This window comes from Pelophylax lessonae (genome assembly GCF_965119305.1).
Source record: "Pelophylax lessonae genome assembly, chromosome: 1".
NCBI classification, from domain to species: Eukaryota; Metazoa; Chordata; class Amphibia; order Anura; family Ranidae; genus Pelophylax; species Pelophylax lessonae.
Window position 1 is genome coordinate 270,390,987 of NC_138768.1, and position 144,179 is coordinate 270,535,165.

The 144,179-nt window shown below is 44.7% G+C and overlaps 1 pseudogene across 1 annotated transcript; it reads left to right on the forward strand.

Annotated features, from left to right (window-relative positions):
* The first annotated feature begins 15,025 nt into the window (after positions 1–15,025).
* On the forward strand, positions 15,026–77,182 carry LOC309551821 (ATP-dependent RNA helicase DDX51-like; annotated as a pseudogene). The gene is made up of 16 exons (XR_014226139.1): positions 15,026–15,048; positions 21,796–22,267; positions 32,115–32,265; positions 32,373–32,512; positions 42,355–42,426; positions 42,519–42,577; positions 50,010–50,057; positions 50,163–50,271; positions 50,374–50,516; positions 57,530–57,725; positions 59,247–59,363; positions 62,501–62,617; positions 62,973–63,074; positions 71,242–71,305; positions 74,017–74,151; positions 76,873–77,182. The product of XR_014226139.1 is annotated as an ATP-dependent RNA helicase DDX51-like (transcript).
* Positions 77,183–144,179: the final 66,997 nt, after the last annotated feature.

The following is a 144,179-nucleotide window of genomic DNA, read 5'->3' on the forward strand; positions in this document are numbered from 1 at the left end:
ACCGAGTCAGAACAGTATGAAGGTCTGTGCCGAGTTTGGAGTATGTAGCTTGAACGGTCTAGGAGGAGTTAGTGTCCAAAAATTTACCGGCCAGAAAAATAATAATAAGAAGAAGAATAATAATAAGTTTAAATACAATATTAGAAAGTTGGCTTTTGCAAGCCAACTTAACTAGAAAAAAAAGTTCGTCGAGACAAACTTTAAGTTGGCTTGAAAAAGCCTGACCAGAAAGTTTGAAAAGTTTAGATCGATCGATCGATAGAAAAGGTTTGAAGATCAATCGATAGATAGAAAAGGTTTGAAGATCGATCGATAGATAGAAAAGGTTTGAAGATCGATCGATAGAAAGAAAAGGTTTGAAGATCGATCGATAGATAGAAAAGGTTTGAAGATCGATCGATAGATAGAAAAGGTTTGAAGATCGATCATTCGATAGAAGAGGTTTGAAGATCGATCGATCGAAAAGGTTTGAAGATCGATCGATAGATCAAAAAGGTTTGACGATCGATCGATAGATCAAAAAGGTTTGAAGATCGATCGTTTGAAAAGGTTTGAAGATCGATCGATCGAAAAGGTTTGAAGATCGATCGATCGATAAGGTTTGAAGATCGATCGATCGATAAGGTTTGAAGATCGATCGATCAAAAAGGTTTGAAGATCGATCGATCAAAAAGGTTTGAAGATCGATCGATCAAAAAGGTTTGAAAATCGATCGATCAAAAAGGTTTGAAAATCGATCGATCGATCGAAAAGGTTTGAAGATCGATCGAAAAGGTTTGAAGATCGATCGATCGATAAGGTTTGAAGATCGATCGATCGAAAAGGTTTGAAGATCGATCGATCGAAAAGGTTTGAAGATCGATCGATCAAAAAGGTTTGAAAATCGATCGATCGATCGAAAAGGTTTGAAGATCGATTGAAAAGGTTTGAAGATCGATCGATCGATCGATAAGGTTTGAAGATCGATCGATCGATCGAAAAGGTTTGAAGAGCGATCGATAGATAGAAAAGGTTTGAAGATCGATCGATAGAAAGAAAAGATTTGAAGATCGATCGATAGATAGAAAAGGTTTGAAGATCGATCGATAGATAGAAAAGGTTTGAAGATCGATCATTCGATAGAAGAGGTTTGAAGATCGATCGATCGAAAAGGTTTGAAGATCGATCGATAGATCAAAAAGGTTTGACGATCGATCGATAGATCAAAAAGGTTTGAAGATCGATCGTTTGAAAAGGTTTGAAGATCGATCGATCGAAAAGGTTTGAAGATCGATCGATCGATAAGGTTTGAAGATCGATCGATCAAAAAGGTTTGAAGATCGATCGATCAAAAAGGTTTGAAAATCGATCGATCGAAAAGGTTTGAAGATCGATCGAAAAGGTTTGAAGATCGATCGATCGATAAGGTTTGAAGATCGATCGATCGAAAAGGTTTGAAGATCGATCGATCGAAAAGGTTTGAAGATCGATCGATCAAAAAGGTTTGAAAATCGATCGATCGATCGAAAAGGTTTGAAGATCGATTGAAAAGGTTTGAAGATCGATCGATCGATCGATAAGGTTTGAAGATCGATCGATCGATCAAAAAGGTTTGAAGATTGATCGATCGATCGATAAGGTTTGAAGATTGATCGATCGATCAAAAAGGTTTGAAGATTGATCGATCGATCAAAAAGGTTTGAAGATCGATCGTTCGATAGAAGAGGTTTGAAGATCGATCGATCGATAGAAAAGGTTTGAAGATCGATCGATCGATAGAAAAGGTTTGAAGATCGATCGATCGATAGAAAAGGTTTGAAGATCGATCGATCGATAGAAAAGGTTTGAAGATCGATCGATCGATAGAAAAGGTTTGAAGATCGATCGAAAAGGTTTGAAGATCGATCGAAAAGGTTTGAAGATCGATCGAAAAGGTTTGAAGATCGATCGATCGATTGAAAACGTTTGAAGATCGATCGATCAAAAAGTTTTGAAGATCGATCGATCAAAAAGATAGAAAAGGTTTGAAGATCGATCGATCGAAAAGTTTTGAAGATCGATCGAAAAGGTTTGAAGATTGATCGATCGAAAAGGTTTGAAGATCGATCAATCGATCGAAAATGTTTGAAGATCGATCAATCGATTGGAAAAGGTTTGAAGACCGATCGATCAAAAAGGTTTGAAGATCGATCGATCGATCGAAAAGGTTTGAAGATCGATCGATAGAAAAGGTTTGAAGATCGATCAATCAAAAAGGTTTGAAAATCGATCGATCGAAAAGTTTTGAATATCGATCGAAAAGGTTTGAAGATCGATCGATCGATCGATAAGGTTTGAAGATCGATAGAAAAGGTTTGAAGATCGATCGATCGATAGAAAAGGTTTGAAGATCGATCGATCGATCGAAAAGGTTTGAAGATCGATCGATCGAAAATGTTTGAAGATCGATCGAAAAGTTTTGAAGATCGATTGTTCGATAGAAGAGGTTTGAAGATCGATCGATCGATAGAAAAGGATTGAAGATCGATCGATCTATCGAAAAGGTTTGAAGATCGATCGATCGATTGAAAAGGTTTAAAGATCGATCGATCAAAAAGGTTTTAAGATCAATCGATCGATCAAAAAGGTTTTAAGATCAATCGATCGATCGAAAAGGTTTGAAGATCGATCGATCGATAGAAAAGGTTTGAAGATCGATTGATCTAAAAGGTTTGAAGATCGATCGATCGATCAAAAAGTTTTGAAGATCGATCGATCGAAAAGGTTTGAAGATCAATTGATCGAAAAGGTTTGAAGATCGATCGATTGATCGAAAAGGTTTGAAGACCGATCGATCGAAAAGGTTTGAAGATCGATCGATCGATAGAAAAGGTTTGAAGATCGATCGATCGAAAAGGTTTGAAGATCGATGGATCGATCGAAAAGGTTTGCGATCGAAAAGGTTTGAAGATCGATCGATCGAAAAGGTTTGAAGATCGATAGATAGATGATAGATAGATAGATAGATAGATAGATAGATAGATAGATAGATAGATTAGATGAGTTTGAATGAGTTTACATTGATTAGCATCAAAGCTTGATTGAGTCTAATGGGATTTGGAGCTTGGGTCATCTGAACATCCTGTCAATGAAAGTCTATGGGCATTTTTTGGGTTTTTAATTTGAATTTTTAGGAAAACCGTAACTCAAACCAGTCCGAAAAGATATAGCACACCGAGTCAGAAAAGTATGAAGGTCTGTGCCGAGTTTGGAGTATGTAGCTTGAACGGTCTAGGAGGAGATAGTGTCCAAAAATTTACCGGCCAGAAAAAAAAAAGAGAAGAAGAAGAAGAAGAAGAACTAGAAAAAAAAGTTCGTCGAGACAAACTTTAAGTTGGCTTGAGAAAGCCTGACCAGAAAGTTTGAAAAGTTTAGATCGATCGATCGATAGATAGAAAAGGTTTGAAGATCGATCGATAAATAGAAAAGGTTTGAAGATCGATCGATAGATAGAAAAAGGTTTGAAGATCGATCGATAGATAGAAAAGGTTTGAAGATCGATCGATAGAAAGAAAAGGTTTGAAGATCGATCGATAGAAAGAAAAGGTTTGAAGATCAAACGATAGAAAAGGTTTGAAGATCGATCGATCGAAAAGGTTTGAAGATCGATCGATCGAAAAGGTTTGAAGATCGATCGATCAAAAAGGTTTGAAGATCGATCGATAGAAAAGGTTTGAAGATCAAACGATCAAAAAGGTTTGAAGATCGATCGATCGAAAAGGTTTGAAGATCGATCGATCAAAAAGGTTTGAAGATCGATCGATCAAAAAGGTTTGAAGATCGATCGGTCGAAAAGTTTTGAAGATTGATCGAAAAGGTTTGAAGATCGATCGATCGATCGAAAAGGTTTGAAGATCGATCGATCGATAGAAAAGGGTTGAAGATCGATTGACCGATAGAAAAGGGTTGAAGATCGATCGATCGAAAAGGTTTGAAGATCGATCGATCGAAAAGGTTTGAAGATTGATCGATCGATCGAAAAGGTTTGAAAATCGATCGAAAAGGTTTGAAGATCGATCGATCTAAAAGGTTTGAAGATCGACCGATCGATCGAAAAGGTTTGAAGATCGATCGAAAAGGTTTGAAGATCGATCGATCGATAGAAAAGGGTTGAAGATCGATCGACCGATAGAAAAGGGTTGAAGATCGATCGATCGATAGAAAAGGTTTGAAGATCGATAGATAGATAGAAAAGGTTTGAAGATCGATCGATCGATAGAAAAGGTTTGAAGATCGATCGATAGATAGATCGATAGAAAAGGTTTGAAGATCGATCGATCGATAGAAAAGGTTTGAAGATCGATCGATCGATAGAAAAGGTTTGAAGATCGATCGATCGATAGATAGATAGATAGATAGATAGATAGATAGATAGATAGATAGATAGATAGATAGATAGATAGATAGATAGATAGATAGATTAGATGAGTTTGAATGAGTTTACATTGATTAGCATCAAAGCTTCATTGAGTCTAATGGGATTTGGAGCTTGGGTCATCTGAACATCCTGTCAATGAAAGTCTATGGGCATTTTTTGGGTTTTTAATTTAAATTTTTAGGAAAACCGTAACTCAAACCAGTCTGAAAAGATATAGCACACCGAGTCAGAACAGTATGAAGGTCTGTGCCGAGTTTGGAGTATGTAGCTTGAAGGGTCTAGGAGGAGTTAGTGTCCAAAAATTTTGCGGCCATAAAAATAAAAGAGAAGAAGAAGAATAATAACTAGAAAAAAAAGTTCGTCGAGACAAACTTTAAGTTGGCTTGAGAAAGCCTGACCAGAAAGTTTGAAAAGTTTAGATCGATCGATCGATAGATAGAAAAGGTTTGAAGATCGATAGATAGATAGAAAAGGTTTGAAGATAGATAGATAGATAAAAAAGGTTTGAAGATAGATAGATAGATAGATAGATAGATAGATAGATAGATAGATAGATAGATAGATAGATAGATAGATAGATAGATAGATAGATAGATAGATAGATAGATAGATAGATAGATAGAAAAGGTTTGAAATTTTTTTTACCGCCCCCACCCACGGTCTGTCTGTCTGTCTGTCTGTCTATCTGCCTGTCTGGCTGGCTGCCTTGCGACAGCAATATAAGTCATCGGATTTGTTTTTGTTTTTTTAAAGACAAGCTAAATAGAAAAAAAAAAAAAAAAATTTTACCGCCCCCACCCGCGGTCTGTCTGCCTGTCTGTCTGCCTTGCGACAGCAATAGAAGTCATCGGATTTGTTTTTGTTTTTTTAAATACAAGCTAAATAGAAAAAAAAAATTTTTTACCGCCCCCCACCCGCGGTCTGTCTGTCTGTCTCTCTGTCTGGCTGCCTTGGGACAGCAATATAAGTCATCGGATTTGTTTTTGTTTTTTTAAAGACAAGCTAAATAGAAAAAAAAAAAAAAATTTTACCGCCCCCACCCGCAGTCTGTCTGTCTGTCTGTCTGCCTTGTGACAGCAATAGAAGTCATCGAATTTGTTTTTGTTTTTTTAAAGACAAGCTAAATAGAAAAAACAAAAAAAGCAAAAAAAAAATTTTACCGCCCCCACCCGCGGTCTGTCTGTCTGTCTGTCTGTCTGTCTGCCTTGCGACAGCAATAGAAATCATGGGATTTGTTTTTGTTTTTTTAAAGACAAGCATGATTATCAAAGTTACTAGCATGTTGATTGAGTCTAATGGGATTTGGAGCTTGGGTCATCTGAACATCCTGTCAATGAAAGTCTATGGGCATTTTTTGGGTTTTTAATTTTAATTTTTAAGAAAACCGTAACTCAAACCAGTCTGAAAAGATATAGCACACCGAGTCAGAACAGTATGAAGGTCTGTGCCGAGTTTGGAGTATGTAGCTTGAACGGTCTAGGAGGAGATAGTGTCCAAAAATTTACCGGCCAGAAAAATAAGAAGAAGAAGAAGAATAACTAGAAAAAAAAGTTCGTCGAGACAAACTTTAAGTTGGCTTGAAAAAGCCTGACCAGAAAGTTTGAAAAGTTTAGATCGATCGATCGATAGAAAAGGTTTGAAGATCAATCGATAGATAGAAAAGGTTTGAAGATCGATCGATAGATAGAAAAGGTTTGAAGATCGATCGATAGAAAGAAAAGGTTTGAAGATCGATCGATAGATAGAAAAGGTTTGAAGATCGATCGATAGATAGAAAAGGTTTGAAGATCGATCGTTCGATAGAAGAGGTTTGAAGATCGATCGATCGAAAAGGTTTGAAGATCGATCGATAGATCAAAAAGGTTTGAAGATCGATCGATAGATCAAAAAGGTTTGAAGATCGATCGTTTGAAAAGGTTTGAAGATCGATCGATCGATAAGGTTTGAAGATCGATCGATCAAAAAGGTTTGAAGATCGATCGATCAAAAAGGTTTGAAAATCGATCGGTCGATCGAAAAGGTTTGAAGATCGATCGAAAAGGTTTGAAGATCGATCGATCGATAAGGTTTGAAGATCGATCGATCGAAAAGGTTTGAAGATCGATCGATCGAAAAGGTTTGAAGATCGATCGATCAAAAAGGTTTGAAAATCGATCGATCGAAAAGGTTTGAAGATCGATTGAAAAGGTTTGAAGATCGATCGATCGATCGATAAGGTTTGAAGATCGATCGATCGATCGATAAGGTTTGAAGATCGATCGATCGATCGAAAAGGTTTGAAGATTGATCGATCGATCGATAAGGTTTGAAGATTGATCGATCGATCAAAAAGGTTTGAAGATCGATCGTTCGATAGAAGAGGTTTGAAGATCGATCGATCGAAAAGGTTTGAAGATCGATCGATCTATCGAAAAGGTTTGAAGATCGATCGATCTATCGAAAAGGTTTGAAGATCGATCGATCGATCGAAAAGGTTTGAAGATCGATCGATCAAAAAGGTTTTAAGATCAATCGATCAATCGAAAAGGTTTGAAGATCGATCGATCGATAGAAAAGGTTTGAAGATCGATCGATCGATAGAAAAGGTTTGAAGATCGATCGATCGAAAAGGTTTGAAGATCGATCGATCGAAAAGGTTTGAAGATCGATCGATCGAAAAGGTTTGAAGATCGATAGATCGAAAAGGTTTGCGATCGAAAAGGTTTGAAGATCGATTGATCGAAAAGGTTTGAAGATCGATCGATCGAAAAGGTTTGAAGATCGATCGATCGAAAAGGTTTGAAGATCGATCGATACATAGATAGATTATATGAGTTTGAATGAGTTTACATTGATTAGCATCAAAGCTTGATTGAGTCTAATGGGATTTGGAGCTTGGGTCATCTGAACATCCTGTCAATGAAAGTCTATGGGCATTTTTTGGGTTTTTAATTTAAATTTTTAGGAAAACCGTAACTCAAACCAGTCTGAAAAGATATAGCACACCGAGTCAGAACAGTATGAAGGTCTGTGCCGAGTTTGGAGTATGTAGCTTGAACGGTCTAGGAGGAGATAGTGTCCAAAAATTTACCGGCCAGAAAAATAATAATAATAAGAAGAAGAATAATAATAAGTTTAAATACAATATCAGTAAGTTGGCTCTTCCAAGCCAACTTAATAATAAGTTTAAATACAATATCAGTAAGTTGGCTGTTCCAAGCCAACTTAATAATAAGTTTAAATACAATATTAGAAAGTTGGCTTTTGCAAGCCAACTTAATAATAAGTTTAAATACAATATCAGTAAGTTGGCTGTTCCAAGCCAACTTAACTAGAAAAAAAAGTTCGTCGAGACAAACTTTAAGTTGGCTTGAGAAAGCCTGACCAGAAAGTTTGAAAAGTTTTTTTTTGTTTCAACTTTTTTATTTTTTTTCAATTTTTTTTTTTCAATTTTTTTTTTTCAATTTTTTTTTTTCTTTTCAATTTTTTTTTCAATTTTTATTTTTTCAATTTTTATTTTTTTCAATTTTTTTTTTTTAAATTTTTTTTTCAAATTTTTTTCAATTTTTATTTTTTCAATTTTTTTTTCTTTTCAATTTTTTTTCAATTTTTTTTTAATTTTTTTTTAATTTTTTTTTTTTCAAATTTTTTTTTCAATTTTTTTTTTTTTTTCAATTTTTTTTTTTTCAATTTTTTTTTTTTTTAGGGTAAGGAGTTCCAGAGGATGGAAGAGGCTCTGGACAGCTTGGGGTGGGGAGTTCCAGAGGATGGGAGAGGCTCCGGACAGATTGGGGTGGGGAGTTCCAGAGGACAGGAGAGGCTGTGGAGAGTTTGTGGTGGGAAGTTCCAGAGGATGGAAAAGCCTCTGCACAGATTGGGGTGGGGAGTTCCACGGGATGGGAGAGGCTCTGCACAGTTTGGGGTAAGGAGTTCCAGAGGATTTGAGAGGCTCTGCACAGATTGGGGTAAGGAGTTCCAGAGGATGGGAGAGGCTCTGCACAGTTTGGGGTGGGGAGTTCCAGAGGAGGGAAGAGGCTCTGGACAGTTTGGGGTTAGGAGTTCCAGAGGATGGAAGATGCTCTGGACAGCTTGGGGTGGGGAGTTCCAGAGGATGGGAGAGGCTCCGGACAGATTGGGGTGGGGAGTTCCAGAGGATGGGAGAGGCTCTGGACAGATTTGGGTAAGAAGTTCCAGAGGACGTGAGAGGCTCTGGAGAGTTTGTGGTGGGAAGTTCCAGAGGATGGAAAAGCCTCTGCACTGATTGGGGTGGGGAATTCCACAGGATGGGAGAGGCTCTGCACAGTTTGGGGTAAGGAGTTCCAGAGGATTTGAGAGGCTCTTCACAGATTGGGGTAAGGAGTTCCAGAGGATGGGAGAGGCTCTGCACAGTTTGGGGTGGGGAGTTCCAGAGGAGGGAAGAGGCTCTTGACAGTTTGGGGTTAGGAGTTCCAGAGGATGGAAGAGGCTCTGGACAGCTTGGGGTGGGGAGTTCCAGAGAATGGGAGAGGCTGTGCACAGTTTGGGGTGGGGAGTTCCTGAGGATGGGAGAGGCTCTGCACAGTTTGGGGTAAGGAGTTTCAGAGGATGTGAGAGGCTCTGGACAGATTGGGGTAAGGAGTTCCAGAGGATGTGAGAGGCTCTGGTGAGTTTGTGGTGGGAAGTTCCAGAGGATGGAAAAGCCTCTGCACAGATTGGGGTGGGGAGTTCCAGAGGATGGGAGAAGCTCTGCACAGTTTGGGGTAAGTAGTTCCAGAGGATTTGAGAGGCTATGGACAGATTGGGGTGAGGAGTTCCAGAGGATGGGAGAGACTCGGCACAGTTTGGGGTAAGGAGTTCCAGAGGATTTGAGAGGCTATGGACAGATTGGGGTGAGGAGTTCCAGAGGATGGGAGAGGCTCTGCACAGATTGGGGTAAGGAGTGCCATAGGATCGGAGAGGTTCTAGACAGTTTGGGGTTGGCAATTCCAGGGGATGGGAGAGGCTAGCATAATTAGCAAGTGACTAGCCATGTCGCTAGCATGATTATCAAAGTAACTAGCATGTTGATTGAGTCTAATGGGATTTGGAGCTTGGGTCATCTGAACATCCTGTCAATGAAAGTCTATGGGCATTTTTTGGGTTTTTAATTTTAATTTTTAGGAAAACCGTAACTCAAACCAGTCTGAAAAGATATAGCACACCGAGTCAGAACAGTATGAAGGTCTGTGCTGAATTTGGAGTATGTAGCTTGAACGGTCTAGGAGGAGATAGTGTCCAAAAATTTACCGGCCAGAAAAATAAAAGAGAAGAAGAACTAGAAAAAAAAGTTCGTCGAGACAAACTTTAAGTTGGCTTGAGAAAGCCTGACCAGAAAGTTTGAAAAGTTTTTTTTTGTTTCAATTTTTTTTTTCCATATTTTTTTTTTTTTCAATTTTTTTTTCAAATTTTTTTTTTTCAATTTTTTTTTCAATTTTTTTTTTCAAATTTTTTTTTCAATTTTTTTTTTTTTAATTTTTTTTTTAATTTTTTTTTTTTAATTTTTTTTTAATTTTTTTTTAATTTTTTTTTTTTTTCAAATTTTTTTTTTCCATTTTTTTTTTTTAGGGTAAGGAGTTCCAGAGGATGGAAGAGGCTCTGGACAGCTTGGGGTGGGGAGTTCCAGAGGATGGGAGAGGCTCTGGACAGATTGGGGTGGGGAGTTCCAGAGGACGGGAGAGGCTGTGCACAGTTTGGGGTAAGGGGTTTCAGAGGATGGAAGAGGCTGTGCACAGTTTGGGGTGGGGAGTTCCTGAGGATGGGAGAGGCTGTGCACAGTTTGGGGTAAGGGGTTTCAGAGGATGGGAGAGGATCTGGACAGATTGGGGTAAGGAGTTCCAGAGGATGTGAGAGGCTCTGGAGAGTTTGTGGTGGGAAGTTCCAGAGGATGGAAAAGCCTCTGCACAGATTGGGGTGGGGAGTTCCACGGGATGGGAGAGGCTCTGCACAGTTTGGGGTAAGGAGTTCCAGAGAATGGGAGAGGCTCGGCACAGTTTGGGGTGGGGAGTTCCAGAGGAGGGAAGAGGCTCTGGACAGTTAGGGGTAAGGAGTTCCAGAGGATGGCAGAGGCTCTGGACAGTTAGGGGTTAGGAGTTCCAGAGGATGGAAGTGGCTCAGGACAGCTTGGGGTGGGGAGTTCCAGAGGATGGGAGAGGCTCCGGACAGATTCAGGTGGGGAGTTCCAGAGGATGGGAGAGGATGTGCACAGTTTGGGGTAAGGAGTTTCAGAGGATGTGAGAGGCTCTGGACAGATTGGGGTAAGGAGTTCCAGAGGATGTGAGAGGCTCTGGTGAGTTTGTGGTGGGAAGTTCCAGAGGATGGAAAAGCCTCTGCACAGATTGGGGTGGGGAGTTCCAGAGGATGGGAGAAGCTCTGCACAGTTTGGGGTAAGTAGTTCCAGAGGATTTGAGAGGCTATGGACAGATTGGGGTGAGGAGTTCCAGAGGATGGGAGAGACTCGGCACAGTTTGGGGTAAGGAGTTCCAGAGGATTTGAGAGGCTATGGACAGATTGTAGTGAGGAGTTCCAGAGGATGGGAGAGGCTCTGCACAGATTGGGGTAAGGAGTTCCATAGGATAGGAGAGGTTCTAGACAGTTTGGGGTTGGCAATTCCAGGGGATGGGAGAGGCTAGCATAATTAGCAAGTGACTAGCCACGTCGCTAGCATGATTATCAAAGTAACTAGCATGTTGATTGAGTCTAATGGGATTTGGAGCTTGGGTCATCTGAACATCCTGTCAATGAAAGTCTACAGACACCTCCCCCCCATATACAGACATCTCCCCCCCATATACAGGCACCTCCACCCATATACAGACACCTCCACCGATATACAGACATCTCCACCCATATACAGACACCTCCCCCCATATACAGACATCTCCCCCCATATACAGACACCTCCCCCCATATACAGACATCTCCCCCCATATACAGACACCTCCCCCCATATACAGACACCTCCCCCCATATACAGACACCTCCCCCCATATACAGACATCTCCCCCCATATACAGACACCTCCCCCCATATACAGACACCTCCCCCCATATACAGACATCTCCCCCCATATACAGACATCTCCCCCCATATACAGACATCTCCCCCCATATACAGACATCTCCCCCATATACAGACATCCCCCCCCATATACAGACACCTCCACCCATATACAGACACCTCCACCCATATACAGACATCTCCCCCCATATACAGACACCTCCCCCCATATACAGACACCTCCCCCCATATACAGACACCTCCCCCATATACAGACACCTCCCCCATATACAGACACCTCCACCCATATACAGACATCCCCCCCCCATATACAGACACCTCCCCCCATATACAGACATCCCCCCCCATATACAGCCATCTCCCCCCATATACAGACATCCCCCCCATATACAGACATCTCCCCCCATATACAGACATCCCCCCCATATACAGACATCCCCCCCATATACAGACATCTCCCCCCATATACAGACATCCCCCCCATATACAGACATCTCCTCCCATATACAGACATCTCCCCCCCATATACAGACATCTCCCCCCATATACAGACATCTCCCCCCATATACAGACATCTCCCCCATATACAGACATCTCCCCATATACAGACATCTCCCCCCATATACAGACATCCCCCCCATATACAGACATCTCCCCCCCATATACAGCCATCTCCCCCCATATACAGACATCCCCCCATATACAGACATCTCCCCCCATATACAGACATCCCCCCATATACAGACATCTCCCCCCATATACAGACATCCCCCCCATATACAGACATCCCCCCCATATACAGACACCTCCCCCCATATACAGACACCTCCCCCCATATACAGACATCTCCCCTATATATACAGACATCTCCCCCCAAATACAGACATCTCCCCCCCCCCATATACAGACACCTCCCCCCATATACAGACATCTCCCCCATATATACAGACATCTCCCCCCATATACAGACACCTCCCCCCATATACAGACACCTCCCCCCATATACAGACATCCCCCCCCATATACAGACATCCCCCCCTCCTTGGCAGAGATTGTAGAAAAAACCCAGGAACAGACCTTCCCTGTAGAGCAGACACATTGGATGTGATGAGTTCTATTCACTTCCTGTACTTTTCTGTACCATGTGACCAAACAGTCACATGGTCTGTGACATCACCGTAATAAGAGATGTAAGGAAGTTTTACAGCTTTGATTAGTGCATTGGTACGCTAGTGCTGTGGTTAGCTAACTGGGCTACGATGGCTCAATGGGCTTGCCTCTGGGGGCGCTCCGGGTTCGAATCCTGGCCAATGCAAGCTAATATTTTTTTTTTTTTTTATCAAGTTCCAGATAGCAGTTTGTAAAATGAAGCTTTAATTGCTATAATGCGCATTTATGAAAAGCGATCTTCATAAATGCGCATTATAGCAATTAAAGCTTCATTTTACAAAGTGCTTCACATCTTAGATGAACATAATAAAACAAAAGCATCCAAATACATTTTGCTATGTTGAATTACCAAAAAAAAAAAAAACGTCTGCAGTTCGCACACAAGTTCAATCAGTTCACTGGCACTGGGTAATTAGGGAAAGCATAAGTGTGAACCCAGCCTTAGGGCTATAGAGGGCCATTTAAGGAGGAATGTGAACAGAAGCCATAGCCAGCTTGAGCCTGCTCAGTACTTGTATTGTTACACATGTAATCTGACGGTATACAATCTCCCCGCCATGGACGCTGATACAATTTTAGGTTTTAACCAATCGCAGCTCTCATTTCACCACCCTGCTAAGCACGAGAAGGAACGCAGATGAATGGCGCCCTGCTATTGGTTATCCCCCCAAGCAGCCTCCCTACGGAACCTATTAGCGGAGAGTTCTCTAGTTCGGGGAAGGGTTTACGGATGACGCTAGCTGCATCTTCCGGTGTGCGCTGTACACATCCGGTCGGGGAGTAGGACGGTGTGTAGCGGTGTAAAGTGATTGCAGTTCGGCGGAGGACGGTTTGGGAGGGTGCCGAGCACTATGTCCGATACGTGGAGCTCCATCCAGGCTCACAAGAAGCAGCTGGACTACCTGCGGGAGCGTCTGCAGAGGAGGAGGAAGGATGTCACCTCTCAGCTGGTGCTGGGTAATGTGCTGCCTCCCTTCATTCATCAGTCTGCATGATATACATTATACACCATCCGCTCTTATTCCCTTACTGCAGCCAGGTTTTTTTTTTTTTTTAACTCTGCTAATAAAAACGTAAAACAAAGTAATTGTGATCTTTTTCTTCCAGCTGCCCACCTTCCCAGCTACATCACTGTGCAGAGACCCTCCTCCCTATCACCCTGTACAATCTGATCTACACAGTAGATGTCAGTGGGATGGGGTGAAAGTTCCTTCACCAGGCTGCCAGGAGAGTTCCAATAAAGAAGCCAATGGAGGTTGTCCTGTCTGATCTCCTGGGATGCTAGTAGCTTGGCTGTCTCTGATCTCTGTTCTTTTTCACTCACTGAGTAGAAATAAGAAACTAAAGGACAATTGTGGGCTACTGAATACAAACTATGGGCTACTAAAATATTTAAAGCCAAAGTTTAGGGTAAAGTTTTTTTTTATTTTAAATACGCATGAGGGATGGTACCAGGGGGGACTGATCATTCGGGCACTCCGGCATTGCCCGGCGTCAGAGGGGGGCCCCATGAGAGAGTCAGTCCGTCCCTGGAGGGGAAGTGGCCAGCAAAGTACAGCAAAGTTTTTGCAGAGCCTTGTGTGCAGCAGCAGAAGGTCAGTCAGTGTGTACTATCACACACAGCGCTGCCAAAGGGAGGGGGCACAGGGGACATCTGCAGCCCGCAGCGATCATCCTCCTCTCTCCCCACATCCCACTGAGCATCCCCCGCCCCCTGCACATGTTCGGATGTAAACACTACAGAAAGGAGAAGGAACCCGGGAGGAGGGAGATTTCACTGCCAGATCTGAGGTCTGTGTATAGTTATAGATACAGTGGAGGGGGAAGGGCAAGTAGCACACATGATGGGGGGAGGGGGGGGCTAGAGGATATGTATTGGGGGGTGCTTTGGGAGGAGAGATGACTTCTGCTAGTGGGGGGAGGGAGGTCATCTCCCCTTCCAAAGCACCCCCCAATACATATCCTCCTACCCCCCTCTCCCCCAAATCAAAAGATGCTGAATCCATAGTTGCCAACATTTAAATGTCCAGGGAGTCGGCGCCTTCACACATGCGCTGTAGTCCGATCTCTGCCCCTGAGCCCCATGGTAAGTCTGCGCACATGTGGAATCATGCAGCATACGCTACAGCAAGGGCAACTTCATTCTCGCTTAAATGAGAATAAAGGAAGTGCTTAAAGTCTATTTTTTTTATTTAATCTAAATGGGGAAGGAGCCTCAGCCAGGTCCAAATATTTTTTGTTCGTGGGTGAAGAGCCGCTTTAATTAGCTGGTAACTGCATTGGTCGGAGGTGCGGCTAAACGCACTCCAGCCAGCAGATGGCGCTGCTAGCATGCAAGTCTCTCTCTAGGTCCATGTGATGTCATTGCTGTGCGACACTATATTGGAGAACATGTGATGGTTGCTGCTGTGTTCAGTGTAGATCAGATTTAGTGCACGAGTCGGGATGTCACTGTTTGTCATTAACAGGTATGGTGTGTTCCCTTCTCGTATCATCTATATTACATATATTGTGCCTCGGACACAATGAGGCAACCTTATTTAGCATTCGCCTACTAAAGTGTAGGCTTAGAATTCATACAGATCTCTACTTCCTAATAGCTGAGTAAATGCTTAGTGCTTGTGGATCACTACTGGAGAGTCCTGAACAACCATTAAACAAGCCTGTGCTTTCCTTCCACTTATCTCTTTATGACAGACCAACCCAGCAGCACATACTGGCTGCTTCATTCAGCTTCTGGAAGCCAAGTCTATGGGGAAGATTTACTAAGGGCAGATGGGCTGTTTGCTTTGCAAGGGAATGTAGCATTGACTTAGTGAATGCAATGAAAAATTCGCTATGCAAAGAATTCAGTCGTGCCAGAAAAATGTAAAAAAAACAAAACAGACTGTGTTTTTGCTCACACAGGATTGATGATGGAAGTCACCTCATTCTGTAAGCCAAGGGAAAATTCCTTGCAAGGGGGGAACAGCCTATTTACTTTTAGTAAATCTACAGGAATCCTAGATCACACAGAGCTTTGGACTTCTCATGTGACAATGCTGATTGGCTCAGTGCTGTCACATGGCCCTCTGTAAACAGAAGTCCCATGTATTTCTATTGGCTCTCAACTAGAGCTGCACGATTCTGGATAAAATGAAAACCATGATTTTTTTTGCTTAGAATAAAGATCACGATTCTCAGCATAACATCATTTTTCACAATATAAAAAAAAAAAATGGGCTAACTTTACTGTTCAGTTTTTTTTTTATTCATTAAAGCGGAGTTCCACCCTGGGAACGTTTTTTTTCAATAAAAATACCCCCGGGACAGTCAGGGCTAGTACATTTCACAATGACTAGCCTCTGATCTGTCCCGGGTTGCACTTACCTTTTAGAAGAAATACTTACCTTGAAAATGTATTGTCCAGCGCTGCCATCTCAGGTGTGGGCAGCTTGAATCCAGCGCGATCCTCTTCTGTGTCCTCATCGGTCCCATGATGCACTGCACCGGCCCCCGCCGTCACTTCCGGTGCCACAGTATCATCCCTGCACAGCTTCCGGGCATGCCCAGAAGCAGTTTAGCAAGGTATGACGGCGCCTGCACCGGAACTGACGTCGGTGCAGGCGCATTGATTCCTGGGAGCGATGACGTTCAGCTCCTAGGAATCATTGCATGCCAGGAAGTGACGAATCGCCGTGGCCGCCGAGGAGAGGAAGTAAGGTAAGTAAAAAAAAAATAAATAAATTGCGATTATCCATTTGTTTTTCAGGTGACCCGGAGCAAGAAGATGGAGGTAAGTCTAATTTTAGGGTGGAACTCTGCTTTAAAGTGTATTTTTTTCCCAAAAAATTACATTTGAAAGACCGCTGCGCAAATACAGTGTGACATAACCTATTGCCATTTTATTATCTGGGGTCTCCGCTAAAAAAAATATATATATATAATGTTTAGGGGTTCTAAGTAATTTTCTAGCAAAAAATACTGATTTTTAACTTTTAAGCAACAAGTGTCAGAAAAAGGCTTAGTCTTTGGTTAAAGCAGAACTCCAGCCAAAAGGGGAAGTTCTACTTTCATAATTGGCACTTTTGAGGAGTAGAGGGAGCAGGTACACGATTTTGACAGGTACCTGCTTCCCACTTCTGTTCGGCGCTCCTCCCTCCCCCTGCAGTCTTGCAGGGCACTGATAGTTCCCAGAAGACTTCATCCATCACTCACAATGTGCAACGGGCTTGCGGCTTCACAACCGGGTGCCCATAGTGAAGATGCTGACCTGACGAGAAAGGACAGCGGATGAAGACGGCTGGGCTGAGTGCACCACGGGACCATGGGACAGGTGAGGGGCTGTTTTTTAAAAGTCGTCAGCTACACTTTTTGTAGCTGCTGACTTTTTTATTTTTTTGACAGGTAGCTGGAACTCCTCTTTAAACTGCCCTCATTTACAGACGAAAGTTCATCCTTTTTGATTTAAAAGAACGAAATGATACATTGTAAAATATGTTTATAGTTATCTCCAAGTGCTGAGCAATGTTGACATTGCCTGGTCCGCAGCTGCACAGATCGGCAAATGTCTCAGGCTCCGTTCACATCTAGGCATTTTTGGGCTATTTTCTGCTCTAAGCCTCAGCTCTAAAAACGCCCAACAAGACAAATCCCATTCATTTCAATGGCCCCTGTTCACATCTGAGCGTTCTGTCACATTAAGCAAAACGCCTGTCACTCAAAAAAGTACATGAATTTCTTTTTGGGCAGATTACAGGCATTTTTATTTTTTTTCGTTGGTCACTTGTCAACTTAAAAATGTCTGCACAAAAAAGCCTGTGAAACGCCTGAAAATATAGCAACCCCTAGATGTGAACGTAGCCTCACTGCCTGTGATTAGCCGTGTGCAGTGTTGGCTTCCTGGTGGGATCAGGCAGCTGGGATCCTGAACACGCCTGAGACCATTCCTAACTTGGTGTTACTAAACCCAGGAGCCTGCATTCACTATATATGGTCTCTCACATTACACAGCACATGGAAATGCAATTATTTTAGTAAATATAAACTGATAAAGACCTTTTCTCATCAGTAGTATATAGCAGTCTTGTGACTTCTATCAGTGTCTGGTTAAAGCTTGTAGGAGGAGTTTTCATTCTCCCATGATTGTCCTATGACTATGAAGGATCCCTAACCCTCTGACTGGACAGTGCTGATCGGCCCTGTGCTGATCACAGGCACTTTTCCAAGAAAAAAAACATACTCTCCAGTAATACAGACCAAACTGAGAATGTGCAGCATGTCCCCTAGCCTCTGTACTATCAGGAGATGGATTGGGGACTCTAGAGAAAGGGGAGGATCAGAGGAAACAGGATCAAACAGCCTTTTTACACAATGCAGAGGATTAACCTCTTCGGTTCCACAGTGAGTATAACAAGCATGTGTTGCTGCATATACACACTGATTTTACTGTTATGGGTTTAGTAACACTTTAACCAATTTCCAACCGCCAGCAGTACATACAGTGGGTACGGAAAGTATTCAGACCCCCTTAAATTTTTCACTCTTTGTTATATTGCAGCCATTTGCTAAAATCATTTAAGTTCATTCTTCTTCCTCATGAATGTACACATAGCACCCCATACTGACAGAAAAACACAGAATTGTTAACATTGTTGCAGATTTATTAAAAAAGAAAAACTGAAATATCACATGGTCCTAAGTATTCAGACCCTTTGCTCAGTATTTAGTAGAAGCCCCCTTTTGATCTAATACAGCCAGGAGTCTTTTTGGGAAAGATGCAACAAGTCTTTCACACCTGGATTTGGGGATCCTCTGCCATTCCTCCTTGCAGATCCTCTCCAGTTCTGTCAGGTTGGATGGTAAACGTTGGTGGACAGCCATTTTTAGGTCTCTCCAGAGATGCTCAATTGGGTTTAAGTCAGGGCTCTGGCTGGGCCATTCAAGAACAGTCACGGAGTTGTTGTGAAGCCACTCCTTCGTTATTTTAGCTGTGTGCTTAGGGTCATTGACTTGTTGGAAGGTAAACCTTCGGCCCAGTCTGAGGTCCAGAGCACTCTGGAGAAGGTTTTTGTCCAGGATATCCCTGTACTTGGCCGCATTCATCTTTCCCTCGATTGCAACCAGTCGTCCTGTCCCTGCAGCTGAAAAACACCCCCACAGCATGATGCTGCCACCACCATGCTTCACTGTTGGGACTGTATTGGACAGGTGATGAGCAGTGCCTGGTTTTCTCCACACACACCGCTTAGAATTAAGGCCAAAAAGTTCTATTTTGGTCTCATCAGACCACAGAATCTTATTTCTCACCATCTTGGAGTCCTTCAGGTGTTTTTTTTAGCAAACTCCATGCGTGCTTTCATGTGTCTTACACTGAGGAGAGGCTTCCGTCGGGCCACTCTGCCATAAAGCCCGACTGGTGGAGGGCTGCAGTGATGGTTGACTTTCTACAACTTTCTCCCATCTCCTGACTGCATCTCTGGAGCTCAGCCACAGTGATCTTTGGGTTCTTCTTTACCTCTCTCACCAAGGCTCTTCTCCCCCGATAGCTCAGTTTGGCCGGACGGCCAGCTCTAGGAAGGGTTCTGGTCGTCCCAAACGTCTTCCATTTGAGGATTATGGAGGCCACTGTGCTCTTAGGAACCTTAAGTGCAGCAGAAATCTTTTTGTAACCTTGGCCAGATCTGTGCCTTGCCACAATTCTGTCTCTGAGCTCTTCAGGCAGTTCCTTTGACCTCATGATTCTCATTTGCTCTGACATGCATTGTGATCTGGAAGGTCTTATATAGACAGGTGTGTGGCTTTCCTAATCAAGTCCAATCAGTATAATCAAACACAGCTGGACTCAAATGAAGGTGTAGAACCATCTCAAGGATGATCAGAAGAAATGGAAAGCACCTGAGTTAAATATATGAGTGTCACAGCAAAGGGTCTGAATACTTAGGACCATGTGATATTTCAGTTTTTCTTTTTTAATAAATCTGCAACAATGTCAACAATTCTGTGTTTTTCTGTCAGTATGGGGTGCTATGTGTACATTCATGAGGAAGAAGAATGAACTTAAATGATTTTAGCAAATGGCTGCAATATAACAAAGAGTGAAAAATTTAAGGTGGTCTGAATACTTTCCGTACCCACTGTATACTGCGGCAGGTCGGCTCTGTCGCTTTTCGGAACTGTGTTCCCATTCACCACGGGGAAAGTTGATCTGCGGGTCTGCCGTGGAGACAGAACGGCGGTCTGTCGTTGTAAACACGGCAGATTTCTGATCTGTCAGCAATGAACATGGCTCCTGTGTTCCTCCTATTTAGGAACACAGGTCTCTCTGTTCATTCCATATGTACATCCCCCACACAGTTAGAAAGCCGCCCACTAGGGACACATTTACTCTTTGATCACCCCTAGTGTTAACCCCTTCCCTGCCAGTGTCATTATTTACAGTAACAGTGCATATTTTTAGCACTGATTACTGCAGGAATGTCACTGTTCCCCCAAAAAGTGTCAAAAATGTCAGGGGTTCAATCTGTTCGCTGCAATGTCGCAGTCCCGTTAAAAATCGCAGATCGCCGCCATTAGTAGTAATAAATAAATAAAAATGACATAAATCTTTCCCCTAGTTTGTAGACGCGGTAACTTTTGTGCAAACCAATCCAAATAAACGTATTGCGATTTTTACCAAAAATATGTAGCAGAATACAAATTGGTCTTAAATAATGAAAAAAATATATTTTTGGGAATGTTAATATAGCAGAATGTGAAAAATATTGTTTTTTTTTTTTTTCTTCATAATTGTCGCTCTTTTTTTGTTTATAGCGCAAAAAATAAAAATCGCACAGGTGATCAAATACCACCAAAAGAAAGCTCTATTTGTGGGAACAAAAGGACATCAATTTTATTTTGGTACACCGTCGCACGACCACGGAATTGTCCGTTAAAGTAACGCAGTGCCGAATCGCAAAACATGACCTGGTCATTAGGGGGGGCATTTCCTTCGGGTCCAGAACTGGTTAAGGGGGAAAACCTTCCGGTCCAGAAGGGGTTAAAGGAAAATTTCACCTAGATAGATACCCAGTCATATACTACCTAAACCTGCTTCCACCCCAATTCCAAGCCTTATATTAACTACCCTGTAATAGGAAAAAAATGTTTACCTAATCTCAAGGTGCTCTTGTCAAATGATCAGCTCCCAGCACCAGCTTCAATGTAGAGGAGGGAAAGCTGACAGTGGGTGCCCCATAGTAAGCCTATGGTTGCTATTACTACCCAGGCTTTGCAGCCATTGTTTGTGATCTCCCTTCTTCACTGAAACCGGCCGCTGGCTGGGGGGGATCATGTGACTGGGCTGTGTTCAGAATAGGTAAGTATAGACATGTTCTCTTTACTGGGTAGTTATTATAGGGCTTGGAATGGGGTTGGGAGCAGATTTAAACGTAATTGGTATTTGACTGGACTTCTACTTTAAAAAAAAAAAAAAAAATGCATTTCTTTATTTTTCACAGGAGCCTGCAAAGTATTGCACCCACGATCAGTGGATCGAGAGTGCAATGTCAGGTTCCTACAGACAGTCTCCCCTGCTTTCTGCCTGTAGCACTGTACAGGCTTTTAGTTAGAAAACTGAAGGAAGAGTGAATGTAGTAATAGTGCGCTGATCAGCAAACTCATAGTCCATTGAGAGCTACAAGTCCATCTGCTGCAGTGAAAAAATGCCAAAGTCCATTTTAAAAGTTGCAAGAGAGAGGGACCACAGCCCGCTGTCGGGAGGAGGACAGCTCAGGGAGTGATGGTTGGGTGCTTAGCAACATTTTCTACCCTAAATACAGGTGTAACATGCTGCTAAATGTGGAGATAGCCTTTAAAGAAGTTGTAAAGTCAGGAAGGTTTTTTTTTTATCTTAATGAATTCTCTGCATTAAGATAAACCTTCTATGTGTAGCAGCCTCCCCAGCACCCCCTAAAACCTACCTGAGCCCCCTCTCTGTCCAGTGATGTCCATGAGTCCTTCGGTTTTCCTGGGACTCTCCCTCCTGATTGGCTGAGATACAGCCACGGCGCAGTAGATACAGTGTATACACACATTTAAATACGGTATATACTCCATTTTAGTAAATGTGCGGTATTGCCTGCTTTTGCCTTCAGTGATCACTTTGCAGTCCATCCAGTGTATTCCGTCAGCATTTTCTTGCTGAAAATATATTTTCTATACCTAAATCTATGTCAAATATTTTCAAACCATACCAGGTACCTCGGAGATGAGGTGGATTCATCTGAAGATCGCTCTAAAGTTTTGCTGTAGAAGCTGCGCCAACAAGCCAAGAATCGGCAATTAGAATCTTAGGGTAAAAAGAAGGGAATAAATGAAGTTAGTAAGTCAAGCAATGAAGAGGAAGAAGATAATACTAAAACCAGGGACAGCAAAGAGGAACCTGAAAAAAAGAGAAAAGTTAAAAAGCGAAAGAAAAGTCTCCCTGACACAACAGCTGAGGTTAACAAATCTACCAGTGAGGCTGAACTGAAAGAAGAGCAAGGGACTGAGGAAGTAAAGGTGAAAAAACAGCGCAAAAAGAAAATTCCCAAAGAACAACAAGAGAGTGTTACCCCAGAAGAACCAAAAGAAGATAAAAAAGTGGAAAAGAGAAGTTCTGCTAATGATAGCGCCTCAGGTCCGAACTCCCTCCTGCTAGGTGGCTTTGAGGCTAAGCCTGTCCAGAAGGTGAGAGTGTGATGTATTGATTTCAGGTTTTGTATTTTCTGCTGGGAAAAATTCCAGATACTAGACAGGCATACAGGTACTACTGAATGCCTTTTTTGAATCTGCATTGTTGCTGTCTGTAAAACAGCATGTCTCTGGCTGCTTAAAATGGCCATCTGACTCCTAGTTTGGATTAATTTGCAGGTAACTTCTCTGTGAATGTCCATCATTCTCGGCTGTGTTTTTTGTAAGCGCTCTTCTGTTATAAGTTTTTTAGCTTTTTGCCTAACCTAAGGTTTCCATGTTGTTGTGCGTTTTTACACGTTCGAGAATATTTTTCTGAACGAGTATTACGAGTTCTTTTTGATCAATTAATTTCTTTTTAAAAGCATATACCAATCTTAGTGAAACAGTCTACAGTAGGGAATATTTATTCACAATAAATGATCAGACTTGAGTCACACAAAGAGATAACCTTACATAAAATACAAACTTAAAACGATAAATGCAATGTGATATTTAGCTTAATGATGAAAGTAAAAATATGTACATCTCAGTGCTGGACTGTTCAACAAGGGAATTTCAACTTCAATATAAGGGATTTTTTTTATTTACATTTGGAAAGATGGTATAATCTGTGTCAAGATTTTAATGCCATCTGTGTCCCTGCTGGTTGATATTTACCCTCTATATTTGTCCTGGTGACCTTTGTGTTGAGTAGAGGAAGTGATGGCAAAAATTTTTTTTTTAGAGTATTGCAGAAACAGAAGATGAGGGGAAAAATTCCAGTAGGAAAATCTATTCTGATGACAACTGTCTGGGAGGAGATTTCTTCATACCTGTAGCTTTGGAGAGATTTTCACTTGCTCTTGTTGTCTCTCTCAGAAAAGAAGTGAAGAGAAATCTCCTTGATGGTATAACAGAGTTTTAATCCTTCTCTCCAAAACTGATAAACCTTTGGCTTTACATGTATTTTAGAGTGCATCAGTGCCCAGACTTTGGCCATTCTTGACCTCGCTAGCTGCTTGTAATGTGAAATTATTAATTCTCAAAGATCTTTTACACAGGCAGCAGTATTAACAATCGACCTATGACCTGCTTAAAGGCTTGTTTTTAAGGTTCTTTTACTGATTGTTAGGAATTTACAAATACCCAAAAGGGGAAGTTCCACTTTTCTGCTTCCCCCCCCCCCTCTCTAATGTTGGATATATTTTATTTTTGGGGGGGGGGGGGTGGGGTACCTGTTTTTGACCGATACCTGCCCCCACTTCCACCTAAATCACTTAGGCTTCTGTCCGCAACCTCTTGGAACACGTCAAAGGTCCCAGAGGGCTGCGAGACCATTCGCGCAGCGCAGTGTGAAGCCCCAAGGAATCACAGCCAGCTTCCTACAGATAGCATGGCGGCGCTAGGGACCCAAAGCCCATTAAATAACTGGGCCGGGTGAGCGCTGGATCCCTGGACAGGTGTGTGTCCTTTTATTAGGAGTCAGCAGCTACAGTATTTGTAGCTGCTTACTTTTAACTTTTTTTTGGGGGGGGACTGAAGAACCACTGTAATGTGCATAGTTTGGGACCCTCTTGCTCATACCTTGTTGCTGATAACTGATTACCCCTGTTAGGGGACTGCTTTGTCTGACCCTGGGTGGCACCTGGGTCAGACATTAAGGTGAGAGGCTTGCACTTCTGGTGGTGGATTTTCTCACAGTCACTGAGAAGTTTTGGTCACCTTTTGTGTTGGAGGAGTTTTTTATCTAGAGTTACAGCACTTTATATACACGTGGATTTTTATATGTTATTTCCGAAAGGACTTGTTCAATATTCATGTCACGTATTTAATGACATGGACTTTTGTTGCAATATTTTGAGATTGAATAGCAGAACGACAGGCTGGGGCTCCATTGTCCTGACTGGACATCATATGATATCCTTCAAGACAAGCCACTGTGCATGCCCACTGGGGGGTGGCCATTGGTGGTGTGGCATTTCACTCCGACACACTGCATTTCTGATCTCGGTAAAGAACCTGTGAAAAAGGCTCTTTACCATGTGATCAGCTGTGTAAATAGGAAGTGCCAGTTATCAGCATTCCTCTACTCGCGCTGACTGGGTGTGAGTAAAGGAGAGCCGATAAGTAGCTCTCCTGACAGGGGTCTGCGCTGATAATTGGTGCATTGATTATCAGTGCAGTCCCATCTATGATGCCAATCAGTGCCCATCAGGGATGCCTGTCAATGCCACTTATCAGTGCCCATAAAGGCTGCCCATCAGTGTTGCATTTTAGTGCCTCCTCATCAATGCCCGTCAGTGCAGCCTCATTAGCGCACATCAGTGAAGGAGAAAAATTACTTATTTACAAAATTTTGTAACAGAAACTAAAACTTTTTTTACATTTTTTTTTTTTTAATTTTCAGTCTTTTTTCATTTGTTTAGCAAAAAATAAAAAACTCAGTGGTGATTAAATACCATCAAAAGAAATCTTGATCTGTATAAAATGATACAAATTTAATTTGGGTACAGCATTGTCATTCAAAGTGCGACTGCACTGAAAGCTAAACATTGGCCTGGGCAGGAAGGGGGTGAAAGTGCCGGTATTTAAGTAGTTAAGATTAAATTGCTAGGGTTAGGTTTAAGTGCTGAAGGTAGGTTACGTTTTATAGGTTTTGGAAACCTGTCATTATAACAGTGTGCTGGTTGAAACTGGTGGCCTCTCTCTCTGAAAATGCCACAGGAGTGTCATGTTATACTAATGCTTAATTAGGAGATCAGAAAATAAAAAGTACTAGCATAGTCTTGTCACACCAGCAACAGAATCTGTTAGTGTGTAATCGTTGTAAGTTTCTTAACTAATATGTAAACTGGTAAATACACAGCTCAAAAAAATGAAAGGAACACTTTTTTTAATCAGAGTATAGCATCAAGTCAGTTAAACTCCTGGGATATTGGACTGGTCAGTTAAGTAGCAGTATCAGCTGCTTTGGTGTTAATGAAATTAACAGGGGCACTAAGATGGGCAACAATGCGACGACCTCCAAAACAGAATGGTTTTACAGGTGGAGGCAACTGAAATTTCTCCTTTCATCCTTCCAGGACGGCCTACATTTGAGAGATTGTGGCTCCGCCTCACAGGAAACACAACTAATTTGCAGCTGTTTAAAAGGGTCCCACCCATCCTTAGCTTCAGTTCAGTTGTGTTTCCAACCTCACATCAGAACGTTTGTTTTTTTACTAACCTGAGGCAAATAGCTGGCCAAGAGGGTACCCCTGGAAGGCAGCTTCGGTCAGCCTAATAGCTGGTTCCTCCCTAGCTGTGTCCTTGGAAGAGGAACTTTCAGGTCGCCAAACATACCAGGTAGTGCGGTTTGCCTTATGGTGAAGGTCCCTCATACCTGAAGTCCTGCTTGTCTCTGCAGGAAGTCTCCTCCATTCGCTTCGTTGGGCGGTAAGGATTTCGAATTTCCCACCAGCGGTGAGCCCCAAGCCTCGCTATGGAGACAGGAAGTTCCGGCGGAAGGGGCGGAGCGGCTGATTCCCGAAAGAGACCCAGCGTGGAGGAGACGCCGGGTCGGTGTGAGCTCGGTACAACCATGGCTGACTCTCCGACTCCGAGAGGGCGGAACCCCCAGAAAGAGACACAAGCGGCCGCAATCCTTACAGGGGAGAAAGCGGCAACGCAGGTGGCGACAGGAACGGGTAAGTGATACCGATGGCGGCCGACTGCTGTCTATTATGTGACAGGTATGCCGTGCCATGTTTTTTCCTGCATGTTTGCCGTAGTGGTGGACAAGAGGGTTATGTCGCTTCATGGTGTCCTTTCTCTTGTCTTCATGTGTTTACACAGGTACGCCACCGGCACAGGGAGCCCCTGCCAGACCCCTATCCTCAGCTAAAAAATGTGGGGAATGCGGGGTTAGATTGTCTAAGTCTTACAAATGGCAGCTGCTGTTCAGTCATTTAAGGCTACAGCAGCTATCCCTCAAGTCCCAGCAGAGGAAGGAGCAAAAGATAATGTGTCCTCCCAAGACTGTGGGTGGTCAAAAGGACCCCCATCCCTCTGGGCAGATTCTCTATCCATTCCCTCAACTCAAGTTAGGGAACAAGAGGATCCAGAAGAAGGTTCTAGTTATTTAAGAGACCCTTCCAGTTCAGATAAGGACTCAGAAAGTAACAGTGAAGGGGAAAAAGATAAAAATCTTTTTTCCTTGGAATATATGCAGGGTCTTCTTAAAGTAATACATGACACTGAAGGAATCCCTACCCCTGCAAAGGAGTCTTCCTGCAAAGACAAAGTGTACAAAGGCTTGGGAAAAGCCCAGTACAGAACCATTCCCATTCACCAGTCATTAAAGACATAATACACCACGAAGTAAAGCCTGGGATTCTAATGCATATAATACAACTATAGCCTTAGCTGATACCTGTATGGCCAGGAATACAGACTTTTGGCTCAAGGAACTGTCAAAACGTGTCCGCAATATGGCAGGATCACAAGACCTGATAGATTCCCTGGCCATGATTAGTAAAGCTGCATCCTACCTAGCAGACGCAGCTGTGGAGTCATTAGTAGCATCTGCTAAAACAGCAGCATTAGTAAATTCTGCCAGTAGGGCGCTCTGGGTCAAAGCTTGGGAAGGTGATGTAAACTCCAAAGTAAGACTCTGTGCCCTGCCCTTTGAAGGTTCATTACTGTTCGGTTCAGGACTAGATGATACCTTGTCCAGATCTGCAGAAAAGGGGAAAAAGTTTCCCATTAAGAAAAAGGACAAATCAGGAAGATATTCCTTTCGAAACTTCCAAGGCAAGAATCAAGAGGGCCAGGAAAAGTGGTCCTGAAAAAGGAAAACAAGGGGACAAATTGTTGTTCCTTAAACCTGGACCTAAGTCCAAAGAATCTAACTGACGCCAGCGTCAGAGTAGGGGGCAGACTGACCCATTTTGCTTCCCAATGGGAAAACAGCTCTGCCAGTCCCTACTTTCTGCATGGGGAAGGGTACCAATTGGAGTTGGTCTCACAACTGGTACAGAATATAATAATGACCTATCCCTCAAAAATAGAACAAAAGTTCTCCAGGGGGAACATTTATTCGATCAGATAAAATCTGTACCAAAATGTCTTTATGACAATGTTGGATTTAAGAGATGCTTACCTACATGTTCCAATTTATTGAAAACATCAAGCATTTCTCAGATTCATCATAGTAACAGAAGTGGGTACTGCCCGTTGGCAGTTCAGAGCTTCTCTTGTTTGCTTGGCAGCAAGTCCAGGGATCTTTACAAAAATCTTGGCAAAGGTAGTAGGCCTCCTGTACCTACTAGGCCTAAAGTTGATCCCGTGTCTGGAAGATATGTTGATTTGTATAAGATCAACAGATCTACTGGGCCAAGGGTGTCTACGGTACAAAATAGATACCGGACTCAAAAAACTCTTTCTCCCAAGGGAAAAGGTGAAAGAAGTGGTCTCAGCAGTAAAAAGCATCTGCTCTCGTCCCTAAGGCGCCAGGAGACAGATCATGTAGATTCTAGGGCCAAATCCAGCCATAGATTGGGCCCAACTACATTCAAGAGACCTCCAAGGCTTTCACCTAGCCTCTTGGAACAAGAGACAGGTGTTTTCCACTCGGCAGAACCGAAAAGTAGAGCAGTTCTTCCCTCTGACAAAACAGAAGGATATGCTGGGCTTGGAGGCCCTAGCACAACCTTGGCCTTTCAGGCTAACCTATGCCTTTCCCCCACAGAACCTAATATCAAGAGTTCTGCAGAATCGCAGCGGATGGCCGCAACCACGCCTCATCCTAGTCAAACCTGGGTGGCCAAAAGGAATGTGATTTGCAACCCTGGGGTCTCTATCAGTGACAGTACCTTGGAAACTAGAAATTCCAGACCTGTCACTACAAGGACCTCTGATTCACCCCAGACCGCAGTTTTTTCATTTAATAGTCTGGATCATGAACGCCAAATACTAAAAGAAAAAGGATGCTCAGACAAAGTCATTGAGACCCTCCTTTCAAGTAGAAAGCCAGTAACTAGAAAAATTTATTCCAAAATCTGGAAGACATTTTGTACTTGGCAGAGTCAGAAGAAGGATTCCTCTGCCTCAACCCCAAGGATCCTGGATTTTTTACAGGATGGGGTAGATAACGGGGTGGCAGTGAACACCCTTAAAGTACAGATAGCGGCACTTTCTGTTTTTTTAGACAAAAGGTTAGCCCAAGAACCTTTAATTAAAAGATTTCTGTTGGCTCGGAGAAGGGTATCTCCAAGTAACAGAACTATTGTTCCATCCTGGAACTTAACGCTAGTACTAGAGGCACTATCTAGTGAAGCATTTGAACCCTTAAACAAAATTAGTTTAAACATTTTGTCTATTAAGTTAACTTTTTTGTTAGCAATCACCACAGCCAGGAGAGTGGGAGATTTGCAAAGCTTATCCATAAAAGAACCCTTTATGAGAATTCTCCAAGACAGGGTGATTCTTAAACCAGATCCACTGTACCTGCCCAAGGTAGTGTCATCTTTTCATAGGAATCAAGAGATGGTTCTCCCATCCTTCTGTGAGAAACCTAAGTGGGCAAAAGAAGAGAAATTGCATTGCTTAGATGTAAGAAGATGTCTTCTAGCATATCTAGAAAGAACCAAGGGCTTTAGAAGATCTAGTCACTTGTTGGTTCTTCATTCTGGACCAAGGAAGGGTTTACAAGCATCAAAACCCTCAATCTCTAGGTGGATTAAACAAGCCATTAGTTTGTCATATAAGGTGTCAGGTACCCCCACACCAACAACTCTAAAGGCACATTCCACAAGGGGCATGACAACTTCCTGGGCCGAAAAAGCTGGAGCATCCTGGGAATAGATCCGCCATGCTGCCACCTGGTCCAGTCAAGATACCTTCCTAAAGCACTATCGTGTGGAAGTACTGTCGCAACAAGACCTTGCCTTTAGCAGAAAGGTTTTACAGGCAGTGGTCCCGCACTAAGGTAGGCCAGTATGGATTCCTTTATCATCCTCTCAAATGTAGGCCGTCCTGGAAGGATGAAAGGAGAAAACTTACCGTTCGTGTACCGGTAACGGCCTTTCTCTTAATCCTTCCAGGACGGCCGGCCTACTTCCCGCCCAATGTGGTGGTGAGTTCTAAAGAATATGTATATATAAATGTATATGTATATATATATATATATATGTAGCTGTTTGACTATATTCCTTAAGGTTCGGTTGGAAACTACTTTTCTATTACTGAAGCTAAGGATGGGTGGGACCCTTTTAAACAGCTGCAAATTAGTTGTGTTTCCTGTGAGGCGGAGCCACAATCTCTCAAATGTAGGCCGTCCTGGAAGGATTGAAGAGAAAGGCCGTTACCGGTACACTAACGGTAAGTTTTTTTTTTTTTTCCCTACTCATTTTTTCTGACTGTTTTTTCCAAGTTTTACATTTGGCTAGGGTCAGTGTCACTACTGGTAGCATAGGGCGATACCTGGAACCTATAGAGGTTACACAGGCAGTCCAACTCCAGGAGGGCACATCAATACGTGCCATTGCCAGAAGATTTTCTGTGTCTCCCACCACAGTCTCCAGAGCATGGAGGGGATTCCAGGAGACAGGCAATTACTCTAGAAGAGCTAGACAGGGCGATAGAAGGTCCTTAACCCATCAGTAGGACAGGTATCTGCCCCTTTTTGCAAGGAGGAACAGGATAAGCACTGCCACAGGCCTACAAAATGACCTCCAGCAGGCCACTGGTGTGAATGTCTCTGGCCAAACAATCAGAAACAGACTTTAGGATGGTAGCCTGAAGGCCCAATGTCCTCTAGTGGGCCCTGTGCTTACTGCCCGGCACCAAGGAGCTTGATTGGCATTTGCCTTTGAACACCAGAATTGGCAGGTCCGCCACTGGGCCCTGTGCTTTTCACAGAGGAGAGCAGGTTCACCCTGAACACATGTGAAAGGGTCCGTAAAGTGGGTCAGTGATGGTCTGGGTAGGCATTTCTATGGAGGGACGCACAGACCTCTCCAGGCTAGACAATGGCACCCTGATTGCCATTAGTAGGGATGCACCGAATATTCGGCGGCCGAACATTAGAAAATAGAAAAAATAGCACTTTCGGTATTCGGCCGAATAAGTCAAAAGGCCGAATAATTTTGTGCCGAACAATAGGGCTGAACGATAGTCGATATGATATTGACTATCGTTCTGTGGCCGTAGGCGATATTCATATCGCCGAGGTCACGATATTTACAGGGGGAAGGGACTCGGAGGAGGACTCACAGATTTCCGTGAAGCCGGGACACTTCAGCGGTGAGCATACATCCATTACTCACTCGTGCACTGCAGCCCGCCCCACACATTCAGTGAGTCTTACTCTCCTCCCTAGTTTTTTCAATGGCACATTCAGGAAGCCAATCACGCCGTGATTAGCTGCACAGCGAACCAATCACGCGTGCCTGCACACCTGATTGGTTCCGCTGTGCCGCTACTCACGGCGTGATTGGCTTCCTGAATGTGCCATTGAAAAAACTAGGGAGGAGAGTAAGACTCACTGAATGTGTGGGGCGGGCTGCAGTGCACGAGTGAGTAATGTATGTATGCGGCTGTGCTCCTTTCCAGGCTCCTACTAGTCAACCTCCTGCCTCCTACTACCACCACTATGAGAGACTGTCACTATAATCTGATCGAGTCCACACTGACACTGACTGACTGTCACTGAGTAATTGATGTTACCACATTAACCCTGACCTGCCCAGTGCCCTGTATCTGCAATTAAAATTTACAAGGCTGCCTGCATGCTTCCTGATTTCCATTCCCAGCATCCTTCCCAATCCCTACAGTGTCACTAACATTAACCCTATGGTAAAAGGCTGCAGTGTACACTGAATCCCATTCCCTACAGTAACATTTAGGGAGAGAGAGAGACAAGAGAGAGAGAGACATGAGAGGACAAGAGAGAGAGAGACACACGAGAGGACAAGAGAGAGGACAAAAAATTGGCAAAATAAATGGAAAAAATGCGAAACACCGCGTTCGGTATTCGGCCTTCGGCCAAACATTTCATTATTATTCGGCTTCGGCCAAGAATTTCATTTCGGTGCATCCCTAGCCATTAGGTATCAGGATGAAATCCTTGGACCCATTGTCAGACCCTACGCTGGTGCAGGGGGTCCTGGGTTCCTCCTGGTGCACGACAATGCCCGTCCTCATGTGGCGAGATTCTCAGATTCTCAGTTCCTGGAGGATGAAGGAATTTATACCATTGAATGGCCCCCATGCTCGCCTGACCTAAATCCTATAGAACACCTCTGGGACATTGTTTTGGTCCATCTGACGCCACTAGGTTGCACCTCTGTCTGTCCAGGAGTTTACTGATGCCCTGGTCCAGATCTTGGAGCAAATACCCCAGGATACCATCCATCGTCTCAAAAGGAGCATACCCCAACGTAGTCAGGCATACTTACAAGCACGTGGGGGCCATACAAACTACTGATTTTCAAAGTGTTTTCAAGTGTTCCTTTAATCTTTTTGAGCAGTGTACATTACAGCACCCATTTGTGGGTCCTGATGGCTATATAGAAAAAGTCTTCAGACAGGAGCAGCAGGGGAAAACATGGCAGCATCTTTATTTACAAAAACATTTGTCAATTTCCTGTATTATTCTAAAATGTGCCATTTGGCTTATTTTATGACATTTTTCTGTGGTACTGGATCCACTTATAACTGTATGTTGTGCATCATTTCAAATGCTGCAGTGTTTGATGAGATCACTGCAATGAATGTCATTTCTGTTTAGGGAAATATAGACAGTAAATAAGAAGTCAGTTTTGCAAGTGGACTTTAGACCATAAAAATTGAAAATAATTCAGCATATTTATTTATTGTGCAGGTGATGCCAGTTCTGCCACAGTGGTTGGCAAACCCTTCTGTCGTTCACAGGGAAATCAAGCAGAATCTAGTTTTAATTCATGATGTCCCTGGTTTGCATCCCAGGCTTGCAAATAAACTGGAAGCTAACAAAGTGCTCTCCTTTTTTCCAGGTAGGTCCAGACATCTATTCTTTATATTCAATATTTTTCTGGTAAAGATTATCATTTTTTCATTTTCTCTCCTAAAAGTGTTTTTTGTTTTGCTGCCTGATTGTTAGTTCAAGCTGAGGTTATCCCAGCTATCCTGGAGAGTTGCACTCATGGATTTCTTCTGGGACGGGGAGGATATCGCCCCAGTGATATTTGTGTGTCCGCACCCACTGGCAGTGGAAAGACTCTGACTTTTGTCCTTCCCATAGTACAGTTGAGCATGCTTAAATCAAACTCAGGATCTTTTTTGCTGCTATTTATTTTGCCACCTTCCCTTTACAGTACTTAGGCTAAGTTTAGATGTTCAGCTAATTTTCTGTGCCTCTGGAAAAGCGATCCACATTCAGGTCAGTTTTCAGAGGCATTTGATGCCTCCTCGCTCTCTCTATTAACCCTGTAAGTGGAGCACCGATGTGTTTGCCGTTCTTCCCATTCTGTTGGGGTATCACTGAACATGACGGGAGGCAAAGCATTAAAATAGCATTATGTGAACAACCCTGTTCGCTGCCTCTGCAGCTTTGAGGAAGGGAGGGGGGTTTGTTGCCATTGTTAAAAATGCACTCGACCCTGTGTTTTACCACCCCCCAGCCACAAGTCTATGGGCTATTTCACGCTGATGCGCTGTGGTTTGGCCACAGCACTGTTGTAGCACAGTAAACTTACAAATTTTGTGCAGGTTATTTAAGGTTTCCGATAGACTTTCTATTATGTCCTGTGTTTTGTGGTATGTTTTCTGAAAGTGTGCCAAAAGTCCTGCATGCTGCACCTTTGGTGCGCTTTCAGAAAACTAGCCAAAAATGCGAGATGTTATAGAAAGTCTAGTGGAAACCGCAGGTAACCAGCAGAAAAACTGCAGGTGCGCGGCGGCCAAACCTCAGCGTGGCACTGTGAAAAGGCCCTAAGGTAAGGGCTCATTCACACTAGAAACTGCATGGGAATTGCACAGAAAAGCTGTGGGTTTCCTGTGCAGATTCACATGCAGTTCTGTGCAGTGGGATTTCTGCTCCATTCGTTTTTAAACACACTGCAATCAGATTGCATAGTACTTTTGTACCATGTGATCTGGTTGCGGGAAACAAACTGCGTTTGCGACCTGCATTTGGGGTGTCGTTACTGATTGCAAGAAAAAGTGCGATTGGAATGCAGTGCAGGAAACCGACACGGAACGTGGGTTACCTACACAGCATTCTAGTATGAACAGGCCCTAAAGGTGTTCTTACTACTTGCCCAAGTGGCTGGATTGTCTTTCCATTACTTATTTTCATTATCGTCAAAAGAATCGCTGCACTCCTTAGAAACATTTATTTGTGTAAAAACATCACAGGCACCATGGGGATAACACAGATGGATCATGTTTTACGCTAATAACAGCGCTTCCTCAACCTCTTGTGTCATACCAATAATGACCAATATATGTAGATGGCACAGGTGCAGATACTTGATTTATTAGTGTCTGTCTCTCACTAACTACAGCACTGAAATAGCCCACTCTCATACAATCAAATCTTATGTGTCATGTGCTGCCACACACCATGCAATCTATATAGTAAAAAAAAAAACATCACATAAATTAAAAAAATTGGTTGTAAATTCAAACCCACCAAAAGATAGGTTCAGACTATTATGCAAACAAGAGACGTACTGGATTTTTCACCTCCCATACCAGAATTCTAGGAGATCTTCTGGGTCTTATCCCATTGACCCTCTGTTCATTTTCCTATCCTCCTGTTATATATACCGAGGGTATAGAAAATAATCACTCCCCTTTTAAAATTTTGGATTTTCGCCAGACATATCATTTGGTGTTGTGGCCAAATAATTAAATTTTAGTCTCGTCTGACATTATATGCACCTTGAAGATTCTGAGGCCACATGGCAAAATGTGTTATGGTCAGATGAGACTAAAATTTAACGATTTGGCCTCAACACCAAACTATATGTCTGGCAGAAATCCAATAGAGCTCACCATCCAAATATCACCATTCCTACAGTAATGTATGGAGGTGGTAATATCCTGTTATGGGTTTTTTTTCTCTGCAGCAGGGATTGGTGCACTTGTCAGGATAGAAGGAAAAATGGATGGGCCAAAATACCATCAAATTTTGAAGAAAATCTGCTGCCCTCTGCTAGAAAGTTTTCAGTGGGAAGAAGCTTTACCTTCCAACATGACAATGACCCAAAGCGCACAGCAAAAATGAGCACACATTGGTTATAGAAGAAAAAGGTGAATGTCGTTGCATGGCCTAGTCAGAGCCAAGACTTAAACCCCATTGAAAATGTGTGGAATGACTTGAAGACTGCAGTCCATAAACAGTCACCATCACATTTAACTGAACTTGAGCAGTTCTGCAAAGAAGAGTGGCCAAATATTGCAGTCTAGATGTTCAAAGTTGGTAGAGACATATCTCATCAGACCAGAGGCTGTAATTAAAGCAAAATGTGGTCTAACAAAATACTGACACAATGGGGGTGATCCTTTTATCAACAAAGTGATTTTTTTTTTAAAATGTTTTTATTTCTGATATGTTGGTCTTATATCTCTCACTTGAATGTTATAAGTTGCACTAGTAAATCCAGCTGGATAAAACAAAAACTGTCTGTCTTCATTTCAGGCTGCAAAGCAACAAAGTGTGATCATTTTAAGAGGGGGGGGCAATATTTTTCTTTACTCACTGTATGCTAGCATTTGCCAGTGACTTTTGTAAGTCTTTAGCTGACACTCTAGGATTCTTCTTCACCTCATTGAGCAGTCTGAGCTGTGCTCTTGCAGTCATCTTTACAGGACGGCCACTCCTAGGGAGAGTAGCAGCAGTGCTGAACTTTCTCCATTTATAGACAATTTGTCTTACCGTGGACTGATGAATAGCAAGGCTTTTGGAGATACTTTTATAACCCTTTCCAGCTTTATGCAAGTCAACAATTCTTAATCGTAGGTCTTCTGAGAGCTCTTTTGTGCGAGGCATCATTCACATCAGGCAATGCTTCTTGTGAAAAGCAAACCCAGAACTGGTGTGTGTTTTTTATAGGGCAGGGCAGCTGTAACCAACACCTCCAATCTCATCTCATTGATTGGACTCCAGTTGGCTGACATCTCACTCCAATTAGCTTTTGGAGATGTCATTAGTCTAGGGCAGTGTTTCTAAACTCCGGTCCTCAGGGCACACTAACAGGCCAGGTTTGCAAGAAAACTGGAATACATCACAGGTGATATCATTTGCTGCTCAGTAATTGTAGTTTCTCTTACGTCCTCCGACAGTCGCCGCCATCTTCATATTCGTCACAATGGGGTATTAGACTTTGCTCCGAAGGAGTAGCTAGGCAACAGAATATGTTAACATTAAAGCTTTTAACATATCCCACCCACAGGGGGTGGTCCCCTCAGTCAATACCCTCCTACTTCCTGCATCCATATCTCAGTTTCAATGTCTAGCTTGTCAGGAGTAGCTGGATCTCTCTATGCTGGGGCATTTTGTCTCAGCCTTTCTCTTTTTTGATTTTTTGTTGAGTTTTTTCTCTCTCTTTACTTAGCTGTTCTTTTTGTCAGCATTAGTTAGTTCTTCTGATGAAGAGGATTCGTGCGGGCTGGGTCTCGGGCTGATCCCCCTGGTCGCAGGTTGTGGGTCAGTGGCTTCCCAGCCTGCCATCGAGCGTTCAGCCAGGTAACGCTCCTGGCACAGTGAACGACCCATCCCTGTTTGGTGCAGGGATGATTGGTGAGGTGGCTACCTCACTGGACGCTGTGCGGTTTCTTAACCCCGATTTTGTGCGTCCTGGCTGCGACTCTCCCTGCCTCATGTGCAGCGGCTTGTTCGCCTGTGCGGGTCCCCCACGCCATTAGGAGGTAAGTGTATCTATGTGGGGACCTGTCTGTTGGGGGGGTGTCAGTCTGGGACTGTGTAACCTGCCTCTGTTCACACTGTTTAGCTCCCTATCGCTCTGGCTGCACGCTGTGGGCTGCAAGGGGGTGGCTGTGCGGCACTGTCTGTGTCAGACTGTGGAAGGTGTGACAGGCTGTGTGCTGTGGGGCATGTTTTTGTCATGTTTGGGCACAATACAGCGATCGCTGCGGCGATCCACCATGTTTTTTGACATGTGTAGTGTATACTGCGGTTCTCACAGTAGTGGGGGAGCGGCGGTTTCGGCGCCAAACGACGCCATTTTGACTGCGCTCGCTCCGGCCGCATGTTTGCACTGCGGGCGGCCATTTTCTTGTAGCCTTCCATAGGCTTTAATAGAGCGCCCTGATTTCATCACTTCCTCTTTCCTGGGCGCACCGATCGAGGCGGCAGCAGCAGTGGTCTCTTCAGGTTTTATCCTTCTGTTCTTCCTATATCCATTGCCTGTGTTCAGTTTTGTCCCTGTGGGGGTCTCATTGTGTGTGTGTGCGGTGGGCTGCGCTCGCCGCGCTTGTTAAAGGGGCAGTTAACCCTTTATTCTCCGGCATATTTTTTTGGGGCAATGGATTCTCAGGAGGGCAAATTTCCTGCCACCTTGGTGGGAAGCCAGGGGACTGCTGTTTCCCCCCCAGGGGGGGATTTGGCTGAGATTGTGGCTAACCTTGCTGCTCAGGTGCAAATGCTTGTGGCTGCTCAATCCACAAAAAGGCCCAGAGTTTCAAATTCCTCTGGTTCAGAGGGTGATGGTGATGGGGCTGATATGGCTGGGGTCTCCTTATCAGGGTCCCGTTCCTCCCTGGATCTTGTGGGGTCCGAGGTGGAGGCTGAGGTTGAAGGGGTGGATAATTCTCCCCCTGGCTCATCTGAAGAGCTTGCACTCATGGATGAATTGGTTGCTTCTATCAAGCAAACGCTGCGCTTGCAGGATGAGCCATGTCCTCCTGCTGCCTTGGCAGCTTATGGGATGAAGAGAAGACTCAAAACATCGCAGGTTTTTCCCTGCACTGATGATTTTCAGAGCGCTGTTAAGGAACAATGGCGTAGTATCCGCAAGCCTTTTGCTGTACCCAGTAGGTTCAAACTGCGTTATCCTTTCACACCCGCTACTGACGAGCGTTGGTGTGTGCCGCCTCCGGTGGATCACGCGATAGCGGTTTTGAATAAGTCCACTGCGATTCCGGCTGAGGATACCCCGGTGTTCCGGGATGCCACGGACAAGAGGCTGGAGTCTCTTGCTCGTCATACTTATTCTGTTATGGGTTCTATGCTGAGAGCTCTGTTTGCTTCATTTATGGGGGCCCAGGCTGTCGCGAGCTGGACGCAGGTGCTTAGGCGCGTTTTGGTGGCTGATTCTGCCCCACAAGCGACATTGGACATGGTGGATCAAATCCATCAGGGTGTCATGTATTTGTGTGATGCGGACTTGGATATGGTTCCGTTGGCTGCACGTGTACACGGTGTGGCGGTGTTGTCTCGCCGCTTGGTTTGGTTGAAGTGTTGGTCGGTGGACCAATCTTCGCGCAAGACCTTAGCCAATCTGCCCTATGACGGTTCTCGCCTTTTTGGCGAATCCCTGGATACGCTGATAAAGGGGATCACGGGTGGTAAGAGCACACTCTTGCCCCAATCCCACAAGGCTAAGGCGACTCCTGGTAAGAAGCATGCCTCCTTTCGGCCCTCTCAGGGGTCCTTTCGTGCCTTTCGATCGCACTATAAGGGTAAGCCGTTCAAAGGTCAAGGTTCCCAAAAGAAGCCGTGGGTGGGTAAGCAGTAGTCCGGCCAGTCCGGATCTACTGCCCACAACAGTGCGGCCTGAAGGGGCGCCCTCACCCGCTTCTGGGGTGGGGGGACGCTTGCTCGGTTTTTCTCAACCATTGCTGTCCCGTGTTCGGGACAGGTGGGTTCTGGAAATCGTTCGATCTGGATACAAGATCGAGTTTCTCTCTCGGCCGTAGAGCAGATTTTTTCCCTCAAATCTTCAACTGTCTCCGGAGCGTTTGCGGGATCTGCATCTAGCGGTGCAGGACCTGAAAGCTCAGGGAGTGGTGGTTCGAGTGCCTCATCGGGACAGATTTCGGGGGTTCTATTCCAATCTGTTCACCGTGCCCAGGAAGGAGGGCAAGGTACGTCCAATTCTGGACTTGAAGGCTCTGAACCGCTTTGTGCGGGTTCGCAAGTTCCGCATGGAATCCCTGCGCTCGGTGGTGGCTGCCCTGGTTCCGGGGGAATTCATGGCTTCCATCGACTTGAAGGATGCGTACCTTCACATCCCGATTTTCGAGGGTCACCAGAGGTACCTTCGGTTCGCCATTGCGGAGGACCACTACCAATTCGTGGCGTTACCTTTTGGTCTCGCTTCGGCTCCACGGGTTTTCACCAAGGTGCTTGCACCGGTTCTGGCTTTGTTGAGAGCCCAGGGCATCTCTGTCCTTGGGGTATCTGGACGATATTCTGGCTCGGTCTGCGACCAGCCAGGGTCTGGAGAAGGATCTGTCCGTCACGATGCAGACTCTGCAGGAGTTTGGTTGGACGATAAATTTTCCAAAGTCAACACTGTGCCCGTCGGTTCGTCTTCCTTACCTGGGAATGATTCTGGACTCGGTCCAGGCGAAGGTCTTCCTGCCGGACGACAAACTCAGGACTCTGCAGGAGGAAGTCGGGTCCCTCGGACGTTCCATGCTCGTCCATCAGGACGTGCATGCACTGCTTGGGATTGATGGTCTCGGCTTTCGAGGCGATTCCCTTCGCTCAGTTTCACACGCGGGGTCTCCAAGCGGAGATTCTGTCCAGGTGGGACGGGCGCCCGCAATCTCTGGATCTCCAGATTTCCTTGAGTCATCGCACCGGGATGGATCTTCTGTGGTGGCTCCAGTCCCCGACGGTGTCAGGGGGCAAGTCTTTTCGTCCTTTCTCATGGACGGTGATCACCACGGATGCCAGCCTGTCGGGCTGGGGTGGTGTTCTGGGCGTTCTGTCCGCTCAGGGCTCTTGGTCGGTGGAGGAATCCTCCCTTCCGATCAACGTTCTGGAGTTGCGAGCGATACTTCTCTGCCTTCGACGTTGGACGGACAGGCTGCAGGGCCTTTCCGGTTCGGGTGCAGACGGACAATGCCACGGCAGTGGCCTACATCAACCACCAAGGGGGCACCAGGAGTGCCCGAGCGGCTCGGGAAGTAGCCGCCATTCTTTCTTGGGCCGAGACGCACGTCCCGGCGATATCAGCGGTTCACATTCCGGGGGTGGAGAACTGGCAGGCGGATTATCTGAGCCGCCAGACCCTGGATCAGGGGGAATGGTCCCTCCACCCGGATGTTTTCCAGATGTTGTGCGCGAAGTGGGGTCTTCCGGAGGTGGACATGTTCGCGTCTTGTCTAAACAACAAGGTAAACCGATTCGTGGCAAGAACGCGCGATCCTCGGGCAGACGCGTCAGACGCGTTAGTAGCGCTGTGGCATCAGTACCGACTGATGTATGCGTTTCCACCGCTTCAATTACTGTCCAGGTTCCTTCGCAGGTTGTACTCGGAACCACGCACGGTGATTCTTGTGGCGCCGGACTGTCCTCGCCGGTCCTGGTACGCGGACCTCGTGAATCTGGCGGTCGACGCTCCTTGGCGTCTGCCTCTTCGAGAAGATCTCCTGTCTCAAGGGCCGATATTCCATCCTGCTTTACAGTCGCTGGCTTTGACGGCCTGGCTGTTGAAACCGAGGTCCTGAAGGATAGGGGTCTCTCCCCGGAGGTCATTCACACCTTGATCAACGCGAGGAAGTCTTCCTCGGGAAGGTCTATCATCGTACTTGGAAAGCCTATTTTGCCTGGTGTGAGTCCAGGGGGTTTTCACCTCGTACATACTCGGTGTCTAGGGTGTTGTCCTTCCTTCAAACGGGTGTCAACCAGCGTTTGGCGCTGGCTACAGTCAAGGGTCAGGTGTCTGCGATGGCCGTTCTTTTTCAACGCCCTGTGGCATCTAACTCCTTGGTTAGTACTTTTATTCAAGGGGTGCGACATCTGGTCCCTCCTAGGAGGGAACCTCTGCCTCCTTGGGACTTGAATCTTGTTCTGTCCGTGCTACAACATGCTCCCTTTGAACGGATCAGGGAGATCTCGTTGTCTATGTTGTCTAAGAAGGTCGCCTTTTTGGTGGCGATCACTTCGGCTCGCAGGGTGTCGGAGCTGGCAGCTTTGTCCTGCAAGTCTCCGTATCTGGTCATTCCCCTAGATAAGGTGGTCTTGAGACCTAACCCTTCTTTTCTTTCCCGAAGAGAGTTTCGGATTTTCACCTCAATGAGGACATCGTCCTGCCTTCGCTCTGCGCGAAGCCTAAACATCCAAAGGAGGTGAGGTTGCACTCTTTGGATGTTGTTCGGGCGATAAGGGTCTTTTCGCAAGACGGATTCTTTGTTTGTTCTTCCGGAAGGTCCTCGGAAGGGCATGGCGGCATCGCCAAATGGATCAGACAGACCATTGAACAGGCATATGTCTTGCAGGGAAAAGTTCCCCCTGTGCCTGTGAAGGCGCACTCTACTAGATCTCTGAGTACGTCTTGGGCCTGTCATCATGGGGCTTCTGTGGCCCAGGTGTGTAAGGCGGCGACCTGGTCGACCGTACACACTTTCACAAAATTCTACAGAGTGGATGTTCAGGCATCGGCAGATGCTTCCTTTGGCCGCAAGGTTCTTAGTGCGGCAGTTCCCTAGGGTCTCTTGTTTTGGACCCCTGGCGTTTTGGGATATGTTTTTTTATCCCTGGGTTATTTGCTTTTCCTGGGTTGTCGCTCCTGTTGAGCGAGTTTTTTTCATGTTGCCCAGCTGGTTTCCTTCCTTTGGTAAGGTTCCTTTCTTTGATGTGGAGACTGCGTTGCCTTACGGCGCGGCTGCGTTTCCCACCCCTCATGTTTACACTGCTTTGGGACGTCCCCATTGTGACGAATATGAAGATGGCGGCGACTGTCGGAGGACGTAAGAGAAAACGGAATTTTTGTAAAATCTTACCTGTAAATTTCCTTTCTCTGAGTCCTCCGACAGTCGCCGCCCCCGCCCCTCTTTTGGGGTTTGTTTGTATACTCTACTGCTATTCCACTGAAACTGAGATATGGATGCAGGAAGTAGGAGGGTATTGACTGAGGGGACCACCCCCTGTGGGTGGGATATGTTAAAAGCTTTAATGTTAACATATTCTGTTGCCTAGCTACTCCTTCAGAGCAAAGTCTAATACCCCATTGTGACGAATATGAAGATGGCGGCGACTGTCGGAGGACTCAGAGAAAGGAATTTTACAGGTAAGATTTTACAAAAATTCCGTTATTCTAGTCTGCATCTCCCCAAGGTAATACTTAAAATCTGTCCTGTTAGTGTGCCCTGAGGACCGGAGTTGAGAAACACTGGTCTAGGGGTTCACATACTTTTTCCACCTGCACCTGCACATGGTGTGTTCAATAAAAACATGGCAACATTTCATTCTTTGTGTGTTATTAGTTTAAGCAGACTGTGATTGTCTATTGTTGTGACTTAGGTGATGATCAGATCACATTTTATCACCAATTTGTGCAGATACCATATCATTCCAAAGGGTTCACATACTTTTTCTTGCAGCTGTATGTAAGTATATCACTTACAAGTGTCATTTTGGCTCTTGGTGGAAAAGGTGCTTTTTTTTTTTCTGATACACATAAAATAAAAACATCAGGATTAGGAAGCAAAGACAAACAGGCAGTCAGCCACAACGACTCATATACACAAGAAAAGGTGCTTTTTTGTTACAATGTTGCAAAAAATTTTTTTGTTTTTGCACAGAGCAGCCCCGAAGTACTTCTTCTGGGGATCCCGCTGACATTCTGGGCTTCTCCTCCCTAGCAAACTGCTTGCTATGGTGGGCACTCATGAGGTTGTGATCCCAAGCCAGGCTGTGTGCCTCTATTGACACACAGTGTGTCAATGAGTGAAGATAATTGCCCCATGTACATTGTATTTCCATACCAAATGTTTTCATCAAAGCTGTTCTCTTACACAAACATTTAAAAAATCTTTGATTTTTCTTTTTTTATGTTACTGTGATAACATCACTTGCATAAATACCTACATTCTATACAGTGCTGCTGAATATGTTTTATTAATGTAATTGCACTGAGCTTTTAACAGCTTATGTTGGTCCACAGGCTTTACTGCAGCGTGCTGTATGTGAGGTTCGTGCTCTTGTCGTGTTACCCACCAAGGAGTTGGCACAACAGGTAAATGGAATTTATGTAGACATGCTATTACTGTCAGTAAATTCTCCTCTCTCACTCTTTATAATGAAATGTGTTTCTTCCTCTCTTGTTAGGTGTGCAAGGTGTTTAACATTTATGTGGATGGTACTGGACTGAAAGTTGTCTTGGTAGCAGGTCATAAATCTTTTGTGGGGGGTGTCATGGCGCTCTTCTAATATCCCAAGATGGTACAAGGAATATGAGTGGATGGGAGGGGGGGGGTTATGGGGCTGCGTGGGGGGGGGGGGAACAAAGTTTAGTACTGTAGGGAAGCTATAGTCCGCGGCAGATGGCTGAAGCGTGGAGAAGCCCAGAGAGATGCAAGAAAGGAGAGAGCGGCGCCAGCTTAGTATAGTAAAAGTTTATTTAACACTGTTAAAATTGGTGACTCACTGTCCGAGGTTGGGTGAGACCGGTACACACAGACTGTTAGGGTCATCCATCTTCCTCTTCCAGGATAGTGGTCATAGGAGAAGGTGGTGAGGTTCCAGAGGTATAGCCGAGCCGCTGTGGGGCTGCTAGTTGTCACTGGCCGCGGCGGAGCATGCACAACAGGGCTCCGGCTGCCGACTTCTGATCCCTGATGACATCACTTCCTGGCAGGAGAAAAATAGGGGTTGCACGCGTTCAGAGCATCCGTGCTCCTTCGTCAGGTGATGGGAGTGTCTCAGGTGGGGCAGGGAATTTATACCCTGTTGCCGGACTAATTGCAACGACATCTGTCTGTGGGGGGGCGGAGCCAAAAGACTCTAAGAAAGTAATCTCAGTAAAAACACAATTGGGGATACATGTCTCTAGGAAATCCATAAAAGTACATAAAATACATAAAAATACATGATGGTATTACATAAAAGAGGACTTATAAGAATAAATCCCATAAAAACAATACTGACATGGCCATGGGGAAAATAGATCGGTAATGTGTGTATACATCTACATAAAAAAAACGGTATTGGAGGGAAAAAATAAAAATAAATGTAAAGATTGAAAAATTGAAAAAAAAAAAATGTAAAGATAAAAAAAAAAAAAAATAAAAATATATAAATAAAAATAAAACTAAATGTGAATAAAAATAAAAATAAAAATGAAAATAAAATAAAAATAAAAATGAAAATGAGAATAGAATACACACATACATACATACTAGGGCTGTCACGACTCGTCGACTACTAAAATTCGTCGACGTGCGTGAAAAGCGTCGACGCGTCACGCGTGACGTCACACGCCCCCTGCTCGCATTCCCGCCGGGCCGCTACATTGATTGGGGCCGCTGCAGGCTGCACTGCCCCGCCCCGCTGCGCTCCAGTCCAGAGTGTCTGTGAGCGGCATGACATCCCGGAGGCGAGCGATGCTCTGCACACTGAGGCAGTGAGCGGCATGACATCCCGGAGGCGAGCGATGCTCTGCACACTGAGGCAGTGAGCGGCATGACATCCCGGAGGCGAGCGATGCTCTGCACACTGAGGCAGTGAGCGGCATGACATCCCGGAGGCGAGCGATGCTCTGCACACTGAGGCAGTGAGCGGCATGACATCCCGGAGGCGAGCGACGCTCTGCACACTGAGGCAGTGATGTGGTTGCAATGCTCTCCAGGAGCAAAAGTTAGTAAAATTCCCTTTTTTTCTTTTTTTTGATTGTTGCCACATTTTTTACATTTGTTATAAGGGCGGACAGAGAAGTCGCAGTCTTTGCTCTGAAGTGTAATGTGACCCTTATTTTCATCTCTCATTGGACTCAGCTGAGAGTGTTTGCCTGAGACTGATCTTTATTACTTGTCAATAAATTCTGTATGGTGGATTTCCTGCGCATTTCTAGTTATTTCAAACACAACTCCAGGGTAGGCAGTACCCCCTCCCCCCTCAGTCACATGGTCCCCCCCAACATGATTATATATATATATTTAATATACAAAATGTTATCGTCTCTTTAAAGCAAACCTATCCATAGAGATGCATGGAGACTGTCATCCCCAATCCACTCCTGAAGATGCAGGTTGTCTGGCTGTCACAATGATAAGATGATGTATATGTTTCCTATGTATATCCTGTCCCAGATAAAGGATTCCATGTATTAAAGCAGGAGGATAAACATGACAGCCAAGTAACTAGCATTTGCAGAATGTGACGTTGCTTTTGACAGCCTCCATTTTTCTCTGGTGACAGGTTCACTTTACAACGGAACTTTACTGCATGTGAGCGTCACAAACCAAAAAATGCTATTTAATTCATTAATTATATTCAAAGCAACTCCTCAAACCATCCACCCATATCCCCATCTATCCATCCAACCACATCTCCATCTATCCATCCATTCAACCGTGTCTCCATCCTTTCATCCATCCATCCATGTCTCCATCCTTTCATCCATCCATCCATCCATGTATTTATCCTTTCATCCATCCACCCGTGTCTCCATCCTTTCATTCATCCACCCGTGTCTCCATCCTTTCATTCATCCACCCGTGTCTCCATCCTTTCAGTCATCCACCCGTGTCTCCATCCTTTCAGTCATCCATCCGTGTCTCCATCCTTTCATTCATCCATCCGTGTCTCCATCCTTTCATTCATCCATCCGTGTCTCCATCCTTTCATCCATCCATCCATCCATGTCTCCATCCTTTCATTCATCCGTGTCTCCATCCTTTCATCCATCCTCTGTACTAGGTGGGAGAGCTTACTGAGGGGTCTGTACTGGGAGGGGGGCTTACTGAGGGGTCTGTACTGGGAGGGGGCTTACTGAGGGGTCTGTACTGGGAGGGGGCTTACTGAGGGGTCTGTACTGGGAGGGGGCTTACTGAGGGGTCTGTACTGGGAGGGGGCTTACTGAGGGGTCTGTAATGGGAGGGGGCTTACTGAGGGGTCTGTACTGGGAGGGGGCTTACTGAGGGGTCTGTACTGGGAGGGGGCTTACTGAGGGGTCTGTACTGGGAGGGGGCTTACTGAGGGGTCTGTACTGGGAGGGGACTTACTGAGGGGTCTGTACTGGGAGGGGGGCTTACTGAGGGGTCTGTACTGGGAGGGGGGCTTACTGAGGGGTCTGTATTAATTACAGGATTAATTAGCTAATCAAAAAACCACTCAATTAAGCAAAAAAAATAAAATAAAAATAATCGTTAGATTAGTCGACTAATCGTAAAAATAATCGATAGATTAGTCGACAGACAAATTAATCGTTAGTTGCAGCCCTAATACATACATACATACATATATATATATATATATATATATATATATATATATATATATATATACATATACACATATACATATATACATATACACATATACATATATATATAAAAAAAAATATATATATATATATAAAAATATTGATGGAAAAAAAAAAAATATATATATATATATATATATATATATGTCACTGATAGGGAATGATGTGTGAATGTATGAGGTGTCACAAGTATATGTGCAATATTTTAGAGTGTGATATTGATTTCTAATCCCTCGTTTAGGCCTCCTGGCGCTAGAGTGTCCAGGGTATAAATCCATTAGTTTTCTCTGGTACACAGTCGCTTGAACCGTTCCGCAGGGGGAAAGTGTGCAGGGATGGCTTCCAATACCCACACTTTGAGTCCATCGGAGCTCTTGGGATGATACTCAGTAAAGTGTCGGGGGACGCTATGTTTATCGGAACCTGTTTCAACAAGGTTCCGATGCTCTCCAAAGCGTTTGCGTAAGGTCCGTATAGTACGGCCTACATAAAGTAGGTTGCAGGGGCACACGAGGCAATAGATGACATATTCCGTCGAACAAGTGTAGAAGTCAGTGAGGTGATGGGTTTTTCCATTGTTTGTGAATTCCTTTAGACCGTGTCTCACATGTTTGCATGTTAAGCACCTGGTCTTACAACATTTGTACATTCCCTTGATTTGGAGAAAGGAGGTGAGTGATGGGTTAGTTTTTGGTCTAATGGAGCGGACCTGACTTGGTGCTATTAGAGTTTTGAGTTTTTTTGCGCGCCTGTATGAAAAACGGGGGCGCTCGTGAGGTCTGCACGTAGGTAAGTGTCTTCCTTTAGGATTGCCCAATGTTTATGGAAAATGCGTTCCATGTGCTTGAATTTACTGTGAAACTGGGTAGTGAATCGTGCGGAGGTGGGATGATTGTTTATTTTCCTTGTATACTCCGCTCTACTTTTCTTTAGATCTTCATGCAGGTAGTGGTCAGAGGCTTTTGTTATGAGTTCTTCAGGATAGCCCTTTTCAAGAAATTTCTGTTTGAGTAGTGTTCCATGGTGGAGATATGTTTGTGACTGAGTGCAATTGTGTTTAAGGCGGCAATATTGGCTCTTTGGTATATTCTGAATCCATCTGGGGTGGTGACAGCTATTGTAGTGCAGGTATGAATTTCCAGCGGTGGGTTTGACGTAATTCTGAGCACTGATTGTATTATCATGATGGTATAACTCGAGGTCCAAGAAAGTAAGTTTTTTGGCATCTGAGACTGATGTGAAGGAAAGCCCCATCTGGTTGTTATTGCAGTGTTCGAGAAATGGTGGTATGAGGGAGGCAGGGCCATCCCAGATGATAACTATATCGTCGATATATCGACCGAAGAAGATGAGATGAGAAGCAAAGGGATTGTTGTGCCAAATGTATTGCTGCTCCCAGTAGCCCATAGTTAAGTTGGCGTAACTGGGGGCAAAATTGGCCCCCATGGCTGTGCCTTTGATTTGGGTGTAGAACTCGCCATTAAACTCGAAGTAATTGTGGGTGAGACAATATTCTATGAGATCCAGGAGAAAGTGTGTTTGCCGGGGATTGAGTGCAGATTCATCATTCAAGAAGAAACGTACGGCCTGAAGTCCAATGTGATGTGGTACAGATGTATAGAGAGAGACTACGTCCAAAGATAGCCAGAGATATGATGGTTGCCATGGGTAAGAGGATAATAGGTCCAGTAGATTGATGCCATCCTTAACATATGACGGAAGTTGTTGGACTATCGGTTGAAGGAAATGGTCGATATAGATGGAAAAATAACTGGAGATACTCTCCATGGCTGCAATGATGGGTCTGCCCGGGGGATGAAGGGGATCTTTATGGATCTTGGGGAGATGATAAAAATATGGCCTATGGTAAAAGTCATGTTTGAGAAATGACACTTCTGTGGAGGTGATGACATTGTCCTTTTGCCGCTTTTTCAATGAGGGAATGAGCTTCCACTTTAAATTCGGGCAAGGGGTCACTGGTGAGTTTTAAGTAGGTGGAGCTATAGGACAGAAGCCTGATGGATTCTTTAATGTAGTCCGCTTTATTTTGAACGACCAGGCTACCACCTTTATCCGCTGATTTTATGATGATATTTGGGTTTTTCATGAGTTCCTTTAAAGCCGATTTTTCCATAGGTGTTAGATTGGAGGCAGGGTGTGTTTGGTCATGGGATGATTGGCACATGCGGCGTATATCAGCGTGGACCACTTGGTAGAAGCTTTGGATGTATGGACCTTTAGCAAATGTGGGGTAAAAAACTGATTTGGGCCGAAACGTAGTATGCTGTATGGGTGGGGAACCAGGTAGGTTTTGGGAAAGAATGGAGACGTAATCATCAGTATCGCAAGTGTATAGATCTTCTAAATTCTCTAGAGCCTGTAGTTCTTGTGTATTGAAATGATAGTTCTGTTCAGTGGTGGGAGAAATGTCAGTATCATCTATATTGGGTATTGGTGATTCCTTTATACTGTTTTTGTTTTTGTTAGCTTGAATATGGAAGAAGCGTTGCACCGTAAGGTTCCGTATGAATCTGTTCAGATCTAGGAAAAGGGTGAATGGATTGGGAGCAGCTGTAGGCGCAAAAGTTAGTCCTCGGGCTAAGAGGGATTCTTCAGATGTGGAGAGGGGGTGGTTGGAGAGGTTGAAGATTTTCATAGTCTGCGTGACTTTTCTGGTCTGTCCGTGTCCACGTTTTCCCCCTCTTCTACCTCTGCGATGAATTTTCTTTTTGAGCAGGGTAGGGGGGTTTGTACTAAAAAAGACTGGGGGGGAAGAGGGAGCTGGTAAGCTTATAGGGGGTGTGTTGGGTGTAGCATTAGGGGGCTCCTGTGATTGGGGAACCGAGTACACTCCTGTGGTAGGAGGGTCAGTGGTTAATACATGGTATTGCGTGTCCTCTGTTCCTGAGCTGGTTTGGTTGGGTGGGCCGGGTTCAGATGTATGGTGTTGTTGAGCTGTGGGCATGATATGCTGTTGCCCAGTATTGTCAAGTGGATGGGGTGTGCTGGAATCTATTTTTGATCTGGTAGTCTTTTTGCTCCTTTGACGAGGGACTTCTGCTTGACAACTGCATGGTGTAGAGCAAGGTTGGGACGGAATAAGGGGTTTAGGGGGGTCCTTTCCACGTGGTGGTAGGTTGCTGGAAGAACAATTGATCTGTTTGGATGATGCACGTACCCTCTTGAGTAGTGAGGGCGTGGGAACAGGGCGACAGTCCATGAGGGGGACTGGGCCTATAGCGGTGGTGGATGGGAGGGAAGATTGTGTGGATTGCCGGCTGACAGGGCGACGGTCCATGAGAGGGACTGGGCCTGTGGTGGTAGTGAGAGGGGGGGACTGTGTGGATTTCCAATTGAAAACTTTTTTCTGAGCATAGTCATCTACATCCCTTCGTATTTTCTGCAATTTGTTTCGAAGGAGGGAATCTTCTAGAAATTTTGTGTTTTAATTTAAGTTTTCTGAGCCAAGAAGATGGAAATGGAGAAAAGTCTTTTTGAAGGGAAGAAATTAGCGTTTGAGTTTTGGAGATGAAGGAATGGTATTGGGCTTCTCTCTGTGTGATAATAATGGACATCCATTTACGTGTGCAGAATTCTGATATGTGGAACCATTCTCGATCCAATTCTTCACTCAAGAATGGACAATTTTTTAGGACCCTAAGGCCTCTAGGGGTGATTTGGTTATTGAGATATTCTTGAAGGAAGAACCTATCCCACCATTGCATATTGGCCTTATGAATAAGGTCCTCTATTTTGCGAAATTTTGCACATAATAGGCGATATTGGGGTCTGGGGATGGAGGCCTGATTTTGGAAAAAAGTCGATGGGAAAAGCATGTATAGTTCGTCAAGTATAGTTTACTTGGCGGACTCTATGTGTTCAATGATATCCATGTTGGGGAAAAAAAAAAAAAACGCACCAAAAAAAAAAAAAAGGGGGGGAAGGGGAGGAAGGAGGGGACACACGAACTCAGGGGAGGAGAAGGAAAAGGTAGTGAAGACTGGTATAAATTTTACTATGTAAGAGATGGTGGTGAGATACTGGAAGTGATCTCTGAAAGTACCTTACATAAAAACAAGATATATCTCATACATAAAGCATACAACATATAAATATACACACATATATACATATGGTGAAAAGTAAGGAAATAAAAGCAATACCATGTGGGATAATGCATGAATATATATAAATGATATTGCAAAAAAGATTGAGCAATAATGCAAAAAGGGTACTGAGATGAATATACTCCGTTGCTGTAAGTGAGTCACCAATTTTAACAGTGTTGAATAAACTTGTACTATACTAAGCTGGCGCCGCTCTCTCCTTTCTTGCATCGGTCATAAATCTTTTGCCAAGGAACAGGAGTCTTTGGTAGTAAGAAAGTGAGTTTTTAGTTCTTCAGGAGGATCACCTCCTATTTTATTTTCATAGGCCTTGCTGTTTCACCTGTTTGTATTTTTTTTTTTTTTTTATATTGTTGCCCATAGGTTGTCTGGGTTCTGCAGTTTGGCCGACATTCTTGTGTGCACGCCAGGAAGGCTTGTTGATCACATTCAGCAGACAGAGGGATTCACTCTCCGGCATCTGCACTTCTTGGTAAAACTGGACTGTACTATTTCATGACCTCCTTAGGTAGTACATACAAGGACTCTGGTTCTGTTTTAGTGCCTTTTGAGTTATGTCATATTTCTCCTGCAGGTTATTGATGAAGCAGATCGTATGATTGATTCTATGAATCAGGACTGGCTACCTTATGTTACTAAGGCAGTGTTTAAAGTGCATTCAGATACTCATTCAGTCCTTTTTGCCAGGAAGGAGCATGCAGTGTCCACTGTTGCCAAGTAAGTAGCTAGATGTGCAAAAGTTTCACTCTACGGCTTCTTTCACACGGAGCGGACCGTATTGCGATCCACTCCGGCACTTTTTTTTCACTTGTGTCATCCGCTCCGTATGTCTGCATATCATCCCATCTGTTTGCGGATGATATACGGACATAATATATGTCTATGGGGATTGCGGATGTCAGCGGATGACACCGCTGACATCCGATTTTCCTTCCTTTTCGTTTTTTAAACGGAAGAAAAATAGGGTTCTGTTCCGTTCCAAAAAACGGAACAGAACTGAAAGAATGCAAATCGGATGTCAGCGGATGGTCATCCGCTGACATCCACAATCCCATTGATATGCATTATGTCCGTATACCACCAGCAAACGGATGGGGTGATATACGGGCATCCGGGGCGCCCATGTGAAAGGGGCCTACCTGTGCTGGCTCCTCCATTGAATTAGATAAAAAATCCACAAGGACAAGGGTGGCATGGTGCAAATTTGTAGTTAGTTTGATTTGCAGATATTGTGAGCTTTCACCTGCTTGTTGTTGCAAAAGTGTAATTAGCCCTGTTTGTTCTGTGCCAGCATTTTCTTATTAGGAAGGAAAACAAGGGGAGTCGGGACTTTAAATGAGGTTACAAAGACTTTTGTATCTCCATCCCTAATATAAATATGAAAAAAGGGGGAAATTTTTGGGACTTTAAATGAAGCGTGCAATAAACTGACCATTGACTATACAAAAAATAGGGTAGATTATAAGATATATAAGTGTGCATACCCATCCAAACAAAAACATGAATTGGTACACATGTAAATTGATTTATTTGTATGCACAGGTTGTGACATCATGGAGACAGTAGATATCATACAATGAATCCCAATGATCAGAGCATATAAAAAAAAATATATATACAAATATATGTCCAAATGGAGTATAAAAACAACATGAGACAAAGTGTAACAAGATAGTACATAATCCATAGAAATTGCATCATAATTTCTCTGCGCGTTTCGTGTTGTGCCAGCATTTTCTTATTAAAGCATTTTTATAAAGGACTGTGTCCATGAAGCTGACAGTTTTGTTTTACAGTTCTAGCCAGTGTCGCATCCCCTTGCAGAAATTGCTTTTTCTCTTACGTCCTCCGACAGTCGCCGCCCCTCCATATTCGTCACTAATGGGGGTAATTGACCTTTGCTCCGCAGGAGAAGCTAGGCAACAGAATATGTTAATATCAAAGCTTTTAGCATATCACACCCCTAGGGGGTGGTCCCCTCAGTCAATACCCTCCTGCTTCCTGCATTCCTAACTCAGTTTCTAATGCCTAGCTTAGGAGGAGCAGGCTTATCCTGTGCTGGGGCTCTCAGTCTCAGCCTCTATTCTCTTTTTTGATTTCTTTTGAGTTTTTTTCTCTTTCTTTACTTAGCTGTTATTTTTCAGCTTAGTTAGTTTCTTCGGATGAAGATGATCGTGCGGAGCTGGGTCTCGGGCTGGCCTCCCTGGATCCCAGGGTTCAGGGCCAGTGGCTTCCCAGCCTGCCATCGAGCGTTCAGCTCAGGTTTCCCTGGCATATTGAACGACCCATCCCTGTTCGCTGCAGGGATGCTGCGGTGAGGTGGCTACCTCACCGGACGCCTTTGCGGTTTCGCACCGCAGTTCCACTGCGTCCTGGCTGCGACACTCCCTGCCCCTAGTGCAGCGGTTTGATCGCTAGTGAAGGCTCCCCACGCCATCCGGATGGTAAGTGCACTTCTATGTGGGGACCTGTCTATTTTGGGTGTCAGTCTGGGACTGTGTGACCCTGCATGTCTGTGCTGAGCTCCCTGTCAGATTCCTGTGTGGAATAGCTGCCTTTCTGTGGGCTGCAAGGGGGGGGGGGGGCTCTCCTGCTCTGCGAGACATGCTGTGTGCTATGTGAGACATGCTGTGTGCTGTGTGAGACATGCTTTGGCATACTGTGCGGCGGCCGCTACTGCGGTCCGCCATTTTTTTGCGGCACATTATGGTGACCGGTCCTGTGTGGTAAGGAGCGGTGTTTTGGCGCCAACCGCCGCCATTTTGGCGGCGATCGATCAGGCCACATGTCGGTGCCATTTTCCTCATTGCATAAGGAATCCTCAGCGGCCATGTTTGTGTAGCCTTGCATGAGGCTTTATAGGGCGGTCAGTCATTGCATCACTTCCTTTGCTCTGGGACAGCGATCGGTGGCAGCAGCCTGTGTGATCTCTCCAGGTTTTTACCTCTCTTGTTACTGTGTTCCTTGCCCAGTGTTCATTATCCCTGTGGGGGTCGGTGTATTCAGTTTTGTGCGGTGGGCTACGCTTCGCCGCGGTCTTAAAGGGGCAGTACTCCTTTTTTTCCTACTATTGCTGGGGCATGGATTCTCAGGATTGCAAGTTTCCCCCCACCTTGGTGGGGGGCCAAGGGGCTGCTGCATCCCCCGAGGGGGCTGATCTGGCTACTGTTGTGGCGAACTTGGCTGCTCAGGTGCAGATGCTGGTGGCTGATCGATCCGCAAAACGGCCCAGAGTGTCTATTTCCTCTGATTCAGAGGGCGATGGGGCTGCTATGGCTGGAGTGCCCTTCTCAGGGTCTCGCTCATCTTTGGACCTTGGGGAGTCTGAGGGGGAGGCTGAGGTAGAAGGGGTTGATAATTCTCCCCCTGGCTCGCCTGAAGAGCTTGCACTCATGGATGAGTTGGTTGCTTCTATTAAGCAAACACTGCATTTGGAGGATGAACCATGTCCTCCTGCTTTGCTGGCCTCTTATGGGACGCAAAGAAAACGCAAAACATCGCAGGTTTTTCCTTGCTCTGCGGAGTTTCGGCGCGCTGTTGATGAGCAATGGCGCAATTTAAAGAAGCCTTTTGCTGTGCCAAGTAGGTTTAAATTACGTTATCCCTTTACACCCACCGCTAATGAGCGTTGGTGTGTGCCGCCTCAGGTGGATCACGCGGTGGCGATTTTGAATAAATCTACTGCGATCCCTACTGAGGATACCCCGGTGTTCCGGGACCCCACGAACAGGAGAATGGAATCTCTGGCCCGTCATGCTTATACGGTTGCTGGTTCTATGCTGAAACCTATTTTTGCTTCCATTATGGCAGCCCAGGCTATTGCGAATTGGACGCAGGTGCTCAGGCGCATCCTGGTGGCTGACTCTGCCCCGCCGACAACGTTGGCTATGGTGGATCAAATTCATCAGGGTGTCATGTATTTGTGTGATGCGGACCTGGATTTAGTCCCTTTGGCTGCACGTCTCTCTAGTGTGGCGATATTGAACCGTCGCCTGATTTGGCTGAAATATTGGTCGGTTGACCAGTCTTCTCGCAAGACTTTAGCTAATTTGCCCTACGCGGGTTCTCGCCTTTTTGGCGACTCCTTGGATACCCTGATAAAGGGAATTTCCGGGGGTAAGAGCACTCTCTTGCCCCAGACTCACAAGAATAAGTTTGTTCGCGGTAAAAAGAATACCTCGTTTAGGCCCTCTCAGGGGTCCTTTCGTGCCTTTAGGTCGCACTATAAGGGCAAGCCCTTCAAGGGCCAAGGCTCCCAGAAGAAGCAGTGGGCAGGTAAGCAGAAGTCCGGTCAGTCCGGGTCCACTGCCCATTCCACTTCGACCTGAAGGGGCGCCCTCACCCGCTTCTGGGGTGGGGGGACGTTTGCTCGGTTTTCTTCATCCCTGGCTGGCCCGCATTCGGGACAGGTGGGTTCAGGAAATCGTTCGATCTGGTTACAAGATCGAATTTCTCTCTCGGCCGACGAGCAGGTTTTTTCCTTCAAATCTTCAGCTGTCTCCGGAGCGTTTGCAGGATCTGCACCTGCACCAGATTTCGGGGGTTCTATTCCAACCTGTTCACTGTGCCCAGGAAGGAGGGCAAGGTGCGTCCGATTTTGGACTTAAAAGCTCTGAACCGCTTTGTGCGGGTTCGCAAGTTCCGCATGGAATCCCTGCGCTCGGTGGTGGCTGCCCTTGTTCCGGGGTAATTCATGGCCTCCATCAACTTGAAGGACACGTACCTTCACATCCCCATTTTCGAGGGTCACCAGAGGTACCTTCGATTCGCCATTGCGGAGGATCATTACCAATTCGTGGCGTTACCCTTTGGTCTCGCTTCGGCTCCGCGGGTTTTCACCAAGGTGCTTGTGCCGGTTCTGGCTTTACTGAGAGCCCAGGGCATCTCTGTCTTGGGGTATCTGGACGATATCTTGCTTCGGTCCGCGACCAGTCAGGGCCTGGTGAACGACCTGTCCATCACGATGCAGAGTCTGCAGGAGTTCGGTTGGACGATAAATTTGCCGAAGTCGACGCTGTGTCCGTCGGTTCGTCTTCCCTACCTGGGGATGATTGCCGGAAGACAAGCTTCGGACGCTTCAGGACGAAGTCAGGTCCCTCAGGGACAATCAGTGCTCGTCCCTCCGGACGTGTATGAGGTGTCTGGGTTTGATGGTCTCGGCTTTCGAGGCGATTCCCTTCGCCCAGTTTCACACGCGGGATCTTCAGGCTGAGATCCTGGCCAAGTGGGACGGGCGTCCGCAATCTCTGGATTTGCGGATTTCGTTGAGCCGCCACACCCGAAGGGGTCTGTTGTGGTGGCTCCAGTCCCCGGCGGTGTCGGGGGGGAAAGTCGTTTCGCCCTTTGTCGTGGACGGTGATCACCACGGATGCCAGCCTGTCGGGCTGGGGTGGTGTTCTGGGCGTTCTGTCCGCCCAGGGAGCTTGGTCGGAGGAGGAGTCCTCCCTTCCGATCAACATTCTGGAATTGCGCGCGATAAATCTCTGCCTTCTGCGTTGGACGGACAGGCTTCAAGGCCGTCCGGTTCGGGTGCAGACGGACAATGCCACAGCGGTGGCTTACATCAACCACCAAGGGGGCACCAGGAGTGCCCGAGCGGCTCGGGAAGTGGCCGACATTCTGTCTTGGGCCGAGACGCACGTCCCGGCGATATCTGCCGTTCACATTCCGGGGGTGGAGAACTGGCAGGCGGATTATCTGAGTCGCCAGACCCTGGACCAGGGGGAATGGTCCCTTTACCCGGATGTCTTCCAGATGTTGTGCGCGAAGTGGGGGTCCCCAGATGTGGACCTGTTCGCGTCTCGTCTAAACAACAAGGTGGTAAGGTTCGTGGCAAGGACGCGCGATCCTCGGGCCGACGCCTCGGACGCGTTAGTGACGCCCTGGCATCAGTATCGTCTGATGTATGCCTTTCCACCGATTCAGCTACTATCCAGGTTCCTTCGCAGGTTGGCCTCGGAACCGCACACGGTGATTCTGGTGGCACCGGACTGGCCTCGCCGGTCTTGGTACGCAGACCTCGTGAATCTGGCGGTCGACACTCCGTGGCGTCTGCCTCTTCGAGAAGATCTCCTTTCTCAAGGACCGATATTCCATCCTGCTTTACAGTCGCTGGCTTTAACGGCCTGGCTGTTGAAAGCCAGGTCCTGAAGGATAGGGGTCTCTCCCCTGAGGTCATTCCCACTTTGATCAAGGCTAGAAAGGCCTCTTCAGGAAAAATATACTACCGTACTTGGAAAGCGTATTTTGCCTGGTGTGAGTCCAGAGGGTATTCCCCTCGCTCGTACTTGGTGTCGAGAGTGTTGGCTTTCCTTCAAACGGGCGTGGACCAGCGTTTGGCGTTGGCCACGATTAAGGGTCAGATTTCTGCGCTGGCCGTCCTCTTTCAACGCCCTGTGGCGTCTAATTCTTTGGTTAGCACTTTTGTTCAAGGGGTGCGACACTTGGTCCCTCCTAGGAGGGAGCCTTTGCCTCCATGGGATTTGAACCTTGTTCTGTCCGTGTTGCAACATGATCCTTTTGAAGATATCAGGAAGATCTCGTTGTCTCTGTTGTCCAAAAAGGTTGCCTTTTTGGTGGCGATCACTTTGGCTCGCAGAGTGTCGGAGCTGGCGGCTTTGTCCTGCAGCTCTCCCTATTTAGTGGTTCACTTGGATAAGGTGGTCTTGCGACCTAACCCTTCTTTTCTTCCGAAGAGGATCTCTGACTTTCACCTCAATGAGGACATTGTTTTGCCTTCGCTTTGCGCGAAGCCTAAGCATCCAAAGGAGGTGGCTTTGCATTCCTTGGATGTTGTTCGGGCGATTAGAGTGTACCTGTCGTCGACTAAATCCTTTCGTAAGTCGGATTCCCTGTTCGTCCTTCCAGAGGGACCTCGGAAGGGCATGGCGGCGTGGGCTTCTACCACCGCCAAATGGATCAGACAGACCATTGAGCTGGCCTATGCTTTGAAGGGGAAGGTTCCTCCCTTCCCTGTGAAGGCGCACTCTACCAGATCTCTGAGTACGTCTTGGGCCTGTCATCATCGGGCTTCTGTGGCCCAGGTGTGTAAGGCGGCGACTTGGTCGTCCGTTCACACCTTCTCGAAGTTCTACAAAGTGGATGTTCAGGCATCGGCAGATGCTTCCTTTGTCCGTAAAGTTCTTAGTATGGCAGTGCCTTAAGGTCCCTTGTTTGGGTCCTTGGCTGTTGGGATGTTTTTATCCCTAGGTTACTTGTCTTCCTGGGTTGTTGCTCCTGTTGAGCACGTTTTTTCCTGTTGCCCAGTTGGTTTCCTTACTTGGTGAGGTTCCTTTTTTCTCTGATGTGGGTACTGCGTTGCTTAGGCGCGGCTGTGTTTTTTTCCCACCCCTCATGTCTACACTGCTTTGGGACGTCCCCATTAGTGACAAATATGGAGGGGCGGCGACTGTCGGAGGACGTAAGAGAAAACGGAATTTTTGTAAAATCTTACCTGTAAAATTCCTTTCTCTGAGTCCTCCGACAGTCGCCGCCCCCGCCCCTCTTTGGGGTTTGTTTATGTACTCTACTGCTATGCTACTGAAACTGAGTTAGGAATGCAGAAAGCAGGAGGGTATTGACTGAGGGGACCACCCCCTTGGGGTGTGATATGCTAAAAGCTTTGATATTAACATATTCTGTTGCCTAGCTACTCCTGTGGAGCAAAGGTCAATTACCCCCATTAGTGACGAATATGGAGGGGCGGCGACTGTCGGAGGACTCAGAGGAAGGAATTTTACAGGTAAGATTTTACAAAAATTCCGTTTTTCTGCCACCTTGACTCACAATCCCGAGAAGCTTCAACAGCTAGGCCTGTACCAGCCTCGTTTATATTCTTCCATCCACAAACAGTCACACAAGAACACTACTGGGAACCCAGAGGAGCCTCTCTCTTCTGGAAACTTCTCACTTCCAGAGGGCCTAACGGTAAGCAGTTCAGAGGTTTTTTGAAAGTTACCCAATTACATACTCAGTAAACTTTTGTCCTGTAGTTTATAGCAGCCATAAAGAATTGCTTACCCGATCTGAAAAGTAATTTAAAGTCCGGTGGTTGCTTTGGGTTACAACACTTTACTCAATACCAGTGCTCTTGCTGTTTCTTACTGAAAGCATAACTCCATGAAAATGGGGCTGTGACCGCATTGTCTCGTGGCACACTGAAAGGCTACACTTATTTGATCCTTCGGAAAGCCACGCTTCCCCACATCCAGAGGTGGACTGTTGCTGCTGTCTTCCCATCCAGAGACAGTCTATGGGCGTGATGACACCTGGAACAGTCCATTCACAAGACCACTGACATGAGGGGGGCAGGATTGGCAGAAACTATTCTTGGCTTGGTGGATCTGCGGATTAGGTACGTATCACTCCGCTTCGAAATCCCCTAGACAAAATGAGCCCCACTGCATGGGAGAAAGAGTTTTGTTTTTTTTTTTTTTGTTTTTTTTGTTCAAAGATTTTTATTGACAAGTTAACAAGAAGCATAAGATTAAACATTAAACATAAACATTAACATTAAACATAAGGTAGACCACCACAGTGGTGCATTTATGAATTTGTTAGAAAGATGGATACGAACAGAATGTGGCCAATGGCTAGCAAAGCCTAGCATGAAAGGGCCGAGTAGAATCACTGAAATTGGTCTAAACATACAATGTGATATCCATCGAAGGGTTGCAAGCTCAATCAATACAATTCTTTTATTGAGACTTTATATGTTATATTGAAACCAGTAAACCAATAGTCTGTTATACTGTAGCTTTTTCGCGGTGGTGGTAATGAGCTGGATGAGCACAGCACAGTAGGGCTACCATGAAGTATGGGATAGTAAATGGGTAGAGGTGTGGGTCTCGAAAGACAAAAGGCAGGAAAGAGGGGAAGGAAATAGATGAGAAGAGAAAAGGGAGAGAAGAGAGTCTCTGAGAGAGGGGCATCCCCGATGAGGCAGTAGGTAAGGCTCAAAATTTGTGTGGGAGAAAGATTTTTTTTTTATTCTGAGTTTAAAAAATAATACATTTTAGATGATAATTTGGCTTGATGTTTTTAAGCACAGTAATAGGCTAATTACCTACTTAATAATAATCCAGCTATGTATGCTTTTACTCTCAATTGATAGTAAATACTTGTGAGTATTAGGAAAAATCTATTATCATTTAGAGATCATTAGTTTCTTCATAGACAAAGGGATGAGCCAATTACAGTTTGTGTACAGCACTTGGAATGCCAACCAAACCAGAGCTGAAAGTTGTGGCAGGTGTCATCAGTGCAGCCTCTTGAATGTATGAAGGCAAGCAGATTTTTTACTGTTTGTTCTCCACAAGAGATCTCTACTTGTATGAATGCCCATCATTGTTTTTGCATTAGTGTATTGGTATTATTATTTATTTGGTATGTATATGAATAAAGTAATGTATAAGAAATTATTAAAGCGCATTCTTTGGTCTTCTTCAGCATTATTACATTCCCTGTAACCCAAACCCCCAAGCCTCTAATACTTCTACACTTTTTGCACACTCTGCGCTTCTCCCGTGTGCTCTGCTTCGCCAACTCCAGAGAGTCTTCCCACCGGTGAGTCCCTTTACCTTATTTTAGGATATGATGTCAGGTAATGTTTCAAAAACTATCCTATGCTTGTGATGAGGAAAAGGGAAGCAGCCATTTTATTTAGCAAATATATTTGATTATCAAACATGTATTTATGATTAAGCAGATATATTGGATGTATATGCTGTGAGAAGTCATATTGTATACAGCTGTTGTATTCAAAAGCCATTTACACCTTCAGCTGTTAGATTGCTATCTCGACCTTTGAAGACCTGTTTAGCCAACAAACTTTGGAAGTGACACTTCTATGTGAAATGACCATACGCATATCAAAGAATGTCACCAAAGACTCAGATGTGACTTCAAAAGAAACCTTAGAAAGCAATCTGTGTCATGGACCAAGGGGCGACGCGGCCACCATCCAACCAAAGTAGTGTGGTATTATTGGTTGAAAATTTGCCCTCTTCTTAACAGATGTGTTTAGACTGATACTTTTTAATTTTTGGGTAAATGTCTACGTAAGATTAATAAATGCACAATATACAGTTCCCTGATTGGACCTAATTAAACTAAAGTTTGATTGGTTTGATTGATGATCTTTGTATCAGGTTTTAATAGTAGATATCCATTTATTAGTTTTGTTTTTTATAACCGGTTTTATATTTCAATATTTTTTTATTGAGTTTTCATGAAAAGGTCACAACAGTGCAAAAATACAGTCAGGCCACGACCATGAAATAAAGTAATAAAAAGGGTACACTCAAAACAGTAGATATGAAAACATAAACAGTGGAATACTGGCTCAAACATTAACATAAGCATAGCCCCCCATGACCTCCAATTCAACTTTGGCTGGCGCCCCAATGGGAACTTACTGCGCCTAGGAGGGAAGGCGGCCCCCCCGACCCCAATATCGCACAATGAACCAGGGAGGCATCTACCAGCAGCCATTCCACAGGAAACCTACCTGAGTGCATAGCCGAGGCAGAGGCCATGATCAATGACAACCTTGGACCAACCGTGGTCCCTTGACACTAGAATCTTTTTGACAAGTATTATAGCATACGAGAGAGAAAAAATAAGCAAATAAAGAAAAAGGAAAGAGAGGAGAGTGGAGAGGTATAGTGGGATCGAGAGAGAATGAAAAAGAGGGAAAGAGCAGTAGGAAATGGATAGTAAAAGGGAATAGTAGTGGTGAAAAAGGGTCGGCATCCAGGCCCATATCCCCAGAATCGGGAGTTCACATCCAATCATGTGGTCCTGGTGGTCAACTGCTCCCCCTCTGTTTAAGGGGACCAGCTAGATATCGTACCTAGGGGTCCCAAGTTTTTTCAAAGAGGTGCATTTTGTCATTAAGCAATGCCACCATCCTCTCATTTATCATGATCCAGGTGGTGCCTTCAGCAACTCAATCGGCACCACCAGAGTCCGCCATGACCGGGCTATTGCAATTTTAGCGGCCGTAAATATAAAGACTATAAGGTGTTTAGTGTGTTTTGGTATCCCCTCGACCGGTTTGCCCAGTAGTGCCTGTTGTGGAGATTTCACTAGGTTAATATGTGTTAGAGAATATATAAAATCGTATGTGGGGATCCAGAACCGTCTGACTTTCGAGTAAGTCCACCGGGTGTGGAAGACGAAGCCCACCTGTCCGCATCCCCTGAAGCAGTTGGGAGATGCAGCCCGAACCGCCGCCGCCAACCTGACCGGGACCATGTACCACCGTAAAAACACCTTGTAGTTAGCTTCTATTAAAGATGTATTAACCACTTAAGCCCCGGAGGATTTGGCTGCTCAAAGACCAGGCCCTATTTTGCGATTCGGCACTGCGTGATTTTTAACGGACAATTGCACGGTCATGCGACACTGTACCCAAATTAAATAGACGTCCTTTTTTTTCCCCACAAACAGAGCTTTCTTTTGGTGGTATTTGATAACCTGTGCGATTTTTACTTTTTGCGCTATAAACAAAAAAAGCGACAATTTTGAAAAAATAATATTTTTAACATTTTTTTTATATGAAATTCTCAAAAAAAAAAATGTAAAAATCTAAATTTTTTAACATTTTAGGCCAATTTGTTTTTTGATACATATTTCTGGTAAAAAAAAATCGCAATAGGCGTATTTTGATTGGTTTGTGCAAAAGGTATTGCGTTTACTAACTACGGGAAAGATTTGTAATTTTTGTTTTTTTTTTACTAGTAATGGCGGCGATCTGCGATCTTCTTCTTCTTTTTTTTTTTTTTTTTTTTTTGCGGGACTGCGACATTGTGGCGGACAGATCGGACCCTTGACTGACATTTTTGACACTTTGGGGGGTATCAGTAACCTTACTACAGTAATTAGTGCTATCAATATGCACTGTTACTGTAAAAATTACACTGGCAGGGAAGGGGTTAACTTTATTAATGATCAAGGGGTTAAGTGTGTCCCTAGGGGCGTGATTCTAACTGTCAAGGGGCGTGGCTTGTTAGATCATAACAAAGACATACGATCCTACATAGCAGGATCGTATAGCCTCTGTCATGATCTAAGGGAGAATGACAGACAGCTGTGTTTAAATCAGCCGCCTGCCTTTCTCCCTCTCCTGCGGGAGATCGCGAGTGACCGGCAGACATCGGAGCCGCCGGTCACTCGCGCGGGGATGTCAGGGAACGAGCGAAGGCGAGAGCGCGCCCGCCCCCTAGAGGCTCGTGGGCGTGGGACGTACCCCTACGTCACTTTGCCCAGGAGGGGCTGACCGCCGCCGTATATGGTCGTGCGACGGTCGGCAAGTGGTTAAGTATGGATTTAGAGTTAAGCTGAGCTAGAGAGTTCCATTCTGTGCGGTCTCGTTCCTCACCCAAATCCTCCTCCCAACACAGCATATAAGGAAGTTTAGTGTCCTCTTCATGCAGTATGTTATAGATATATAGCTTTTTTGTTTATCCAATGTGCGGCATAAGTATAACCAGTTTTAAACTGAAGATTAAAGTTAAACACATTTTTAAAATGTTCTTAAGCATATTTAAATCTCCCAAGGTAATGATATGACCAGCAGTCGGTTACATAAAATATTTATTACACATGCTCCCAATAAACTGTACAAAATGTGTTGTTTATATGCTGTTGTGGTAACATAACCGTCAATGGATTGATTGATACCTCTTTGTGTTTGACAGCCTCTTCCTTCTTGTAAAGTTCTTTGGAGGGACTACTGTGGCTGAATTCTCTTCTCGTCTCAGCCCTGGGGAGAGGAAGAAGACCCTGAAAGAGTTTGAGCAGGGGAAGCTACAGCTGTGACTTGTCATGATGTACTATCTCAGGTTTATTTCTTTTTTGTGAGTTTGTGTACATGTAATAGATTGCATTATATTTCATCAGTCTTGTATCCATCTGTGTCCATATGTTGTCAGTAATTGTGTCCATCTACATGTGAGTGTTTGTTTCATTGGTCTGTTTTTTTTTTTTCTTGGTGGATGTATTGTGTTGTGTTTCTGTTCTGCGTAAAATATCAAAGTTTAGAAAATCTCATCCACCTATTGGTTTTTCATGTAGTTTGATAGTGTACCTGGCAATTGCCATTTTTACTATACTCTGCTTGCTTATACAATGTTTGTTTCTGATAGCTCTTTGTTTCATTGTGTTGTACAGGTTAATAAGTACAGATGCCACGGCCAGAGGAATAGACATTAAAGGAGTAAAGTGTATAATAAACTATGACGCTCCACAGTTCATCAGAACGTACATTCACAGGTGTGTCTGTCTTTTACTGCACACAGAATGGGGTATTTTTAGCTCACATCTATCTAACCATCAGTTTTATCAAATTCATCATCAAAGCTTCTAATCGGTGTAAATTAAATTCATTGTGCTAGTTATGTGCCAAGTAGGAACATAGGAGATGCTCAGAAGGCTTTTTACAAGCTATGTGGAACACAGGAACTGCTGATTGGTTGCTACTGCACTGTTTTACTGCGAGATGGTGTTTGTGCCCATGCCAGTAAAGCTGTGTCCCATTCCCTTAGACGCTCTCCTAGTGTGTTTAGTAATGATAGCACTTTCTTCTACTTCCTGCTTGGGATGGAACACTTCTCCATGGCACTATCCAATCAGAGCACTATCAAGTTTGCTATACACCTAGAAGATTTTTATTAGAAAACTTTCATTTCAGGAAGGTTAGTGGGGTCAAACTACAGTGATGAAAACATTTCAAAAGAAGCATGAAACTTCCATTACAAAATTGAATGTTAAAAGCAAACAACATTTTGAAGTGCTATCGAATGACATTGTCAAGACATTGATTGTTCTGATGAGTTTTCGTACAAACATTTACTAGTGTATAGCCAGCTTTGGCAAAGGTGTTTTGAGGAGGGAACTGATACAGATTATAGTTTTAACTACACCTACTATATTCTCTGCTTTCACACATCAAATAGAAGAAATACGCTGTTCAGCCAGAAACAGCGCACAGATGCTTATGGCAATACCCAGTGACTTCTGGCCTGTCACTGTAGAGCTAAAAGTCCTTGCAAACCCACTGATATGCCTTCTACTCTGTAAGATTAGAAGTCCCTAGCATGCTATACTCGCTTCTGTAAATGTAATGTGAGCAACCTTTCAAATCACTTGAGTTAATGTGTTACTAAAGGAAATTTTTTTTGTAAATTACATTAACAAACATGTTATACTTACCTGCTCTGTTCAATGGTTTTGCACTGAACAGCCCCAAACCTTTTCTTCTGGGGTCCCCAGCTGGTAATCTTTCTCTTACGTCCTCCGACAGTCGCCGCCTCTTCATATTCGTCACATATGGGGGTATTAGACTTTGCTCCGAAGGAGTAGCTAGGCAACAGAATATGTTAACATTAAAGCTTTTAACATATCCCACCCTCAAGGGGTGGTCCCCTCAGTCAATACCCTCCTACTTCCTGCAACCATATCTCAGTTTTAATGTCTAGCTTGTCAGGAGTGGCTGGCTCTCTCTGTGCTGGGGCTTTGTGCCCCAGACTCTTTCTTCTTTTTTGATATTTTATTTGAGTTTTCTCTCTACCTTTACTTAGCTGTTCTTTTTGTCAGCATTAGTTAGTTCTTCGGATGAAGAGGATCATGCGGACTGGGTCTCGGGCTGATCCCCCTGGTCGCAGGTCGTGGGTCAGAGGCTTCCCAGTCTGCCATCGAGCGTTCAGCCAGGTAATGCTCCTGGCACAGTGAACGACCCATCCCTGTTCGGTGCAGGGATGCTTGGTGAGGTGGCTACCTCACTGGACGCTGTGCGTTTTCTTAACCCATGTTCGGTGCGTCTTGTATGCGACTCTCCCTGCCTCATGTGCAGCGGCTTGTTCGCCTGTGCGGGTCCCCCACACCACGGTGAGGTAAGTGTATTTATGTGGGGACCTGTCTGTCTGGAGGGGTGTCAGTCTGGGACTGTGTAACCTGTCTCTATTCACACTGTTTGTCTCCCTATCTCTCGGCTGCATGCTGTGGGCTGCAAGGGGGGGGGGGGGGAGCTGTGTGTCAGCCTTGTCAGTGTGAAAAGCTGTGTGCTGTGGGGCATGTTTTGTGGCATGTTTGGGCACTATACAGCGATCGCTGCGGCGATCTGACATGTTTTTTCATGTATAGACATGTGTGCATTACTGCACTGTGGAGCGGCGGTTTCGGCGCCAAACGACGCCATTTTGCCTACACTCGCTCCGGCCGCATGTTTTACATGCATGGCGGCCATTTTCTTGTAGCCTCCCATAGGCTTTCATAGAGCGCCCTGGCAGCATCACTCCTCTTCTCCAGGAACACCGATCGAGGCAGCAGCAGCGGCGAGGGTCTCCTCAGGTCTTATCCTTACTATCCATTGCCTGTGTCAGTTTTGTGTCCCTGTGGGGGTCTCATTTGTGCTTGTGTGTGGTGCGGTGGGCTGCGCTCGCCGCGCTTGTTAAAGGGGCAGTTAACCCTTTATTATCCGGCATATTGGGGCAATGGATTCTCAGGAGGGCAAATTTCCTACCGCCTTGGTGGAAAGCCAGGGGACCGCTGTTTCCCCCCCAGGGGGGGATTTAGCCACTATTGTGGCTGGCCTTGCTGCTCAGGTGCAGATGCTGGTGGCTGCTCAATCTACTAAAAGACCCAGAGTTGCTATTTCCTCTGATTCTGAGGATGAAGGTGATGGGGTTGTTATGGCGGGGGCTTCCTTATCAGGGTCCCGCTCCTCCCTGGATCTAGTGGGGTCCGAGGTGGAGGCTGAAGTTGAAGGGGTTGATAATTCTCCCCCTGGCTCGCCTGAAGAGCTTGCAATCATGGATGATCTGATTGCTTCCATAAAACAAACGCTGCGTTTGCAGGATGAAGTGTGTCCCCCCGCTGCCTTGGCGGCTTATGGGACGCAGAGAAAACGCAGAACGCCGCAGGTTTTTCCCTGCAATGATGATTTTCAGCGCGCTGTTAAGGAACAATGGCGCAATCTACGCAAACCTTTTGCTGTGCCAAGTAGGTTCAAGCTGCGTTATCCTTTCTCGCCTTCCACTGATGAAAGGTGGTGTGTGCCTCCCCCAGTGGATCACGCAATTGCGGTTTTAAACAAATCCACTGCGATTCCTGCAGAGGATTCCCCAGTGTTCCGTGATGCCACGGATAGGAGATTGGAGTCTCTTGCCCGTCACACTTATTCTGTTACGGGTTCTATGCTTAAGGCTCTGTTTGCCTCTCTCATGGCGGCCCAGGCTGTCGCAAGTTGGACGCAGATGCTTAGGCGCGTCTTAGTGGCCGAATCGGCCTCGTCGGCGACTCTGGATATGGTGGATCAAATCCACCAGGGTGTCATGTATCTGTGTGATGCGGACTTGGACTTAGTCCCGTTGGCTGCACGTGTACACAGCGTGGCGGTGTTGTCTCGCCGCCTGGTTTGGTTAAAATGTTGGTCGGTGGACCAATCTTCACGTAAGACCTTAGCCAATCTTCCTTATGAGGGGTCTCGCCTTTTTGGGGAGTCCTTGGATGTGTTGATTAAGGGAATCACTGGAGGTAAGAGCACTCTCTTGCCCCATTTCCCCAAGGCTAAGGGGGCTTCTGGGAAGAAGCATGCTAATTTTCGGCCCCCTCAGGGGTCCTTTCGTGCCTTTCGGTCGCACTACAAGGGAAAACCGTTCAAAGGTCAAGGCTCTCAAAAGAAGCCCTGGACTGGGAAACAGAAGTCCGGTCAATCCGGATCCGCAGCCCATAACAGTGCGGCCTGAAGGGGCGCCCTCACCCGGTGTTGGGGTGGGGGGACGCTTGCTCGGTTTTCTTCAACCCTGGTTGGCCCGCGTGCGGGACAGATGGGTTCAGGAGATCGTTCGATCTGGTTACAAGATCGAGTTTCTCTCTCGGCCGGAGAGCAGATTTTTTCCCTCAAATCTTCAACTGTCTCCAGAGCGTTTGCGGGACCTGCACCTGGCGGTGCGGGACCTGAGGGCTCAGGGAGTGGTGGTTCCGGTGCCTCATCGGAACAGATTTCGGGGGTTTTATTCCAATCTGTTCACCGTGCCCAGGAAGGAGGGCAAGGTTCGTCCAATTCTGGACTTGAAGGCTCTGAACCGCTCTGTGCGGGTTCGCAAGTTCCGCATGGAATCCCTGCGGTCGGTGGTGGCTGCCCTGGTTCCAGGGGAATTCATGGCCTCCATCGATTTGAAGGATGCGTATCTTCACATCCCCATTTTCGAGGGTCACCAGAGGTACCTTCGATTCGCCATTGCGGAGGATCACTGCCAGTTCGTGGCGTTGCCTTTTGGTCTCGCCTCGGCTCCGCGGGTTTTCACCAAGGTGCTTGCACCGGTTCTGGCATTATTGAGAGCCCAGGGCATTTCTGTCCTGGGGTATCTGGACGACATTCTGGTTCGGTCTGCGACCAGCCAGGGTCTGGAGAAGGACCTGTCTGTCACGATGCAAACTCTACAGGAGTTTGGGTGGACGATAAATTTTCCAAAGTCGACACTGAGTCCGTCGGTTCGTCTTCCCTACTTGGGAATGATCCTGGACTCGGTGCAGGCGAAGGTCTTCCTGCCGGAAGACGAACTCAGAACTCTTCAGGAGGAAGTCAGGTCCCTCAGGGATACTCCGTGCTCGTCCCTGCGGACGTGCATGAGATGTCTGGGATTGATGGTCTCGGCCTTCGAGGCGATTCCTTTCGCACAGTTTCACACGCGGGGTCTCCAAGCGGAGATCCTGTCCGTGTGGGACGGGCGACCTCAATCTCTGGATCTTCAGATCTCGTTGAGTCATCGCACCAGAAGAGACCTTCTGTGGTGGCTCCAGTCCCCGATGGTGTCCGGGGGCAAGTCGTTTCGTCCTCTCTCGTGGACGGTAATCACCACGGATGCCAGCCTGTCGGGCTGGGGTGGTGTTCTGGGCGTTCTGTCCGCCCAGGGAACTTGGTTGGAGGGGGAGTCCTCCCTTCCGATCAACATTCTGGAATAACGTGCGATAAATCTCTGTCTTCATCGCTGGACGGACCGGCTGCAGGGCTGCCCGGTTCGGGTGCAGACGGACGATGCCACCGCGGTGGCTTACATCAACCACCAAGGGGGCACCAGGAGTGCCCGAGCGGCTCGAGAAGTGGCCGACATTCTGTCTTGGGCCGAGACTCATGCGGTGCACATTCCGGGGGTGGAGAACTGGCAGGCGGACTATCTGAGTCGCCAGACCCTGGATCAGGGGGAATGGTCTCTCCACCCGGCTGTCTTCCAGATGTTGTGCGCGAAGTGGGGTCTTCCAGATGTGGACCTGTTCGCGTCTCGTCTCAACAACAAGGTGAAAAGGTTCGTGGCAAGGACGCGCGACCCTCGGGCAGACGCGTCGGACGCGTTAGTGGCCCCGTGGCATCAGTACAAGCTGTTGTACGCGTTTCCACCGATTCAGTTGCTGTCCAGGTTCCTTCGCAGGTTACACTCGGAACGCAGCACGGTGATTCTTGTGGCACCGGACTGGCCTCGCCGGTCCTGGTACGCAGACCTCGTGAATCTGGCGGTCGACGCCCCGTGGCATCTGCCTTTTCGAGACGATCTCCTGTCTCAAGGACCAATATACCATCCTGCTTTACAGTCTCTGGCTTTGACGGCCTGGCTGTTGAGACCGAGGTCCTGAAGGAGAAGGGTCTCTCCCCAGAGGTCGTTCATACTTTGATCAACGCGAGGAAGTCTTCCTCGGGGAAGGTTTATTACCGTACTTGGAAGGCCTATTTTGCCTGGTGTGAGTCCAGGGGGTTTTCACCCCGCACGTACTCGGTTTCCCGAGTGCTGTCCTTCTTTCAAACAGGTGTCGATCAGCGTTTGGCGCTGGCTACGATTAAGGGTCAGGTATCTGCGCTGGCCGTTCTGTTTCAACGTCCCGTGGCCTCCAACGCCTTGGTTGGCACTTTTATTCAGGGTGTGCGGCATCTGGTTCCTCCTAGGAGGGATCCTTTGCCCCCTTGGGACTTGAGTCTCGTTCTGTCTGTGTTGCAACGTGCTCCTTTTGAACAGATCAGGGTGATCTCGTTGTCTATGTTGTCCAAAAAGGTCGCCTTTTTGGTGGCGATCACTTCGGCTCGCAGAGTGTCGGAGCTAGCAGCTTTGTCCTGCAAGTCTCCGTATCTGGTTGTTCATTTGGATAAGGTGGTCTTGCGACCTAATCCTTCTTTTCTGCCGAAACGAGTTTCGGAATTCCATCTTAATGAGGACATTGTCTTGCCTTCGCTGTGCGCGAAGCCTACACATCCTAAGGAGGTGAGATTACATTCTCTGGATGTTGTTCGGGCGATAAGGGTTTACCTTAACTCCACTGAGTCTTTTCGAAAGACGGACTCCTTGTTTGTTCTTCCTGAGGGTCCTCGGAAGGGCATGGCGGCGTCGGCCTCTACCATCGCCAAATGGATCAGGCAGATCATTGAACAGGCGTATGCCTTGCAGGGGAAGGTTCCCCCTGTGCCTGTGAAGGCGCACTCTACTAGATCTCTGAGTACGTCTTGGGCCTGTCGTCATGGGGCTTCTGTAGCCCAGGTGTGTAAGGCGGCGACCTGGTCGACCGTACACACTTTCACAAAATTCTACAAAGTAGATGTTCAGGCATCGGCGGATGCTTCTTTTGGCCACAAGGTTCTTAGTGCGGCAATTCCCTAGGGTCCCTTGTTGGGGACCTCTGGCTGTTGGGATAAAGTTTTATCCCCTGGTTATTTGTCTTTTCCTGGGATGTTGCTCCTGTTGAGCAATTGTTTTTTTACTGTAGCCCAGCTGGTTTCCTTCCTTTGGTTAGGTTCCTTTCTTTGATGCGGAGACTGCGTTGCCTTTCGGCGCGGATGTGTTTCCCACCCCTCATGTTTGCACTGCTTTGGGACGTCCCCATATGTGACGAATATGAAGAGGCGGCGACTGTCGGAGGACGTAAGAGAAAACGGAATTTTTGTAAAATCTTACCTGTAAAATTCCTTTCTCTGAGTCCTCCGACAGTCGCCGCCCCCGCCCCTCTTTTGGGGTTTGGTTGTATACTCTACTGCTATTCCACTAAAACTGAGATATGGTTGCAGGAAGTAGGAGGGTATTGACTGAGGGGACCACCCCTTGAGGGTGGGATATGTTAAAAGCTTTAATGTTAACATATTCTGTTGCCTAGCTACTCCTTCGGAGCAAAGTCTAATACCCCCATATGTGACGAATATGAAGAGGCGGCGACTGTCGGAGGACTCAGAGAAAGGAATTTTACAGGTAAGATTTTACAAAAATTCAGTTTTCTCTTCTTCTTTCCTGTGTGCCCCCATGGCAAGCGGCTTGCTATGGGGGGAACACAGTGCATGCTCGCTCCCGACCTGTGTGTGTCTATTGAGCCGCACACCATAGACACACACGGTTTTGGCCCCGCCCCCTGCTTCCTCCCCACAGCAATTGATTGACAGCTAATGGCTCCTACTTCTGTCCAAGTCCCTGGATGAAGAGGAAGACAGGGGAGAGAACAGAGGCAGCCATGCACAGCACTGGATCGACTGGGAACTTAGGCGAGTATTTAGGGAAGTAGGGAAAGACGGAAAGCTGTAATACATATTTTACCTTAAAGTGGTTGTAATCCTCAGTCATGAAATCTGAACAAAGCACATATCTGTAGTGTTTACTTGTCTCTTTCCAAAGCTCTAAGTGTTGTTTCTCTCTGGTGCTTTGTTCCTCTGTTATCAGCATGAGTGACTTCTAAGAAGTTTCCCGACACATAAGATAAAATTTGTGTCGGGGAGGAGAGCTCAGCACACCGCTTGTCTATTCAGAACACAGTTTTGAGGTGTGTGAAAGGGGGAGGTGTTCCTTTTTCTCCAATCAGCTCTTACACAGTGCCTCAGATCTCTAAATACAGCTCTCCACCCCCTTTTCTGTGATACTAAAATATGCAGAAGGATTTATTCTAAAATCAGTACTTTTGAAGGGTTATACAAAAGAGAAGACTGCATTTAAGCAAGTAAAACTTTTGTAGGAGGATTTGTTTCATCTGTGTATCATCTGAGGCTATTCACTTCACTGGGTATATGAGAGGGTTTAGAACCACTTTAGTGCAGGGAATGCATTAAGGTAAAAAAAACTTTTTGGCTTTAGAACCACTTTAATCCACGCAGTATTCATGTGCATTATTTTTTTTTTCTTATCTAAATCTAGCTTGCTAAAATCTGTGTGTGTGTGTGTGTAATATATATATATATATATATATATATATATATATATATATATATACATACTAAATACTTTTTGTAATGTTCAATTTTCCCAGCGCTTAGTTTTGGTAATGTAAGGTATAACTGTTTATTTTATGATTACTGTGTTATTTATGGAAAGCGAAAGGTCTGTGATGCTGTTTACAGAAAAATTTAGTTGTGAGATAAAAATTTGCTGTGTAGAATCTTTATTCCTGTGTAAAAGTTTGGCTGTTCTCGTTATCACAGAGTGGGCAGGACGGCTCGTGCAGGGAAGTCGGGTCTCGCATTTACAATGCTTTTGAAAATCCAGGTATACTTTCCTGATTCAATACTTTACCATTTGTAGATCAATACATCAGTACATGCCCCTAATGTTCACTAAAATAACCCCAACCACTCAGTGAGACCCCTGTTTTTTTTCTTACTAGTGTCCCTAGGGGATGGACCTCTTCTGCTTTGAAAATATTTCTTTTTTTTTTTTTTTCAGCCATTCCTTTTTATTCTGACTGCTAATTGCCCTGTGCTATATAGCAGTTTCCAGATTAATACCCCTCAGTGTTAAGTCTTGGGGACCGTACACAGCCTTCACTGTATGGGGCTGGCATGTAATGTTTGCTTCTGGCACTGAATTCTGTTTTAGGTGCTGGACCCCTAACAGGCCCAGTGATGTGGATAAGGTAAGACAGGCTTTCCTTATGTTTTGGGACCAGTTCTTGGCTATGAATAGCCAACCCACAGTGCTTCGCACACGATACAGATACATAGAGAAAGGAATAGGGAGTTATCCAATCTTGTCCAAAGCTTATGAGTCCATGAATGAGGCCCACCTTCCCTCTTCTCTTCTCCTACAAGCTCAAATAGCTGTTATTCCTAAACCAGGGAAGGATCCCTCTATTTGCAGTGATTGCAGTCCAATCTCATTACAGAATGTGGACCTAAAGTTATTTGCTAAAATCATCACAAACCGTTTATCTCCTCTGCTTCCTACCATCATTTACAGGGACCAGGTGGGTTTCAACCCTGGACGTGAAGCCAGGGACAATACCACTAAAACACTTCATCTTTTTTGCATATGCCCAACGTAATAACATGCAACGTGGAGAAGGACTTTGAGAGGGTCAATTGATCTTTTCTCTGACAGGCACTTCTCCAGATAGGTCTAGGCCCTAAAATGCTCTCCCACATTATGTCCTTCTATTTTACTCCTTCAGCCATGGTAATGGTTAACGGGATTTGTTCTGAAAGACTTTCTATTACAATCGGCACTCATCGGGGCTGCCCTTTATTGCCCTTATTGTTCACCGTTGTTATAGAACATCTTGCCCAGGCTATCCATCCCAACTTTTCTATACATGGTATACATGGTATACACACTCCTTCAGCCTACTCTAATTTATCCCTCTATGCCGATGACCTTCTTTTAGAAGTTACACAGCCGCATATCAGTCTCCCCTTTATTATAGCAGAAATACATTGATTTAGCTTACTCAGCAACTTTAGGCTAAACCTCACCAAAACACAGGCCTTAAACATTTTTTTTTTTTACCTCTTAGTACCCTATCCAGCCGTGAATCAAATTTTCAGTTCCTTTGGCAGCCCTAAGCTATCACTTACCTGGGTACCGCCATCCTGGCACATATACCAGATCTTTATGCCCTTAAATACAGTCCACTTCTCATGAAAATATGGGGGTTGGTTGAATTCTGGCAGGATATATACCGGCTTCTTGGTTTGTTTGCATTAATATATTAAAAATGAATGTACTTCCTAAATTGCTATACATTTTTCAGGCTTTACCAATTGGGCTTCCAGACTTTTTTTTTTTTTTTTCATACTCTTCATTCTCTCGCAATTCGATTCATCTGGCGCGAGGGCCAACCCCAGACTAAAGCATAAGTTATTATGCTATCCAAAATCAGAGGGCAAAACTGGTCTCCCAGACTTCGAAATATATCACACTTTTGCGATTGTATCACGCTTGCTAGAGTGGTTTACTCCCCCTTTTAAATAAAGCCTCTACCTTGGTGGAGCAAGATATGTCACCTCTTGACCTCCGTACTCTCCTCTGGGGCCACAATACCTCATTTAAATTTATTGTAACACTCTCCCCTATGATGGTGGCTGCGCTCCACATTTGATATAGTTGGCGAAGATGTTATGCACTTTCCTCTGACCCAAGTCCAATAACTCCTTTACTCAACAACCCTACACTTCTCGAAGGCAGGCAGGCAGGCGGCGGTTTTTGGCATGTATGACAGATCTTCCTGGCCCGTAGCACACTCTTTTGTATATGTTTTGCACTGGTCCTTCGTGACCCACCCCGATGCTTCGTCCTCTTCGATAACATGGCTGACGAAACTCCAACTGTCAATCTATTGTAAATCGTTTTTTGCCTCAAACCAAATACATAGACCTTTGTTGGACTTTGAACCTTTTGGGTCTTCTACCGGAGGTCCCCCGCCACACCCTATCAGTGATATATACACAAATCAATACTGGCTCACACTCACAGTACTCTTCCCATGTTCACCAGGCTATGGTACAGAGAATTGGGGTTTGAGGTCCCTGCCAGAGAGTGGCAAAATGCTTGTCTCTTTACTCACAAATCCTGATCATAAACATGCAACATAAATTTTGTTGCACTGCTTGGAAGTTGTCAGGGTCTACCTGGCGGCCACAACTTCAGTTCGCAACACTGAGTCCCTTTTCCCCTTACAGGGTCTCATAGAGGACATACTGCCTCCCACTCCACCATTGCCAGGTGGATCACACAACCTATTTCCAGGGCCTACGTCCTTAGGGAAAGGGTTCCTTCTTTCCCTATCAGATCTCATTCCACTAGGATTGTTGGTGTCTTTTACCTACTAAATGTAAGCTGAAAAAAGGTGCCTGGCTAGCTATCTTCTCTCATAGTGTTACAGCACTTTTGTAATAATTTACACCTATAATCTAACATTAATTATGAGCTCTTAGCCTGTTGATTTTTTTTTTTTTTTTCGTTTACTCATGTTACTCCCTCAGGAGCAGAGGTATTTCAACATGTTGAAAGAAGCTGGAGTACCAAAGCTTCAGAAACAACTGGTGAAGAGGGACAACCTGAGACAATTTGAGCAAAGATATGAAGAGGCTCTCTCCCAACTGCAGGAGGCTGTTAAGGTAAAGGTTTGGATACTTGCCTCATACTCCTGAATGTTAAAGTATATAGATTAGTATTCTCTCTGTTTTACTTCTAGGAGTCTGGGCTTTCCTGTTCACTACATGCTCTTAGGGAGGATAAGAATAGTTTTCTCCAGGCTGCTAAGCTTTCAAAGCTTTTTCAAGCTTTCATGTGATCCTGACAGCCCCTTCAGTCAGCACTGAGCTCAGGCAGCCAACTTACTGGAGAGATAATACAAATAACAAAAAGTATGGTGTATGTAAAGGCAACTCTTTATTTTGAGTTTTGGAAAGATTATGGAAGCCTTATGCCAGGCATGTCCAACCTGCGGCCCAGAGCCCCAGGCAATGCGGCCCACTGCCCCCTGACAATTTTTTTTTTTGATGGGGGCACGGCCACAGTGGCTTCCAACTAAATGTAGGCAGAGGCTGCCTCGGAAGGGATCATCCTCTAGTTGTGATAAATTAGTCCTGGGGAGGGGGCGGCAGCACGGGAAGGGCACGGTGGCGGTTTATTACTTGTATACCTTAAATATAGTATATTTTTTATATGCGGCCTGTGAAAATTTCTCTACACTCAATGTGGCCCAGAGAAGCCAAAAGGTTGGACACCCATGCCTTATGCCCTTTGCCACATTTAAATTGCTGTCTGTGTCCCCCATTGGGGAAATTCACCTTTTTATTTATTTTTTTGGTACCCATTGTCAGCCAAATAGAAAGTAAGAGAAAATCTAAAATTTTATAGTTTTCCCGAGAGCATAAAGGTAAGTGAAAATCTTCCAACGAGGACAAATGTTCTGGTGATAACTGTCCAAGAGGAGAACTCCCCTCATTTTGGAGAGACGTCTTTTCACTTCTGTTGCCTATCCAAGACTGAAGGGGAATCTTCTCAGCAGAACACAGGCAGCATAAGATAACCTGGTAGGGAGTTTAACCCTTCCCTACTCTATTGAAATAAAATAAAAAAAATGGGCTATATGTATACCTTAATGTACAAACCAGATAAATTCTCAAATAAAAAAAAAAACGAATGGAAAAAGGGGCATAAGTAAGGTTTTGCACAGCTGCTTGTGTTCAGTGATGTACACGTTAGAAGAGCTACTGTGGTTAAATGCTGGTTTCTTTTAAACTAGGCCTCATGGTTCTGTTTTTTCCCCATGAATATGAATATGTGATAGTAATATATGTGAATAAGTGATCACACATTCTCTGTTCTCAGCTGCAATAAGGGGTTTGGAGAGTTTGGGGGTGGCGCAAAAACAGTACACTAATCTTCCCAATGAATGGCTGTGCAGGAAGGGGGGAATGTTAGTACAAGTCTAATAAATGGAGGATGGCATGACTGTGCTCCCAGCACATCCAGGTAACTGGCCACACTAGAAGGAATGTGTTCTCATGCCTGGCATGGTCAGTTTGAAATAGGAAAGCAGGCAGACAGCAACACCAGAAATGTAACATAAAGGAAACAATACAAAGAGGACAGGATACATTTTGACACAAGTACATGGTACAATATACACACATAAGAATATGAAAAGTTGGGCTAACATATTCTTTAAAGGTGTTGTAGAATTTTTTTTTTTTTCTTCTTAATGCATTATATGCATTAGAGAAAAAGCCTTCTGTGTGTAGCAGCCACCCCAGCACATCCTAATACCCAAGCCCCATCTCTATCCAGCAATGTCCACAAGTCCCTCGGCTGTCTGGGATTCTCCCTTCTGCTTGGCTGAGACACAGCAGCGGCACAATTGGCTCCCACTGCTGACAATCAAAGTCAGTTAGCCATTCAGGGGAGAGAGGGGACAGGGCCCGAATAGCAGCCTTGTGTCTGAATGGACACAGGGAGCTGCACCTCAGGCTCAGGTGCCCCCATAGCAAGCTGCTTGCTGTGGGGGCACTTGACGGGAGGGAGGGGTCAGGAGCAGCAAAGAGGCACCCGAGAAGAGGAGGATCCGGGCTGCCCTGTGCAAAACCTACTGCACAGACGAGGGAAGTAAAACATGTTTGTTATTTAAAAAAAAAAAAAAAAACATGAGACCTTACAATCACTTTAAGGGTTCATGCTACACTATTATTACAGTTCATAATACACTATGCTACCAAAAGTATTGGGAAGCCTGCCTTTACACGCACATGAACTTTATTGGCATTCCAGTCTTAGTTCGCAGGGTTCAATATTGAGTTGGCCCACCCTTTGCAGCTATAACAGCTTCAACTCTTCTGGGAAGGCTGTCCACAAGGTTTAGAAATGTGTCTATGGGAATGTTTGACTATTCTTCCAGAAGCACATTTGTGAGGTCAGGCATTGATGTTTAATACTGATTTTAATTTGGAAACCACAAGTGTCAGAGATAGGCCTGGTCCTTAAGTGGTTAAAGCAGTATCAAACCTGTTTTTTTTTCTTTTAAAGGGCCCTTAGGTAGGTTATGCCATAATGTGTTTGTAGGCACCCCGTATTAGCATATTATGGCAGCCTTGCCTGCCAAATAAAGCCCTCTAGATTCACTGTTTCTGCTAGTCCCAGGGGCTTCCATCTTCACCCAGTCTTCTTTCAGGATTCTGTTTAATTGGCCGCTTGAATGACTGGGCTGTGGTGACTTCACAACACTATTATTATTATATATAATACATATTTTATTATATATATTTTTTGAAATTAGATAAATGAGGTCTAGAGTCATTTAAACATCATTTGTTTTTTCTTTTTTTGTCCTTCCACAGGATGAACGAGCTCAGAAACGGTGTTGAGTTGGGAATTCCTCTCACTGCTATTAGAAGATATTTGGTTCCATTTTTGGAACTGTTGGTCTTCATGAACTAGCATTCCCCTGAGGTGTAATCTGGTAGAATTTTACTGAGGAAGACCATCACTCTCCATGCTCATGACAGATCAGGAGATCTACTGCCAGTATTCTCAGTGTGCTGCAAAAACTTGAGTTTGGCACCAATTTTTTATGGAACAACATACATACAACATGCAAAGCCTTTAATAATATAAAGGCAGATTTTTATCATTGATTAATTATTTAAATGTTTAATTTTTCCTTTTGGTACTGATAAAATCTGTATACAGAAAATAACTTCAGCTGTTTTTATTAAAGGAAAGCTCTAATCCAAAGGAATAAACTGTTTATCCAAGCAGATTCTTCAGTTCTGAGTGTCTTAGCCCAAGAGTCATTATATTTAGATGTATACAGGAAGAAAACAGGCGCCACACTAAGTGCAGTATGTCTGGATAATACTTGAGTAAGAATTATTGGCACTCTTTAGGACCCAGCTGGCTCTGCCTCCTTGTCTACTTAAGCCCTTGAGCAAAATGGCGCATTATCGGCCTGAGGAAGGAGCGCATGCTCCGACAACGCGGCGCCAGTACGCATCCCGAAAGTGACGTCAGAGCGGCCAGCGCTGTGTCCCCAGTAGATGGGAAGTATCGATCATCCACTCGTTACTGCCCTATGCTTTGAGACCGCTTGTGCCATCCTGAATTCGGACACTGGGATTACCATTCCCTTTACTACTGTTATGCTGTTTTTATACCATCGTTTGTGAGTACCTTTCTATTTGGTCTATTAAACGTTTTATCCAGACATACTGCACTTAGTGTGGCGCCTGTTTTCTTCCTGCAGCTCGTCACAAGTCCCTTCTACTTGTTTGCAGAGCAGCCTGCGGAGTGTAGCATATGGAGACGTATGTACATGGACTTTTTATATGGACTCTTCCAATTCAATTTAATACCTTTAGGCTACTGTGTTTATTTAAGTAGCATATGTCTGTATTGGAGCTTGTGGAAGTTTTTGGACACTCATTTCCCCAGTTGTGCGCCAGGTTTACCCCCTTTTTTTTTTTCCTATTTAGATGTATATATTCTGTAGGCTAGCTCATGATTGACTGGCAGAGAGGATACAGAGTTGGTAGTGCCATTCTTTGTGTTCAGAAAACATTTCTTGTTTTTTTTTTCCTCCTTCCAGGAACCTAATTGAAGACAAGTCCTGTATAAATAATAATGGGTATGGTTGCTGGTATTAGAGTAATATCACTTTTATACAGTATACACATATTTTTAGATAGTTTTTAGCACTGCCTATAACGATTTTGTTAAAGCACATTAAATGCAAAACACTAGGTTGCTGGCAAAAGTGCAGACTTACACAATGGAGTGCCTTGTCCCAAAAATGCCTAGATGAAAACTAGCCCTGAGCAGTTCCTTCTGTATTCTTTTAATTGTTTTGTTTTAATTTCTGAATGAAATGTACATAATACATTTTACCAGATACAAAGGTAGAAATAGTCCAGTGTTTGACACAGAGTTAATGAAAGATATCTCCAAGTTTGAGTTTGTCTGTCTCCAAGGCTCCATTCACACCAAGGTGTTTTTTCATGCTTTTTGCAGAAATGCAGGACATTATCTTTAACATGGGTTCCTATGGAACACATTCACATCAATGCATTTTTGTGCCTCTGCATTTTTGGAAAGGGTCGGGGAATTTTTAAATGCAAAAGGGTGCTTTTTTGATTCAATAGACTTCAATGCAGAAAAGCATGTAGTGCTTGGTCTTGAACAGTTCATATAGTTTTCCATGATGGAACAGGAGTGGATGAGATGCAGTAGATTGCTTTGACCTTCTGTAACAGGAGGGACTCTAAGTTTGGAATACAGACATTTTCTCACTTCTCACAATTTTTTGGACTTTTCACTTGTGTTAGGAGTTTGACGCTTGGACTCACTGTTTGTTTTTTGATCTCAGCGCAACACTGTTTTTCTAAAAAAACTTTTATTGTGAATAATATCTCACTTTTTAGTGGTGTAGCTTCTTTTTAATCTATTATACCACAAGCACATTATTTTTCTGTTGTCAAGCTTTATTATAAGCTTAAAGAAAAAGAGGAACATAGCAATTGGTGTTTAACTGGTGAGCCCTTAGTATTTAAATTAACTATACATCAATATGAAAAATGTCCAAAAATAAATTATTAATACAAACACATCAATTGACAAAAGGGCAATTATAGGCCCCACATACATATAGCATATAAAATCAGTGCTACATTGAAAGTAATCAGATAGGGTGTAGGTGTATTACAAGGTGCTTGCCAACATGTTTTGTGGTGCAAACCGCTTCTTCAAGGCTTCCTTCTCTGTGTCTCACTCTACAAATCTAATATATACGGATAAACAAAACATACAAAAAAAACAATCAGAACAAATACAAAAAGTACCATATATTTGTATACACATTCATTTAATAGGGATATAATGAACAAACCTTGCCCTATCCCATGAGATGGAGGAAAAGAAAGAGCAAGAAGAAAGAAAGAGAAAAAATGATAAAATACCTCTATTAAAAACAGCGGGTGTGTTTAAACTAAGGGGAGAGTTTAGACAGCAAACTATCATGCTGGCCTCAAACATGAATGTGGAACAACCCAGAGTTCAAATATCAGATGGAAAATAAACTCAATAAATCAAAAAACACAAAGCAAACAAATTAGGACATTCACAAACATGGAAAATTTCCATATATTTAACCGACCCTACACATGCAGATCAGACTAAGACTGACCTGAATTGGGTAGGTTGCTACTTATCAGCAATAAGGATCAATCCTATCCATAGATCCAGAGGGTCAAGAATGTCCCTGATAGAGGTTGTGTCTGAGTCAGAAAAAACATCATAGGAACTACATCAGGAACTGCACTGATATGTAGCAACCAACCCAATTTAGGTTAGTCTGAGTCTGATCTGCATGTGTAGGGTCGGGCATGGCGACTACATCTGTGCCTAGTCACGGATCATTAAATATATGGATAATTTCCATGTTTGTGAATGTCCTGATTTGTTTGCTTTGTGTTTTTGATTTATAGAGTTTGTTTTCCATCTGATAATTGAACTGAGGGTTGTTCCACATTCATGTTTAAGGCCAGCATGATAGTTTGCTGCCTGAAGTCTCCCTTTAGCTTGAACACACCCAATGTTTTTAACTGAGGTATTTTATAATTTAATTTTTTTTCCTCCTCTTTCTTCCCCTCCATCTCATGGGATAGGGCAATGTTTGTTCGTGAAATACTTATTATATGAATGCATATACAAATATACCTTTTGGATTTGTTTTGATTTGTTTTTTTTTTTTGTATGTTTTGTTTATCCGTATATATTCGATTTGTAGAGTGAGTGTCAGGTAAATGGCAGTAGGAGAACTGGCAACATTGCCAGTAATAGCAATGGTCGCTCCTGCCTCAATTGACACTGCCCTCTGCTGGACTATAAAAGGTGGTCATAGGATCAGACTCATCGCTGGATTATCTCTCAGCTTCGTGTTTGAACTTCCTGTTGTGACCTCGGGTTGTTCCTGATTCCGTTTGATCTCCTGCTCCTGGTTTGACCCTTGGCTTCTTCCACTGACCGTGCTTCTGTTACCTATTGTGTATGACCCTGGCTTGCTTCAAGACCTCGGCTATTCTGGTTGTCTCCTTTGCATGACCTCGGTTTGCATCATGGTTCCCGCTGTCTGCTCCAGTCCCAGACTTCCGCCAGTTCCTGCCTCCGCTACCAGAGACTATTTCTTGGCACAAGGTAGCCCACCTGTTCCAGAGCCCTTGAAGACTCCTACCCTGCTGTGGTTCCAGCCTGTTCCAGTTCACTCTCAGATTACACCTGGTTCTACCTACCTGCCTGCAGCTGGTAATCCGTGCCACTTGGGGCGCCACACCCTCTGTACCATCTGCAGGGGTGTGCCGCACTGAGCCGCAAGGGGAGCCCTCTTACCACCTCAGCCTCGGATCAGGTAACCCTGACAGTGAGACACAGAGAAGGAAGCCTTGAAGAAGCAATTTGCACTGCAAAACATGTTGGCAAGCTCCTTGTGATGCACCTACACCCTATTTGATTACTTTCAATGTAGCACTGATTTTGTATACTATATGTAAGTGGGCCTATATATGCCTTTTTGTCAATTGATGTGTTTGTAATAATAAAATGTTTGTATTTTTGGACATTTTTTGTATTGATGTATAGTTAATTTAAATTCCCAGGGTTCACCAGTTAAATGCCCTTTGCTATGCTCCTCTTTTTCTTATTTTTGAATTATTATGTTGGCGTCCTCCTGGTATTGGGCTGTTCATAGCTCTTTTTCATGATCCTTACTATACACCATATCACTGAAACATTTTTATTATATTCTTACCTGTAAGTACAAATTTGAAAAATTAGTTTACTACCACTTTAAGAGAGCTTAGCAGTGGTATTTTCTATATTTTCTTATGACAGGTGAATAAGAGGATTTGAACTATATGTCACAGGATTTTTTGTAATATCTTTGGGTTTTGGTTGTTGAGCACCACATTGGATTTCCCAAACCAATATCAGCACCTACTGTGACAAAAGGGCATCACTGAGAGCCAGGCAACCTTGCAGAATAAAGTCAGCAGGGGTAGTCTCTATGTTCTCTCTTTGCATAGGTTCCTTTTATAATGACCACCACAGGACCACTGAAATAGAAAAGCACATTTGCCAAACGAAGCCTGAATATACTCAAGTTGTTTTTTTTTTTTTATAAGCACTGGCGCTGCACTGTTACCTGGCCACTGCAAGTATTTGACCCCGAATTATAGGTCAAATATCTGTTTCCTCTGCTGAATACTTTAGTTTCCTCCCCGTGGCAAGCTGGCAGGAGAAACCACAGTGTCCTGCAGGGGAGCAGCTACATGCCATGGAGCAAAAGTGACGGAACGTCAACAAATTGGCCACTTGAAAGTAAATTCACTCTTTTCTTCACAGGTATGCTTCTGTGTTCAAGTGGTGCTGAGCTTTATCAGCAGCTAGTGAACTTTTTTTTATTATTAAGGATTGAATAGAAAGAAGGTGTAGCTCTTTTTTACCCAAGAGTATTGTGCCATACTAAGCTTGGCCCTAGAGAGTTACCATAGAAAGCACAATGCTCCCTGTTGCAATCATCATACTCTCATCCCTTCTGATCAGTTTTCTGCTGAGCATTATAAAATATTTCCATGTTCTTAGTATTAACAAAGCCTGTAGCTGGAACAAAGCTTAAGATCAATGCCTGAGAGTCATGTTTTATAGAAAAAAAGCTTTTTGTGTCTTATACCAGCATCCTTAGTTTGCTTGAGATATGAGCTTGAGACATTTTTAGGACCGACTTCCTATGAGCAATGTCACTAAAAAAATACCACAGACAGGTGTTGATTTACTAAAACTTGAGAGGGCAAAATCTGATGCAGCTGTGCACGGTAGCCAATCAGCTTCTAACCTCAGTTTGTTCAACTAACTACTTGCCGACCACCCGCCGCATATATACTGCGGCAGGCTGGCTAGGCTGCGCTAATCACCTTACCTGTATGGCAATCTGCAGAAGCGCTCCTGGGGTCGAGTGCGCTCTACTGCCCCCACTAGGTAGCGGGGATGCCGATTCACGGGACCGGCTGCACTGATTGCCGCCGGACACCCGCAATCGCTCCCCGCTGAGAGAGAACACCGGTCAGCTGTTGTATTATTATTATTATTATACAGGATTCATATAGCGCAGACAGTTTGCGCAGTTTGTAAACACAGCTGACCGTTGTTCTCTCTGAAATGATCATAGAGTGCCTGTGATCCTTCTATACAGGAACACAGGTCTCTGTAATAATTTCACAAGTCCCTCCCCCAAAAATAGAAATCACTCCCCTAGGCTCACTATTCACCCTTTTGATCACCCCTAGGTTAACCCCTTCCCTGCCAGTATTATTACAGTAACTGCAAATTTTTAGCACTGATTACTGTAGTAGTGTCACTGTTCCCACCAAAAGTGTCAAAATGTCAGTTAGGGGTCTGATCTGTCCGCCGCAATGTGGCAGTCCCGCTAAAAATCGCAGATCACCGCAATTACTAGTAAAATAAAAATGATATAAACCTTTCCCCTAGTTTGTAGACGCGATAACTTTTGTGCAAACCAATCAAAATGCGCTTATTTATTTTTTTACCAAAAATATGTTGCCGAATAAAAATTGGCCTAAAAGGATGAAAAAAAATAGATTTTTTTATTTTGGGAATGTTATATAACAGAAAGTGAAAAAATATTGTTTTTTTTTTCAGAATTGTTGCTCTTTTTTTGTTTATAGCGCAAAAAATAAAAATCGCAGAGGTGATCAAATACCAGCAAAATAAAGCTCTATTTGTGGGGGAAAAAAGGACATTAATTTTATTAGGGTACAGTATTGCATAACCGCGCAATTTTCTGTTAAAATAATGCAGTGCCGAATCGCAAAAAGTGGCCTGGTATTTAAGGGGGGGCAAATCCTTCCGGTCCAGAACTGGTTAAGCTTTGACAAACAAACATGGTAGCTTTTCTATGTAGAGCTGCACCAGATTTTTGCACTCTCTAGTTGTGGTAAATCAACCCCAGTGTGTTAATCACATTAGGGCCAGAGAATGTATGGCTTTTTAGTACTGCACATGTTTCATGGTAATAACCCTTACATTACAGAAGGAAACTTTATGAATTTGTTACTATTTGCTTTAATGGGCATAATTAAGGAAAAATAGGCAAAATAACAGTAGAAAAATACATTCTTAAAAGTCAACAAAAAAGGTAGTTTTTAGAGTTATATGGGTTTTAAGGCTGAACTTTTACATTGTGTTAGCCTTTAAGCTGGCCATACATGAGTCAGTTTTTTTTTTTGTTCAGCCATTTTTTTTTTTGTTCAGCCAGCGGGTTGAATGAAAAAAACTTACCCAATTCCCTCATGCGCACATTTGATGTGGATGGGGGAATCCTCCTCGCTATGTCTTTGTATTGTGACAGTGGGGAGAATTCCTTGCTGTCAATACACAGATCAGCACTCCCCTGCAGGGCTGATTGAGTAGCTAAAATCCAACAGGGTAGTTGAACAGGCAATCAATAAATCAACTTCTGTTCAACTATGTTGGCCTTACATAAATGGAAACTTGACCGGTGCCTGTTGAACTGGTTGAATGTCTATCCTTGTATGGCTAGCTTCACAGTGGTTCCTGTGTGTGGCATTCTCACAAAAGGATCAGGTGTGGTTTCCTCTACATTGGCAACCTATTCAAAATTCATTGGCTGACGTAATGCAATGCACGTAAATTAAAGGATAAGTCCAGGCAAAACCTAACTAACGCTAAACCTGCTCTGTGCCACATTCTAAACCTATTCTATCTAACCCTTTATATGCTGCCCTTCCTATCCAGGTGTACAGTGGTGATGCTTGGGGCTAGGTTGCCCCGGGGGGGAAGGTGGGGGGGACTCTTCATGGCTTTCCTTCACATGCTATAAATTTCCAGAGAATTATTCCAAATAATAGAGCACAGTACAGGAATTGGAGGATAAAACACAATGGCCTTGTTTATATCAACATTTCATAGCTATAGCTCATACAAAAACTCAATAAAAAGCATTTACTAGCCATGGGTTCCAAATTACGTACCGATTGCGCAGATTTTCAGCCAGTTCATTTACTAATTCAGTTCAGCCAGTTCATTTGCTCATGCTAAAGATGTTCATTGTTTTTTTATATATATATCAGCTGTAAGACTTCAGACCAGTTTCACATAATAGCTCTGTTTTCATGCAAACGATAGTTTACCCAATACGTCATGCAGCAGCTAATTTACTGTTACAACTCACCACTTTCTCAGCCTGCACAGAACTGGCTTACTGATACACTGCATTTGGAGCCTCCACATAAACCCCCTGAATCAGCAGCACTTAGATTGGCTGTTCTGGAGCAGTACAGTGTCCATCTGCTCCTCCGTCTCTGTTCCCAGCTCAGTTTCCTCCAGCAACTGGACCCAGGCTGCCAGCTTGCCAGGGACTATATTTTGTTATAGAGTTTTGCTAAACCCAAAACAGAAAAAAACTCAAAATTAGAAATTGAAAATGACAAAAGAAAGTCCAAATGTGATGAAACATTGTCCTTGAAAAGTGGATACACCATCTGCCTACCACAAAGGGTACGTGATCCCTAGTGAATGCCTCCACTTTATAAATTGCTTGCTTATGTTGACCTATAACGGAAGGTCAATCTCGCTTGTGGCCCAAACCCAGCCAGGGCCTCTTATCAATCCAAGGGAACTTGAGATGAAGTAGGGAAACCCACCAATTGAAAGGACTCAGTCGTGCAAGATCCTCAAAAAAATAAAGCTCGCCATAGTCTAAAATCCTCCACAGGCTAATTCTAAGCCAGGACTGCCTCCTATTAGTCTCCCACTCTTGGCTCCAGTCACATGAGCCACTTCTCCTTTTGGTCACACACATTGCCTGGCTATACACACATTCCTGGATTTTCTATGAGCTCCTCTCCACCTCTGCATCTGTGTGCGCTGCTATACTTATGCTTGTAGAGAGATGGGGGTTGAGGAACAGCAGTATACTGATCTTCCTAATAAATGGCTGTACAGGAAGGCATGTCAGCAAAAGTATTGGCCGTTGGAGGACAAGCAGACTGCTTTCTCAGCACAGACAGAAAACTGACTGAGATAGATGTGAAACACTGAGATAGATGTGCTCTCATGCCTAACATGGTCAGTATGAAAAAGGAAAGCAGGGAAGAAGGATCACCTGATATTTCACACAAAGGAAACAATACAAAGAGAACATGATAGTTTATAACAAAAGTACATGGTTCAATAGACACATATCAGGAATATGAAATGTTGGGATAAAATATTCTTTGCTATATAAACCAGCAGTTCTTAAAGATAAAGACTGCCCCATTGTGCGGTCTGTCTGCGATAGTCTGACTTGTTTCTTGACTTAGCCACGTGTACAGCACTGCAGTCACCAACCCTGCTGGTTTTCCACACAACAGTCTCTATCTGAAGTCTATTACAGAAAGCAAAGGTTAGACATTGAGACAGTACTTTTTTGCCTCACTCTGTGTTTATATATCAATGTTTAACCACTTGCCTACTGGGCACTCAAACCCCCTTCCTGCCCAGGGCAATTCTTAGCTTTCAGTGCTGTCGAACTTTGAATGACAACTGCTCGGTCATGCAACGCTGCATCCAACTAAAATTTTTATCTTTTTTTTTTAAACAATTAGAGCTTTCTTTTGGTGCTATGTAATCACTTCTGGGGTTTTAATTTTTTGCTTAACAAACAAAAAAAGCCCAAAAATCTTGAAAAAACAAAACTTTTAAAGTTTGTTATAAAAGTTTGAAAACAGGTAATTTTTCTCCTTCATTGTTGTGCGCTGATGAGGCAGTACTGATGGGCCCTGATAGGCACTGATAAGGAAGCACTGATAAGGCGGGACTGGTGGACACTGATGGGTGACACTGAAGAGCACTAATAGGCGCCACTGATGGGAACAAGTAGGTGGCACTGGTAGGTGACACTTATGGGCAGCACTCATGATGGGGCACTCATAGGTGGCACTGGTGGGCACAGATGCCCCTCTCCTCTTCGGGACCAATGTCCCTCTGACCGAAGCGGCGATCAGCTTTTTTTTTTTTCTCCTCACACTAACAGCGTGAGGAGAAAAAAACAGCTGATTGTCGGCTGCTGTTAACATCACATTGGCTGACAGCTGATCACATGGTAAGGGGCTCATGGACTCGCTGATCACAGAGCGAGATGTGCGCGCTCCACAGGACATACATGGATGCCCTCACAGCAATTAAGGTCCGTGCTGTAACTGTCTTTCTGCTATAGCGCGGACTTGAAGAGGTTAAAGCAAAACTCTGGGCAAATGGCCTAGATACATAGATGACATACATACCTGTATAAGGGACCTGTTTTACCTGCCAAAGGATTTATATTTCTTTCAATCCAAGTCTGGGATTTAAGAAGTTCTGCCTCACTATACATCACTTTGTCTGGCAGGGCCAGAGACCTGATTTTTCTCGAACGCATTTAAGGCCTAGTTTAGTTGTTATTTTATTATTTTAAATCAGCAGTTAGATTTAAAGTGCTGCGTAAACTGTTGGCGCTATATAAATCCTGTATAATAATATAATGGGAAGGGTTCCTTGTCTGTTGTCCTAGTTGTAATCCGAAGTCCTCTGCCATACCCCAAGATGGTGGAGGAGGTAGACCTTTCTTTCATCAGCCTGTCCTCTATTCATATATTCCTTTTCACTCATGGAAGCTATAGTATGGTTTCTTTGAATGGAGGAGAGGGCAGAAAGGGCGAGTATAGCCAGAACACTTCACAAGTGTCTGTGCCAGGTCCAGCACTTGTATTAAAGTGTCATTATCAGGTAGAACTTGATGGACTGGCGTCTTTTTTCAACCTCACTAACTATGTGACTTTGTAACCCATATAGGCATGAATTAGAAGGTTTGTAAATATCTTTTTTTGGGATGTTTTAAAGTTGACTATGTGATCCTTCTCCATCTCTTCAGTAGGTCTATGAACAACATGTGCAAATACCATCATTTACATGGAAACACATGAATTCAGTGCTTGCTGCTTTCATTTATGAACATGAACAATTATTATGAACAAAAAAGCTTTTTAGTCTTCTCAGTCGCCCCACGTGATACTCCTTCATGTCACCAGCAAGGGGATTGATTGACAACGGGAAATTTCCTCTTTGCTCCCCAGTTTATCATTGCAGTGTACATGAATATGTGGGTGGAGCTCCAGTGGTCATGTGATTGTTTAAAATAAGGAGATCTAAATGTAAATTACATTTTGTAAAACAACTACAGGAAAGCAGGCATAATCATTTATATCTAGGGGACCAGAAAGAACAGTTTCACTTATATGATCCTCTACACTCCAAACTCAGTCCCCATAGGCTCTTTTCCCCTATGCTCTTGGGGGTTAGATGACTCTGAAGTCATCAAGACTGATGCAGGGTCCATAGCCCTGTGCTGGACGTGAGGACCCCAAGGAACAGTCCACCGCTGAAGGATAGGGAAACGCCACCTGTGTGGCCTCGCAATGGATCTGGTAAGTAAAACTGCATTTTCTGTCCCCCAGATGTAAACAAGAATGTATCCCTTGCAGTGCAGGGGCAGCCTCACTGTAAGCCTAGGTTTAGACATGCGTCTAACATGCAGATGCATTTGCAATGCTTCCCTATTTGCTTGAATGGGTTGGGTGCAGCAGGCTTGCCACCTGCCCATAGCAATATGTTAGCTAGTGTTTGCAGCAGTTGTGAAGCTTTGTGATCGCGGCATGTGAATGCCCCTGTTCGCTGCCATTGCAGGTTGGGCGATGGACAGTTGGGGGGCACTAAAAATACAATTCAATTAAATCTGTCAGACAAAACTTTGAAATCTTTGGACAACTTTATCATACTACTTCCAATGTAAACTAAGCGAAGTGCACTCATGTCCTTTTTAACCACTTGAGGATTTTGCATGCATGAAATGTATCCTAAACTTCAACAACATTTTTGGGACAAAAAAAATATACACATTCAGTGTTCCCCTATGTAATCCCTCAAAGTCTTATCACCTCTAAAATGCAAAGCAATACAACAATCACAATATATACAGTATCTCACAGAAGTGAGTACACCCCTCACATTTTTGTAAATATTTCATTATATCTTTTCATGTGACAACACTGAAGAAATGACACTTTGCTACAATGTAAAGTAGTGAGTGAACAGCTTGTATAACAGTGTAAATTTGCTGTCCCCTCAAAATAACTCAACACACAGCCATTAATGTCTAAACCGCTGGCAACAAAAGTGAGTACACCCCTAAGTCAAACATCCAAATTGGGCCCAATGTGTTAATATTTTGTGTGGCAACCATTATTTTCCAGCACTGCCTTAACCCTCTTGGGCATGGAGTTCACCAGAGCTTCACAGGTTGCCACTGGAATCCTCTTCCACTCCTCCATGACGACATCACGGAGCTGGGGGATGTTAGAGACCTTGTGCTCCTCCACCACTTTCCATTTAAGGATACCACACAGATGCTCAGTAGGGTTTAGGTCTGGAGACAAGTCCATCACCTTGACCTCAGCTTCGTTAGCAAGGCAGTGGTTGTCCTTGAGGTGTGTTTGGGGTCGTTATCATGTTGGAATACTGCCCTGGGGCCCAGTCTACAAATTCAGGGGATCATGCTCTGCTTCAGTATGTCACAGTACATGTTGGTATTCATGGTTCCCTCAGTGAATTGTAGCTCCCCATTGCAGGCAGCACTCATGCAGCCCCAGACCATGACACTCCCACCACCATGCTTGACTGTAGGCAAGACATACTTGTCTTTGTACTCCTTACCTGGTTGCCGCCACACACGCTTGACACCATCTGAAGCAAACAAATTTATCTTGGTCTCAGACCACAGGACATGGTTCCTTAGTCTGCTTATCTGCAGCAAACTGTTTGCGGGCTTTCTTGTGCATCATCTTTTGAAGAGGCTTCCTTCTGGGACGACAGCCATGCAGACCAATTTGATGCAGTGTGCAGCGTATGGTCTGAGCACTGACAGACTGACCCCACCCACCCCTTCAACCTCTGCAGCAATGCTGGCAGCACTCATATGTCTATTTCCCAAAGAAAAAACTCTGGCTATGACGCTGAGCACGTGCACTCGACTTCTTTGGTCGACCATGGCGAGGCCTATTCTGAGTGGAACCTGTCCTGTTAAACCGCTGTATGGTCTTGGCTACCGTGCTGCAGCTGAGTTTCGGGATCTTGTAACACTAAGGAGTCACATGACACCGGGGAGGGAAAATGGCAAATTGGGCCCAATTTGGACATTGTCACTTAGGGGTGTACTCACTATTGTGAAAATTATTACAAACATGTGAGGGGTGTACTCACCTTTGTGAGATACTGTATTGATAATATACAAAAATGGGAATCAATATAATTTCAATTTCAGGTGCAAATAAAGGACACACTGTAAGGCCTGGTTCACACCTATGCAATTTTTAGTGCATTTCCAGTTTTGTAGAAACACACTGCAGTCCATTTAGCATGGTTTCCTATGGGTCACGTTCACATCTGGGCATTTTATGGAAAGGGCCAGGGACTTTTTTTTCTAGTTTTTGGTTCTATAGGCTTCAATGTGTAAGAATATTTAATAATAAATATCTTGCGCTCGTACTTCAGAATATTTATACTGCTCTGAATATAGCAGTGTATTTATTTATGGTTAATAAGCAAAGATCTGTGAAAAAGGAGAGTCTTCACCTATTGCCATAAATCAATGTCGTGAATTATTTTTAATTGATTAATTTCTTTTTAAAAGCATATACCAATCTTAGTGAGTACAGTCTACAGTATGGAATATATATAAAATATTTATTCGCCAGACATGTAAAACACAATATATGATCAAACAGGAAATGACACAAAACAAATAACTCTAAATAAACTACTAACTTCAAACAATCAATGCAATGTGATGTTTAGCTCAATAATAAAAGTGAAACTAAAACAAAGTGAAAGTGAAAGTAAAACGAAAGCAAGATTACCATTTCTTCCCAGGTATAGCATAAGCCATAAATAAATGTTCTATATAATCAGACTACAATGGTCTGCGCAATGCATAGCCCAAATGTCACTTCACTGCAGATGAGTGAGAATAAGCAATGCAAAACGGAAGACTTAAAATTGCAAATAATGCACTGAATCTGATATTAATAAAAATGTATAAAAACAAAAATCAGCTTTTTAGAGAAAAATCTACCATGGTTTATACGGCTGGGATTGTAATCTCATTACCCTTAAATATGCAATATAAAACATATAAGGAAGGAATAAACAATTGTTGAATAAAATCAAATAACATAGCAAGGCATAATTACCACACTTAAGATGGCCGCTAGCTTCAAATGGGCGTTACCAGAGTCCTAAGATGGACGCCTTTCTTAAGATGGTGGCTTCCCTTCAAGTTTCAGATGAATGATGTGGACAATATGGAGTATGTCTGGATGAGTCTATTGAGGAATGTAATAGTGTGTGTGATGTAAGTGTATTGTCTGATGGGCAGTGTAATGTGTGTCCTCTCTCTCATCTGGGTTGGTCTTTTATATGGTAAGAACAAAGAGCTATAAAAATAAGTTAAACCCAGAGGGATGAAACATTATCCCAATTGGTCGGGATATTCTATACCTAAACTGGTGAGGTCAGAGACGCACCTCTTTTGATAATTAACCCAATACTTGGTATAATCAAATAAGGATGATTTCTCTATATGTAAGAGTAATCATATAACACGACATAAAACTTTATCCAGACTCCCAGTACATACATAAATGTCCACCTGTATCTCCATCATTCACCTTGGCAAGTAATGCCATTTCAATAATTATATTATTTAACACAATATAATATTTTTATATGGGAAATCTGAAATTATCTCAAGACTGCACCTGGTATTTTGTCTCCAGAGGGCAGTATCGTACCGTTCATTAGATTTTGTATTTAACATAATTATTAGAACAATTACCACTCTTCTTATCTAATGACCTTTGACCTGTCGTCTAGTGAAAAGCAATTACTTATTTGACCATGCCACAGGGCTGTCAGACAGAGTCTAGGTTGGTAGAATTTACGACACCTTGAGGACTAAACTAGTCCAAAGCAATTCTTACATAAACACTCCTACCACATACCTTAAAATGAAGTAATTAGTATTCACTTTAGTTTTAAGTCTAAGTAAGATACTACTATGAGAATATAAACCCAAAATGTGATACAACATTCCTAATTATATATGTATATGCCTTACATAATATAATGACATAATTATGGCTAATATCTTCTCACATATGATAATGTATCTATAAAAACTTATATGGTTCATCTTTAAATGTCTGATGAAAACACTGAGCCATTGTCTATTGTTAAATACTTATAGACAGACTGACACTACCATCCCCTTAACATCTGTTATCTGATAGAGATGTCAAAAAGGCCTCTTATTTACGATAAAAGAAAATAGAAATGTCTGCTGAAAGTATAAGACTCTATTGTAAGCCTGTAAGAGACATTTTGTTTAACAAGTATATAATGAACTCTATTTCACCTTAAAACAAGATGGACGCCATGCAGCACCATTTTGAATCTCTTATGCATAATATGAAATACATGGCTTTTAAAATCATTTTTATTCTGTTATTATTTTAATCAACCCCCAATAGCCCCGACAAATGGATCAAAAGTGTGTATTGAAAAATGCAAAATGCACCTGGAATATGCAAACTGCAACCTGCATAGGTGTGAACCAGGCTTAAATTATTCATTGTTCATTGTCAATATAAAATCTTTTGATCCCAATAAAGAATCCTCTGTGAAAAATGTGCAGGGAAAAGCAACCATCCAATCTGCAATGTAACAGCACACTTCCTCTGAGGTGTTGTTTTTTGAGTCTACCAACCAGTGGCGGCTGGTGCTCAAAATTTTTGGGGGGGCGCAAAAAGAAAAATGTAATAGGTATTGCTTCGCGTCAAAAAACGCAGTAAAAAATTGCGTGACTTTGAAGTCATGGTACAGGCATGGCACAGGTGATGGTAAAGGCATGGCATAGGTGATGGTACAGGAGATGGTATAGGCATGGCACAGATATGGTATAGGCATGTCACAGGTCATGGTACAGGAGATGGTATATGCCCCCTTTCAATGCAGAGACCAGCGTACATGCCCCCTTTCAATGCAGTGACCATCGTACATGCCCCCTTTCAATGCAGAGACCAGCGTACATGCCCCCTTTCAATGCAGAGACCAGCGTGCGTGCCCCCTTTAATGCAGAGTTCAGCGTGCGTGCCCCCTTCAATGCAATGAACATTGTGCTGTGCCCCCTTCAATGCAATAAACACTGTGCTGTGCCCCCTTCAATGCAATGAACACTGTGCTGTGCCCCCACAATGCAGAGTTCAGCGTGCATGCCCCCTTCAATGCAATGAACAATGTGCTGTGCCCCCTTCAATGCAATAAACACTGTGCTGTGCCCCCTTCAATGCAATAAACACTGTGCTGTGCCCCCTTCAATGCAATGAACACTGTGCTGTGCCCCCACAATGCAGAGTTCAGCGTGCGTGCCCCCTTCAATGCAACTGTGCTGTGCCCCCTTCAATGCAATGAACACTGTGCTGTGCCCCCTTCAATGCAATAAACACTGTGCTGTGCCCCCTTCAATGCAATGAACACTGTGCTGTGCCCCCACAATGCAGAGTTCAGCGTGCATGCCCCCTTCAATGCAACTGTGCTGTGCCCCCTTCAATGCAATGAACAATGTGCTGTGCCCCCTTTAATGCAATAAACACTGTGCTGTGCCTCCTTCAATGCAATGAACACTGTGCTGTGCCCCCACAATGCAGAGTTCAGCGTGCATGTCCCCTTCAATGCAACTGTGCTGTGCCCCCTTCAATGCAATGAACAATGTGCTGTGCCCCCTTCAATGCAATAAACACTGTGCTGTGCCCCCTTCAATGCAATGAACACTGTGCTGTGCCCCCACAATGCAGAGTTCAGCATGCATGCCCCCTTCAATGCAACTGTGCTGTGCCCCCTTCAATGCAATAAACACTGTGCTGTGCCCCCTTCAATGCAATAAACACTGTTCTGTGCCCCCTTCAATGCAATGAACACTGTGCTATGCCCCCTTCAATGCAATAAACACTGTGCTATGCCCCCTTCAATGCAATAATCACTGTGCTGTGCCCCCTTCAATGCAATAAACACTGTGCTATGCCCCCTTCAATGCAATAAACACTGTGCTGTGCCCCCTTCAATGCAATAACCACTGTGCTGTGCCCCCTTCAATGCAATAAACACTGTGCTGTGCCCCCTTCAATGCAATGAACACTGTGCTGTGCCCCCACAATGCAATGAACACTGTGCTATGCCCCCTTCAATGCAATAAACACTGTGCTGTGCCCCCTTCAATGCAATAAACACTGTGCTGTGCCCCCTTCAATGCAATAAACACTGTGCTGTGCCCCCTTCAATGCAATTGTCATGGCATACCTATCTTCCAAGCGTAAGGGGCTGCTCCCTTGGATGAATCTGATAAGCGGAATAGGTAGTTAGTTAGCCTGATCAATAAATTCTCAAGAGGGGGGAGATGTCGTGGCATACCTATCTTCTATTTTCTGGATACCTTATTGGCTACGATACTGCCACTGCGCAAAGGCTAAGAATATATCAGATGAACGAAACAGTGGAAATTCCCTATCTCTCAGAATATCAACTCTGTCTGGACAGCTGACCACAAAGCCAATAATATCTTCTAAAAGCCCCTTTGGAACTTTTATTGTGTGTCACCAAGAAATTTCCCTTTATGACAGAGAATCACGATCTAGATTGACATAATGCTTACTATAATTAGTTGTTAACTTTGATTGGATAAAAGATGCTAATAACAACCCATTTCTGTACGTCAGATTGTAATGACAAACCCATATTTGAGTATATATAAACTCCAGCAATGTTGTAATAAATCAGGTCACTATGGTTCAGCCATCTTGAGTCTTGTCTGATCTCATTATATATATAGCTATATATTGTCTGATTTGGTATCACTGACTAACAGGTAACAGGTATTTTGTACCTGAGGAAAAATTCCACAACAATTTGGCGAGCCAGCCAGGAGAGGTGACGTCATCTGCGGACGGAGTGAGACATCTGGACTGCATTGGATACACTGAAAATATCTGGCCAGGTAAGCCCATTGTCTGCTTACAATGTTTTTCAGTCCATCCAATGACGTCCAGGTAACTCTGTTTTATTTTTGACGTAATACCCTCTTAAAGAACCTAAACCCTTAGTCGGTGTATATATTGTTGCGAAAGGTGAGGTTGGGTCAACCCTCACCGCTGTGGGTGTCTTGGACACGCAGGAACGTGACCCCCAGTTGTGTTCTGGTAAAGCGGTCTGATTTCGGAGTGTCCATTTGAGACGTAGCAAGCATTGAATGTATATGACTGTTTTAGCCTGACATTTCATATACATGTAAAGGTTTCTATCTCTATGTTATAGTATATATGTAAACATATGCATATGGTAATAGGCTGATTTCAAGTTAGAAGTTATCCTGACATTGTGTATCGGCTATGAGGGCCGAAGTCCAGGTCAGGGTAGTAAGGAGTTAACCTGACATTGTGTATCGGCTATGAGGGCCGAAGTCCAGGTCAGGGTAGTTAGAAGTTAATCTGACATTGTGTATCGGCTATGAGGGCCGAAGTCCAGGTCAGGGTAGTAAGGAGTTAACCTGACATTGTGTATCGGCTATAAGGGCCGAAGTCCAGGTCAGGGTAGTTAGAAGTTAATCTGACATTGTGTATCGGCTATGAGGGCCGAAGTCCAGGTCAGGGTACTTGGGAGTTATAGGTAGTTATTCTATTTCTTGGATAACAGTGAAATGGGAAACTGGGTTTCCGTAGATACCGACCAGGGGTCGATGAGAAAGGTCATTAGGACCATGGCCTTAGAGTGTATGGGTAACAGGGTTACCAGATAAATGGGGCAGACCAGGGAGTTTGCATTCGAAGATTAAATGCTCTGGGAGCATAGTCTTTGGGCTACACAGCCAATTAAAGTGTTCTGTAGTTGGACAGCTAATAATCCTAGTTGTAGGATAAGATAAGATAGGATATGACAGATTTTTGTAAAGTGTATGAAACAGATTTGGCAAGAACAAACTTAAAATCAGTTGCAGAAATATGGAAGCAGGAGAGTATGAAGTTGAATGAGTATTGATATATTATAAATGAGTTGGTGTGTGTTGAATTGTTTCATGAGAAAACACATGTATTCATAAGAAAAAAAAGTAAGGATGCTCATTGCCCTTTAATTCATAAGCCTGTCGTGGCTACTTTTAAGACAGGGGAAAAAAAACAGGCTCTGTGTCTTTGATATAAAAAGGGGAAGTAGTTTATAAGCTGGGAGTTTGTAGCACGGAGAAAAGATTGTTTCTTTATATGATAAATGAACGGCATATGATATTTTTGGGGTTATTTTGTATTAAATTAAACTAAGATGAAAAATAATAGGTTGCCCTTTAAACCAGGAATCTTTGTTTAGACATTAAGGGTTACCGCAATTAACATGACCATTGAACCCTATTGGCACTGAGCCAAAAGTTTTAAAATAGAATAACGTTTTATATTATTATGGTATATTAAGTGGTATTTCAGGGGCACCCTCCGTAACCAAAGAGGAACCTCTGATAAGATTTTTTTTTGAAATTCGGGACAAAGTTCTTAGAGGTTTTTTGTTTGAAAGATAAAAGTACATTACTTCCTGTCATTATGGGTGTATAAAAAGTGACCTACTACAAATAGTGTAAAGACAGGACATTAGAGCAAAGAATTGCAACCAACCCCTCTCCCCCAGAAGATAGACAGGAAATAAGGTATACAGCTAACCTGTGTCCGCATGTCCCATCAGAAGCAGTCCCAAAGGTTTGCTGAATAACAGTAACAGTGGTGAGAGTGGTTTCCTGCCTGGCTTCAAAGGAAAAGGGGAAGTCATTTAAAAAAAAAAAAAAAAAAGTAATGTTTGTGTTGAGTTAAAATTTCAGTGTTCAGTTTCAGATGAAGTGCCCATTAATCCAGTATGTAGCATATGTCTCTTGCCAGCTTGACCCAGTGATGAAAGGATCCTCAGCTGTGTGCGGGCCACAGCCTGCAAAAGCGCTTCTGGATAAAACAGGTGCAATGTTTTTAAGCCAGTTTACTTCCAGTACAGGAGCAGGCATTAGAGGGGGAGGGGAAAAAAATGTTTGTTAAATATCCCCCATGACTGTTTTTGAGCTGATGATGGCAGAATCTGAATTGTTGAGCCCTGCCAAAAAGGCTCCTCACTGGAGCCCTGATGAGACCCTTTATGTAGATGGATCATGTTTATAAACAGAGGAGGGTAAGCCTGTAACTGGGTATGCAGTAGTAACAGCAATAAATAAACAAAAGGAATGCAGAGGCATTAAATCTAAAGTTCTAAGCACAAGCAGCTGATGGTTTTGGCAAAGGCCTGTGAATTTTAAAGAGTTAACATTCACATTGACATGATTTTGGTCATATTTTTTGAAAGCCTGTAGCTTTTTGACCTCAGCTGATAAGCCAAGAAAAAGCATGCAGATATAATAGAGACTGTTCTTAGTCTTCCAGTGTTTCACCAAGGTGGCCATTTATTAAAAAACCAAGGCACATGCAAGAGAGGACACAGAAGAAGCTGCAGGAAACGCAAGGGCTGACAGAGCAGCGAAGAAGGCTGCACTGGAACAGGTCCCTATCCGGGTACTGACACTCCTAGGAAAGCAACCAACTCCTGTAAGTATGGCAATCTTGATATCATTGCAGAAAAAGCCCCCTCACAGGAGCGTGAGGAGTGGAGGAAGAACAGTGCAACACAGGATGTAACTGGTTGCTGGAGGATGGAGGAGCATTTCTGTCTGATCTCAGGCCCTATACCCGAGGGTGGCAGCCGCAGCTCACGGATCGTGTCATATCTCAAAGACTCTAATGACCACCTTGGTAATACAACACTGGTTAGCACCAGGTTTTCCTGGAGTAGCTGCAAAATATACTGCTTCTTGTCTTACCTGTGCTAGGTACAATGTTGGTAGAGCTGTAAGCACCCCATAAAAGCACCGCCTAAGTCAGACTGTCCTTTCCAAGGAGTTCAAATAGATTACATTGATTTCCCACAGTCTGGTCCCTATGCACATGTTTTAGTTTGTATAGACATTTTTCAGGATGGCCTAAGGCCTGGCCAGTCTCTAGGGGTAAAGTACAAACCACAGGAAAAAGGCCTTTGCCCCAGGTAAAGTGCAGGTATAGAATCCCAGAACCTATGGAAAGTGACAGGGGTACTCACTTTACAGGAAGGGTTCTACAAGAGATCCTATCCGCACTAAATATTGAGAAAGCCTTTTACACTCCATATCATTCACAGAGTAGCGGAAAGGTACAAAAGGTTGTATGGTAAAAAAAAAAAAAAAAAACAAGTTGAGTAAAATAGCAGAAACAAGTAGATTGTTTTACGTTTTTTCCTTTGTCAGGAACACTCCCAAGAGAGGTGTGGGTACCTGAAGCAGGTCTCTATTTACCACAGAAATTGCAAGCTGCACACTCAGATCTCACTAGATGTGTTGCAGCGCTTTAAAAGCAATTGACAAAAATGCATAATAGTGTGTTTTCATCCCTACCAGATCCAAATGAGGATACTAAGTCATAAAGTAAGGGATACATGGATTCACGCCAGTCATTGAAAAAAGGTGGTACAATGATTTTTCTTTAAATTTTTGATATGTATGGAAATGTTGGGTATAATGAAGGGGCAGGACAATAAAAGAGACAGACAACCTAAGGCCCAATGTACTGTTAAGTTTAAATACCAGGTAGCCAGGAAGTCAGGGTACTCAGGGTGCTAGATATGTCCACAATTACCCCCAGAGTCCCAGACTATACCTGTGCTAGTAAACCCACTTGCATTAGAGGATCTAAATCAGACAGAGTTTTCAAAATCCTATAGAAACATTACCAGTGCACAAAAGGACATGTTAATTCCCCCAAAAGTCGCAGGTTTCAAGAATCCTACAGTGTGTATAGAGTTCTATGGAAAAAACTGATGTAGGGAGGGTGGACTGTTCACAAGCACTGATAAACATATCCTGCCCACAGCTGACTGTGAACAGCCCATGAAATGAAACATGCATGCATTACAGAAATGAAACTGTTAAACAAAATATGAGCCATATTGAATGACAATATGGACATTTCTCACCTAGGGGAAGCCCTCAGGTTTCTGTTGTTCAGACAGAAACTGGGGTATTATGCAGAAAAGTTATTAATACCCATTTTCACCCCAGGGTGGTCACATTCAGGGTTGGGAATCTATTGTGTCTGTGGCAATAAGGCCCATAGTTGACTTTCTCAGTGTGTCACAGGAACAGGTACTACAACCTCTTTATTTCCAATAGTGTCTGCCCATCTTAATGAACACAGTCTTTTGGAGGTTTTGCTTTATCTCCTAAAATAATGAAAGTGGTGTATTCATATTGATGTTTATGATAATTATGATCTCTAGTTATCTGTTGAATTAAAATAATTATGTGTTTGGTTGATAAGGTTACCAAGGCCAAGAAGACAACCTATTTCAACTCTATACGGAAATAAGAAGGGATTGATGATGCTGAGTATGCTGTAATGAGAAATCTGTCACCTCAAACCCCCATGTATGAAGTAATCTCCGCCTCAGAACCTTACCAAGACTCGGACACCCCCCACTGAGGTTTGCCCTCTGGGCCAGTGTTCCAAGCGTAAGGGGCTGCTCCCTTGGATGAATCTGATAAGCGGAATAGGTAGTTAGTTAGCCTGATCAATAAATTCTCAAGAGGGGGAAGATGTCGTGGCATACCTATCTTCTATTTTCTGGATACCTTATTGGCTACGATACTGCCACTGCGCAAAGGCTTAGAATATATCAGATGAACGAAACAGTGGAAATTCCCTATCTCTCAGAATATCAACTCTGTCTGGACAGCTGACCACAAAGCCAATAATATCTTCTAAAAGCCCCTTTGGAACTTTTATTGTGTGTCACCAAGAAATTTCCCTTTATGACAGAGAATCGCGATCTAGATTGACATAATGCTTACTATAATTAGTTGTTAACTTTGATTGGATAAAAGATGTTAATAACAACCCATTTCTGTACGTCAGATTGTAATGACAAACCCATATTTGAGTATATATAAACTCCAGCAATGTTGTAATAAATCAGGTCACTATGATTCAGCCATCTTGAGTCTTGTCTGATCTCATTATATATATAGCTATATATTGTCTGATTTGGTATCACTGACTAACAGGTAACAGGTATTTTGTACCTGAGGAAAAATTCCACAACACAATGAACACTGTGCTGTGCCCCCACAATGCAGAGTTCAGCGTGCATGCCCCCTTCAATGCAACTGTGCTGTGCCCCCTTCAATGCAACTGTGCTGTGCCCCCTTCAATGCAATGAACAATGTGCTGTGCCCCCTTCAATGCAATAAACACTGTGCTGTGCCCCCTTCAATGCAATGAACACTGTGCTGTGCCCCCACAATGCAGAGTTCAGCGTGCATGCCCCCTTCAATGCAACTGTGCTGTGCCCCCTTCAATGCAATAAACACTGTGCTGTGCCCCCTTCAATGCAATAAACACTGTGCTGTGCCCCCTTCAATGCAATAAACACTGTTCTGTGCCCCCTTCAATGCAATGAACACTGTGCTGTGCCCCCACAATGCAGAGTTCAGCGTGCGTGCCCCCTTCAATGCAACTGTGCTGTGCCCCCTTCAATGCAATAAACACTGTTCCGTGCCCCCATCAATGCAGAGTTAAGCGTGCGAGCCCCTTTCAATGCAGAGCGCCACAGCATTGTCCCCAATCACTGCAGAGCGCCACAGCATTGTCCCCAATCATTGCAGAGTGCGCCACAGCATTGTCCCCAATCACTGCAGAGTGCCACAGCATTGTCCCCAATCACTGCAGAGCGCCACATCATTGTACCCCAATCACTGCAGAGCGCCACAGCATTGTCCCCAATCACTGCAGAGCGCCACAGCATTGTCCCCAATGATTGCAGAGTGCGCCACAGCATTGTACCCCAATGATTGCAGAGTGCCCACAGCATTGTACCCCAATGATTGTGGAGTGCCACAGCATTGCACCCCAATGATTGCAGAGTGCCCACAGCATTGTACCCCAATGATTGCAGAGTGCCACAGCATTGTCCCCCAATGATTGCAGAGTGCCACAGTATTGTACCCCAATGATTGCAGAGCGCCACAGCATTGTCCCCAATCACTGCAGAGCGCCACAGCATTGTACCCCAATGATTGCAGAGTGCCCACAGCATTGTCCCCCAATGATTGCAGAGTGCCACAGCATTGTCCCCCAATGATTGCAGAGCGCCACAGCATTGTCCCCCAATGATTGCAGAGTGCCCACAGCATTGTCCCCCAATGATTGCAGAGCGCCACAGCATTGTACCCCAATGATTGCAGAGCGCCACAGCATTGTACCCCAATTATTGCAGAGTGCCCACAGCATTGTCCCCAATTATTGCAGAGTGCCCACAGCATTGTACCCCAATGATTGCAGAGTGCCACAGCATTGTACCCCAATTATTGCAGAGCGCCACAGCATTGTCCCCCAATGATTGCAAAGCGCCACAGCATTGTCCCCCAATGGTTGCAGAGCGCCACAGCATTGTACCCCAATTATTGCAGAGTGCCCACAGCATTGTACCCCAATGATTACAGAGTGCCACAGCATTGTACCCCAATTATTGCAGAGTGCCCGCAGCATTGTACCCCAATGATTGCAGAGCGCCACAGCATTGTACCCCAATGATTGCAGAGTGCCACAGCATTGCACCCCAATGATTGCAGAGTGCCCACAGCATTGTACCCCAATGATTGCAGAGTGCCACAGCATTGTCCCCCAATGATTGCAGAGTGCCACAGTATTGTACCCCAATGATTGCAGAGCGCCACAGCATTGTCCCCAATCACTGCAGAGCGCCACAGCATTGTACCCCAATGATTGCAGAGTGCCCACAGCATTGTACCCCAATGATTGCAGAGTGCCACAGCATTGTCCCCCAATCATTGCAGAGTGCCACAGCATTGTCCCCCAATGATTGCAGAGCGCCACAGCATTGTCCCCCAATGATTGCAGAGCGCCACAGCATTGTACCCCAATGATTGCAGAGCGCCACAGCATTGTACCCCAATTATTGCAGAGTGCCCACAGCATTGTCCCCAATTATTGCAGAGTGCCCACAGCATTGTACCCCAATGATTGCAGAGTGCCACAGCATTGTACCCCAATTATTGCAGAGCGCCACAGCATTGTCCCCCAATGATTGCAAAGCGCCACAGCATTGTCCCCCAATGGTTGCAGAGCGCCACAGCATTGTACCCCAATTATTGCAGAGTGCCCACAGCATTGTACCCCAATGATTGCAGAGTGCCACAGCATTGTACCCCAATTATTGCAGAGTGCCCGCAGCATTGTACCCCAATGATTGCAGAGCGCCACAGCATTGTACCCCAATTATTGCAGAGTGCCCACAGCATTGTACCCCAATGATTGCAGAGCGCCACAGCATTGTACCCCAATTATTGCAGAGTGCCCACAGCATTGTACCCCAATGATTGCAGAGCACCACAGCATTGTACCCCAATTATTGCAGAGTGCCAACATTGTCCCCCAATGATTGCAGAGCGCCACAGCATTGTACCCCAATTATTGCAGAGTGCCAGCATTGTCCCGCAATGATTGCAGAGCGCCACAGCATTGTACCCCAATTATTGCAGAGTGCCCACAGCATTGTACCCCAATGATTGCAGAGCGCCACAGCATTGTCCCCCAATGATTGCAGAGTGCCCACAGCATTGTACCCCAATGATTGCAGAGTGCCACCGCATTGTACCCCAATTATTGCAGAGTGCCCACAGCATTGTACCCCAATGATTGCAGAGCGCCACAGCATTGTACCCCAATGATTGCAGAGTGCCCACAGCATTGTACCCCAATGATTGCAGAGCGCCACAGCATTGTACCCCAATTATTGCAGAGTGCCCACAGCATTGTACCCCAATGATTGCAGAGCGCCACAGCATTGTACCCCAATTATTGCAGAGTGCCAGCATTGTCCCGCAATGATTGCAGAGCACCACAGCATTGTACCCCAATTATTGCAGAGTGCCCACAGCATTGTACCCCAATGATTGCAGAGCGCCACAGCATTGTACCCCAATTATTGCAGAGTGCCAGCATTGTCCCCCAATGATTGCAGAGCGCCACAGCATTGTACCCCAATGATTTCAGAGCGCCACAGCATTGTACCCCAATTATTGCAGAGTGCCCACAGCATTGTACCCCAATGATTGCAGAGCGCCGTAGCATTGTACCCCAATTATTGCAGAGTGCCAGCATTGTCCCCCAATGATTGCAGAGCGCCACAGCATTGTACCCCAATTATTGCAGAGTGCCAGCATTGTACCCCAATGATTGCAGAGCGCCACAGCATTGTTCACCAATTATTGCAGAGTGCCCACAGCATTGTACCCCAATGATTGCAGAGCGCCACAGCATTGTCCCCCAATGATTGCAGAGCGCCACAGCATTGTTCCCCAATGGTTGCAGAGCGCCACAGCATTGTACCCCAATTATTGCAGAGTGCCCACAGCATTGTACCCCAATGATTGCAGAGCGCCACAGCATTGTCCCCCAATGATTGCAGAGCGCCACAGCATTGTACCCCGTCCCCAATTATTGCAGAGTGCCCACAGCATTGTACCCCAATTTTTGCAGAGTGCCCACAGCATTGTACCCCAATGATTGCAGAGCGCCACGGCATTGTACCCCAATTATTGCAGAGTGCCCACAGCATTGTACCCCAATGATTGCAGAGCGCCGCATCATTGTACCCCAATTATTGCAGAGTGCCCACAGCATTGTACCCCAATCAATGCAGAGACAAGCGTGCGTGCTCCCTTCAAACTTACCTGGCGGCGGCTCGGCTCCCAGCGGCGGCTTCTTCCTCCTCTTCTGCGGCGGGTCCTTTTCCCTCGTCTCGGCCTCTCCTCTGCGGCAGGAACCGGCGGGCGGCCTCTCCTCTTCTCTGAGCGGCGGTGACGGTGAGTGACTGACGCACGCACCGGCACCGCCCCCCATTGCGACGTCAGCGATGTCCTGGATGATGATTGGTCCAGGCCAATCGGCGCCTCTTCTGGGTCGTAAACCCCACCCCCCCCTTTAGCCACCACATAGGCCGGTCAGGCCGGCGAACCGATTTTTTTTTTCCGAACTTTATTGTTCTTTTTGTCTTATTTTTTTTTAGGGGGGGGCGGCGCCCTGGCACCCCCTATGCACGGGCCGCCACTGCTACCAACTGTAGAGATCCCCTTGAGAAAATAAACTCACCAATTCCATCAAACGCCCTAAAAATGAGCAGGTTAAAAGAGCGCTGTTTTTGAGCCTCTTGGGAATGATCCTGTCCATCCTCCACACAGCTTCCAAAGACCCGCCACCATCATGTACAAATGGCAGAAGAAAATTAGAGAAGTAAGAAACCCTTGATGGAGACTGGATGGTGAAAGGAGCTTCTCATAAACCTTTCAACCTGAAGTAGCTTGTGCTCTGTTATGAAGAAATAAGTGAGTTTATTTTAACAAGAGGATTTATATGGTTGGTGCACTATTTTATAGAGGACTGAATGTTTGCTTTTCCTGCATGTTTTTCACAAAGGATTCTTTATGGGAAACAGCAGACTTTATTGACAATGAACAGTGGAATTGATTTATACCATATTTTCCTACTGTGTTTGCACCTTAAATTGAATTTGTCTTGATTTGCGTTTTGATATGCAGTATTTCTATATTGCGATTCTTGTATTATATGCAATTTAGAGGCGATAGGTCTCCCAGGGAGTATACAGGGGAGAGCTCTATATAAAACCCCAATTCCCAAAAAGTTGGGACGCTGTGCAAAATCTGCAAAAAAACAGACTCTGCTCATCACGACTCCTCTCATCACAATAGCCATAGCCTGGAAGATGCCAGTACTTAGTGTGGCCGCTACGAAAAATAGATTAACTCAGGCAATAATACACGCCAAGATAGAGGCAACGCTCCAGGACAAGATGAGACAATATTCCAAAGTCAGTGGCGTCTCCAGCTTTCATTTCTAGGGGGGGCACATGGGGGGACAGGGATAAAAGTAGGGGGGCCAACTATAAAATGCGATTTTACACACACACACACTAAAATATTAGAATGCACTCCAGAGGTCTTGTTACAAATTCACCTTTGCTTTATTTGTGCAATATACAATAACACCAAAAACAACTACAGATCCCTGGACTGATCATCGACATAACTAAATTAGAACCGCATTATCACACACCTTAATAAATGTGCATTATCAAAACGTCACCATAAAAAAATAATCGTATACACACGAGGTCCACGACCATTGATAAATAAGAATAATTACCACAAAACACTATGGTAAAATACTCTAAGTATAATATGACAAATTGTGTGTGTGTGTGTTACACACACATCACATACACACGAATACTCATGCCAATGAGCAGCAGTTGCATTGCCTTGGTATAACTTGCCAATGAGCAAGAGCAATAAATGCATACACTTTATATATCCTAACAATGCGCATCAAATGCATAAACATGTAATATTCCTGACAACAGGCATCAAAACGCATAAACATGAAATATTCCTGAAAACGGTCAAATGCATAAACATTTTATTAGTCATGACTGATGGCCATTGCCAGGAATATTTCATATTTATGCATTTGATGCCCACTGTCAGGAATATTTCATGTTTATGCATTCGATGCCCACTGTCAGGAATATTTCATGTTTATGCATTTGATGCCCACTGTCAGTAAACAATGGGCATCAAACATATAAACGTGAAATATTCCTAAACAATGGGCATCAAACGCATAAACATTTTTTTTTTTTTTTTTTTGCTGGCTAGGTATTTATTTAGAACAAGTTTGTAAATAAAGTATCTAAAATTTACATTTTTTTTTTTTTTTTTTAGGAATTTCCATTACATTTTTATTGGGTTGCTTTGCAATCCTATTACTATTTTTTTTTTTTACTCAACAGTGATGTTTATTATTAAAAAAAAAAAAGTAATGGATAACACCAGGTGATAACACAGTAAAAAATAACATCAAAAACAACAAAAACAACAAAACTGTGCAAGTTTAACAGCATACATGGGGAATAGAAACGCATGAACATTTAATATTCCTGAAAATGGGCATCAAAAATGCATAAACATGAACTATTACTAACAATGGGCATCAAACTTGTAAACATGAAATATTCCAGTAGATAACAGTAGATATCAAGCGCATAAACATGAAATATTCCTAATAGTAGGTATCAAGCGCATAAATATGAAATATTCCCAACATTAAACGCATAAAAGTTAAATATTCATGACAATGGGCTGGGCATGAAATGCAGAAAAATGAAATATTCCTGACTGATGCCCATTGTCAGTAATATTTCATATTTATGTCTTTGGTGCCCACTATCAAGAACAAACAATGGGCATCAAAGGCATGAACATGAAATATTCCTAAGAATTTGTCAGGAATATTTCATGTTTTTGCGTTTGATGCCCACTGTCAAGAAACACTGGGCATCAAATGCATAATTATGAAATATTCCTGACAGAATTTTACAGCTGGACATATCAAACTTAATGACATGTATAGATGTTTGCCATGTTCAGCTGTAAAATTCTGTCAGGTGGGTCAGCCCACATTGTCCTTTGCAGGGTGAGGGTTGGTGATATGACTCATATCACCCTCATCCTGCAAAGGACAATGTGGGCTGACACACCCTGACAGAATTTTACTGCTGAACGTGGCAAACATCTATAAACACTTTACCACCGGAGGATTTTCCTGCTTTACGTCCAGGCCACTTTTTGCAACTTGGCACTGTGTGACTTTAACTGACAATTGCGCGGACATGCAATGCCGTACCCAAACGAAATTTACGTCCTTTTTTTCCCACAAACAGAGCTTTCTTTTGGTGGTATTTGATCACCTCTGTGCTTTTCATTTTTTTGCGATATTAAAAAAAAATAGCGAAACTTTGAAAAAATAACAATATTTTTCTAATTTGACAGTTAAAAAATATCCAATATATTCAATTTTTGTCATATATTTAGGCCAAAATGTATTTAGCTACATGTCTTTGACAAAAAAATTCTCAATGAATGTATTTTTAACCGCTTTAAGATCGGAAGATTTTACCCCATTCCTGACCAGGCCATATTTTGCGATTCGGCACTGCATTAATTTAAAGGACAATTGCGCACGTGTACCCAAATTAAATTTATGTCCTTTTTTTCCCCCACACATAGAGCTTTCTTTTGGTGGTATTTGATCACCTGTGCGATTTTTACTTTTTGCGCTATAAACAAAAAAAGAGCGACAATTTTGAAAAAATAACAATATTTTTCACATTTTTTATATGAAATTCTCCCCAAAAAAATGTAAAAATCAAAATTTTTTAACATTTTAGGCCAATTTGTTTTCTGCTACATATTTTTGGTAAAAAAAATCCCAATAAGCGTATTTTGATTGGTTTGCGCAAAAGTTATTGCGTTTACTAACTACGGGAAATTTATGTAATTTTTATTGTTTTTTTTTTTAACTAGTAATGGCGGCAATCTGCGATTTTTTTTGCGGGACTGCGACATTGCGGTGGACAGATCGGACCCCTAACTGACATTTTTGACACTTTTGGGGGTACCAGTGACATTACTACAGTAATCATATGCACTGTTACTGTAATATTGACACTGTGTAATGTTCCGGTACCTTTGGTACCCTAAATTACACTTTCCACAAGTGTATGCGCCCTACCATTTACTTTTGGAAAGGTGCGCATACACCTTTAAGACTGGAGCTGTCATCACTCAGCGCCGGACTAGATGGCTATTTAAGGCGTCGGTTCTCACTCACATGTGTTCGTTCAAACACCCTTATCTGGATGCTAACCTTGCTTGAAGCTTCCATGCTTGCAAGCTTACTTCGCTGACGGAACCTCGCTGCGCTGATCCCTGTGTCCCGCTACTGGATCATCCGCCTCTCCTGAACCACCCTTCGGCTGTATCGCTAATAGTGCTAAGTACCCCGCAGGGGAATTCTCTATAAACTTATACTAAGCTTACACTATCTAGCTCTGCATAGTAGAGACTGTTTATCACATCTGCATAAACTAGATTGCTAGCTCTTGAGACTACTGCTACTTTTCTGCACTGGGTTGATCTCTTTTGTATGTCCACCTGCTATTCTATCATCTGCTATCATACAACATTGCTAAACCTTCCTGCATCCATCTGCTACTGTCTCACCTTCAAGTGTCTATCACCTACCACCTCCACTCAACCTATCCCTCAACCTTCATCATTGTGTTACCACATACATAAAGTCATTCTAGGAACCAGCTTGCTAATTGTGTGTATTTACTGGCTGAAATAAGACCTTCCACACATGATGAGTCATTGAGGTTGGAAATGGTATCTCAGCATATCTCTTACATGACTACTGACGTGGAACTATTTCTGCAGCTGAAAATCCACACCATATAAAAACGCAGGAGCGTTACAGATTGAACGAACCTAAAAATGGATTCAGCAGAAATAGTTCCAGAAATAACCACTCAGGTGACACAATTAAAACAGCAAGTATCTGCGTTAATACACGCACTTGCTGAATTAAAAGAAGACAATCAGGCTCTGTCGCAGCAGGTAATTAGACTGACACAACTTACCTCTGCTCAGTCCCCTGAACCCAAGATAAATCCCCCTTTGGTATTTACAGGCGATCGCAAAAAATTTCGCGAATTTAAAAACGCATGTGAGTTACTTTTTTTGCTAAAACCTCGTACTTACCTTACTGATCACATTAAGGTTTGTACTATTATTTCTTACCTATCAAGCGATCCTCGAGCCTGGGCAGATTCTCTTTTTGAGAAAAACGACCAGCTTCTCAACTCCTATGCCTTGTTCCTGGCAGAGCTCACTAGCCTATATGATGACCCCAATAGGCAGAGTACTGCTGATCTTCAGTTAAGATCCTTGAAACAAGGAAGGAGGCCTGTGGAAGACTTTGTCGCAGAGTTCAAGAGATGGACCCTTGATTCAGAATGGAATGATGCATCTCTGAAAACCCAATTTAGGCTTGGCCTATCAGAAGCCGTTAAGGACGAGCTCGCCCGAGCGGATCTGCCAAAAACCCTGGATGCATTAATACAACTCAGTATTACCATAGATAGAAGACTACGAGAAAGAAAGGCTGAAAAGATGGGAATGCCATTATCCGTTTCCTCTCGGAGTCTGGCCGTTCCTATGGAGGTAGGAACCATACGCCCACCGCTATCAACTATGGAAAAAGCCAAAAGACGAAATGAAAATCTCTGCTTGGACTGTGCATCCCCGGATCACAAGATAAACGTCTGTCCCCTAGTCAACAAAAAGAAGGATGAGTGTTCACATGTCTCTCTAGGAGGATTGACAACTTCATTCACTAACCCCTACATTTCTGTTTTTTTGACATTACAGTGGGACCAGAACAGGATTACTACTAAGGCCATGATTGACACAGGATCTTGTGGAAATTATATGGATATATGTTTTGCTGCTTTAAATAAAATTCCTATTATTTCTAAACTCAAACCTGTCTCAGTAAGTCTTATTACCGGTCCGATCACCGATCAGACACAAGCACTTCTAGTCACTATTAACGAGTCTCATAGGGAGACTTCTACCTTCGATTTAACACCATCACCCCACTTTCCCATTGTGTTGGGACTTCCCTGGTTGCACACACACCAACCAACCATAGATTGGAAGAAACGGTCCTTGACCTTCCCTTCTTGTTATTGCGAGGAAACGTGTAACCTCCCATTTTCCGGGAAGATTCTGTCTGTGGTGACAGATGAGATTGCACCACTATGTTATCAGGATCTTTCTGAGGTTTTTCTTGAGAAAAATGCTCAAGCATTACCTCCTCATCGAGACTATGATTGTAGCATTGATCTACTCCCAAATAGCAAATTGCCGTTCGGTCATGTTTATCCTCTTTCACAGGATGAACTTTCCCATCTCAAAACCTATTTGGATGAGAACTTGGAAAAAGGTTTTATTAGACCTTCCACTTCTTCCACAGCAGCAGGACTCTTTTTTGTTCGCAATAAAGATTCAAGTCTCAGACCTATCATCGACTACAGGAAATTGAATGCTATCACAATAAAAGATCGCTATCCTCTACCGCTTATCCCTGAGCTCATTGAGCAGGTGCGTGGAGCTACCTATTTTTCAAAATTAGACCTGAAAGGAGCATACAATCTCATTCGAATCCGTGATGGACACGAGTGGAAGACTGCGTTCAGAACTAGATACGGATTGTTCGAATATCTTGTGATGCCATTCGGCCTATGCAATGCCCCTGCAGTTTTCCAACGATTTATAAACGATATTTTTAAAGACTTACTAGATGTCTGTGTTGTGGTATATCTGGACGATATACTTATATATTCACGGACCCTGTCTGAACACATAAGACATGTAAGACTTGTATTATCGAGATTGCTTGCACATAATCTTTATGTGAAGCTGAAGAAATGCTTGTTCCATAAAGATGAGGTACTCTTTCTAGGCTACATCATATCCAAAACAGGAATCGAGATGGACATGAGTAAAATATCCTGCATTCAGGATTGGCCTACACCAACCACACGCAAGGCGCTACAGCGATTCCTGGGATTTTCAAATTTCTACAGGAAGTTCATAAAAAACTTTTCTGCTATTGTGAGACCCCTTACACAGCTCACTAGCATAAAAATACCATTTAAATGGTCAGAAGAAGCAAATAAGGCTTTCCACTTGTTAAAGACAAGGTTTACTTCCGCTCCCATATTACGCCATCCAGACCCATCCCTCCAATACATTCTGGAGGTAGATGCGTCAAACATGGCAGTAGGAGCAATACTCTCCCAACGACCTACCCCCACTTCACCACTTCATCCAGTCGCCTTTTTTTCTAAATCCCTGAGCAGTCCCGAGATAAATTACCCCGTGGGTGAGAAGGAACTGCTTGCTATAAAATTGGCTTTGGAGAATTGGCGACATTTACTCAAAGGCACCCAATTACCAATAATTATATACACGGACCATAAAAACCTCCAATATCTTCAGACTAGCAAAACTCTCTCGCATCGACAGGTACGATGGTCACTATTCTTTCTAAGGTTTAACTTCCTAGTGACCTACACACCTGCAGATAAGAACAAAAAGGCGGATGCACTATCACGACTAACTGAAGAAAACTACTTTGAAATTCCTTCCGTTCCTATAATACCTCACAAACGCATTATTGGAGTTGTCCGTTCCTTGAAGGAAGAGGTTCTGCATGGTATAAGGTTGGATTCACCCCCACCACAACTAACTACCGATGCAGAAGGCTTCCTCTACTACAACGACAAACTTTACATACAACCTACCCTACGCACCAAGATCTTGGAATTATCGCATGATGTGCCTATGGCAGGACATATGGGTATGACAAAGACTTTCAATTTGATTTCTCGGCAATTCTGGTGGCCTGACATGAAAACATCTATACAAAAATTCGTCTCTTCATGCAATGTCTGTGCCAGGTCCAAAATTGACACTACGAGACCATCCGGTCTACTATGCAGTCTACCAATACCCCAAACTCCATGGGAGGTTCTGTCATTGGACTTCATCGTAGAATTGCCTCCTTCCAAAGGATTTAATACCATCTTGGTGTCAGTGGACCATCTGACAAAGATTGCACATTTCATTGCTATTCGCAGACTACCTTCGTCCAAACAAACGGCAGAACTCCTGATGAAACATGTCTTCAGATTACATGGTATCCCAAAAACTCTTTTGTCTGACCGTGGATCCCAATTTATTTCTAAATTCTGGCAAGAACTATGTCACATACTACGGATTGAGCGGAAGCTCACTTCTCCTTACCATCCGCAGACCAACGGACAGACTGAAAGAGTCAACCAATGCATCGAGCAGTATTTACGTTGTTACACTTCTTACCAACAGGATGATTGGTTGGATCTTCTCCCCCTGGCAGAATTTGCCTACAACAACGCAACTCACAGTACAACCAAGCAGAGTCCGTTCTACTTGAACTATGGGTTCCATCCCTCTATTCTCCCTCCACGCATCCTTCCTTCAAATAACCCAGTAGCCTCAGACTATCTTTCCCAAATAAAGGATTCTCTGGGTTTACTAAATACTACCATTGCACACGCTCACAGTCAACAAAAGAAGTACTATGATCTTCGTAGAAGACCTTCTCCACAGTATACTATCGGGGACCTCGTTTGGCTCTCAACAAAAAACTTGAGACTGAAGATCCCTAGCAAAAAGCTTGGACCTCTGTTCTTGGGACCTTTCCCAATCAAGAAACTTATTGGAAAAGCTGCAGTGCAGCTTACATTGCCAATGGACCTAAAAATCCATCCCATTTTCCATGTGTCGCTACTAAAACCCCATGTTCCGGACCAAGGAATAAGGCCTAATATTCAACCTCCCCCTCCTGTACAAGTTGAAGGTGGAGAAGAATACGAGATAAAAGAAATTCTGGATTCTCGTATCTACAGAAGAAGACTTCAGTACTTGGTTAGATGGAAGAACTATGGGCCCCAAGGCGACACCTGGCTAAACACCTCTGACATACATGCCCCTAGATTAATCCGCAATTTTCATGCGAGATACCCAGACAAACCAGCTCCAGAGGCCTTCAGGAGCAGGCCTTAAGGGGGGGGTATTGTAATGTTCCGGTACCTTTGGTACCCTAAATTACACTTTCCACAAGTGTATGCGCCCTACCATTTACTTTTGGAAAGGTGCGCATACACCTTTAAGACTGGAGCTGTCATCACTCAGCGCCGGACTAGATGGCTATTTAAGGCGTCGGTTCTCACTCACATGTGTTCGTTCAAACACCCTTATCTGGATGCTAACCTTGCTTGAAGCTTCCATGCTTGCAAGCTTACTTCGCTGACGGAACCTCGCTGCGCTGATCCCTGTGTCCCGCTACTGGATCATCCGCCTCTCCTGAACCACCCTTCGGCTGTATCGCTAATAGTGCTAAGTACCCCGCAGGGGAATTCTCTATAAACTTATACTAAGCTTACACTATCTAGCTCTGCATAGTAGAGACTGTTTATCACATCTGCATAAACTAGATTGCTAGCTCTTGAGACTACTGCTACTTTTCTGCACTGGGTTGATCTCTTTTGTATGTCCACCTGCTATTCTATCATCTGCTATCATACAACATTGCTAAACCTTCCTGCATCCATCTGCTACTGTCTCACCTTCAAGTGTCTATCACCTACCACCTCAACTCAACCTATCCCTCAACCTTCATCATTGTGTTACCACATACATAAAGTCATTCTAGGAACCAGCTTGCTAATTGTGTGTATTTACTGGCTGAAATAAGACCTTCCACACATGATGAGTCATTGAGGTTGGGAATGGTATCTCAGCATATCTCTTACATGACTACTGACGTGGAACTATTTCTGCAGCTGAAAATCCACACCATATAAAAACGCAGGAGCGTTACACACTGGCAGGGAAGGGGTTAACTTTATTGGTGATCTAGGGGTTAATTGTATGCCTGGTGCTTACTGACGTGTGTGGGGGGAGGGGACTGAGTGACACAGGCACAGATCGCAGGTTCAGCTATGCTGAATCCTGTAATCTGTGACTGTCTATCACATAGGAGATCTGCCCGCTTTGTTTACACAAGCGGGCGGATCTCCTCACTCGATCCCCGCCGATCAGGGAAGAGCGGCGGTGATCACCGCCTCTCCTCCCCTGGCCCGACTCCCGCTGTGTCTGAATACAGCGGGAGTGAGCCTCCGGCAGCGCGTGCGCGCCGCCCACAAGGTGAGGAGGTCTACGTCGCTGGACGATAACGAGCCACTTTGCCGCAGTACGCTCCATGTGAGCGGTCGGCAAGTGGATAATACATGTCATAAAGTTTGATATGTCCAGCTTTAAAATCATATGAGATTGTCATTTGTAAACGAGCACTCTACAGTGGACTGACTGCTCAATTCACCTGCCGGCGCCAGATGCCAGTGCCACCGTGACCTCTGCAATGGATGCTCTGGGCCTGCTGCTGCTCGTCATGTCCTGTGCTCTGGCTCAGTCCATGTCTCCTCCTCTTCACCTTCCGCGGTGCTCTGTCTGCTGGGCTGGTGCGGTGCCTCTGTCTGCTGGTGCGATGCCTCTGTCAGCTGGGCTGGTGGCGGTGCCTCTGTCGGCTGGGCTGGTGGCGGTGCCTCTGTTGGCTGGGCTGGTGGCGGTGCCTCTGCCAGCTGGGCTGGTGGCAGTGCCTTTGTCTGCTGGTGGCGGTGCCTCTGTCGGCTGGGCTGGTGGCGGTGCCTCTGTCGGCTGGGCTGGTGGCGGTGCCTCTGTCGGCTGGGCTGGTGGCGGTGCCTCTGTCGCCTAGGCTGGTGGCGGTGCCTCTGTCGGCTGGGCTGGTGGCGGTGCCTCTGTCGGCTGGGCTGGTGGTGGTGCCTCTGCCGGCTGGGCTGGTGGTGATGCCTCTGTCGGCTGGGCTGGTGGCAGTGCCTCTGTCGGCTGGTGGCGGTGCCTCTGTCTGCTGACCCGCTGCTCTTCGTGTCCTGACTCCTGTGCTGTCTGGCTGTGGCTCAGCCGCTCAGTGGCTGGAATGGCTCCTCTTCTTCACCAAACTCTGGTCTGGACCGTGACTGACTTCAGTGACCTGACCTCTAAAATGGATGCCGCTGCTCCTCCTGTCTTGTGCTGGGTGTGCTCTGCTCTGGCTGGCCTGGCTGGCTCCTCCTCTTCACCTTTCAGTGCTTCCACGGCTGCTCAGCTGGCCTGGGCTCAGGATGATGCACTCAGTCAGTCTCACTCTCTGAGACTGCAGACCTGACCTCTGAGTCTGGATGGATGGCACCCCAGCCTGGGACTGCTGGTGTTGCCGCTCCTCAACCTTGTGTGTCCTCCTCTGCTCTGCTTGACTGGCTCCTCCCTTCACCTGTTTCTCTGTCACACAGCGCAGGCGCCCGCAACTCTCGTAACGTCACCCTGCCCGCTGTCTGCCACTGGCCTGGCACGCCTCCTCCATCACTCAAGAGTCAGGAACGCCCTCCTGTCAGTGGCCTGGCTGTCCCTGCAAGGCGGCGCCATGAGGGAACGTTTCACCGCGGCGCGGCAGCAGCTGCGAGTTACAATTAAAACAGCATCCAAACCTTTTATCTGGGGGGGGGCACATGGGAGGCACACTGTAATTTTGGGGGGGGGGGGGGTCGTGGCCTCCTCTGCCCCCCCCCAGTGACGCCACTGTCCAAAGTCTGGTAACATTGGGTTGATAGATTTTCGACCCCAAATTTTAGTTACATAGTTACATAGTTACATAGTAGGTGAGGTTGAATAAAGACAATAGTCCATCCAGTTCAACCTGTGTAGGTGTGTGTGGCTGTAATCATCTCACATACCCCTGAATGTTCTGATCCTTGGGATGTAAGTCTAAGAGTCTTTTGAAAGCCACCATACTACCCGCAGAAACCACCTCTTGTGGTAGAGAATTCCACAATCTTGTAGCCTTAACAGTAAAGAACCCCCCACGTTGCCTGAGGTTAAAACGCTTCTCCTCTAATCGCATTGTATGCCCTCGAGTCCTCATGCAATCCCTTCGAATGAACAGCTTTTTTTCTAAGCTGGGATCCCCATAAAGATATTTATAAATTGCTATCATGTCCCCCCTCAGACGTCTCTTCTCCAGGGAGAATAAATCGAGCGATTGTAGACGCTCTTCATAGTCAAGGTCCTCCAATCCCCTAATTAGTTTAGTTGCCCTTCTCTGGACTCTCTCCAGCTCCAACACATCCCTCCTGAGGACTGGCGACCAGAACTGGACAGAATACTCCAGATGCGGTCGGACCAGAGTTTTATAAAGTGGAAGGATTATAGTCTTATCTCTGGAATACATCCCATTCTTTATGCATGCTAATATTCTGCTGGCTTTGGCAGCTGCCGCTTGACATTGCATGCTGTTGCCTAATCTATCATCAACCAAGACTCCCAGATCCTTCTCCATTTTTGATTCCCCCAAGGGTTCCCCTCCTAACGTGTATTGTGCTTTTATGTTTTTAGTCCCCAAGTGCAAAACCTTACACTTCTCCACGTTAAACCTCATTTGCCATGTCGTTGCCCACTCTGTAATTTTGTCCAGGTCATTCTGTAGGATATCTGCTTCATGCTGTGCAGTTATTGCTCTGGCCAATTTTGTGTCATCTGCAAAAACTGATATCGAACTACTGATCCCGACCTCAATGTTGTTTATGAATAAATTGAACAAGGTTGGTCCCAGGACTGAGCCCTGGGGCACCCCGCTTACTACCTCAGACCAGTCTGAGTATGCGCTGTTTATTACCACTCTTTGGACACGCCCTTTAAGCCAATTCCGTATCCAAGAGCAAACCCTGCTGTCGATACCTGCAGACCTTATTTTATAAATTAAGCGCTTGTGGGGAACTGTATCAAACGCCTTAGGGAAATCCAAGTACACCACATCCACTGGTCTCCCCCTATCTAGCTCACAGCTCACCTCCTCGTAGAATGTTAATAGATTGGTTTGACAAGAACGCCCATTTGTAAACCCGTGCTGATTACTGCTGATGATGTTGTTGTCTTTAGCAAACTCTACGATATAGTCCCTTATCATCCCCTCCAGAAGTTTACATACTATTGATGTCAAACTGACAGGCCTATAATTTCCCGGGATATGCCTCTGGCCCTTTTTGAATATCGGAATCACGTTAGCTTTCTTCCAATCCCCTGGTACATCTCCTGTCCTAATACTGTCCGCAAAGATCAGGAACAGTGGTCTGGATATAACCTTACTGAGTTCCTTGAGTACTCTCGGATGTACGCCATCCGGGCCTGGTGATTTGTTTGTGTTGAGTTTATCCAGCCTTTCCTGATTTCACCCTCTGTTAGCCATAGTGGCAAGTCCTGTGTATTGCAAAATCAAATGTATAATAATAGCCCAATCTGTGCGTCTCAGTTCGTTATATCATACATTCAGCGGCGCTTCAGCACACACAATGTATGTGTGCAAGTATATTAGTCAGTTCCTGCAGTGCTTCAGAGCCTGCAATTGCAAACTAGTCCCAACTCCACAGGATGTGCAGTCACAGCCAGCAAAAAGATTTCTCCTCTGATGTTCAGCACCAGTGATTGTACACACAGTATCACTAATCCTTCACCACACCGACTGTGCACCCCTATGAAGTGGCCACTCACCGAATTGCCCTTGAAATATCGCCTTTATGCATAAGCTGCATGAGCCCTTGCTTCTAGTCGGTCTGTCGTCGCTTAGGCACGTCCAGATCCTATCCGTCCACCAGGGGTCACTATCAGGCTGTATATCTCCTCAGTGCAATTTGTAAGCAAACGACATGAAGCAAGAGAGTAGTGTAATACTGTTTCGACTTTATTAATTAAATAAAACTTCCCTCCCCTTCAGCGTATATGCTTACATTTCAATCACCCTTTGCACGCATATCATAAACACAGAGGCTTTGAAAGGTACCGCCGCTCGCCGACCGCGAGCTAGTCCCTGCTGTGGATTACAGCGCTCCTGCGGCTAACAGGCGAGATCCAGAACAACAGCGGTATCCTCCCTTCGTCTCCTCAGCAGCAGCGTACGTGCATCCTGACCGGTTTCGTCTGGTAGACTTCAACAGAGGACTAACGTGCGCTGCTGCAATCAAGATTAATGTATGCAGCCGGAGGACCTCCCTCCCATCATGATTGGTTTACACCACTGATGGGTTCAAACACCTCTTCATTGCCATTACCTGGCCTGAAGGAAATTCAATATGGACATACCATAGAATCATTTTCTAAATACCGGAAAAACAAGATTAATCGATACAAAACAAAGTTTAATACCGCTATCAACTCTCTTATTACTGCAACCAGTATCTGAATGGGTATTCCCCGGGTTTGAATCACACAGAACCCCAGTTTTTTTCAGATTGGCCATCTTTGCCCGATCTGAGCATGTATGTTCAAAATTTCCAAACCTATCGATTTGTAAAAATTGGTCATGGAGTTCTTTCTACCCCTAATTCTACATGCCATCTTGCCCTATCCGGATGCATACATCTTAAGTACTACTAATATTTAAAACGGTTATGCTAAAATCGATATAACCAAAATTTGACACAAAAATAAACCTACAGCACCTGGTATTCCCAGGTGGTCTCCCATACAGGTACTAACCAGGCCCGACCCTGCTTAGCTTCTGAGATCAGATGAGATCGGGCATGTTCAGGGTGATGTGGCCATAGGTAAAATGTAAAGTGCATTCTAATGGTGAAACCATCATGTATGACCACTATCCTCAAGATGTCATACTTATTACATAATTAGCACATGTCATGTAATTTCTGATATGTTTTAAAACCAGTAAATGTCAAATCTTAAATAAATCATTTCATAAATAGTAGATACATAATAAATAAATACATTAACTTCATAAATAATAGGTACAATTCATATGTTGAGATTACAAGAAAATGTTGTTCATAGAGGCCAAATCGCAAATATAATATATAAAATTCGCTCTAAAATATCTTAGTCCATAACCAATAGTACTAAAGGTTAAAATATATAAAAAATAAAGGCGTGTTGCCATAAGGAATCAATGGTCGAGGCATAATCGTAAATTCGAGTAAAATTGGAGAAGGATAAAAGTATATATAAAATGGAATCCATAAAACGTCCTGTCTAAAAAATATACTTAATAGTTGCTTAAAAAACAGTTCAGGTCAAGTTCTATATTTAACCCGTTGGGCGCCAAGGAGTTTGTCTTGTAAATCCATTCAGTTTCCTTTTTGGACAGTTCTCTTACTCTATTGCACCCTCTCCAGTTGCTTGGCATCTTTTCTATACCCCAAAATTTCAGTGCTGAGGGGTCTTTATCATGCTTTTCCCTGAAATGTAGTGGGACACTGTGTTCCTTGAAGCCTGTTGTTATTTTATAAATGTGCTCAGAAATCCTGATGCCCAATTTTCTCTTTGTTCTTCCTATATACAACATACCGCAAGGGCACTCCATTCCGTATACCACGTGGGTCGTGATACACGTGATACACTCCTTTATTTCAAAGGTCTTCCCATTTGCTCCTGAAGTGAACTCCGTTAGACCCCGAAAGTGTGTATTCACTTGTCTGCAAGCCTTACACCTTCTGCATGCGTGAAATCCAGACAAGTCCCAGAACATCTTTGGTGGTCTGGGAGGGTCCAAAACTTTCCTCACCACTCTGTCTCCAATAGTGGGAGCCTTTTTGTATATAAATATTGGGTTATCCGGAATCACGGGGCCCAGAACCTTATCAAGCTTCAATATTCCCCAGTGCTTTTTCATGATAGATTCAAATTCCCTGAACTGGACATTATAATTTGTTATGAAGCCCCATTGGTGCGATTCATTTGGAATCTTATTAGTTGGAGCCAGGCAGGACTCATGTGAAACCGCCAGTACTTCTTTCACTGTCTCCTCCAGTACCTCCGGTCTGTATCCCTTATCGGTAAATTTGTCTGTTATCACGCGTGATTGTTCCAAAAAATCCTCCTCCAAGGTGCAATTCCTCCTTATCCTCAGCAATTGCCCCTTGGGGATGTTCCTTAGCCAGCACGGGTGATGGCCACTGTATACTGGAAGATAGCCGTTTCTATCTGTAGGCTTAAAATATGCCTTAGTGATGATCCGTCTGTTTTCAATCCGCACAGATACATCTAGATAGTTAATTTCTTTTTTGTCCCATGTACATTCTAATTTGATGTTGTGTTTATTTATATTTAAATGCTCAGTGAACTCTGCTAGCGATGTCTCTGTACCAGCCCAAATAAAAAATAGGTCGTCGATGTATCTTTTGTAGAAGACCAGCTGCTCTTTTCTGTGGGCATATATACTCCTATCTTCCCACTCGCCCATAAATAGGTTGGCGAGGCTGGGTGCATATTTTGCACCCATCGCCACACCTTTCTGCTGCGTGAAGAATTGTCCCCCATACCAGAAATAGTTGTGGGTTAAGCAAAAGTCCATAACTATCCCCAAGAATTTTTTCTGGGTATGTGGTATGTCCTCTCTCTTACTCATTGCCCAATTGAGGGCTAGTAATGCATCCTCGTGCTGGATAATCGTGTAGAGAGATGCTACATCAGCTGTTACAAGATATATCTCAGGGGCATCAGGCAGAGTTAGATTGTCCAACAAGGTTAAAAATTCCTTCGTATCTTTCAAATACGCTTTTAATTCAACCACACTTTTTTGAAGGAATACATCCAAGTATTCCCCAATTCTTGAGGTCACTGATCCGATACTGTTTACTATCGGTCTTGCTGGAGGGCAAGACTGATTTTTGTGGATCTTCGGGAGCGTATATATGGTAGGTACGCAATTAAAACTAGGGAATAAATATTTTTTCTCCTTCATAGTTAAAATGCGTTCATTAAAACCAAATTCAACCAAATTGCACAAATCCCTTCTATACATCAATGTGGGGTCCTTAGGTAAAATCCTGTACGTGGTGACATCATTAAGCATGCCTATCAGTTGCTCGTGATAGAATTCTTTCTTTAAAATAACCACTCCCCCTCCTTTATCTGCTGGTCTGATCACGACCTCTTTTCTGTTTTCTAGGGCCTCAATGCCCTCTTGTATGTATTTAGGATTGGCATTCCTTATTGGTTTTATTTTCTCCAAGTCTGTCGTTATTAATTGTTTAAAAACCTCGATGTTGTGGTTGGACGTCTGTGGAGGATTAAAAAGCGAATTGTTTTTGAGTCCACTATTAACACAAGTCCTGTGTATTACTACTAACCATACAGTCATGGTCAGTGTACCCCTCCTTTTCCTGTGTAAAGTCTGACGAGAAAAAAGCATTCAGCACGGTTGCTTTTTCAGTGTCCTCTGTAACCATCCTCCCATCATTGTTAATTATGTGTGCAATATGCTCTGCCCTAGTTTTTTTGCTGTTGATATATTTAAAGAATTTCTTTGGGTTTTTTTTACTATCCTCCGCTATTTGTCTCTCAAAGTTGATTTTAGCCATCTTGATTTTTTGTTTACTTTTCTTATTTGCCTCCTTGTATTGCTCGAAAGTCGATACTGTGCCCTCTGATTTATACTTCTTGAAGGCCAATTTTTTTCCCCTAATAAGTTTTTTGACGCTACGGTTTAACCAGCCAGGTTTAGCTTTGTCTCTTCTAAATTTATTTCCCATAGGAATGCACTGCAAGATGCCTTTGCCCAATATGTTCCTAAAGCATTCCCATTTTTCCTCTGTGGTCAGGGATCCCAGGGTTTGGTCCCAGTTTACCCTTTCCATCAATGAGTACAATTTTGGAAAGTTTGCCCTTCTGAAGTTTAGGGTTCTTATGTTCCCCACTTGCATTGTTATATTGTTATTTATACTAAATGTGATCATCCTGTGATCGCTAGAGCCCAGGTTGTCCTGGACTCCTACCTGCGAGATTAGGTCTGGGTCATTAGTGATCAATAGATCCAGGACTGTATTTTCTCTAGTCGGAGAATCCACCAACTGTGACATGTAATTATCCAGTAAGGTTTCCGTGAATAGGCGGGCCTTCTGTGAGTGTGTAGTCCCCTCGTCCCAGTCAATGTCGGGATAATTGAAGTCCCCCAATATGACGACTGATACCAATTTTGCCACTTTACTCATTAGTGCTAAGAATTCCAGCTCTACCTCCTCCCCTTGGTTAGGTGGCCTATAGCAAACCCCCACAATTACTTTCCCCTTTTCTCCTTCCCTATGGAGTTCAACCCACACAGATTCTAAATCCATGCTCATCCCATCCGTAATGTCACTCCTTTCTATCACCTTTATATTGTTCTTGACATAGAGACATACCCCTCCCCCTCTTTTTCCTACCCTGTCCTTCCGGTACACCGAATACCCTTGGATATTGGCCAGCCAGTCATGTGAGGGGTCGAACCAAGTCTCTGTTATTCCCACAAGGTCTATGTCCTCCTCATGTACCAATATTTCCAACTCATCCATTTTATTAGCTAGGCTCCTGGCATTAGCATATACCCCTCTTAGTTTTACGGAAGTTAAGCGCAATTGGCGGTTATGTTTATTCCTGTTTGGTCTGAGATTTTCCCGCACAGACCTGCCAATTGACATTGTGGACCTACTGTCGCTGCTGACCCTACAGCTGCCTTCAGTCCTCTGCTCCCTCCTGACTGACTCTACTTCTGAGCCCTCCCCCCCGTCTCCTAGTTTAAAAGCCCCTCCAACTTGGTGGCCATCTTTCTCCCCAAAAGAGCTGTACCGTCCCCATTAAGGTGCAGCCCATCCTTACTAAAGAGCCGGTAGCCGACTGAGAAGTCAGCCCAGTTCTCCAGGAACCCAAACCCCTCCTTCCTACACCAGTTCCTCAGCCACTTGTTAAGTTCACTAATCTCCTTCTGCCTCTCCTGTGTGGCTCGAGGTACAGGCAGTATTTCAGAGAAAACCACCTTGGAGGTCCTTTTCCTCAATCTATTACCTAAGTCCCTGAAATCGTTCTTAAGAATCCTCCACCTACCTTTAACTTTGTCATTAGTGCCCACATGCACCATGACCGCTGGGTCATCCCCAGCCCCCCACATCAATCTGTCTGCCAGATCTGCGATGTGCCGAACTCGGGCGCCCGGTAAACAACAAACTGTTCGGTTCACGAGATCTTTTTTACAGATTGCCCTCTCTGTCCTCTTGATAATTGAGTCCCCAACTACCACAACCTTTCTAACCTTTCCTGAGTTACAGCCCCCCTTCTTCCTGGAGCCACCCCTCCCCTGGCAGCTGGGGGAGGGCGCGTTCTCCAGCTCTGCCACCCCTGAGTTGCTATCCCCCTCAACCTGCAACTCGGCAAATTTGTTAGGGTGTACCAACTCAGGATTGGCCTCCCTGGCACTCATCCCTCTACCCTTCCTAACAGTCACCCAGCTGCGTACCTCTGCTGCTTGCGTCTCCTCTATTCCTCCCTCCTCTATGCTGGCCCCTGCCAGCGCCTGATAGGTAATGTCCAAGCTCCTTTGCAGGTTGTTGATGCCACGCAGTGTTGCCACTGTGTTCTGTAGGTCCAGGATCTGATCTAACAGAGCAACAAGTCGCTCACATCTTGCACAGCAGTATTCGCCCTCGATTGGTTCATCAAGGAACGCATACATGCAGCAAGAAGTGCACTGAGTAGCATCCGCAATCCTGTTGGACATTATTACCCTCTACTCTATGGGGATAATATTAACGACCTGCTCTTCCTTACCTACACTACCTCTGTCTCCCTTGGTACTAAACCTGGGGTCCTCACCAGTCGCTAAGATACTCACCAGTCGCTAAGATCCAACAGACGCAAAGATACTCACCAGTCGCAAAGATCCAACAGACGCAAAGATACTCACCAGTCGCAAGATACTCACCAGTCGCAAGGATACTCACCAGTCGCAAGGATACTCACCAGTCGCCAAGATACTCACCAGTCGCCAAGATACTCACCAGTCGCAAGAATACTCACCAGTCGCAAAGATACTCACCAGTCGCAAAGATACTCACCAGTCGCAGGATACTCTCCAGTCGCAGGATACTCACCAGTCGCAAGGATACTCACCAGTGGCAAAGATACTCACCAGTGGCAAAGATACTCACCAGTCGCAAGGATACTCACCAGTCGCAAAGATACTCACCAGTCGCAAGGATACTCACCAGTCACAAGGATACTCACCAGTCGCAAAGATACTCACCAGTCGCAAGGATACTCACCAGTCGCAAGGATACTCACCAGTCGCAGGGATACTCACCAGTCACAAGATACTTACCAGTCGCAAGGATACTCACCAGTCACAAGATACTTACCAGTCGCAAGGATACTCACCAGACTTCCCAGGTACTCAGTTGCAGAGACAGTCACACAGCAGTCAGTCGCAGCACTGTCAAACAGCTATTGACGCCTCCCTTATGGAGCCTTAGCTGTCCTGTTATACTAATTGGTTGCCTGTGCTCTTAGGACAGGGGCCAGTTTTTGGTCATAAGTTGGTTGGCCTTTTGTGTACAGTTGTCATTTGTACTTGTTACTGTACCACTCCCTGCGTGGAAGCATTCCCTATTTATGATGGCTGTTATGTTATATGCGATAGCTTTTGCAATACTCAATTTCATAAAATATTTTAATATAAAAACAGGCTGCACTGATTTGCAAATTCCCATATTTTATTCACAATAGAAAGTAGAGAACACATCAAATGTTTAAACCGAAAAAATGTACAATTTTAAGAAAAAAATAAGGTAATTGGACAGGGCAACAAAAAGCTGGCAAAGCAAGCGCTATTAACAAGGAAGAGCTGAGGGTACATTTTGCTACTGATTAGGTTAATTGGTAACAGTTTATTTAGAGATTGGTGAATGTCTGCCCTTTCTTTACTTCTAAGGGATTCATATTCTGGAGGGGTTGAGAAGCAATTTCTATAAGACTTCTATAAGGGCTTCCAAATGTTGTCATGTATCTGAAGCAATGAGGCTCTCCATTCGTTCAATTTATTAGTTATCCACATGGCTATTGAGGGGGCCTGAGATTGTTTCCATCATTTCGGGGTGAAAATCCTGCCTATATTAATCATGTGTGGGAGAATGTATTTTTTTCTAGGGATGTTTTACTATACTGTACATGGACATACTTTTTAGTAATGCCCCGTACACACGTGCAGATCGTCGGCTGAATGATCGGCCGTCTTTTGTCCCCGGGCTGTCGTGTCTGTTGAAAAGTGCAAAAGACTGCACAAGAATTTTGTCCGCCGACTACAGCCAACTGCAGAAGTGATGTCATGTGATGGTTAACTTTCCCTGTGTTTTTTCTTTTCTGAGCATGCCCAGTCTTGCAAATCTGCTGTCTGTCGGCCGAATTCTGTATTGACTGGCGAACAATTGGCCGCTCTGGTGTCGGCATACAAAAATTTTAATGCTTGCACGACAGATTCTTTTCGCCGAAAGTGCGCTGTCGGCTGTCGGAAGCATCATACTAACAAGCCGAAAATCGACCGATCATTCGGCGGCCGAACATTTACGGCCGACAATCTGCACGTGTGTACGGGCCTTAAGCCAATATTTCTGTGTTAAAAATCCTTTTTTTTTTTTATTGCTCCTATGTAATATTCTCAATTTCTGAGATACTGAATATTAGGATTTCACTAGCTGTAAGCCATAATCATCAAAAAAAAAGAAAGAAATGCTAAGTTGAAATATATCACTCTGTGTGTAACGCATCTATAAAAAAAAAAATGAGTTTCACTTTTAAATTGAATTGTTGAAATAAATTAACTTTTTGATGATATTCAAATTTTATGAGATGCATCTATATTTGTATATACACTATACTACCAAAAGTATTGCATTTGTGAGGTTAGGCACTGATGAGGACGAGAAGGCCTGAATCGTAATCTCTGCTCTGATTCATCCCAAAGGTGTTCTATCAGGTTGAGGTCAGGATTCTGTGCAGGCCAGTCAAGTGTCTTCACCCCAAACTTGCTCATCCATGCCTTTTTATAAACCTTGCTTTGTGCACTGGTTCAAATCATTTGGTGGAGGGGGGATTACGGTGTGGGGTTGTTTTTTGATCATTCTTCCAGAAACGCATTTGTGAGGTCAGGCACTGATGTTGGACGAGAAGGCCTGGCTCTCAGTCTCCGATCAAATTCAAAGGTGTTCTACCGGGTTGAGGTCAGGACTCCAAATCTAAACTTGCTCATCCATGTCCTTATGGACCTTGCTTTGTGCACTGGTCCAAATCATTTGGTGGAGGGGGGATTATGGTGTGGGGTTGTTTTTCAGGGGATGGGCTTGGCCCCTTCGTTCCAGTGAAGGAAACTCTTAAGGTTTCAGCATACCAAGACATTCTGGACAACTTCATGCTCCCAACTTTGTGGGAACAGTTTGGGGATGGCCCCTTCCTGTTCCAACATGACTGCACACAAGTGCACAAACCAAGGTCCATAAAGACATGGATTAGCGAGTTTGCGAGTCTTCTAAGGGGCCTCAATTTCTGATGGCTGCCCTGATCACATAGTTTAGTGTAAATACAGCAGTTTAGTTTGTGTCTATAATTACTAGCCAGGCTGAATTAGTGTTCCTTCTTGCCAAGTGCCCATCTACCAGATGCTATTCACTAGTACACTGAGTGCCACTCGGTGTATACATCTCAATGTTATATATAAGGAATAGCACTCATTGTAGTACATATATCAGTGTTATAGGTACCTTTACTCAATTTACAGAGATAAGTGTTATATATAGGGAATTGCACTTAGTGCTTTTCCCATAATACTGACATCTGTATACTTTGGTGGGGACAATGCTCCTTACATTGGTAATCAGTGGGAAGAATGCTCCTTACATTGGTAATCAGTGGGAAGAATGCTCCTTACATTGGAAATCAGTGGGAATAATGCTCCTTACATTGGTGATCAGTGGGAAGAATGCTCCTTACATTGGTGATCAGTAGTGATGTCGCGAACCTAAAATTCGCGGTTCGCGAACGGCGAACGCGAACATCGGCAAATGTTCGCGAACCGGCGAACCGGGCGAACCGCCATAGACTTCAATAGGCAGGCGAATTTTAAAACACACAGGGACTCTTTCTGGCCACAATATTGATGGAAAAGTTGTTTCAAGGGGACTAACACCTGGACTGTGGCATGCCGGAGAGGGATCACGCAAAAAAAAGTTCTTAAAAATTATAATTTTTTGATAGAGAGCCAATTATTGGAAAAATTAAAAAAAAATAAAAATAAAAAATTTCTTTGGATTTAGCATCTGGGGGGTCTAAAAAGTGTACCTGTGAAGTTTCAGCTCTGTAGCATGTCCAGAACCCCTAAAAAACAGCATTTTTCTTATATTTTCAGGAATATGGCTTCTCTGCGGCTGGCTTTTTCTCTTGCAGGCATTTAGCGGGCATTTTTTTAGGCAGGCATGTCATTTTTTGTATTTAGTGTCTGGGGGGGTCTAAAAAGTGTACCTGTCAAGTTTCAGCTCTGTAGCATGTCCAGAACCCCTAAAAAACAGCATTTTTCTTATATTTTCAGGAATATGGCTTCTCTGCGGCTGTCTTTTTCTCTTGCAGGCATTTATCGGGCATTTTTTTAGGCAGGCATGTCATTTTTTGTATTTAGTGTCTGGGGGGTCTAAAAAGTGTACCTGTCAAGTTTCAGCTCTGTAGCATGTCCAGAACCCCTAAAAAACAGCATTTTTCTTATATTTTCAGGAATACGGCTTCTCTGCGGCTGGCTTTTTCTCTTGCAGGCATTTATCGGGCATTTTTTTAGGCAGGCATGTCATTTTTTGTATTTAGTGTCTGGGGGGTCTAAAAAGTGTACCTGTCAAGTTTCAGCTCTGTAGCATGTCCAGAACCCCTAAAAAACAGCATTTTTCTTATATTTTCAGGAATACGGCTTCTCTGCGGCTGTCTTTTTCTCTTGCAGGCATTTATCGGGCATTTTTTTAGGCAGGCATGTCATTTTTTGTATTTAGTGTCTGGGGGGTCACAAAAGTGTACCTGTCAAGTTTCAGCTCTGTAGCATGTCCAGAACCCCTAAAAAACAGCATTTTTCTTATATTTTCAGGAATACGGCTTCTCTGCGGCTGGCTTTTTCTCTTGCAGGCATTTATCGGGCATTTTTTTAGGCAGGCATGTCATTTTTTGTATTTAGTGTCTGGGGGGTCTAAAAAGTGTACCTGTCAAGTTTCAGCTCTGTAGCATGTCCAGAACCCCTAAAAAACAGCATTTTTCTTATATTTTCAGGAATACGGCTTCTCTGCGGCTGGCTTTTTCTCTTGCAGGCATTTATCGGGCATTTTTTTAGGCAGGCATGTCATTTTTTGTATTTAGTGTCTGGGGGGTCACAAAAGTGTACCTGTCAAGTTTCAGCTTTGTAGCATGTCCAGAACCCCTAAAAAACAGCATTTTTCTTATATTTTCAGGAATACGGCTTCTCTGCGGCTGTCTTTTTCTCTTGCAGGCATTTATCGGGCATTTTTTTAGGCAGGCATGTCATTTTTTGTATTTAGTGTCTGGGGGGTCACAAAAGTGTACCTGTCAAGTTTCAGCTCTGTAGCATGTCCAGAACCCCTAAAAAACAGCATTTTTCTTATATTTTCAGGAATACGGCTTCTCTGCGGCTGGCTTTTTCTCTTGCAGGCATTTATCGGGCATTTTTTTAGGCAGGCATGTCATTTTTTGTATTTAGTGTCTGGGGGGTCTAAAAAGTGTACCTGTCAAGTTTCAGCTCTGTAGCATGTCCAGAACCCCTAAAAAACAGCATTTTTCTTATATTTTCAGGAATACGGCTTCTCTGCGGCTGGCTTTTTCTCTTGCAGGCATTTATCGGGCATTTTTTTAGGCAGGCATGTCATTTTTTGTATTTAGTGTCTGGGGGGTCACAAAAGTGTACCTGTCAAGTTTCAGATCTGTAGCATGTCCAGAACCCCTAAAAAACAGCATTTTTCTTATATTTTCAGGAATACGGCTTCTCTGCGGCTGTCTTTTTCTCTTGCAGGCATTTATCGGGCATTTTTTTAGGCAGGCATGTCATTTTTTGTATTTAGTGTCTGGGGGGTCACAAAAGTGTACCTGTCAAGTTTCAGATCTGTAGCATGTCCAGAACCCCTAAAAAACAGCATTTTTCTTATATTTTCAGGAATACGGCTTCTCTGCGGCTGTCTTTTTCTCTTGCAGGCATTTATCGGGCATTTTTTTAGGCAGGCATGTCATTTTTTGTATTTAGTGTCTGGGGGGTCTAAAAAGTGTACCTGTCAAGTTTCAGCTCTGTAGTATGTCCACAACCCAAAAAAAACAGCATTTTTCTTATGATTTTTAGTAGAAAACTAATGCAGTGTCTTTCCAGCTGTCTTTTTTTCTTTCTGGCAAGCTGAAATATGATATGCCAAGGCAAACATGCCTATCAGTTGAGCTATGACACAGACAACACTGCACACATGGGGAAATATGTAAAACAAAAAACAGGAAAAGGAAATTAGGTGACGGTAACAAAACATGATATTGTGATTGGCCAAATAAAAAGTCACCTCGCGATGAGGTCGCGCCAAAGTCGCGCTAAGTCGCGCCAAAGTCGCACTGGAAGCGACGCTACTTTAGTGGTAGCGGCAGTGTAAACCAGCACTAAAACATCCAGTGTGTGAATACGATCAGGTATGATGTTTTATCGGTCAAGTAGTGTAAGGGTTACGCCCGTTGCCCGCTTCACAGTGACAGACCAAACTCTGACAGACCAAACTCCCCGTTTAACAGTCAGTCAGTCCATTTGCACAACCGCAAACTCCCAATTTGCACAAGGTTGGATACCAAGCTAGCCATGTCCCGTTCCTTGTCCTCACTGACATCATTGAAGGTCTCTTCCTCCACCCAGCCACATACAACACCAAGGGTCCCCGAAAGGTGAGAACAAGCCCCCTGGGACGCCTGCTGTGGCTGGTATTCCACCTCCTCAAAGCCACCTTCCTCCTCTGACTTCTCTTCTTCAGACTCCTCTCTCTGCGTTGCCACAGGTCCAGCAATTGACAACGACAAGGCTGCTTCTGGTGGTGATGAGGACCACAACTCTTCCTCTTCATGCTCATCTACAGCCTGATCCAGTACTCTTCGCAGGGCACGCTCCAGAAAAAACGCATATGGGATGAGGTCGATGATGTTGCCTTGGGTTCGACTGACCACCAGGGTTGTCATCTCCGCAAAAGGACGCATGAGCCTACAGCCATTGTTCATGAGCATTCAGTAACGCGGCCAAAAAATACCCAGCTCCGCAGAAAGAATGAAAGAAAATGAATGTTTTTTTTTATGAAAAATTATCCTGCGGATCGCTTTTGGTCTGTACACAATGAAGCAACGACCTTATCATCTGGGGTGTGCCAACACAATCCTAGAGGTGATCGCTTCATTGTGATACGCAAGCCCCTTCACCACGACAAGGTAACGATCACGAAGGGGAATTGACACATGTATGTGCCTTTTTTTTTTGTTTTTTGTTTTTTTGCAGCCACAGTGTAGCACCAGAGGCCAGAAAAATTAGGCATGTACACATGCATGAAAAAGTAGGTATTGTTGCAGCCGCTGCTGTAGCAGCGGCCTGAAAAATTGAGGTTTTAAGGCAGAAAGTGCACTAAAACATTGCTGCTTGAACCGTAGTTGGTGGCGGAGACGTCACGTAAGTCATCCGGCATGCAGAGAATGATTATATACAGCAGCGTGTGGACCATTTTTAGGCCAAGGCATCTCAGTCATCACCAGGCCTTTTTTAGTCAAATGCATCCCCCACTGTCAGTCCCTTCGGGATCCATGCCTCATTCATCTTAATAAACGTGAGGTAATCAAGACTTTTTTGACCTAGGCGACTTCTCTTCTCAGTGACAATACCTCCTGCTGCGCTGAAGGTCCTTTCTGACAGCACACTTGAAGCGGGGCAGGCCAGAAGTTCAATGGCAAACTGGGATAGCTCAGGCCACAGGTCAAGCCTGCACACCCAGTAGTCAAGGGGTTCATCGCTCCTCAGAGTGTCGATATCTGCAGTTAAGGCAAGGTAGTCTGCTACCTGTCGGTCGAGTCGTTCTCTGAGGGTGGACCCCGAAGGGCTGTGGCGATGCATAGGACTAAAAAAGCTCCGCATGTCCTCCATCAACAAGACGTCTGTAAAGCGTCCTGTCCTTGCCGGCGTGGTTGTGGTGGTAGGAGGAGGATTACTTTCACCTCTTCCCCTGTTGGATTCCCGTTGTGCTGTGACATCACCCTTATACGCTGTGTAGAGCATAGTTTTTAACTTATTTTGTAGCTGCTGCATCCTTTGCGACTGCCGGTAATTGGGTAACATGTCACAGACTTTCTGCTTATACCGGGGGTCTAGTAGCGTGGCCACCCAGTACAGGTCGTTCTCCTTCAGCCTTTTTATACGAGGGTCTCTCAACAGGCATGACAGCATGAAAGACCCCATTTGGACAAGGTTGGATGCCGAGCTACTCATGTCCAATTCCTCGTCCTCACTGATGTCATTGAAGGTGTGTTCTTCCCCCCAGCCACGTACAACACCACGGGTACCAGATAGGTGACAACGAGCACCCTGGGATGCCTGCTGTGGTTGGTGTTCCTCCTCCTCAAAGCCACATTCCTCCTCTGACTCCTCTTCCTCACACTCCTCTTCCAGTGTTGCCGCAGGTCCAGCAATCGATGGTAAGGCTGTTTCTGGTGGTGGTGATGGTGACCACAACTCTTCCTCTTCCTCTTCACGCTCATCTACGGCCTGATCCAGCACTCTTCGCAGGGCACGCTCCAGGAAAAAAACATATGGGATGATGTCGCTGATGGTGCCTTCAGTGCGACTCACTAGGTTTGTCACCTCCTCAAAAGGACGCATGAGCCTACAGGCATTGCGCATGAGCGTCCAGTAGCGTGGCAAAAAAATACCCAGCTCCGCAGAGGCTGTCCTAGCACCCCGGTCATACAAATACTCGTTGACCGCTTTTTCTTGTTGGAGCAGGTGGTCGAACATTAGCAGTGTTGAATTCCAACGTGTCGGGCTGTCGCAAATCAAGCGCCTCACTGGCATGTTGTTTCGCCGCTGAATATCTGCAAAGTGCGCCATGGCCGTGTAGGAACGCCTGAAATGGCCACACACCTTCCTGGCCTGCTTGAGGACGTCCTGTAAGCCTGGGTACTTCTGCACAAAACGTTGCACAATCAGATTCAACACATGTGCCATGCACGGCACATGTGTCAACTTGCCCAAATTCAATGCCGCCAACAAATTGCTCCCGTTGTCACACACCACTTTGCCGATCTCCAGTTGGTGCGGGGTCAGCCACTGATCCACCTGTGCATTCAGGGCGGACAGTAGTGCTGGTCCGGTGTGACTCTCTGCTTTCAGGCAAGTCAACCCCAAGACAGCGTGACACTGTCGTATCCGGCATGTGGAATAGCCCCTGGGGAGCTGGGGGGGTGCAGTTGGTGTGGAGCAAGACGCAACAGCAGAAGAGGACTCAGCCGAGGAGGTTAGCAAAGAGGATGGAGTAGGAGGAGTAGAGGAGGTGGCAGCAGGCCTGCCTGCAAGTCGTGGCGGTGTCACCAACTCCTCTGCAGCAGAGCCACGCATTCCATGCTTGGCAGCCGCCAGCAGGTTTACCCAATGCGCAGTGTACGTTATATACCTGCCCTGACCGTGCTTTGCAGACCAGCTATCAGTGGTCAGATGGACCCTTGCCCCAACACTGTGTGCCAGACGTGACATGATTTCTTTTTCCACAATAGAGTACAGGTTGGGGATTGCCTTTTGTGAAAAATAATTTCGGCCGGGTACCTTCCACTGCGGTGTCCCAATAGCGACAAATTTTTTGAAGGCCTCAGACTCCACCAGCTTGTATGGTAAAAGCTGGCGGGCTAAGAGTTCCGACAAGCCAGCTGTCAGACGCCGGGCAAGGGGGTGACTCTGCGAGATTGGCTTTTTGCGCTCAAACATTTCCTTCACAGACACCTGACTGTGGGCAGGTGACGAGCAGGAACTGCTGAAGGTGAGAGGCGGAGGGGCGGGTTGTTGATAGGGGGCATGGAGGACAGCAGTGGTTGACGTGGCTGAAGATGCTGGACCAGGAGGAGGATGGTGGCTTTCAGTTTGTGTGCTGCTTTTACTCATGTGTTGATCCCATAGGCGTTTGTGATGTGAGATCATGTGCCTTCGCAAAGCAGTTGTACCTAGGTGGGTGTTGGACTTCCCACGACTCAGTTTCTTTTGGCACAGGTTACAAATGGCATCGCTGATATCAGAGGCAGACACACAAAAAAAATGCCACACTGCTGAGCTTTGCAAGGACGGCATTCTGGTGGTGGCAACAGCTTGCGTTGATTGGCGTGCTGTCTGGCTGACCCCGGGTGCCGAATCTACATGCTGTCTGACTGCGCCACTAGCTCCTTGCGATGACCTCCTCCCCCTGCTTCCAACTCGTCTCCTCCTCCTCTCTGTCTCCCCATCTGAACTTTCCCCCTCTTCTTCTGCTCTTCGAGCAGGCACCCAGGTGACATCCACAGACACATCGTCATCATCAGCCGCTTCACTTGACAACTCAGCAAAGGCAGCAGCAGCAGGTACAACATCATCATCATCACAATGTACGTCCATGTGTATAATGCTGCCTGACTGAGACATATCCCCGTTATCTACATCCTCTGGCACTAATAGTTGCGCATCACTTATTTCTTCAAACTGATGTGAAAATAACTCCTCTGACGGATCAAGTGAAGCGGCTGTGGTGCTAGTGTTGGTGGTGGTGCCGGCGGGCTGGCGAGTGGTAAATTGAGAGGTGCCCGAAGCTGAGCTGGAGGAGGATGGTGCATTAAGGTTCCGAGCGGAAGCTGTAGACGATTGGGTGTCCTGTGTAAGCCAGTCAACTATGGCCTCAGAATTTTTTGAGTTCAGGGGCTGTGGTGGCCTCTGAACACTGGGCATTATTCTAGAGCCTAAGGAAATCACAGCACCACGACCACGACGGCCCTTGCGGGGTGGCCTGCCTCTGCCTGTCATTTGTTTTTTAATGTGTTGTTACTGTTGTACTATGAGTGCAAGCTGCTGTGCCACCTTATATATCAGTGGTGGGTGGGCAGTGGCACAGTACACTCTCTGTGGACCTGACAGCAGTCACTGGCACCCAGGCAACTGCAATTTAAAAAATATATATATTTTTTTTTACTTTGCAAGCTGCTGTGCCACCTTATATATCAGTGGTGGGTGGGCAGTGGCACAGTACACTCTCTGTGGACCTGACAGCAGTCACTGGCACCCAGACAACTGCAATTTAAAAAATATATATATATTTTTTTACTTTGCAAGCTGCTGTGCCACCTTATATATCAGTGGTGGGTGGGCAGTGGCACAGTACACTCTCTGTGGACCTGACAGCAGTCACTGGCACCCAGGCAACTGCAATTTAAAAAAATATATATATATTTTTTACTTTGCAAGCTGCTGTGCCACCTTATATATCAGTGGTGGGTGGGTGGGCAGTGGCACAGTACACTCTCTGTGGACCTGACAGCAGTCACTGGCACCCAGGCAACTGCAATTTAAAAAAATATATATATTTTTTTTACTTTGCAAGCTGCTGTGCCACCTTATATATCAGTGGTGGGTGGGCAGTGGCACAGTACACTCTCTGTGGACCTGACAGCAGTCACTGGCACCCAGGCAACTGCAATTTAAAAAAATATATATTTTTTTTTTACTTTGCAAGCTGCTGTGCCACCTTATATATCAGTGGTGGGTGGGCACACAGTGGCACTGCAGTGGGCACAGTACACTCTGTGGACCTGACAGTCACTGGCAGCCCAGGCAACTGCAATAATAAAAAATATTTTTTTTTTCAATTTATTGCAACAAGATGCTGTGCCAACGTATATATATCAGTGGTGGGCAGTGCACTGCAGTGGGTACAGTGCACTCTGTGGACCTGACACAGCACTCACTGCAATTATGACAGAGAAAAAAAAAATATTTTTTAAAATGCCAGGTACTGTGCCTGTGCCACCCGAAATGAGTGTGGTGTGCACACAGTACAGTCTGTGGTAGGTCTGTGGCCTCTCACACACAGCGGGCAGGCATGGCAACTGCAGTGTACAATAGATATATATATATATATTGTGACAGGAAGTCAGGTAAATCTGGGAATGTAGTCACTGAGAGGAGACACATTCCCACCTGCTTTGAAAGTTCACTGATACTATAGGGTGTTGGCTGCAGAGCGAGCCAGCAGGAAGTTGAAAACCATTCAGCTGTTCAGAATGAGGAGATCAAGGACTCTATAATTTGTCCAGAGAAAATCTATTGAGTGCTGCCTCCTGTCGCTGTGTGAGCTGGGAAGAGGAGGACAGACATACGTGTACCTCCCGACGCCGTGTGGGCATGGGAGAAGGACTGCTGCCGCCTGTCGCCGTGTGGGCTGGGAGAGGGGGACAGTCGGATGTGTGCCTCCCGACAAGCTGGTGAGCATGGGAGAAGACCCCCTAAAGCGATGTGAAGCTAAGGAGGGTAACCACGAGTGAAGACGTCTCAAAGGTGAGAAGACAAAGTGTTCCATGTGAAGAATCTGAAGAGTAAAGGATCCTGTTATAAATGAACATGTGCTGTGTGAAAGAAAACAAAGGGACATGTTCAATGGACAATGTTTGTGCTGTGTGAAAAGCAAACAAATGGACATTTGAGTGTCTGCTGTAGGATCAGCAGTGTCGGCCCAACAGTAGGTTGGGAAGACTTCTTAGGTAGGTTCCAGCGTGAGAAGGTAGCCGCCCACAGAGGCAAGGATTTATTTTGTCTTTTATTTTATTTTGGCTGTTTTGACGCTTGCAATTATGTGAAGTAAATTGCATGAATAAATCAGTCTTGTTTTCAACCTCTGCTCGGCTATCTCTCTGTGAAAACGCACCCCCAAAGGGGTCACCCATACGCCTACCAATGAGTAATCCCTTACAATATATATATAAAGAAAAAAATCTATTACCTTACCAGCCCTTGAAAGGGCTTTTGGGGACACTATATATATATATATATATATGTATATATATAAAAATAAAAAAATCCTCAATTACCAGCCCTTAAAAGGGCTTTTGGGGACACTAGATAGATATAGATATATATATATATATGAAGAAACAACTCAATTACCAGCCCTTAAAAGGGCTTTTGGGGACGCTAGGTATATATATATATATATATATAAAAAAAAAAAAAAACACAAATACCAGCCCTTAGAAGGGCTTTTTGGGGTGCTGATATTACAGTAGTAGTGGACCAAGAACACTGCAAGACCAGGAACACTGACTAACTGTCCCTAGCTTAACAGCAGCAGCAGCAGCAGCAGCTCTCTCCCTATTCTCACTACACACACTGCTTCAGAATGATCTAAGATGGATGCTGCCCTTGCTTATTTATAGGAGGTGGGAGGGTGTGGGAGGGAGGTACGCTGATTGGCTGGAAATGTGTCTGCTGACTGTAAAGTTCAGGGTCAAAGTTTGCCTCAATGATGTCTTATGGGGGGCGGACCGAACATCGCATATGTTCGCCGGCAGCGGCGAACGCGAACATGCTAAGTTCGCCGGGAACTGTTCGCCGGCGAACAGTTCTATACATCTCTAGTGATCAGTGGGAAGAATGTCCCTTACATTGGTGATCAGTGGGAAGAATGCTCCTTACATTGGGAGTCAGTGGGAAGAATGCTCCTTACATTGGTGGTCAGTGGGAAGAATGCTCCTTACATTGGGGGTCAGTGGGAAGAATGCTCCTTACATTGGAAATCAGTGGGAATAATGCTCCTTACATTGGTGATCAGTGGGAAGAATGCTCCTTAGATTGGTCATCCGTGGGAAGAATGCTCCTTACATTGGTGATCAGTGGGAAGAATGCTCCTTACATTGGGGGTCAGTGGGAAGAATGCTCCTTACATTGGTGGTCAGTGGGAAGAATGTCCCTTACATTGGTGATCAGTGAGAAGAATGTCCCTTACATTGGTAATCAGTGGGAAGAATGCTCCTTACATTGGTGGTCAGTGGGAAGAATGCTCCTTACATTGGTAATCAGTGGGAAGAATGCTCCTTACATTGGTAATCAGTGGGAAGAATGCTCCTTACATTGGTAATCAGTGGGAAGAATGCTCCTTACATTGGTAATCAGTGGGAAGAATGCTCCTTACATTGGTAATCAGTGGGAAGAATGCTCCTTACATTGGTGATCAATGGGAAGAATGTCCCTTACATTGGTGATCAGTGGGAAGAATGCTCCTTACATTGGGGGTCAGTGGGAAGAATGCTCCTTACATTGGGGGTCAGTGAGAAGAATGCTCCTTACATTGGTGGTCAGTGAGAAGAATGCTCCTTACATTGGTGGTCAGTGGGAAGAATGCTCCTTACATTGGTAATCAGTGGGAAGAATGCTCCTTACATTGGTAATCAGTGGGAAGAATGCTCCTTACATTGGTAATCAGTGGGAAGAATGCTCCTTACATTGGTAATCAGTGGGAAGAATGCTCCTTACATTGGGGTTCAGTGGGAAGAATGCTCCTTACATTGGGGGTCAGTGGGAAGAATGCTCCTTACATTGGTGGTTAGTGGGAAGAAGGAGGAGGACACACCCAAAGAGCTCTCTCTGAGAACCAGCCCTTTTCAAGCCTGGGCCTTGCCTGCTAGCTTGGCCCAGGAACAATGCCTGATCCTGGGGGAGGCCCTGGGAGGGATCCCCCTGATGACACGGGGCCTAGTGAGGAGGAGGTGGAGGACCTGTCTGTGGGTCCAGGCCCCGGTGAGAATGCGGATGTCTTCAGCCAGAAGGTTATCAATCGTTTTAGGGCGATTGGGAGAGCGGAAGAAAATCTTAAAGGTTTGAAGGCTGAACACAAATCCTTCAAAACTAAGTATTTCCAGGCCTGGAGTAAAAATCGCACAGCCATGAAGCCTGAGTTACAGGAATTGGAGGAAAAGGTGAAGAAACAAACTTTATTATTGGAAAGGCTGAAAGACGGAAGTGGAGCATTTAAAGAAAAATTTGATAATGAGAGGCGATTTACCAGCCAAGCATCAGCAAGCTCTGTGGATCAGCAGCCTCGGTTAATGGATGACCCGGCTCCATCTGCCTCTGCACCTCTCCCCCCATGCCAGAACTGGGAATCACCAGCGGCAACCAGCCAGGGGGTTGAGAGTGGACATGGATCCCTGACATTTATCCAGGAGATGGAGTCACCCCTGAAAGCAGACAAGTTTGTCTTTTCTGATGATCCATCAGAAATCCCTGAAGATGGGCAGAGGAGATACAGGCCAGCAAAGCCAGTACTGGTGGAGAAATCCCAGTACACCATGCTGCCTTCCAGCATGTCTGCCCCACCTGCTGTAGTGGATGGTGTCCCAGGTGAGAAGGAACTGCATATTGCAGTTATTGCTGAGGAGAAATCCGGTGCAGACATGCAGGGTAAATCCCTGACAGAATCACCAGATTGTGAAAGAAAGGTGGATGGACCTGCATCTAACACCCCAGGCATAGATTTTTCTGCTCCTGCTGAGACCAGTAGTCCCTCTACAAGCAAAATGGCTGCAAACTCCAAAGAGTTTGCTTCAGCTGAGTTTCCCAGTGTTCCAGGGCTGATTGACCAGCTGATTGCTGGTGGGGGAGGGGATCAACATGGTGCTGCGAGTGGAATGGAAGTAGCAATGGAAATATCCTGCAATGCTTTACCTGCTGCTGTGTTAAAACAGGTTTCTTTTTCTACAACTGAAAACTCTGTCCCAGTGGAAGAGAGGATGATCGCTGAAACTCTTACCAGTGCAGCAGCAGCTATGGATTCTGCTGTGAAGACCACAGCAATAATAAATATCCCAGCAAGTATAAAAAATGACATTAATGTTAAAGCAATGAATGTGGTGGGTGGTGGTGAAGGGGTTAGTAATGCTGAGAAAAATGAAAATGTTATTTCTCCCCCTGCTCAGCAGAGGAAAGATCCGATTGCACAGATCAATCCCGAATCTGTGCAATCGTTATCTGCTAAGTGTGTGTCAGATAATTTAAAAAAAACTGATGGATTTTCTGCTGGGAGGAATGTTGGAAGCTATGCTTCAGCTTTGGGGAGTCGCACCAGGGTGGGTGGTGGGGATTCTGTTAATCACAATTCAGGGAGGTTTTTTGGGGGGCAGGTTAGTGGGTATAGGAGGAGGAATGTGGTACAGTTGAGGTGGGAGGGGGAAGGAACCCCAATAGTAAGGGGGAGGGTGGCTGAGTTGATTTTGGAAATGGGGTTTAAAGCCTGTGACATTTTTGCTTTGATTTGCCCGGTGGGAAGTTATGAATTTGATTTATCGTTTGTGAAACCTGAGAGTTTGGATCTCTTTTGGGAGAGATTTAGGAGGTGCAAGGGCCTTCAGCAGTGGAGTGGTTTGGTACCAAAGGTGATCTCAAGACAGCCTCTGATAAAGTCGGTGACCATCTTGGTGCGTAACGAATCCATACCAGAGGCTGATTTATTAGTATGGCTACGCCGATATGGCGAGGTCCTCACTCCACTGCGGAAGGTCCTTGATGAGCATGGGATATGGACAGGGGCCTGGACAGTGTCACTAAAATTGGGGGTGCTGGGCGATGTAGTTCAGCACCTTCCCTGCTCAGCCTTTCTGGGTAGGGATAGGCTGACCATTTTCTACCAAGGTCAGCCTAAGGTGTGTAATAAATGTGGTGATAAAGGCCACTTTGCATCGTCCTGCACCCATAAGAAGTGCTCACTGTGCCAGGATTTAGGCCATTTGGCCAGAGAATGCAACCAGGTTCGGTGCAATTTGTGCCAGCAGCTGGGTCATCCATATAGCCAGTGCCCAGAGGCACTGCATAACTTGCCAGGATTGGAGACTGAGCTGCAGAGGCTTGATAAAGAAGATGAAGCAGCTGAAGTTAGAGAGGAAATTGTTGTTGCCCCTCCTGTGTCTGTTGTGTCAGATTCTGTTTCCCCTAGTGATGTGGTCCCTGAGTCTGTCCCTCCTGTGTCTGTTGTGTCAGATTCTGTTTCCCCTAGTGATGTGGTCCCTGAGTCTGTCCCTCCTGTTGTTCCTACATCTACTGTGCGTAGATCCTCCAGACTAGCGGAAGCTGCTGGGGGGGCGGGTATAGTGGATCTTCCCCCTCGGCCTACTCCACCTCCAGTCCCTGTCTCTCGACACCGCAAATGCGGCCAAGAGGGTGCAGGGGTGCTGGATGGTGGTGGGGTCGATGGGGTTGAGGGAGGGGTGTCCATGTCCCATGTCTCACCCTCTGTTGTGGAGGATTCGGATGATGAGGGGTGGGAGAGGACAAAGAGGAAGAAAAAGAAGAAGAGGAAGACCAGTAAAGCGGTCATTTCTTCCTTACAGTTAGAGCCAGGAGGGGTTCCTCTTGGCAACACATTTTCGGTTTTATCAGGGGAGGAGATAGTATCCGATTTATCTACTTCTTTATCATCTATGGATGAGGGAGAGTCACATAGTGTAAAGAGAGCTGTTCCGGGTGATGAGAGTGTGGTGGAGGTTAAGAAACGACTACCTCAATCATCCTGATGGCAGTGCCCGCTCTGATAAAGGTGGCGACCATTAATGTCGCCAGCGTGAAATCTGCAAGAGCTCGTGATATTGCCTTATTTTTGCTCAGTGAGTTTGATGCTGTGATTTTATTTTTGCAAGAGACCTGGCTCAATACTTTGGCCGATGTCCATCTAGCAAAAAGGGAGTGGAGATGCGGTCCCTCCTTTTGGTCTCTTGCGGCTGAGCCTTGCAGCGGAGTTGCGGTTCTTTTTAAAACCGATATGGTAACGTGCCGGCGGATAATTGAGGTAGAAATGGGGAGATGCATGGTCTTAGACGTCTCTATTAGGGGGCAGGACCTGCGCCTGATCAATATCTATGGACCGCAGTCAAAATGGGACAGGAAATGCCTCTTCACAAAGATCAAGCCCTTCCTTTTTACATCCCAGCAGGTTGTCTTTGGAGGTGACTTTAACACCATAATTAGGCCTGAAGACAGGAGGGTCTCCATAGACAGGCTGGGTTATGATAGCGTTTTTCTTAGAGATATGCTTAGACAAGCAGGCCTGGTAGATGTGCACATTAAGCACTGCCCTGGCAGCACAGGATTCACATTTCAGAGAGGGAATAGTCAGAGTAGGATAGATAGGTTTTTTTTAAAGGAGAACTCTGCTTTCTCGGCTCCTGAGTTGAGGGCGGTGGAATTCTCTGACCACTGTATGCTGTCTGTGACTCTGAATGCCTCGGACACTCCACCCAGGGGAAGGGGTACCTGGAAACTGAATTCGGCTCTCCTGGAAGATGTAGAGGTAAGACAATCCTTTGAGGATTTTTTTCAGGCACAGGTTTCTATTCTGGACTTTTGCAGCAGTAAGTCAGAGTGGTGGGAGCTTGTGAAACAAAGGGCGATTGGACTTTTCAAGGCCATAAGTAAGAAGAAGCAGCTTGGTAAATATTGCCTACCAGCATTTGCGGAGGAAGCTTGATCGTCTTGTCTCGTATGGAGGAGATCCAGGGGAGATCTCGGAGGTAAAGCTTCTTCTTAGGAAGTGTCAATACGACCGGCATGCCTCCTTGGTTCTGGAGAGAGATTATGGGAAATATCACTCGCCTGATCCTTACCAGAACTGTAAGCAAGGCATAGCAGTTAAGACGAACATAGGTCTGAGGGATAGTACGGGTTCCCTGGTGAAGTCCAGATCAGGGATCCTGGAGATCTTCAGGTCATATTACGCAGACCTTCTGGGAAGAAAGGACCTTAGTCGGGACAGGATGGAAAGCTTTCTGGATTCTACTCCAGGATTGGGAAATGATACATTGCCTTTGATGGATTTGACAGAACCAATTTCAGCGGATGAGGTAGTTCGTGCTATAGAGAAGCTGGCTACCAAAAAGTCGCCTGGGCCAGATGGGTTGACAGCTGAATTTTACAAGTGTTTTAAGTCCATTATGGCTCCCTTTTTAGCAGAGGTTTATAACAGCTGTTTAGAAGAGGGTTCTCTCCCTCCCTCCATGAGGCAATCCGCTGTGATTCTTCTGTCAAAAGGTAAAGACCCCTCAATAATTGAGAACTGGCGCCCCATCAGTCTTCTCAATGTTGATAGAAAGATCTTGGCGAAAATTCTTTTTTGGCGCTTGTCGTCAGTAGCAGGCGATTTGTTGTCCAATCATCAGCACTGCTCGGTCCAGGGCAGAAGTACCTTTTCAGCAAATTTAGCTGTCCGGGAGGCTTTGGAGAGATGCAGGGCTGCTGGATGGAGAAAGTACTTGCTGGCATTGGATCAGGCGAAGGCTTTTGATCGAGTCAATCATGAGTACCTGTATTTGCTACTTGGTAGATACGGCCTGCAGGGGAGGTTTATTGATTGGCTGAAAACATTATATAAAGGGGCTGAGAGCTTCCCACTTGTTAATGGTTGGGTTGGACGGCCTTTTGAGGTTGGCTCTGGTGTGCGCCAGGGGTGTCCTTTGAGCCCCCTGCTATATGTATTCGCAATCGACCCCTTCATAAGAAGGTTAGAGAGTGGATCGTTGTGTGGGGTGCCTTTGGGCATTGCTGGTGTGCCGCCTTTGAAGGTCGTGGCCTATGCCGATGATGTGTCTGTTATTATCTCTGGGATGGAGGAGGCGCAGGAGGTGGTCTCTGTGATAGAGCAGTACACTGAGGCTTCTGGCTCTAAAATCAATCATGAAAAGAGTGAAGTTTTCTGGATGGGTGAGGAGGGTGAAAGCTTCGAACTTCCGGATGCCTTCCCAGAGCCCCAACAGGAAATTAAAGTGTTGGGCATCAAATTTGGTGCTGGTGACTATGGTCATCGAAATTGGGAAAGCAGGTTGTTGAATGCCAATGCCAAGGTGGCAAGCTGGAAGAAATGGAAACTTTCCTTGAGGGAAAGGGTTGACTTGATTAAAACTTACCTGATCCCAATCTTTTTATATGTCAGCTTTGTCTGTATCTTGCCGGAATCTCTCTATGCAAGGGTGTACAGCTGCTTTTTCCAACTGTTATGGGGAAATAGGCTGAACCTGATCAAACGCAATGTAACTTACCTGTCCAGGCGGGAGGGTGGTCTAGGAATGGTCAACCCAATAGTTTTCTTTTCTCTGCTTTTTTTAAAGTATAATCTTGGTAATATGTTAGCAGAGACCCCGCCGGGATGGGTGGGTATTTTTCAATCTTGGTTTAGGCCTTTTCTGCGATGCTGGGAAGATGGCGGGCCAGTGAAAAGTCTGAGAGTCCGACATGGCAAGCTTCCGGCTTATGTTGCCCCGTGTCTGAAAATACTTAGGCAGTGGCAGGTGACAGTGGGGGATATCAAGTCCCTCCCCAGAAAGCTTCTGGAGAAGAGGATTTTGGGCTCTGCTTTCAGTGTGTCGCTGACCTTAAGGGATTGCCCAGGCCCCGTAATGAGGGAGGGGTTGCGTTTAATTAACTTAGGAAGAATCCCTTTGAAGTTTAGGGATCAAGCCTGGCTCGCTTTCCATGGAAGGCTCTATGTGAGAGGGAACCTGAAGCATCGCCCTGTGGATGATCGGGATTGTCCTAGAGCAGAGTGTGTTGGTAAAGTGGAGTCTATGGACCACTTTTTGCTCCAGTGTCCCTTTAACATAGAGGTGTATAAAAGGGTGGGGAGGGCTCTAGGCATCCCCTTTCTCTATCGCATGAGTTATGCGGAGTGGGTGTACGGGGCATTCCCGACTCGCTGGGATTTTGATTTGGATACACTTTTTCTAGTTAGTATAGTTGTCCGTTACTTCACGTGGAATGCACGGTGCCAGATTACCCTGCGGAAGAAAGTCCTCCCTGTCGAGGTGGTGGTGTACGAAATTCTTGGTGAGGTTGGGAAGATTCGGGGTCTTGAGAAGGGCAGGGAGCCTCGAGCGGTCTGGATAAGGGCATGGAGGAATATCAGACCTGCTTTTGGTGAACTGTCCATCTCTGGGTAAAAAGCTTTTTTCTTATGCTATTTCTTTCACGCCCTTAGCTTTTGTTGGTTAATATCTTCATTTTTGAAGAAGGGCTGCATGCATAATGGGAGTGGTTTTGTTTCTTGACCTCGCAGGTTTGATGTCTGGTGTGGTGGTGTGAGTCTTATTAAGATAATTTTTTCCGGTAATTATGTGTTTCATGATGTGAGTTTTGTTTTTGCTGTAAAGGCAGTCTTTATTTGAGAGCAGAATTTGCTATGTATTTTTTCTCCCCCCTTTTCATGTAAATATGTATATATTTATTTATGTATATTGATTTTATGCTTATTGATTTCAAGACTTTTAATAAACAAAATTGGGAAGAATGTTCCTTACGTTGGTGATCAGTGAGAAGAATGCTCCTTACATTGGTGGTCAGTGAGAAGAATGCTCCTTACATTTGTGGTCAGTGAGAAGAATGTCTCCTTACATTGGTGGTCAGTGAGAAGAATGTCCCTTACATTGGTGGTCAGTGAGAAGAATGTCCCTTACATTGGTAATCAGTGGGAAGAATGCTCCTTGCATTGGAAGTCAGTGGGAAGAATGTCCCTTACATTGGTGATCAGTGGGAAGAATGCTCCTTACATTGGTAATCAGTGAGAAGAATGCTCCTTACATTGGAGGTCAGTGGGAAGAAAGTCCCTTACATTGGGGGTCAGTGGGAAGAATGCTCCTTACATTGGTGATCAGTGGGAAGAATGCTCCTTACATTGGTGGTCAGTGAGAAGAAGGAGGAGGACACACCCAAGGAGCTCTCTGTGAGATCCAGCCCTTTTCAAGCCTGGGCCTTGCTTGCTAGCTTGGCCCAGGAACAATGCCTGATCCTGGGGGAGGCCCTGGGAGGGATCCCCCTGATGACACGGGGCCTAGTGAGGAGGAGGTGGAGGACCTGGCTGTGGGTCC